Source organism: Erpetoichthys calabaricus, chromosome 14, assembly GCF_900747795.2.
Source record: "Erpetoichthys calabaricus chromosome 14, fErpCal1.3, whole genome shotgun sequence".
NCBI lineage: Eukaryota > Metazoa > Chordata > Cladistia > Polypteriformes > Polypteridae > Erpetoichthys > Erpetoichthys calabaricus.
Window position 1 is genome coordinate 70,301,974 of NC_041407.2, and position 144,179 is coordinate 70,446,152.

General features: G+C 38.6%; 2 protein-coding genes across 4 annotated transcripts; one reads left to right on the forward strand and one right to left on the reverse strand.

Annotated features, from left to right (window-relative positions):
* Positions 1 to 1,544: 1,544 nt before the first annotated feature.
* On the reverse strand, positions 1,545 to 33,503 carry sf3a3 (splicing factor 3a, subunit 3). Its single transcript, XM_028819156.2, has 17 exons — positions 33,278 to 33,503; positions 33,094 to 33,141; positions 29,135 to 29,187; positions 28,848 to 28,953; positions 23,300 to 23,372; positions 22,304 to 22,395; positions 22,127 to 22,209; positions 19,954 to 20,092; positions 16,073 to 16,141; positions 15,912 to 15,979; positions 15,555 to 15,662; positions 12,947 to 13,016; positions 12,602 to 12,766; positions 11,603 to 11,713; positions 10,926 to 11,016; positions 2,207 to 2,262; positions 1,545 to 1,892 (listed from the first exon to the last, which is right to left on the reverse strand). Exons 1-17 carry the CDS (start codon positions 33,371 to 33,373, stop codon positions 1,815 to 1,817), a joined length of 1,506 nt encoding a protein of 501 aa, XP_028674989.1. The 5' UTR covers positions 33,374 to 33,503; the 3' UTR covers positions 1,545 to 1,814.
* A 4,990-nt stretch (positions 33,504 to 38,493) lies between these two features.
* On the forward strand, positions 38,494 to 96,839 carry LOC127525892 (CAP-Gly domain-containing linker protein 4). 3 transcript variants are annotated; one of them, XR_007933506.1, is made up of 9 exons: positions 38,494 to 38,677; positions 39,084 to 39,211; positions 49,696 to 49,774; positions 65,115 to 65,299; positions 69,196 to 69,352; positions 69,820 to 69,991; positions 79,197 to 79,436; positions 93,611 to 93,939; positions 96,412 to 96,839. XR_007933506.1 is itself a non-coding variant. In XM_051919101.1 (8 exons), exons 2-8 carry the CDS (start codon positions 39,137 to 39,139, stop codon positions 93,666 to 93,668), a joined length of 966 nt encoding a protein of 321 aa, XP_051775061.1. In that variant the 5' UTR covers positions 38,494 to 38,677; positions 39,084 to 39,136; the 3' UTR covers positions 93,669 to 94,186. The 3 variants fall into 3 exon arrangements, 2 of the variants coding, with proteins under 2 accessions (XP_051775061.1, XP_051775062.1); XM_051919101.1 differs by lacking the exon at positions 96,412 to 96,839 and having other exon boundaries at positions 93,611 to 94,186; XM_051919102.1 differs by lacking the exon at positions 96,412 to 96,839 and having other exon boundaries at positions 38,506 to 38,586; positions 93,611 to 94,186.
* Positions 96,840 to 144,179: the final 47,340 nt, after the last annotated feature.

Genomic DNA, 144,179 nt, shown 5'->3' on the forward strand with positions numbered 1-144,179 from the left:
AAATAAAAATAAAAAAACCTTTCATCCCCATGGCTGTTTTTCCCCAGATTCCTAAGCACAGCGCAATTACCTGATTAAAGCACCCCGTTTAAAATGGCATTTGGACTGGCACTCGCATCTTTATTTGTAAAGAGACAGCCGGAGAATAAGGAACTACAGTAACCCCCTCCCTTCACATGCTAACGAATGACGGTAAGTCCTCATATTTAACCCTTTATTCTCAGATTTTTTTTTTTCCCCCATCGTTACCTTCACGACGATGTTTAACCACCTTTTTTTTGTGTGTTTTGTGCCACTGGACACCCAAAGTTGTACAGGTGTCGGAAGCAAGTTGCTACGGGGACGCGTTTCTGCGTCACAACTCCCACTCTATCAATTTCTTCATAGACTTGCAGGTTGATGTGTTTGCTATCCTCTCCCTCTGAATGCGTTCCATGAAATGACCCCAAACTGCATGTGTAGGCCACCAAGACATGTCCTGATCTCCAGTGAGAAGCTCAGATACATAACACAAGTACATGATATTCGGGTAGGTAAATTATTAAGCACCCCTCAATAATAAACTAGAACAGGGGTAGGCAACGTCGGTCCTGGAGTGCCACAGTATGTGCAGGTTTTTGTTCCAGCCCAGTTCCTTAACGAGAACTCAATTATTGCTGATGAAGCACATATTGCTTAAGTGACGAGAACTCCTTATTAGCAATAAGATGTAAAAGACAAAGCAGCCAGCAGTTCTCCAGCTAGCTTTTTTCCAATTACATCTGTGTGTGTTCATCATGCACGGTTTGATTTAATAAAACACTTAATAGAAAAATGTGACAGACTGAAAATGATCTGTTTTAGGCTTCAAATCATTTGGATGATATCCTTGGAAAGGAAAAAAATCTACGATATAAAAGCCTTACATTGCACAGACTAACAAGCCATAAAATTAAATAAGGTCTGAGATTGGCAATGATTGGTTTCTAATTAAGCAATTGGGTTGAATGAAAACCTGTAGCCACTGCGGCTCACCAGGACCGACATTGCCTACCCCTGTTTTACATCTTATTGTTAATAAGGAGCAATTAAAACACTGAATGCAGCAGTTTAAGATTGAAATAAGCAATTAAGGTTGGAGAACCTTAACAAGCGAGACCACTAAAATGAAGCATTAAAATGTCACTTAAGCAATATGTGCTTCATCAGCAATAATTGAGTTCTCGTTAAGGAACTGGGTTGGAACAAAAACCTGCACATACTGTGGCACTCCAGGACCGACGTTGCCTACCCCTGAACTAGAACATTCATGGCCTTGTAAATTCAGACTCCCCAGCTACGGTGTTATTTAAACCTTTGAATTGACTGATAATTAAATATATCTAAGTAATCAAACATGTTTCAAATATTTCTACACGCAACACAAAACACCAGACAAGTTTAATCGAATGAAAACCAGTTAAGTCAGGTAACTGAATCAAAAACATATGAACTGTATAAAAAACGCATGGTATGAAAGAAACAAAACAGTACCGTTCTTCATTTTAAAATTGAAAACATTAACGTGAAAGCAAAATTGAACTTTTCTTTATTGAATACAAGTTTTTATACTTGTAAGGTGCAATGAACATTTGAAGAAAAGCATCTCTAAATGTTTTGGAAAGTTTATTACATATTAACAAATACTTATCTTAAAAAACAAATTAGAGTACTCCAAATACAAAAAAGCTAACATACATACTGTACTTAAAATCTGCCAAAAACAATTAATGGATATAAGTGTCTGAATGCCTCTAGTATGTTACTGTGTGATCGTCAACCTCCAGGCCTCCACCTCAAAGCAGTCCTTGTCGTTTTAAGTCTTCATATGTCTTTTTGTTAACCACATTTCCACTGGAGTCTTCATATTCCTCCTAAAAACACAAATTTTATATATATATATATATATATATATATATATATATATATAAATAAAAACTTAGAAAATCAACAGTATCCTTGTGTAATAAAAAACATACCACAAAGAGAAAGAAATCAAAACACTAACAACAACATATTACCTATAGTGGTGATATTAAAAAAAGATCTAAGTATAGAGACAGCAATCATTTATAACACAGCCACTTACACTAAAGAGTTAACTCAATGCAATTTAACTTAAATGATTTAAAAAAGAACATTTCAATGGCTTAAATATATTTGTAATGATAAATAATTATGAACTAACCTCTGTGTCTGGTTGCCATCTCTCAGAAGCCTTCTGAGTTTTCAACTTTGCCCACACTATCAAGAAAAACAAAACAAACATAGAAATGATATGAACTAAATTGTCAGAGTTTTGGTTAATCCTCCTTTCATGCCTGTGCACAACTGAAGATACAGGTTTGTAATGCTGGAATCCCAGTCTTATCTTGGTACATTTTAGATATATTTTCATTAAGTAAGCCAGAAACAGGTACAGTTAAATCAAAACTGTAAGAGCAGTTCCAATAACACAGCTTAATGGTAAACAATGTACCAAAGATGGCCTTATGTCTTTAATACTTAAAAAAAATAAAATTATATATATACACACACATACATATACACACACACACACACACACACACACACACAGAGAGAGAGAGAGAGAGAGAGAGAGAGAGAGAGAGACAGATAGAGAGATAGAACCTGTTGAACTATTAACTTTTACTATAAATTATTTGTGAAATCTTAAGTTTAAGCAATGTCAAATTAAAATCATACCATCATACAGAACACATTTCATTGCAAAACACAGAAGATTAGCACACCCAGAAAAACAAAAACATTTAGTCCAAGCTTAAAAAAATAAATTAATCTGATTGGCAAGCACTTGACTTTCTCCACACATACAACACAAGTACAAGTAATGGACTGTACAATGCACAGTGTCAATGTACCAAAATATGTGCAAGATGTAACACCAATGAAATTCATTTTTTTCTATTTTAGCCTATGTCTTCCATCTCACAGCATCCCCAACTCATTACATAAACCAATTTGTTCAGAGTTCAAAGCAGCAGGGAATGTTTTAGCATCTAATTACATGAACAGTGTGAAGTAGAGGAATTAGAGGAAGGGGAAAGGACATTTAAACAACAAGCTTGCTGGCTTAATCCCTGCCTTCAAAAATGTAAGTATGTGTGTGTATATTTATATATATATATATATTTGCAGCTGGAGATCCACAAAGGGAGAAAATTAATCACATACTAGGGATTGCCGTTATTAGGACTTCTAGCAGAACTGGTAATGCAGCAATTTGAAAATGTGGCTCTATTCCAGTTCACACCCAAAATTTGGATGCGCTACGTAGACGACACATTTGTCATACTAAAAAATGACCAGCTGAATGACTTCTACAACCACATCAACACAATATTCCCTGCAATCCAATTCACCATGGAAAAAAAATGAACCGACACATCAGCTTCCTGGACATCTACATTGAAAGAAATAATGACGCCACCCTGACCACTAGTGTTTACCCTAAGGAATGCTATACAGAAAAGATATTACACTTCGCCAGCAATCATCCAGTATCTCAAACGGAGCTGTGTTAAAACTCTTTTCAAAAGAGTCCAGACCCATTGTAATACGAAGGAGACAAAAATGAGACGCTATTCTCTTCTGTCTTTTCACTTCAAAACGGATACTCAAAAACATTAATTAATCGAAGCTTACAAAGAAGACGCCAAAAAACTCAGCAAACAATTGACATGAACCAGAACCCCCCCACCCCACCCCACCTGGTACTCACTTCCTTATCACCACAAGGTGTCTGAGGTGCAGCATGCATCCTGGCCAAGTCAGGCGTCAGAATAGCACACAAAACCACAATCTGTGCACAGTCCGCTTTAATGCTAAAAACAAGAAATCGACAGCAGAAACACGAAACGCGGTTTATAGCATTCCATGCAGTTCTTGCTCACCAGTATACAATGGACAAACTTCAAAAAGAATCGCAACACGAATATATGAACATCGCAACGCCGTCAGAAGAAAGGACTCATGATCACTGATCTACACTCATACTAAATCAACAGGACATACATTTAACCGGGACAATGTACAAGATTTAAGTCCAGTACCAAAAGTGCCAGAGAACTGGCCGAATCTTGGCTATCAAATGAGAACGCCATCAACAGATATTTGGACATAAACCCAGCATATGTAAACTTAAGAAGAACATGCTCATAATAAATAAAATCTTTACAACCAACATTCCAGAACACTGTACATCTCCCTCTACATGAATGCCTTTGTACATTTCGAACTGTGTTTTGGAATATCCAACCCCTGCGTAACTTCGACTTTGTGACTAATGCTTGAACATTATCCTGAAGAATTTGTTGATATTGGGTTGAATTCATCCGACCCTCAACTTTAACAAGGGCCCCAGTCCCTGAACTAGCCACACAGCCCCACAGCATTATGGAACCTCCACCAAATTTGACAGTAGGTAGCAGGTGTTTTTCTTGGAATGCGGTGTTCTTCTTCCGCCATGCAAAGCGCTTTTTTGTTATGACCAAATAACTCAATTTTTGTCTCATCAGTCAAAGCACTTTGTTCCAAAATGAATCTGGCTTGTCTAAATGAGCATTTGCATACAACAAACGACTCTGTTTGTGGCGTGAGGGCTTCTTTCTCATCACCCTGCCATGCAGATGTTCTTTGAGCAAATTGCGCTGAATTGTAGAACGATGTACAGATACACCATCTGCAGCAAGATGTTCTTGCAGGTCTTTGGAGGTGATCTGTGGGTTGTCTGTAACCATTCTCACAATCCTGCTCATATGCTGCTCCTGTATTTTTCTTGGCCTGCCAGACCTGCTGGGTTTAACAGCAACTTTGCCTGTGGCCTTCCATTTCCTGATTCCATTCCTTACAGTTGAAACTGACAGTTTAAACCTCAGAGATAGCTTTTTGTAGCCTTCTCTTAAACCATGATACTGAACAATCTTTGTTTTCAGATCTTTTGAGAGTTGCTTTGAGGATCCCATGCTGTCACTCTTCAGAGGAGAGTCAAAGGGAAGCACAACTTGCAATCGACCACCTTAAATACCTTTTTTCATGACTGGACACACCGGTCTATGAAGTTCAAGGCTTAACGAGCTAATCCAACCAATTTGGTGTTGCAAGTAATCAGTATTGAGCAGTTACATGCATTCAAATCAGCAGAATTACAAGGGGACCCAATATTTGCACAGACAGTTTTTTACATTTGATTTAATTTCATACAACTAAATACTGCTTCACTAAAAATCTTTGTTCGGAAAACACCCCAGTACTTAGATGTTCCTAGGAAATGAAAGACATACCACTGTTATCTTTTTTTGTTGAAAGTAGAGTAAATTATTGTGCAGGCTGAGACTGTATATATAATTACACTTATAGAATGCAGTCCATAATGTTCAGAACAAAGATACATGCTTGATTTACCGCTCTGCTCCACAGTTTAAAACTATACTTCAAACAATTCAGACATGATTAAAGAGCACATTGCAGACTTTCATTTAAGGGTATTTGCATAGATTTCAGATTTTACAACTCTTTTTCTACATGGAACCCTTATCCCATTTCAGGACAGTTGCCGCAAAAGGTGTTTGTGATAGCTCAGGCATATTTTACTGCTTCACTAGTTCTGCTATGAGATACCTAAACTTGCTTCTACCTACAGAGTACCTTCGGAGTCTGTAGTTGCCATTGTTCAACATAAGGACACAAAAGTTGTGCCAATGAAAGTCAAAGAAGTCATTAAGAAGCTGAAAAACAAGTATAAAGCCCCTCTGGGACACTGGTAAAACCTCAGGATCACCAAAATCAACTGTCTGGAATATCTTTTAAGATGAAAAAATGCATTGGTGATCTCAATAATTTTTGATTTGTAACTTTAATAAATTGTGGAGCAGAGGGGTAAATGAAAGAAAAAAATGTGTCTTTGTTCCAAACATTATGGAGGACACATACATACATGCAGAAATATACACATACAATAAATATATACCATTTTGTAATGGTATACATGTCCCGAGCAGGGTTGCAGGTGGGGGGGCTGGAGAGGTCTCCAACAAGCATAGGCCACATGAAGGGAACAATCACTCTGGACAGAGCACCAGAGTTCATTGCAGTCGAACACACTCAAATAAGCACGAAAACACCACACAGCCACTAGGACCAATTTACAGATGCCAATCTACCTATACTAGGGGGCACCGCCCCCTACTCGCTTCGCTCGCCAACCCCTGGCGTTGGGGCATGACAAAGAGTGAGATGTATGAATGAGATATAGAATAGTGTGGAGGTGTGGATGATGCATATAGAAAGCAAAAAATACAGTGTTTGGCACAGAGTAATGGTTTATTGGAATATTTCTTTGTACACAACATTAGTAGTAAAGATGGTGTCCTGTCCTTGAATGAGTCTTCCTTGGCGTGGAGCATTTATAACTTTAACTTTAACGTCAGATGAACGTCGAACACGTGAGAAGGCAACATAAAGTTGTCCATGTCCAAAAACGGGCTCAGAGAGGTAGATGCTAACCTTGTCCATGGTTTGTCCTTGTGATTTGTTGATGGTCATGGCAAATGCAGGTTTAATGGGGAACTGTCGGCGTTTCAATGTAAAAGGTAATTCTAGGTCAGAACTCGTAAGGTCAATTCTAGGAATGAGAACAGTATTGTTAGCATGTGATCCTGTAAGAACTGTTGCTTGAATAAGATTGTGTGTCATGGTGTTGACGACTAAACGTGTGCCATTGCATAAACCCTGTTTAGTGTTAAGGTTTCTTAATAGCATGATTATTGTTCCGTTTTTAAGGCTAAGATTGTGTTGTGGTAATCCGGCCGGGTTAATAGTGTTCAAATATTCTAAGGTGAAATTCAGATGTTCATTGTCGTCATCAGAGTCAACTTTGTCAGAGCTTAGAAAGAGCCGTGCCTCTCCAGGAAGTAATGAAATGACCTGGTTATTAATGTGATCAACATTAATATTTTTTGGACGTAATATAGTGCGTTGTCTCTAACCTGCCTTTCTTAAGTAAAATTCTAGAGAAGGCAGTCATTATGCAGTTAAATGAGCACCTCAATAAACATGCTATTCTTGATAAATTTCAGTCAGGTTTTAGAACAAATCACAGCACAGAAACTGCACTCGTTAAAGTAGTAAATGACTTGCGGATAAATGCAGACAGAGGCCATTTATCTGTTCTCATCCTCTTAGATCTGAGTGCCGCATTTGACACCATTGATCATAATATTCTTAAGAATCGCCTTAGTCAATGGGTGGGCCTCTCTGGCAGTGTCTTAAATTGGTTTGAATCCTACCTGGCAGGGAGAAAATTCTTTGTTAGTTGTGGTAATTATAACTCAAAGACACATGATATTCTATATGGTGTTCCACAAGGCTCTATCCTGGGTCCGCTGCTCTTCTCAATCTACATGCTTCCATTAGGTCAGATTATCTCGGGACATAACGTGAGCTACCACAGCTATGCTGATGACACACAGCTGTATTTATCAATAGCACCTGATGACCCCAAATCTCTTGATTCGCTAACACAATGTCTAACCTGTATCTCAGAATGGATGAATAGTAACTTTCTCAAATTAAATAAAGAAAAAACCGAAATCTTAGTGATTGGCAATAATGGATACAATGAGGCTATTAGAAATAAACTGGATGCATTAGGATTAAAAGTCAAAAAAAGGAGGTAAAAAGCTTAGGGGTAACCGTTGATTGTAATCTGAATTTTAAATCGCATATTAATAAGATCACTAGGACAGCATTTTTTCACCTAAGGAACATAGCAAAAGTTAGACCTCTTATATCATCGAAAGATGCAGAGAAATTAGTTCATGCGTTTGTCTTTAGTCGGCTAGATTACTGTAATGCACTCCTCTCAGGACTACCCAAAAAAGACATCAATCGTTTGCAATTAGTGCAGAATGCAGCTGCTAGAATCCTTACCAGGAAAAGAAAATCCGAACACATTTCTCCAGTTTTGATGTCACTACACTGGTTACCTGTGTCATTCAGAATTGACTTTAAAATTCTGCTTATGGTTTATAAAGCTTTAAATAATCTCGCCCCGTCTTATATATCGGAATGTCTGACACCTTATATTCCAAATCGCAACCTCAGATCCTCAACTGAGTGTCTCCTTAGAATTCCAAGAGCAAAACTTAAAAGAAGTGGTGAGGCGGCCTTCTGCTGTTATGCACCTAAAATCTGGAATAGCCTGCCAGTAGGAATTCGCCAGGCTAATACAGTGGAGCACTTTAAAAAACTACTGAAAACACATTACTTTAACATGGCCTTCTCATAACTTCACTGTAATTTAATCCTGACACTCTGTATATCCAATTCATTATAATAACTATTCATTCAAAATTTGTACTAACCCCTACTCTCTCTTCTGTTTCCTTTTCCGGTGTCCTATTGGTGGTGGCTTGTGCCACCACCATCTACCCAAAGCACCATGATGTTCCAACAATAATGGATGGATTAAAAGCCAGAAGTCTGTATAACCATCAGCATCAAGTGACTCCGTGAGAACCCTAACTACAAAGAGGACTATTTCATTTATGTTAGGTAGAATGCCCAAAGGGGACTGGGCGGTCTCGTGGCCTGGAACCCCTACAGATTTTATTTTTTTTCTCCAGCCTTCTGGAGTTTTTTTTTTTGTTTTTTCTGTCCACCCTGGCCATCGGACCTTACTCCTTATTATGTTAACTAAGGTTGTCTTATTTTAATTTCTTATTTGTCTTTTATTCTTCTTTTCTTCATTATGTAAAGCACTTTGAGCTACTTTTTGTATGAAAATGTGCTATATAAATAAATGTTGTTGTTGTTGTTGTGTTAAAAGGGGTATTTGGTCCAATGAGATTACTGTACCAAATATCTCTATAACTAAGTCGTCGCAGATAAAGGATTGGGGAATTGTAATAATATCTGGGTGAAGTCCATCTGTATTGGTGAGTGTACCATTTCCCAGTTGTAATAGCCAATTGTTATATTCTGGATCTGGACATCGCATGTTTTGTACTAACTGTATTGTTTGAAAGCAATGCCAATTGTCTGCGTATTTTAAGGTGGACTGAACAATAGCTGAGCGCATGGCATGTGGAACAATAGCCAAGCATTGTCTAAAATCACCTCCTAATAAAAGTACTTTTCCTCCAAAGGGAATATTATTATTCATCAACGTTTGTAGAAGTTTATCAATGGTGTTGAGTAAGTGACTGGATGCCATTGTACATTCATCAATAATTAACAGTTTCGCAAGACGGATGTCATATTTGTCCACATATGCGAAAGCAGTATGGGCCATTGCCTTTTGGTGGCCTGATATGTACTCCGGTAGATGCAAAAGCAAATGAACTATTGTAGGATCTAATGCAGTTCATAAAGTTTTTACTTTCAGGCACATTGTTAGTTAGAAGCTTCTGTAGATATTCAGGATATGAATGTAAAGGAGGCAGTCTAATCTGACCCTTTTGACAACAACGTGTAAATTCATTATTTGTATTGCCAGTTGTTTCTTCAGGGAAGTTAAGTGAATGACAATGATTGCAAATGACATTCATTAATCCCAATGAATTTTCTTCAATAGTGCACTCATTATTGAACGCGTTGTCAGCCAAGTGGCGTAAGCGTTTAGCAGGTGTCTGGCGTTGATGTCCGCGACGGGCAGGTTTTGCTTGTGGCGTTTGAGAGGCGCGTTGTTGCATGTCCAGTATTTGGGACGCGCTATGTTGGAGGTGTATTCGATTCGCCTGTGCTGTGCGAAAAGTCCGTTTCAGTCTACGTCGTGCATTGTTTGTATCGAGCCTTGTCCGTTTTTGTATGTCGGTCAGTTGAGCTTTCTGTTTTTGGAGCCTTGCTTGCTTGTTTTCTGGCAGTTCATATGCGCGTTGTAGACGTCTGCGTTCATTTATGCTGTCTCTTCGCTCCCGTTTTTGTATGTCTGAGACGCGAGGTCTTTCGGTTTGAACTCGTGCCTGTTTCGATGCAGCACTTTGAGACGCGCGCTGTATGTGTCTACGTTCATTGTGTCTGTCCATTTGGGCACGTCTCTGTAACGGGGTTAGTTGAGCTTTGCGTTTTTGGAGCCGAGACATTTTTTCTCCCAGAGTTTCAGAAGCGCGTTGTATGCGCCGCCGTGTATTTTGTTGTTTCATGCGGGTTCGTGTGTTTGGTCCCGTTATCCGAGCCGAATCGTTTTGTACCCGTGAGCGTGTATTCATGACTTGTTTGTTCCTCAGCGTGCGAAATATGGATAAGTAATAAGGAGGATCACACTCACTGTTAATATGGAGCCTTTTCTGCAGTTGAACAGTTAATAGTGGTTTATTGTAAGGAGATCCACCTATGCTGCATAGTGTGAAGGTGTTGAGATGACGTATGTTTAATATGGACGGTTCCTTTAGAAATGGGGCTTTGGGTGTGTTTGTGTGCCAGGGGCTTGTTGAATCGTCCTCTTTGTGTGTGTCCCGTCCGGTGCTTGTAGGGGGGGTGGGCGCTAGCGGATTCTTTTTTTTTGTGTGCTAGTTTCATGTGCAATGGGTTTCGTGCGGCGCTGTGTGCGTCGCCTGCGTTTGACCCCTTTTTTCTGTGCTGACTCCTTTTTTCTGTGGTCGCGGCGCCTCATTTCTTTGACTCCTTTTTTCTGTGGTCGCGGCCGCCTCTCGCGGCGCCTCATTTCTTGGGGCGCCTGCGCAGTACGTCTTTTTGCGGCTATAAGCCCCCTTAGGTAAAGACGTCAGTACAAGAAGCCCACTGAGAAACAGGACGGTTATGTAAAAAGAATAACAGCTGTACTGACGTAACACAACATAACACAAATTAACTACTAGCCTTAAACTGAGATTTTAAAAAAAAAAAAAAAAAAAGAAAAAAAAAGGAAACAAGAGAAATAGTCTTACATGAAACTGCATCTTCTATTTGAGTGACATTAGCAAAGTGAGCAGTGTTGGGAATGCCAAGACATCTCATACCATGGGCATGACGCCACTCCTGGAAACATACAATAAAAAATAATTGTTTATTTACTGAACCTTGGGTTTTTATGATTTTTTTTTTAAAATTATGCTTAATGTGAAAATACATAGCACAAATCAAGTCATAGCACCTGCAGCATCTTTTAACACAGATCTGTTTTTCAACTTCAAATATGCATTAAATGGCTTTAATTTATAATTAATGGCCTTTCTTTATAATTCACACACCATTCTGTTATTCCATCCTATACACATTCTAAATTTCAATCTAAAAAAAAATAAAAAAGTAAAAATCATAGCATAATGAATTAAGAAAAATATCAAATTCTGCAATCTCTGGTCATAATGTAATATTAATTATTAATTAGTATTTCCTAGTCATTTTTTTTTTTAAACTTTCGTGCTCCTCATAATTTCTTGGTGAAAACCCCAGAAGTCTGCCTTTTGTATAATATATAATTTAATCCATCTAATGATAACCGGTCTCTTTTTTCTAAAGCTCAAGTTAGGAGGTGCACTTATATTGTAATAAAAATGACATGCATATAAAGCAAATGATTGAAGAAAATAAAATTTAAAAATAATTAAAAGCAATTTCTTACTGCAAAATGACGCTGAAATGCTTTTGGTCCCCTGTATGTATAGTTACCACAGATTTCACAGTTGTAGTTGATGTTTAAACCATGGAGTTTATACAACCAGTATGGTATAGGCTGAGGAAAAAAAGGGAAAAAAAAATCAAATGTTAATATATTAAAATTACTAATGACAAGTAAGAAATATGAAATGCAAGTGGCATGGTGGCACTGTAGCTAATCATCATCATCTTTTTATGTGCCGCCTTCTTTGATCTGAAGGTTGCTAACTATGGCTTTCCTCTTCTCATTATCTTCTGCCTTTCTTTTCATAACCACAAAAATCTTTTGATGCGCACTACTGCTGCCCTAAAGCTCCAGGAGACGGGGCTCACTCTGGATTCTGTCACCATCAGCATGAAGTCTGTGCACTGTCCCAGCAATCTTGCAGGCTTTTCATTCTTCAGAAAGAGTCCAATATAACTGAGCGAGGGTATGAGGAAACCCACTAATTAATGGTTCCTGCCTTGCATACAATTTTGTTGGGATAGGCCCTGGCTTCTGTAACCTTTAAGATTTGACTAAATGAGCTCCAAAAACGGATTAAAAGAGATATGAAATGCATTTATTATGCAGAGAAGTATATAAAATATTTCTTATTTCATTATTATAAGGACATTTGAGAGGCTTATTTAAAAAATATACAAATTGTCTTTTGAAGTTTTATATTGAATAGATACAGTAGATAGATACTTTATTAATCCAATGTTAACGTTTCAACAATTCTTGAGAATATAGATATTGTGCCTTAAAATAACAATTTAAAGTGTACTATATAAACTGAACTAAATAATAAGTTTACTGGGCCTTTATTGTGATGTGTACTGAGTACAGTAAAAACCTTAATTCAATTTTCTACTCAACCACATGGAATATTTTGTTACCGTAACTTTGTGAAAACTTTAATTATCTCCAAAAACACACACATCAAGCTATTCTGAACACTAAAAAAAAAGCTGAAATTACCTTTCCATCCCATCCAAGTGGAAGATTCTTTGGATTGTAAATGATCTCGTTATCTTCATCATCACTTTCACTCTCACTAGGTTGTTCTTCCTCCTCTTCTTCCCGCTCTTCTCCAGTGCGAGCCTGTTTACGCTGTACATTCTCATGAGTCAGCTGTCTCTGCTCCTGTTTAATGAAAGTGAAGGCTGACTATTAATGAGAGTATTATTTACCATCTTCCTTCTTGGAAATCAAACAACAATTTTATTACAAATTTAATTCAATGTTCTTAGAAATAGAAGAGAGACATAAGCATTACGCAACAAATACTAAGTTAAAAAAAAAAGAACAGAAAGGTCAACTTACCCCAAGTATTTCTACATATTCATATATTTGAGCTTCAAGGAAACCAATTTCTTTATTTCGTTCAGTATCTCTGGGAGAAAAAAAAAAGACAACTTTATGAATAAAGTGTACATAAAACTACTACTGTGGTCATTAAATGCAATTTTTATTTAACATTATCCACTACGACAGTATCACGCAAGGCAAACTATTTTTTAATAAAGTTAGCAGGGCAATCCTAAACTCAAAATTTTTCCCTCCAACTAAAAAATTATTTTAAATCATTTGCTAGTCGGAGGGAAAAATTAACTGATTTAACAGTGGATGAATCAATGAGTCAGTCCATACCTGTAGGCGCATTTGGCTTTCAAAGTATAAGTTTAGTATTTCTCAGGCTGCAAGGCAATGCGATTTTACATAAAACTGTCTTCACAACCAGCACAGAATTGCAGCCAAGAGGTCACCATACAAAATAAAAGTCTCAATAATTCATTAATTTAAATACTTCAAAATAGCAACATAGTTTCACAAAACATGTCACAAATCATAGGTCTGCATTTTGGACCTAGGCTTACAATAACTACAACAACAAAAAAAGGTTGAAATTATTTTTTTGGAACGTTTCTGGTTCTGGCTTTCAGTTCTTCACTGAGTTAACAGTGACTTGCATATAAATAAAAGGCCACATAAGAGGTGCTTGTGAGCCAAGTGGAAGTGCTCAGGGAGTAGAGTCTAGAAATAAAAGGTTCTAAGTTTTGCATTGGAAGATAACTTCTCAGTTTTACAACACATTTAAATAACATGATTAACTGAGTAAATTTTTAATTTTAGTTTAACAAAAACATAGCATGTGTCAGGGAATCTAGTATATAATAAAACAAAAAGGTGTGTGTGGGCATTGTGCCTTAGAGCAATATGATTGGTCAGTATGGCTTTGGAACAACTGGTCAGGTGGGTTTTGATGACACAAATGAAACATGAAGAGCTAGTACGTGACGCACAAGGAGGAGATATGGCATAGAAGTCACGCGGTGGGAGTTATATTCAAGAGCGAGAACTATAAAACCAGACATGAGGTGAGAAAGGCGCCTTGAAAATAATACCAGAGTCTGAGAAGCAGGCTGTATAGGAATGTGAGAGAGGGAGTGCCAGTCAAGAGACATTCAGACACATGCAAATACAGAGGAAAGGCACTGAAGGTACACACAAGGGCAAGATAAAATAATTTTAAAATATTTGCTATTACCTTTCCTACAGGTAGTAGGACAAGTTTAAAAATAAATTGCGACGGCTATGTTAATATTTATGTTGTTTGCAATGTACAGCCTCTTGATTAAAAAGTTCATAAGAAAACGGTTTTATAGCAGTAAAAAGAAGTCTGACATATTTGGCACTGGAGAAGAGCAGGAGGAAGAGCAACCTAGCAAGAGTGAAAGTGATTAACACGATAATGACATCATTTACAATCCAAATCAAATAAAAAAATCTCCAAGTGACACGTGTTAAAATATGTAGTGCCACATTGTCACTGGCATTTTGATGCTTTAATCATATCTCTAAAGCTCCTGCGAGAAAGGAGATGTGTAAAAATAAGTAATATCAGAATTTTACCCTCATTGTTAGCGAATGTAAGACAGACAGTTAATTAGCAGACGTAAATGCTTACTTTTGATCACTATGTGCCTTTTTTGAGATTAGAAAGAGACACGGGCATATTTATTGTGTTACATAAAAAAAAAACAATATAGGTAGCAGGCCCCACCTAATCACTAAGTGCTCTTATCTGCTGGCCACTAGATTAGAAATAATTTTATGATTTACAGACATCTTTGCAAGTCTGAGTGATTAAGTCAGTTAAAGATTTTTTTTTTTTTGTTATTAATGGTTCTTTTTGTAAACTAAAAGGTCTGTACTTGGTGGTTTAAATTTATGAAGTGCCATAGTGCTAATATAAGTGATGTACTCTAGTTTACTTTTTTAATTGCTGAACTGATGTAAACTATTGCTGGCTATTTCCTCCATATTAAAATACTGAAATTACATTTGGGTATCATCATTGTACTGTCCATAGCCATGGTGCATATTTGCATTGATTCAGACAATAACATTAAAGTAATGTTTTTCAGGGTGTAATGAATAAAGCAATCTTGTTATACCTTCAGGGAATTAATTTGTAATGGATTACTTACTTTGAGTACCTCAGCTCTATTATCAACACATTATGTGAGTATATGGTGCTTAAGGAATACAAAAAATAAAAAAAAACAACAAGGAGGAAGGCCAACAGTTTCTAGTTAAATGGAAATTGACAAAATAGGTTCTATTCTTGGGTTGACTCCAAGAAGATGAGAGACTCTGTCATTATGTATCTGATAAAACACTGAAATTTCTTTATTCCACACCCACTGATGAGTGAGTATGTATATTTCAGTGGAATCAACAAGGAAGAAAAGCAGCAAAGTAAAAATGTTACAGACATTGATGTTCTGGTTGCATTATTCTGTAAACAAAATGTATTTACCTAAATTCTTACTATTAAAATTAATATTTAATAAAGTAGAAGGATGGCCGTTACCATGGTAATATATATTGACTGTTCAACAACAGAATTATTAATATACATGCTTACTTCTTTGGTCCTTTAGATTTAGGATTCTTTGCAAAGAGTGAAGGATCTAGAGACTCCATTGACTTCCCCTTTGTGCTGAACAGACGCTGAGCCCTCTCTTCAAGTGTTCTAAAATATTAATATGTATATTAGAAGTACCTCATATTTCAGTAAAAGGATTTTAATTTTTTAACAAATTCATTTTGATTAATGGTTTAGATAAATAAAAAATTTAAGTATACCCAATATGCCACAAAGGAAATAAAACAAAAACAAATCAACAGCAAAAATAAGCATAGCCACAGATCTACAAACTTTAAAACCTTACAAATGTGAAGAAGGTAGGAAAAATTTCAACTTTAAACACAAAGCACTTACCCTCCACATTTCAGATTCAAAGCCATTAAAGCAGATTTTAATCTGTCCAACCCCAAAGAAGCCAATTCCTAATAGAGAAAAAAACACACACATTAAAATAAAAAATAAAAATAATGTGGAGAGGGAGTTTATGTTTTGATGCTGACAAAAGATTGACTTACCTCCCAGGATGAAAATGCAGATAGATCTAAATGAGCTCCAGCATGTGTCAATGCACTACTGGTTTCTTTCTGTTTAGAGAAGGAAAAAATAAGTTTTTCAGCAATTTACATTATGACCATGCATGTAGTAATCATAATGCAAGCAGACTAAACAACAAGCCAAATGTATTAGGGCATCACATTCCAACAGATAAAGGGATGGTAATGCCACTAGTCAACCATACAGATCAAGCTTTGTATTAGTTGTAACAGACGGATGCAGAACAATTTGTACTTAACTGTGTTCATATAATGGTGGAAGTCACTCGGTTCTTGACAATGCATTCAACATATACGAACTCTAACAAGCCAACTTATCCTAGCAGCCACACAAACCCGTTCAATTTAAGTAATTAATAAGTTAATGTGAATACTGAAAAACACATGCAAAGGGAAAAACGAGAAGGAAGTTAGCTGGGGGATTGGAGGAAACACGCAATATTTAATAATAGTAAATCAAGTCCAGGATTTAAAACAAGGGTTAACAACAATAATGTTGCATGAAAGAAGCACATGAAGTCATCATGTCCTGATATGACTTGTTTTTTTCTTTTGGTACAGTGTTACTTAAACGTAAATTTAGCATATGGTTGAGGACCAGGGTTTGTACACTTCAGATTCCAGGACTTTTTATGGGTTTTCCATTACCAAAAAGCACAACAATTCAGGATTATGTTACACTCCTGTTCTAAATACCCACAGCAAAATTACATGAACGTGACAAGAACACATATACAGTAAACTCAAATATGTGGCCTACTTAAATTGCTGAATGCTTACAAAAGCTGACATGGAAGCTCACACCATTCACCCAGAATAACAGTGCAGTTAATTTTAGGCAGGGCTATTACAATTAAAAACAAATGTTTCGTTTCCTGGACAATGTACGTGACATTATAAATGTGGTATGCACAGAGCAGGCTTGTGACACAGTTTTAGTGTGTGCAAGCAAAAGATACGAAGAAATCACGAAAAAATCATGTTTCATTTGAACGCTGTTAAACACATTCCTTTAAATTTCACATAAAAATACAGAAACTTTATTACATTGGGATGCAAGTGATCCAATACCGATTAGGAAAATAAATGATCATGAAAAAAAAAAACAATTTTGGCATAATTTAGGTAGGAATTTGTTGCAGACGAAAAATATGGGGTATACATTGGAAAGGGAATCCACGCACACTATATGACTCACTATGATGTTATTATCATCAGGAATTATTTCCTAAAAAGGTTACTCACATCTTCGTCATGGCTTGTATAAATAATGCTTGTCCATAACGTTTACCACCCAGAAGATTTTAGATTTCATTCACTTTTAGTCACATATGAAAACAAAGAAAGAAGAAGTATCACCAGACATATGCCCAACTAGAGCTCTCACTAGTGCTACTGCTGGCTATTCCAGTGGTACTTAAAACAACTGGCAATGCGGTGGCCAGATGTGACGATAGTCCCGTAAAAGGTCCAATAAAATTCTAAGCAGAATTACTGGCTTTCTTGCTCTTCATTTCACAATGTTTATTTCCTTTCATATGGCTTTTCAAAGCAGACTCGGCCATATTCAACAATGTCAAATGTCTTCAAAAATTAACGGCACTTAGCCATATACTTGTTTGATTCGTCTTATTGAAAGCCAATCTTTGTGGATAGCATTTTCCAACTACAGTGGAACCTTGGTTTGCGAGTAACTTGGTTTATGAGTGTTTTGCAAGACGAGCTAAAATTTTTAATAAATTTTGACTTGATAAACGAGCGAGGTCTTGCAATACGAGTAGTAAATATACGCTTTGTCTGCTGAGCGTCATGTGATCACAACTGAGCTGATGGTTCTTCTCTCTCACTGCGGGATTGTGGGCAATCGTCTCCTATTCTCCATCTGAGTCGGCGTGCCTCACTCATATAGTCAACATCCGTACGAGCGTATACTGTTTACTACAGCATTGTGACTGTGTGTGTGTGTGTGTGCGCGCGCGTGTGCTGTGATGTGCGAGCCCCCGTCTTGCAAGCTGAGTCTCAGTACTTTAGCAACACCAGCTTTATTCAGCTTGAAATAGCAACAGCGCGGTTATTTATTGTAGCGGGATCTGCCACTCTCCTATACACAGACACAGCAGTCAGGCAGGGCCATGGCCAAGTAGTACTGTGCTCTGCGCATTTAGAATGTTCCTTGTATCACCCATCGATGGCAGGCGTGTATAGTATGTCCGCAATCTTTTCGGATTCGCTTTTACGGCGAACTGCTACAGCGCTGGGAGACTGCGATTGCTTTGGGACGCTCTTCCGTGTGTCGTCCTGTTGGGTGGAATCCTACAAGAGTTTAGAAACTCACTCACACTAGCCACGATTCTTTTCAAAGGTAAAGTACAGGTTAATTTGTTTTATGTATTTTTACTTTATATTTTGTATTAATCATTTTTATATGAATAGTTTTGGGTTGTGGAACGAATCACCTGAGTTTCCATTATTTCTTATGGGGAAATTCATTTTGATATACGAGTGCTTTGGACTGCGAGCACGTTTCCGGAACGAATTATGCTCGCAAACCGTGGTTCCACTGTATTTCAAGTTCAACGCACATTTTCCTGGAATTTTGACTACTCGATAAATCATAGTGACATGTCTTATATACAGAGTGTAATTTACATTGCTATTTACCACTTAACGCTAACTCAACACTATTACTTCAACGGGCAGGTTAATGGCTACTACAAATCTATAGCAGTTCACCCTCGCTCTGGCACACACAGAAAGCAATTCAAAGTGATATTATTGTGTGAGGTCAATAAATGTTATAACAATGTGAGGTGTGTTTAGTTGGGAAAATATCAGATGTTTAATCTCATAACGTGATTACTGGAATTCACTTTAATATTTTCTATGACGGCGGCACGGTGGCGCAGTGGGTAGCGCTGCTGCCTCGCAGTTGGGAGATCTGGGGACCTGGGTTCGATTCCCGGGTCCTCCCTGCGTGGAGTTTGCATGTTCTCCCCGTGTCTGTGTGGGTTTCCTCCGGGCGCTCCGGTTTCCTCCCACATTCCAAAGACATGCAGGTTAGGTGGATTGGCGATTCTAAATTGGCCCTAGTGTGTGCTTGGTGTGTGGGTGTGTTTGTGTATGTCCTGCGGTGGGTTGGCACCCTGCCCAGGATTGTTTCCTGCCTTGTGCCCTGTGTTGGCTGGGATTGGCTCCAGCAGACCCCCGTGACCCTGTGTTCGGATTCAGCGGGTTGGAAAATGGATGGATGGATTTTCTATGACTTTTAGGTGTCATAAAAAAGTTGTTTTTTTTTTTTTTTTTTTTAAACAATGTCAAGGACTTTAGTTTGGCTTGTTAATTTTTTATGACCTTCCAGGTTTCCAAGGACCCGTATAAAACCTGGGGAACTCAAATTTAAAAAGATGATAAGCAAAATGCAGGCATACTGTTCCACCGCTATACCAAAATGGTAAGAGAAGCTTGTATAAAACATGCCTTTATATTAAGAATGCAAAGATTAACAGTCTTTACCAGAGAAATAAAAAAGTAAATCGAAAATCAGCGTTTTCAGAGTAGATTTTCACATATTTGAAATGCTATAGCAACAATGGTCCAAAACGTGCAACTATTTATACTCGTCAAAAGGAAAATAAAAGAAAAAAAATTAACATAAAACTTTCAAATTAGAACTATTTCAATGTTTCAGGCACTTAAGCAGCATCAGGTGAACAATAAAAACTGGCCCTGGATAAGGTGTGCCAACCAATCTCAGGGTCAACCAAGTACTAGTTTCTGCCTATGCCGAGTGGCTTTACTCAAGAGATTAATATTTCATTTTCCAACTCCATAAACACACTTACTGGCCATCCAGGGAAAGTGCCATTCTCCCACTTCTTCTCAAATTCGTTCAAGATTTTTTCATAGAGTTCATTTTGATCCAATAAGGGTTTGACTCTGTCTGTGTAGTCCTGGAGGTATTCCAAAAGCATTTCAAGATACCTAAAAAATAATGTGATTTACACTAATGTCAATGTTATCAGTAAAGTTAAATCACTAAAATTATATAAAAGTACACTGTCAAAACATTACTACTCCATACATGGTCAGTGCATGGCCATAAAAATATTCATACATAAATTGTTTGACACAAAGGAAGTCTGCATCTCTCTGAGTCGCTTACAATTACGACCAATATAGCACTAGTCCAAATATAAAACAGGATTTAAAATGTAACACATATGTCTACTTCAAAAAGGAAAATCTTCCATTTTAAACAATATATGTTTTGCACTTTAGAGGCATGGCAAGAAATCAGGAATAATTTAGAAATAAAATGATTCTACCTTCTGTTCAACCAAAATTATACACTCTTAAAGGAGAATAAGGGCCCAACATATTCCAACTGGGGGGAAAAGTCAGTTTTCATACCTTACTGGTTACTGTGCACACATAATTATATACCATGGGGCATTTTCTAGTCATGTTTCTCACTTTGCAAACTGCCATACTGTAAAACAAAGCCTTTATTATTTTATTTTTTGAATTAAACTTAATAGGAAGCACAAGCTAAAAACTGACACACATGAAGACTGCGTAAATTGGAGATAATCTGCTATGATCGATCTTGAGATGAGTGATTAAGATATATGATATAGAAATTGAAATTCTGCTTCCTTTCAGTACAGGTAGAATGACTTGCTCTCGTCCATTATGAGAGGCACCTGACAATCAAGTCAGTTCTGTCACAACAGCTTTATTCTAGAGAAACCAGTTGAGGCTGCATTTATAGAAGGTGACCCATGGATGTTTTCCAAGGGAGTTGTATCCTACTAAGCCTAAAATGAAGAAATTGTATCTCTAAAATACTCCAGGACTATTTAGTATTTCTCTGGAAGATCTTGAGATCACTGCTGGGGACATACAAATTTGGTCTGCCCTATCATGTAATTATTGCAAATCTTACTAAAACAAACCAGTACAGAACAAATAAGGTGTTGGGATTGGTAAATTAAAACAATTACACTTTACAAAGCTTCAAGTTTCTAAGTTTGTTTTCAGAATCTCACTTTAAAAGAATACTGTAAACCAAAAAAAAATCTGAGCACATTTTACCAGTTTTAGCACTGTTACATTGGTTACCCATGTCATTTAGAACTGACTTTAAAAATATCACTAATGGTTTACAAAGCCTTAAATAATGTTGTCCTGTCCCATATTTTGGAAAGTTTTTCCCTTTACACTCCCAAGTCACTGCCTCAGATCTTCAAATTAAGGCCTACTTACAATTCCAAGAGACAACCTAAAAAGAACTTTTTGCTGCTCTCATTCTGCCACAGCAGACATTTCCAAAACTGTTGATTTTCTGTTTTACGGAGACCTTCATCTCTCTTTATTTTCAGCTATTGTGTGATGGGCACAGGTTAGCTGGTCATGTGGCTGCTTGTTTTGTGTCTCATTATTGTTTGGCTGCTAATTAAGGACAAAGAAACAACTAAGGGGTCTGAGTCACGTCAATTAAAACAAAGGCAAAAGAAGTTAATTAGCAGCAAAAACTGATCAATAATTAAGGAGTTGGTTAGAATGAAAACCTGCACCCACTGTGGCCCTCCAGGACTGGAGTTCGACACCCCTGCTGTAAACCATGAGGACTGATTTATTACATCTATGTAGTCTTTTGGCCTTGGAACCCCTGCAGATTTTGTTTTTTTTTTCTCCAGACTAACTGGAGTTTTTATTTTTTTTTTCTTCCTGCCCTCCTGGCCATCCGACCTTACCTTTTCCTTTGTTACATACTGTATAATATTATTGCCTAATCTGGTCTATTTATGTTTTATACATCAACTTTCTTTTTATTCCATCTTGTAAACACATTCAGCTACACTGTTTGTATGAAAACATGCTATATAAATAATGTTGTACTGTAACAGTACTATTTAAATTATTTGTAGACAAATATATACTGAAGACAAACAATATAACCAAGATTAAATAGGTTGTACAACCCATTGCAAAAATAAAATTCATTAAACTTACTTCTTATATTCTGCATTTTTCCTTTCCTTGGGAATATCAAATAACTGATCAAATGTAGAAAGGTATGTAATGTATTCAAGTTTCTGGGAAGAAAAAGAAAAACCTCAAAGATCAAATAATAAGTGATACAAACTTTTAAAAAAATAATACTAGTTTTCTGAAGTCAGTAATATTTACCTCTGCTCCCTTTAGATTAATGAATTTTAGGTAACAATCATGAAGATCCAAGTAACGACCATAACCTTCTTCATCAGTAAATTCTACTAAATCTGGATGTTAAAAACATTGTTTTATAAATTATCATCAAGAATCTAGGCTTGTTAAAATTATTAACAAAAAACATGACCGCGTGTATTTTTAAAGTGGACTCCGCATAAAAATATTGTACAGTTAAAATGATAACTACTGCATATTTGGATATTTAAAGCTTATAAAAAGAAGACTGACTGAGAAACGTTTACATAAAAATCACACAAAAGGAAACCCATAAAATTGAACTTTAAATATCTACTTAAGCTATTTGCACACAGGTGAACAAAAGGTTAAATTTGAACGAATCCAAGTTAAAAAGCCCAACATCACTCAAATTTGCCATTTTAACAATAATAAGGCTAACGACACCTTCCCCAACACTACAAATAAACTCATTGGTTGTGTTTACTGGACATTTCTAAATATGAGGAGTCTAGTCACACTTTTGTACTTAGGCACACAAGATGCTTCCATTAGAAGGGCCAGATTTACACGCAGAGAGACCCTAAGCTATAGGAAGCTGAAAAAGCCCTATCTGGCATGTGTTAACAGAGTATAAGGGTGTGTAACAACTGAAGAATGTCACAGAGATACACAAGAAACCCAGACAAGGGGATAGGGAAAGGGCCGTTTTATTAGAACTTTAAAACTGTGCCTTTAATTATTCAGTTTTAAAGCATTTATTAATATGAAAATACTGCAATTTTGTTCCCAGTGAGTGAATGCATTTAATTTTTTGACAGATGTTCTACAGCTTTATACAGCTGTTCCTCTGAAGCTTTACAGAAGGGCTTGATTTATGGAGAAATCTGGAATAATAAAAATTCCCTTGGGTTAACCAAGATGTTTGCACAGTACTGGAAATTTCCTTCACAACTTATATGTAAAACAAATGACTCCAATTGTTAAAAAAGAACATACTTTGTGCTTCTTCACTGACATTTTCTCTAGCCTTTACAAGTTCTTCAAATTCCACAGACATTGGAACACAAATCTAAAATTACAAACATTGAAAATGTTAAATAATGGTTGAAATAGAACACTTGTAGAAATCCAGCTGCAACAGACAAAACTTCAAACTTTAAAGGGATGCGATCTGCAACATAGTGGTATTAGTGAGCCTTAAAATTCACATAGGCGATTCAAATCATCTGATTCAATTTAAAGAAAAATAATGCACATTTGACTCAACAATTTCTTTATTACAGTTAAGAAAAAATAAACCTGAATCCCCAATTTATAAACAGCCCAGAAATGTGTATGTTTTTGATAGAAACGGAAAATTTGTGTTCATCAAAGTACCATTAAACCAACTGAAAAATAGAGCCCAGTCATTTTTAATGTTGTAATTGGCTATTACTGCTTGAAATGACCAATTTACAATCAATTATTCACATAAGACCGCAAACCCCCCATGCTCAGCAGTAATTACTCCAGGGTTTCTGCAATTCAGAAATGCAGTATTTGTGTCATGGATTATTCAAATATGTAGTAAAACAAGTATTTTTTGTGATTAAAACAGCACTGTACTTCCTGAACCACTGCTTGACACTACAGTAACTGACAATATTCTCACAAAAAATTGATTCTGGAAAAACACCACTGTGGCAGTAAATCTGCAGTTACATTTTTGAAATCCATTTCATATCATAAAAATGGCTACAAAGTAAATGAAAATATTGATGTATACAAATATGCTCATTATGCACAGAACCGAAATGTTAGTAACTTTGCTTTTTTAAAACTGTACTCATGGTATAGGATCTTTTAAAATTTTTATATCTACTCACTTCACCCTTATTCCATTCAGAATTATGCTAAGTGAAAATGTAACATTTACTGTTGGTTAGGGAAAACTGAGTGTCCTCTTCAAATTTAACAAACATGTCAGTTACTTTTATTTTTAAATCTAGATAATTGAAATAAATCTAAAAAGAGTAACAGTCTTCCTGCTGATTCATAATTGTCTGCATTCTTTGCATTATCCATCCATTTTCCAACCCGCTGAATCCAAACACAGGGTCACGGGGGTCTGCTGGAGCCAATCCCAGCCAACACAGGGCACAAGGCAGGAACCAATCCTGGGCAGGGTGCCAACCCACCGCAGGACACACACAAACACACCCACATACCAAGCACACACTAGGGCCAATTTAGAATCGCCAATCCACCTAACCTGCATGTTTTTGGACTGTGGGAGGAAACCGGAGCGCCCGGAGGAAACCCACGCAGACACGGGGAGAACATGCAAACTCCACGCAGGGAGGACCCGGGAAGCGAACCCAGGTCCCCAGGTCTCCCAACTTTGAGGCAGCAGCGCTACCCACTGCGCCGCCCTCTTAGCATTATCCAATTCTTAAAAAGTTTATCAGTTTTGCTCTTATCTACAAACAAGACCTTGGATTGCACTTTTCAAAAGATTTTCATGAAACAAGATAAATAAAATGTTTACCACCTTGATGAAATGCTTTTGCTAGTTATATATTACCCTAAGTTCTTGTCTATAAGCCGGACTCATGTATTAGCCGGAGACCAAAAATCATACGAATTTTTAAAATAAAATCGTATCATAGATAAGCCGGACTCATGGATAAGCCGAACGTACTATAACCTATAACTAATAGAAGGGAGGGAGGTCAGTGGTCTCACTCGCGCCCATTTAATTTCTTTAAGGGGGGAGAGAGTGTGAGATATTGCCGTCTCTCTCACTCCCCGCATGGCGCGGTTGGAGCGGCCGGAGCGCGTTCTTTCTGCTCTGGGCGTCGCCGAGTCAACACGAGCGCGTAGCGGGCATTTAAATTGTGATTTTATATGTAAGCATATTTAAATATATATCGCGGATTTCTGCGGACAATGGGTCTTTTAATTTCTGGTACATGCTTCCTCAGTTGGTTTGCCCAGTTGATTTCATACAAGGGACGCTATTGGCAGATGGCTGAGAAGCTACCCGGCTTACTGTTCTCTCTCTCTTGCGCTGACTATCTGTGATCCTGACGTATGGGGATTGAGCAGGGGGGCTGTTTGCACACCTAGACGATACGGACGCTCGTCTAAAAATGCTGAAAGATTATCTTCACGTTGCTATCTTTTGTAAAGCTGATTCCTGAAAAGACATGCTGCACAGTGCTTCGCATACTTAAAAGCTCGAAGGGCACGTATTGATTTTTGACTGAAAAACAAACTCTCCCTCTCTCTCTCTTTGTCTGCTCCTGACGGAGGGGGTGTGAGCTGCCGCCTTCAACAGCTTTGTGCCGCGGTGCTTCGCATACTTAAAAGCCAAACAGACATATTGATTTGTTTGCTTCACTCCTTTGAAGAGGAAGATATGTTTGCATTCTTTTAATTGTGAGACGGAACTGTCATCTCTGTCTTGTCATGGAGCACAGTTTAAACTTTTGAAAAAGAGACAAATGTTTGTTTGCAGTGTTTGAATAACGTTCCTGTCTCTCTACAACCTCCTGTGTTTCTGCGCAAATCTGTGACCCAAGCATGACAATATAAAAATAACCATATAAACATATGGTTTCTACTTCGCGGATATTCTTATTTCGCGGGTGGCTCTGGAACGCAACCCCCGCGATGGATGTATAAGCCGGACTTATGTATAAGCCGATATTCTATTTTTTCATTTTCACAACTTTTTTCCTTAGATAAGCCGCGGCTTATTGACAAGAACTTAGGGTATATATACAGGAGGTTAAAATCTCCACAGTCTAAACACTTGCTATTTTTAAATACATCCATTTGCTCCTATAAATTTTCTTACACTACAAGTTAATATAATTAGGTTATGGATGCTAAGGTAAGCACTATAATCTTTTTGGTATAATTGGATAATACCTTCTAATCTTTACAAATTTACCAAGTAATGCGTTATTTGAATATTTCATGTAGGTATTGGGAGGGGTTTAGATTTCTTAGGTGAAAATATGAACTGAGGGCATTTGTTCATTCTTTTTCAATACACTAGATCCTACTCATAGTCCTTAATACCATTCACCTACTTTTTGCATCTTCTCTTATTACTAAAAATAATGCCTTTTACATTAGGTGGAAATAAGACTTATTATAATAATATTAATATTTGTGATGTGTGTTAACAAGGGAATATAGGATTATTTACATGTGATGCAGCTTTTAGGTGAATAAAATATATACAGTAAACAAGAATGTAGAGCTCATATGAGAAGGGCTAACACCTTTAAAAATTTTAAGAAGCACTGACTTTTAATTGAAAAGCTGCAATAATTAAGTCAGACTGCACAGAGACTGCACAGAAGCCACAGATGTGACAATATATATTTTAAAGCAACAGGCAAGTACCACCCTAGGAGTTACTTTAGTCTTTTGGAAAAAGACAACTTCAAATTCCATACTTAATTTTGTTACCCACCAAACTGCGCATCACACAGATTTACTGTGCTTCATTCCTCTGACCATCTCCCCCATGTTGTCAGTAACAGGTAAGCCAATCCAGTCTATGCAGAGATACATGACTTCCGAGATGTAAGAAGGCTTATAGCATCACCTACCAGATAATTCATTTAACAAGAAAGGCTAAAGCCTCTACTGTTTTTAGGAGTTAGATTTTAAAGATGGGGCAAAAAATAAAACAAATTAAAACAAATAATGAGGATAAAACCATATGTAGATGAGAAGATTTTGAACCATATTTTTTCAAATGAAACATTCTGACTCTAGTCTTAAAAAAAAAAACAAAGCACACAAAGTCATGATTTTTACATAATGTCAGATTATAACCTTAAAAGTAAACCAAGTTTTCCTAAACCAAAGATCTGTAGCTTGTGTGTGAAACGGTGAATTCAGGTTACATGAACAGACTTCTGCTTATTTGTAGTTTGTTATTTTCATGGTCAACTGGAAATAGAACTTGATAATTACCCAAGTACTTTTGGTTTGTTTCCCTTAAACTCATTGTCACAATGAGCTCACGCATATCACTTTTACCATATTAAGTTACAATGGAAAGAAATGTGTGAAACAGTGAATTCCAGTTATGCAGAGAACCTCCTACTCAATTATAGACTTTAATTTTCAAGGTGAACAGGATAAGTAATTTGGGAGTTATTTAAGTATTTTTGGTTTGTTTTCCTTTAACTCACTGTTACAATCATCTTATGTTGCTCACCATATTAAGTTACAATGGAAAGAAGGGTGTGAGACAATGAATTCTAGTCATTTGAAGAACCTCTTACTCATGTATAGTCTGTAATTTTTATGATTACTTGGGCATGTAATCTAGGAGTTATTATTTAAAAGTGATTTTGGTTTGTTGCCCCTTTAATTCAGCGTCACAGTGATCTTATACTGCTCACAAATACACTATGTGTTTAGAATCACAGACATTTTCAATGTTGCAGATGGCCCTGGAATTTGTGATTTATTTTTTATTTGATATACTTTGTTAATCCCTGTGGTGAAATTGTCTTTTCGCATGACCTTTGGGGGTCAGCTTGGCATGTGTTTAAGGAAGCAGCCAAATGAGATTATGTAAGGCATCTGTTTCTGAAACTACAGACTCTGATGTACATTTCATATTATACAGTTGTGTATCACAGTCTTCTACTCCTTTTCATTTTCTGGCTCGATCCAGTTAGACCTCATCTCTGAAGAAAGTACTGGATACCTTTGAATGAAACCTTCAGTTTCTTGGTAATCTGTCACATAAAATAATCTTAATTTTGCAGAACAATAGATGGATGTGTTTCTTGGAAAAGCTGCACCATTTCTGAAACCAGAACTGAACTTTAGGAAAGCAAGTATCTTGAAACCCATAGAAAGACAACTGACTTGCTTTACTGAATCGAACGTGTTTAGGCTATGCTAACACAATAGCAAAGATTTCTTTAATAACCGAATAGCATTTAAACATGACTAATTATGGATGAGCTAAAAGAGTTCACCATTAGGACACTGGAGTATTGACTGGTAATAACTGGGCTTTGCACTCATATGTGAATAATAAACTGTGTATCAGTCATTTCAATCAATAGCTATTTGGAACATTAGTCATGTTTTAACTATATATATATATATATATATATTTTTTAAATCAGCTATATATATATATATATATATATATATATATATTTTAAATCAGTTTAGTGGTACCTTGAGAAAAAAAGTTTCACTTTATATCAAAAATGTGAAAATTACTGGGTGATTGCAAACTTCTGACCACTAGTGTATATCCTTTAACACATAAACAAACAAAAATGTATTATTATTAAAATAATCTGTCTAAACATGCCAAGTTGGTCATAAAACCAACATTTTTTGAAAACAGTTTCTAAAAGTATCACTGAACTTGCCAAGATGAGTCATGTATTGGAAGATGCTTTATCTTGTTTTGGTTCAAATGGCAGGAAATGAAAAATGTGACCAAGCGTGGTACGTTAGCCCTGAAAAATGATAACAGTAACAAGAAGGAAAATAAAAATGTCAGTACCTCATTGGGGTGTTTTCTATGAAATTCTTTTATGTGTTTCAGCCGATTGTAAAATTCAGCAAACTCATTTGGCCCTGAAATAGCATTCAATTCTTCTTTTCTCATTCTAAAAGTAAAGAATTTCAATTAGACAATTCATTATTTCAATCTCTTAACAATTTGGAAACTAAACATCTTGATTTCTGCTAAACATTACCATGGGAAGGTGAAATCAAGGTTTAAGTGCAACTTTTAATATTACACTTTTCTATGAAGCAAAGCAAATTTGCAGCTTGATGAAGACTTACCCATCTTTGTCTTCATACATATCTCTTAAATTTGCACACACATCCATATATCGCTGAAAAAGAAAAAAAAACATTTTTTTATCACTTGTATTAAATTAGGGCTGCCATGATTAATTGATATACAGTAATGAATAAAATTTTAATTTTCTTAATTAACTAGTTGTCCCTGCCCCTCCCCCACATTACGTGCCAGCATGCAGCGACTCTCTGTACTGTTTTTGAGTAAGCTAATCATGGCGGCAGTTGCACCACTTTAAACGGAAGACGGATTCTGCAAACATCAGGCAAAATTCTCCTCTGTGTGGGAGTATTACACCCAAAAACCTACGAAAATGTTAACTGTGTAAAACATAGCACTAACTCAATGAAGGTTTGAGCCACTGTATTTCTATGGGCAGAACAGGTAAATAGTCTGCTAATGTCATTGCCATTTACCACCATTATAACTCACAGGTGCACTAAATTAATGTTTCCGTACATATGGTAGCTAAACATGACAAGACTTGTCTTTTGCATTTACATGGGCTACAATGCACTGGGATCTCTGACAGAATCCTTCAGCACTGTCAGTCTGTTGCTGTTCTGTTGGCTCTGGTGTGACAAGAGGCTGGAGACATTCCATAACACACATTTCATGCACAACTTTCTGAATAGTGGACTTTTCCAGTAGGTACTGGGAATGTAAGGAAGAAAAGGATTCCCCAGCTGCCAAAAACCTTAGGAAGAAAAATAACAGAAATAGGGAAAAAATATATATACACACAGACATACATAAACATATACACACACACATACACAAAAGGTATGATCCAAAAGTTTTACACGAGTTGTTTTAAAAGAGTACTGTGCACTACATCTAGCAGCCGACACCGTAGCTATGTAGTACTATGCTTCATATACTGTTGTATCACTCTCCAAATGATTGCTGATCATTTGAATATTGGTAAAGAGTTCGCTGGATTGTTTGTGAGATTTGTTCCTCACGTCTTGACCACAGAGCAGAAAAAAAGATTGCGTTGTTTACTGCCAGGATCTTCTTTCCCAAAAAGTTCATCTTGCCCCATTGAAATACGATACGGCCACCAAACGAAAGGCATTTTCAAACAGTGGAAGAATTCAGTGTGCATTGACAAGGGAGCTTAACAACATTTCAAAAACTACTTTCCTGGAGGGCATGAAGAAGTTCAAGGAACGTGCAAAAAAGTGTAATGATCAAGGAGGAATGAATTTTGAACAATAAAAAATTCTGTTCATATAAGAAGTTATCTGTGTTTTGTAACAGTTTGTCTAAAAACTATTCTGTCTCAACCTTGTGTGATTCTCCAGTTGCCAAAACCTTAGGAAGAAAAATAATTGAAATAGGGAAAAAAACAAACTATACAAACACACATTATTAACAAAATAATATTGATAATGATGGAGAATTCAAAACAGTTCATAGAAGTAGCCTCTCTTTAGGGCTAACACTGATTCGCATATTGATTGACCAGCGTGTAACATGGTGTTGTACCACCTGCAGCAGGCAATCAAAACTCGAAACTGACATCCGACAGTACTTTAAGAACTTATGTGGAAATTTTTAACACAAGAAGGTCAAGGTTCAAGTCTAATAAAGCCAAAGGATCCATATTTTGTGAATCCAATAAAGGATGAACCTCTAACCCCACAGGTTAAAAATACTTAACTTGCCTGATAACTGTGCCCCCACCCCCCTTCCCCCCAAGTAGATAAATACACAAAACTACAATCTGGGTTGCAGATTGCCATTTAACAGAGGCAACAAATGCTATGTCATACTGAAGTCAATTAAGTGCTACTACAAAATGCAACCTAAACGCCTAGGTCACTCAGAACACATTCATTTATCCAAGATTTGAACACCCTTGTGGACAGGGTCTAAAATGGTCACCTTGTGGATCTGAAAGAAAACTATCAGCAGTTGTCAAAATTGAGCAGCAGTGACATCCTGTATAAGCACAGGTCAGTTTTATAAAGTATATTTTGGTATTATCTCCAGTTATTAAATTGTAAATAAAGCATAATTCAATAAGCAATCTAGCAGACTCAGTAAAATGTATTTTTTAATCCAGCGGAATTACAATTGCTCCAAAATGAAAATGACTTTGCACCATAGCAAAAAACAGCTAGCTGTCTGCCCAAAGTGGAACTGCTGCTTGAAAGTTGGATTTTTTTTAAAAAGAAGCACAATGTCTACTGCAATTTAGACCATGCAGCTCATCCAAATACTGGTTTTAACATTTAAAAGGATATGCACGTCTTAAGTATAATGGTTATGGGTTATTCCCACGTTCACTCCAAGAATACTCCACCCAAAAATAACATTATTTTTAAATGTTACTACACCGTGTTCAATTTTTAGTGGTTGACCAAGAACAATCTTTAACATCATGTTTATGTAGAAAAATGAAATGTTGAATTTTCAAATCCAAGCATTGTGAAAAATGCCTGGGGGGGGGGTTCTCTCATAACTCATGTCGCACAATCCATGTCTGATATCCTTTCTGCATATTTTGCTAAAATAGTAACACTTATTTCCTGAAATCCCCACACTGAATGCAAATAGGAAAGACGTCATTCTCACAGTGTTGGGCATTTGAATTGAATATCTGCCTCTCTGCATCATTTCCTGGTGAAAAAAAACTGTCAACAATTTAAACGCACATCATTGTCGAATTGACGTTTTTGCTGCTGATATTCAATGGTGAGTTTTGCAGAAGTATTAAAAATACTTTGGCAAAAAATGCAGCCAATTTGCATGTTTTGACCATACAGATGGATAACAAGACACGTGGATTATGCTGTACCAGTTGCATGAAAATTTTCCAATGGATTTTTTCACTTTGCTGTTAGACAGAACTGGTCACCATTAAATGTCTATTATGTCATAAACTGCTTTCTCTCATTCTGCATGAAAACATGAGAATACAGATTCTGAATTTGAGAAATGGATTAAGCGTGACTCAAATAACAGTTATGTGGCATTGCACTTTCCAGAAGAACAGTGCAGGACACTCCACTTGAGAAACTGTGAAACACTTAGATGATTTGAATCACTATCGTTTTGGAATTGTCTTAAGCTAGCTTTACATGGTACTCAGAAGCACAAATTTGGACTTGTACCTAGCTTCATGTGTCAGCTACTGGCATTGACATACTGTTCAGTTCAAATGGTCTTTTCTCATTTGAATCTGGTGAAGGCAAATCAGACAAATAAGCTGTGTTGTGACACTGACTCAGACTAACAGCAGAAGAGTACATTAAATATCAAAGCACTTGCTGTTAGACTTGGAAACTGCCAAAATCTGTCACTGAGGACGTTAATGGTGGAAGGTGCCACAAATGATATTGTAAGAAACTGGAAAAGTATAAACAGAAAGGTGAAGATGTTGACTTGAGGAAGATCAAGATGCTGACTAGAGTGTGGGGGAATCGTGCTAAATGCTTTGCTCCTAAGCTTGAATATATGTGGCAGCCGTGTACTGCCGTTGTATTTAACTGGAACACTGCGTGTATTCATTACTAAACAGGTCCATGTGTTTCCAGTTACACAGTCCAGGTTATTCCTAAAGTTTGGATGGCAACACTGAGGATAATGCAGAGGTCTTCACGAGGCTGCGTTGGAAAAACGCCAGTATGAGAAATAGATACACGCTTCTTAGAATAAACTGCACGCTTATCGCTAAAACTTAAACGAATAAATGGATTTGTAACAAACAAATGCAAAAAACGTATGCATTTACATGTATTTGCTTAGTGGACGTTTTTATTCAAAGCGACTTATAAAAGAGATCAGCTTAATCGAGTAAACATCGGTCTGGGTGACCGTTTGCTATAAAACGTGTTGAAATAATTAAGTGATGTTATACAACAAACTCTGTTATAGTCTTAAAAAAAAAAGATACTGGCAGATTAACCAAAGCAAATGCATGAGTACTCACATCCAACATAGTCCTTGTGCGATGGTCGGAGTTGATCTGATCTCGCAGCTGTAAAATAAATTAAACAAAATTGAGTAGAACTAGTTAATGTGCTTCACAGTTTAAAAATCATACTTTTATTTAGTTTTATCAGGCCTATGCACGGAGCAAGTGTAGAAGAAAAAGTGGCGAGACGCAAACGTACCGTCGTTTTTTTGTGAAGCATTTCTTTTGTTTTGGCATCCATTAATCTTTCTTTTTCTTCATGATATCGCCGTTGTTGTTCCAGAATAGTTTCCATTGCTCAGAAAAATTTAACCAGACCTAACTGATCCGATCATGAAAACACTCGATTCAACCTGGAAATCTGAGATCCGCCGCACACAGGTAGTTCAGCGAGGCCTTGTGCATCACAAACTGCTTCCGTACAAAAAACTATGCTTTACAACTCAAGGTTCCGGACAATAACTGCTGTCTTTTTTCCCCCGATTGAAATCTTGTATTTGTATTGCTGCCAACTACTGGCTATAAGCAGTAATGTTAAAAATAGTTGCAGGATCCGATCATGCATTTCCAAAAATAGAAACAGAAGACACAAAGCAGCCCGGTTCTGTACGCAAAGATTGTTTTTTTTTTTTATTTGTGTAGCGCGATTGTTTAGTTCTGAGGCTGGATTTTAGAAGATGAAGTTGAACTTATATTCAATGGACGGATACAATGCAGGAAGAAAAAAAACAGAGGTTCAGTTGTCTTCTTTACAATAAATACACAGGAAATGTCCACAATGTGATGAGCTGGCACCCTGTCTGGGGCTTCTTCTTTCCTTGCACCCGATACTTGCCAGTATAGTCTCCAGCGACAGAGGGCCGTTTTCATGTATGGGCACTACCCGAGGGTCCAAGTAGCCCACAAAGTTTCTGATGCCTATGTACTGTATGTTTCTGTTTGCCATCAAAACAGATTTTAGCCCGTTCTTTGCATGTGTCTGTGGAAACCTATCTATGATGATAACTTCCAAAATAATGGGCATTTTTAAAAAAAATTGTATCGTGTTTGTCTTATTACCGGCCCCAGGCCTATAGTTTTTGGTACAGTTTGGTCCAGTACTCATCCCCATATCCTTCAAAACAGTTTTACCTACTGTGTTTTCAATGTTAATTGCAGAAGGAATTAATTTTTGCAGTCCGCACTATTTAGTCATAGGTCCAGCGCCGGTAAGGCCATCTTAATGTACGGGCACAATGAGCACTGGTTTGGCGCCCCAGGAGCATAGGGACCCACAATGTTTCTGATGCCTATGTATGTTTCTGTTTTGCTATCAAAACAGGGGCCCCAGTGCACTACTTTTGCCCAAGCCGCCAATGATGCTGTTAAGACGTCCTGGGTCGAGGTCTATTGATTGGCAAAATTTTGGCATGAGTAGTTTTTGAGATATGTGATTTATTTAAATTTACATGTACACGCACTATCAAAGACTAATAAATGAAGATTGTTATGAAAGAGGGTCTGTGGCGGTGCAAGCTTTTAGTTGAAACGTTTCAGAGTGGGGCATCGGTGTTCAGTAGCATTGCAGAACAGCCCCAGGTGTTGATGAAGGAGTTGGCGAGTCCACATTCACAAGCAAACAGTTGAGAATGATAATGAGGGAGGATGAATGGAAATAAAACCAAGAAGTAACATCGGGAGAACAAGTCGTCATGGCGGAGAGGAGGCAAAGTGGTTGGAGGTCCCACAAGGGGGCTAAGAAAATGGTGCTTCATGTGGTGTCCCCGCTGAGCAGTCTTAAGGAGTGAGGACATTAGTGAAGCCTCCTAGCGATCCGGTAGATGCCAAGGGTGATGGAGGACCAGCTCTGGTGCACCTGCTGGTGGAAGCAGGTGGTACAGGAGCTGGAAAAATGTGATGGCAGCTGTCTGTGTCTCCCCCAGTTGAGAAGAACAGAAGGGGTGAGCTGGGGAAACTGGGAGAGAAAGGTGTGCTGGACTGGCTGAAGATCATAACCCAATGCCTGGATGGTTTTACATTTGGATTTTAACTGGTGTTTTTTTATCCTCCACATGGGCACTTGTTTTAATGGATAATTTGTTTGTTTACTTGATGAAGACTGCACTGCACTTTAATTTTTGGTACACTGTTAATAAAAGCACTATTGCACTTGGCATCACGATCTTGCTGTTCATCACGGTCATGACTATCAATCGTCCCAGGTTCAAGAGGGTCATGGCAGCTGCAGCCAAGCTGGACAGTCCCAAAGATAACTGACAGCTTGTTTGCCCTACCAGAGCACATGCTGGATGATGAAGAGAAAGAAATGGATACACAAGCACACCACAACAGACGTGTAAAGGTCAATGTAAATAAGTTTGTCATAAGGCTAAATCGCATTTTCACAGCACAACTTGGATAGGCCATTTAATACTTTAGAAAATACAGATTCAAGTAAAAATTATACAAGTGAAGAGGCAGCCCACAAAAGTGCTAGTTACTGCAGCAAGGCATAAAAAGCACAGAGAAAGAATAGGCTCAATTATAGTACTCCGTGGGCTGTTTTTAAGACAGCTGCTGTGAATGAGGGTGGATCTGTTAACCTGAGGATTAGTTTAGTAGTTTCCAGCTACATAAGCACCTGAGGTGATTTTTTTGTGACCCTCAAACACGTCTGGTCATATCCAAACAATAAACTATGGATTAATTCAGAGGTCTGCTCTGCATTTCATGCTCAGGCAATGCCAGTAAGTACAAAAAATCCAGATTCAATCTACACAGAGCTATTACAGAAGCTAAGAAGAATTAGACTTAAATTGAAAGGTCACTACACTACCACTGACACTCGGAGTATGTGGCACGGATTGGGAAAAATCACAGGCTACAGAAACAGAAATAGAGGGTTTGACCACTGGCAGCCATTTCTCACCGGATGAGTTCAATGAATTCTATGCCTGCTTCGAGGCCCACAACACCGAGTCAATAGGCAGGGAAGGGGGCTAGTGAGGACTCATCCCCGCAGTTCAGTCTCTGAGGGGACTGAACCCAGATAACATTGCTGGACATGCACTCAACGCTTGTACTTCAGCCCTTGCTAATGTTCTGGCTGATTTATTTAATTTTTCCCTTATACAAACCAAAATCCCCACCTGCTACAAAACAACCAGCATTATTCAAATGCCAAAAAAGAGCAAAGCTTACTGTCTGAATGACTACCAGCCCATTGCATTGACTTCTATAGTGATGAAATTCTTTGAGAGAATCATTATGATCCATATTCAAACATTCATACCCAACACAATGGACCCCCTACCGTTTGTATATAGACTAAACAGGTTAACTGAGAGCAACATGATGGGCAGCCCTAATGGGTTGCATGGGTTGCCGCCTTGGGGAAGTGCGGGGAGGGGCTGTTCCTCCTTTTAGTGGTATCTGTCTGACCCGTAAGTACTTCCTTCTCGTAATATTCTGGCATTAGAAGTCCACCCGGGTCCAGCATAATAGGAGCTTCCTCATTTCACTTCAGGTGGATAACACTTGCCTCGAGGTGTGGAGAGAAGCCGCTAAGCTGTTCCTGATATTGTGCTGTCTGGAAGAAGATAGCTATAGGAAGGAACTTTCTTAAGTAAAAATAAGCTCTTTTGAATTTGGAATGTCTGTGATTGTAAGGCTGGGTTTATACTTCACACGACGTGGTGCATTCTGCAAGCATTTTAATTGTTTTTGTGGCCCTGCAATGCCCTCTAGTGGCTACAATAACTAATACTACTACTACTACTACTACTTATACTATTACTACTAGATTGAAGATTTCTCTATTTGTCACATACTCAGTTATACAAGCACAACAAGCAGTTAATTTCAGTCTTTTAAATGCAAATTAGGCAGCGCAGTGGCGCAGTGTGTAGCGCTGCTGCCTCGCAGTATGGAGACCTGGGTTCGCTTCCCGGATCCCCCTGCGTGGAGTTTGCATGTTCTCCCCGTGTGGGTTTCCTTCGGGTGCTCTGGTTTCCTCCCACAGTTCAAAGACATGCAGGTTAGGTGCATTGGTGATCCTAAAAATGTCCCTAGTGTGTGTGTGTGTGTGTGTGTGTGTGTGTGTGTGTGTGTGATGGGCTGGCACCCTGCCTGGGGATTTGTTCCTGTGCTACCTGGGATTGGCTCCAGCAGATCCCCCTGACCCTGTGTTAGGATATAGCAGGTTGGACAATGACTGGCTGACTAAATGCAAATTGCATGCAATCAAGGGCTGATATGTTATGAAAATTATGATTTGTTTCACACATATTTAATTGACCTCTTTATAAATGCATAGAGTGCTTAATTTAATCATACTAAACAAAGAGTTCAGTTACACACCCAGGTGATAGCCTCTGATTAGGAGTTTAGTTTTAGTGAAATCCTGTAGCTGTTGCAGTTAACTGGAAAATGAGATGGGAAACAGCAAGACATAATCACAATTACAGAGCTCTGGGCTCTAATCCAGCCCAGTCTTTGCCTATGTGGAACCTGCATGTTCTCCTTGTGTCTGTATGGGTTTTCTTTGAGCATTCCCCTCCAAACCTTCCCCTATGAAGATAAGGTTAATTAGTGACTGTACCTCAGGCCTATATAAGTATATGTATTGTAGTGTGTGTGTGTGCGTGTGTGAGTGAGTGTGTCCTGGGATTGACAGATGCTCCCGCAAGGTTTGTTTCCTGTGCAGTCTTGATGATGGTGGGATAGACTTTGTCCCACTGAACTATAATATAATAATTTAAAAATGGATGGAAGGAAAAAATGTACTAAGCAAAAATTTGTATGAAACTATAAGAAGAGCTTAATTACTTTACTCTTGGATTTGTTTGTAAAATTGAAGCAAGATAAGATATTCAATGATTTCAAATTTTGCTGTTTTTGTGACATTTCTGTACAGTATTGCAACAAAAATAAAGATATAGGTCAAAAATTTCTCATACATTTAAAGTAGATAGTAGTGGCTTCTTTTATCCTACAATTTATTGTATTCTAAGTAAAATCTTGTTCATGAGTTTATGCTGAAATGAATCAGCACTTTTTGGTTATATTATTCCCAATTATAAATATAGTATATTTATATACTATATTTATAGTAAATAAACATTTTTTTTTATATATATATATTATTTGGCTCTGAAATTCCTGGACTTTCCAGGAAAAATGACTACAAACAGAATAGTTAAATTATACTAAAATCAACTTATTGAACTCCGAATTTTGGATAAAATAAATAATTAATAAATAAATGAATGAACGCACAGAATAATAAAGGTAGTGCAAAGGTAGTGCAAAGCAGGGCACATTCTTAGTAAAGAAAAGGTTCATCTTAAAGATCAACAAAATAGCTTTATTGGATTAGGTAAGCTTTATTTACGGATTCTGTCTGGTGCAGAGCGCTCATTAAAGTGGCATAGCAACTACTGCAACACACAGAGAGAATGTACACACAAAAGTGAAGCGTCTCTAGCAGGAAGTGAGTGTCCACAGAAGAATGAAAGGAATTATTTAATGGTACATCTTTTGGATTTAGTGTACTAATACATGACTCCCTGGAACTGCTGGTGTCTGAGCTACACACGTGTCATCAGTCTCTCTTGTTAAGGTAGTTTTGAACATATTTCAATGGAGTGTATTTTATAGAATTATTTTATATTTGAACCAGAATATATATTGCAAATCTTGGATACTATTTTGTTTTTTTACTTCTGTGGGGTATTTTACGACTACAAAGTGTAGGGTACAAAATTTGACTTCATTTGTTATGTAGGCTGTGTATTATTTACTTATTAAGAGAATTTGCATAAGATTGATTTAAAATTCAACAAACTGTTTAGTCAGCTGTATTTCTACAGACTTTTATATTTGTTTAAACTTACTATCAGCAGAAATTCAGCCTTGTTTACATTTGTAGGGCGTTATGCATGCATATAATTTATTTCAGAACACATTATGTTAACTCTTTGTACATCTAAACTTTGACTTTTGTTCTTCTGGTTTGTACATTATAGGGCAAGTTACAGGTTTTCCATTTGCATAGGATGAAAAACCTTGTGTTGCAACGATGGTGTTCTTTATTTTCTGGTCAATTGTAGAAAAGACCTTTGAAGGAATATTCTTTTTATGGAGGTTTATGTGGGTAAGTATTATTACTTAATAACACATGTTCATTGCAAATGAAAGCCTAAGACTAAGGGGAAATCCTGGACAATTTAAAAAAAAAACAACAGAAAAAATAAGATATAATTAACTTTTCATTTACACTAATAGTTTAAGTACATTCTTGAACAAAAACATTTAAGTCATTATATACGTAATGTAATTTCAAATGAGTAAATTCAATTGCACTAGTACGAAGAATAATGAGGCAGATGCTGATTCAGAAAAGTGTGCCTTTTAAAAAGATGCCATCACTGGTTTCCGGAGCTGGAGTAGCATTTCTGTACTCTGCCAGGATATTGAGTTTGGATTTTACAGGGTCAGTTGACAGTAAGGAGACTCCAGTTTGAGGCCAGTCTGGCTCAGTATATTTGTGTCGTGCCACTAAAAATAATCTTTATATATGATACGCTACCATGGCTGTCCGTTTGTCTGTCCGAGATTTTAAATCATACAACGTAAATCACCTGGAGCTCGCAAACCGTATTGACCTGAAATTTGGTACACATATACTACGTGGGGTGGCACGGTGGCGCAGTGGGTAGCGCTGCTGCCTCGCAGTTGGGAGACCTGGGGACCTGGGTTTGCTTCCCGGGTTCTCCCTGTGTGAAGTTTGCATGTTCTCCCCGTGTCTGCGTGGGTTTCCTCCGGGCGCTCCGGTTTTCTCCCACAGTCCAAAGACATGCAGGTTAGGTGGATTGGCGATTCTAAATTGGCCCTAGTGTGTGCTTGGTGTGGGGGTGTGTTTGTGTGTGTCCTGCGGGGTGTTGGCACCCTGCCCGGGATTGGTTCCTGCCTTGTGCACTGTGTTGGCTGGGATTGGCTCCAGCAGACCCCCGTGACCCTGTGTTTGGATTCAGCGGGTTGGAAAATGGATGGATGGATATACTATGTGACGTCTACTATCCGCTTTCAGGGTGATGATTGACCTCCAAGGTTATTCCTTTTTATTTTTATTTGATTTTATTTTTTAATCAACCCTTGACAGCGGCCAGCAGGTTGGCCGTGCGGCACATGTGTATGGGCGCCGTTCTCATTCCTACCACCTTTGCCGTCACTTCCCCTCTCTCTTCATATCTTAAATCATTCTTGAGGCAGATTGAAGACTTAAGTGCTAGCTTAAGAAAAAAAACAAGGAAAATGTACTAAGTAATTACAACACAAACACTGACTTAATCAGTTTAAACACGAAAAAATGCCGATGAAAGAAGAGAGGAAGCGGGCTGCTAGGGTGGAGAAAAGAAGAGCTGCTCAGGAAGCAGCAAGCGCATAAACCTCTGAGCAAATGCATGCTAAACGTACAGAGAAAGAGGATGAAAACTAGGAATGCTCAAGTCAAGTGTATTCACTGCACGTTATTGTGTACTCCACCTATACTGGTTCATAATAATTAAAATGTCTTCATCCAGAAGATGATTCAATTCTATTGCAAAGAAAAATGTAAACTACATTCTTATGATTTATGATTATTTACCTATTCTTAGTTTATGCTATATATTTTAACAAATTAATGTTTAGTCACCTATCCTTATATTGTATTGTATATTTTGTGAACATTTATACTGTATATTGTATTGCATGATGGTGTGTTAACCTACCTACTTTGGATTATTCTGGGTACTGCAGTTTACTTAAAAATCCCAAAATGCACAAGTTAGCTACACTGTTAAATACAAACTGGCTATGTTAGCCAGAAAATCATTCAGAGTTGATTCCTGAGTTGCCACACTTCTGGGATAGGCTCCAGGATGATTCACACCTGCAGTGGAATAAATTAATGAATAAATGAACATTTATATAATATACACATTCTTATTCCTCTGTTTATAAAATTACTACTTCTGTGCATTTCAGCCTGGCAAATGCAACATACACATGCAGAAAAGCAGAAAAAGGTGTGCTGCAGGCAATCTAATAACATCCATCCATTTTCCAACCCACTGAATCCGAACACAGGGTCACGGGGGTCTGCTGGAGCCAATCCCAGCCAACACAGGGCACAAGGCAGGAACCAACCCCTTGCAGGGCGCCAACTTACCGCAGGACACACAGACACACACACACACCCACACACCAAGCACACACTAGGGACAATTTAGAATCACCAATCCACCTAACCTGCATGTCTTTGGACTGTGGTAGGAAACTGGGGCACCTGGAGGAAACCCTCACAGAAACGGGGAGAACATGCAAACTCCATGCAGGGAGGACCCGGTAAGTGAACCCAGGTCTCCTTACTGCGAGGCAGCAGCGCTACCCACTGCGCCACCATGCCGCCCCAATCTAGTAACAAAAACCAATAAATGAAATGTCAGTTTAGTTTTCATTCAGCTATTTGCATGGAGATGTTGTGATCAGTTTACGCTGCAGTCAGTTTCGAAACTGTAAATCATCGGGAGCTCAGGTTGGAGACGTGAAAGGGGGATGGATATTATTTACTTCACAGGACATGAATTACTAAATGCATTTATAAGACATAAGAAAATTATCACAAGCTTCATGCTTGTTTTCAGATCCACGGTGGCTGATGATGACATTAAACTCTTTGTTGTGCAATTTAATGACATGAGAGCATTTTGACAAGTTCAAGTTCAAAGTTTATTGTCATGTGCACAGTAAGGAAACATGTTTCCCTGTACAATGAAATTCTTTCTTTGCTGTCCACACCAAATGACAAAACCAATGTATAAAGATAAACATAAATAATAAGTAGCAGATAGATAATAAGTAACAGAGGCAGCATAAAGTATAAAAACAGAATAGAAGTATAAAGTGTAATGTGCAGGTAGGTGTGTGATGGACAAGTCAAATACAGTTGTGTGATGTAGATAGAATGAGGTGAACCATGGTTATAAACTCCAGTCAGTTATTTAGGAGTCTAATGGCCTTGGGAAAGAAAGAGTTCTTTAGCCTGGAAGTCCTGCATTTCATACTTTTATACCTCCTGCCTGAGGGTAGAAGTGTGAACAGTTCATGTTTGGGGTGGGTGGGGTCCCTGAGGATCGAGGCAGTTCTCCTGCGGACTCTGCAGTTTTTGATGCTCTGTAGAGAGGGCAGTGTGGTCCTGGTGATCTTCTCAGCAGTCTTTACCACTTGCGGTCCATAGCAGTAGTGTTGCCGTACCACATGGTGATGCAGCTGGTCATGATGCTCTCAACAATGCAGCTGTAAAAGTTGCCGAGGATCTTAGTTGACATACCAAACTTCCTCAGCCTCCTCAGAAAGTACAGCCGCTGTTGAGCCCTCTTGACCAGCTGTGTGGTGTTAAGTGTCCAAGTGAGGTCCTCACTGTTGTAGGCGCCCAGGTATTTAATGCTGCTCACCCTCTCCACTTCAAGCCCTCGGATGAACAGTGGCCGGTGTGGTCTCCTCTCCTTCCTCATGTCCACTATCATCTCCTTCGTCTTGTCTGTGTTGAGGGTGAGGTTGTTGTCCTCACACCATGACGCCAGACTATCCACCTCGCTCATGTAGGCTGCCTTATCCCCGCCAGTGATGCGTCCTATCACTGCGGTGTCATCTGTGAACTTTAGGATGATGTTATCTTTGTGGGAGGCGACACAGTCGTGGGTGAACAGGGTGTAGAGGATGGGGCTGAGGATGCATCCCTGTGGGAGACAAAGGAGAACTCCAGGAGATTGACTTGCACATGTAAAACATTAGGTCTGTTAATTCTGATTTGTTTGCTGCTTCCCTTCTGTCTTCATCTCTTTCTGAATAGCATAGTCTTCCCTCTCCTGAAAACATGGTTTCCCTTTATAACAGCTGTGTTTCCCAACTGTTAGATAACTTTGCTCCCTTAAGCACTAGGCATGTTCCAGCCTCCCGCTCTTGTCCCTGGTACACCGGTGAGCTCAGAGCTATGAAAGCCAATAGCCGGCATCTTGAACGGCTTTATAAGAAATCGGGCCTCATAGTTCATTCACAGCTTTACACTGAGCACATACTTAAATATAGGGATGCCCTTCACATTGCTCGCTCCAAATATTATTCCTCTGTCATAAATGGTGCTAAGTCTAGGCCTAGAACTCTTTTTAAAACTGTTAATAAACTCCTCCAACCCCCTCCTCTAGCATGCCCCAATCCAGCTGAACAGTGTCAGGCTTTCTTACATTTCTTTAATACCAAAATTGATCAAATCTATCACAGTTTCCCCTCCACACCGCAGTCACTCACTCATTCTGATCTGCCATCTCCATCATCCAGACTCGCTTGTTTCTCGCCTGTTGACTCTCTTGCCATCTCTGAACTTATTAATAAGTCTAATGCCTCCTCCTGTCTGCTTGATCCTGCCCCCACTTCTCTGGTTAAGACATGCTCATCCATAATTAGTATTCCTATTGCCTCATTGGTAAATTCATGTTTCATTTCAGGTTCTGTCCCTACTGCCCTCAAAACTGCTGCAGTTACCCCAATCCTTAAAAAACCTGACCTGGAATTCTTCTTCTCTCCCTTTTTTGGCTAACGTGATGGAACGCGTGGTTGCTACACAACTCCATGCTTTTCTTGTAGATAATACACTCTATGAGCCTTTTCAGTCTGGCTTTCATACACAGCACAGCACTGAGACAGCTCTTCTCTGTGTAGTCAATGATCTTCTCCGGTCTGCAGATTGCGGTTCCCTTAATATTCCCCTCCTTCTTGACTTAAGTGCAGCATTTGACACTGTCAACCATGAAATCCTCCTGTTACGTCTCTCTACTGTAGGCATCTCTGTCTTAGCGCTTCAATGGCTCACATCTTATCTTTCTAATAGACAACAGTTTGTCACACTCGGCCGATATACAGTAAATCCTCCACCTCACCTGTGTCACATGGTGTCCCTCAGTGTTCAGTCCTTGGGCCATTACTTTTTCTACTTTATATCCTTCCTTTCGGTCAGATTATTCACAGACATGGCCTTAACTTCCACTGTCATGCAGACGATATAGTTATATCTTAGTACAGTACGACTCCCCTACAGATTCACCTCCCAGCACACTCACAGAATGCATCACTGATCTTAAGCTATGGATGGAAAATAACTTTCTCAAACTTAATGCCAATAAACCTGAAGTGTTACTGGTAGGTCCAAAATCCCAACTTTCTAAGGCATTCAATTTCTCTATTTCTGTTGATGGTACACTTGTCAAACCTGCTCCTGTTGTCAGAAATCTTAGAGTTTTCTTTATTTCATCACTTAACTTTGAATTACACATTAGGTCTCTTTCCAAAATTTCATTCTATCATCTCCGTAACATTGCCCGCCTCCGGCCATTTCTGTCCTTGTCTGATGCTCAAATTCTGGTTCATTGTTTCATAATGTCTCGTATTGTTTACTGTAATCCCCTCTTCATTGGCCTCCCTGCAAAATCTACACAGAAGGTACAGTATATTCAGAACTCTGCAGCTAGAGTCCTCACCCACACAAAGTGTTTTGCTCACATCTCCGCTGTTCTCTCCCAGCTTCACTGGTTACTGGTTCCATCAAGAATTAAATTCAAGATTCTGCTTCTCACCTTCAAAGCCCTACATAACCTTGCCCCCCTCTACCTCACTCAGCTACTAGCTCCTTACACTCCTTGTCGCTCTCTCAGGTCCTCGAGCAGTAATCTCCTTACTGTCCCACGCACCAGACTCTCCACCTTGGAAGGCAGGTCCTTCAGTGCTATAGCCCCTCAACTCTGGAACTTTCTTCCTCAGTTTCTCTGAGATTGCTCCTGTTTCTGCACTTTTAAATAGCAACTGAAAACTTTCCTCTTCTACAAACTTTTGTCATCTGTTTATTTATTTTTTTTACTCTGTATGTAAAGCGACCTTGGGTTTGTGAAAGGCGCTCAATAAATGTAACCTATTATTATTATTATTATGTAAATGCGGAATTAACCGGATTATTCGCTTTATGTGTGTGCATATAAACACACTCTATGCCTCTCATCTGTTTGGTGTTCTTCTTGCCAGCAAGCCACTAATTTTTTGTGGGGGTAACACCACCATGAGGCACCATGAGGAGATAATATAGGGGTTGCTAAAGGGCAAACAGTTAACCATTTCGAAGGGACACAGTTACAGGATCTGCTGTCAAGTAATCATCTGTGGTGACATTCCTATCTAAGTAAACTACCCCATCAAAACAAAACAATATAATTTTACACATTTAAGAAAAACACCCCAGAAACAGTTCATAGACCCTTTAAAGACCACTTCAGTAAACGAGGGACTAATAAAGGAAGACCCTGCTGCCAAAGAGGGCCATCCCCCACCCTGGAAGTGATTTGGAATCTTGACATAGAAAAACTTTTATCTGCAGTATGTTTACAGTTCATGTTATTCGATATGCTTCAAGAATAATATCTTAACTATAAAAACATAAGGAGCCAAGTTAACTTCAGCACTTAAAATGATTCTTTTTAGCTCTAGTTTGGGGTACCATCTGTATGGAATTTGTTCTCTGTGTTTAAATTTTTTTTTTCACAACTCAAACACATCTAGCATCTTAGTGTTTAGGTTTCCAGAGCAAATTTTTGATTTACTCAGTACTTAGGACATACTGTAGGTTGTAATGCTAAAGAGCTCTTATTAGCATAACAGGATGGAAGAGCAAGTTTGTCTCAATATACGCACTTTAAAATATCAATTCTTTACTCCATTTACTGAATTTATTTAGTCAGTTGTAGGTTTATGGAGATCTTCTATACTGGCAGTATCAAGTGTACAGCTAGAATCAAATTGAACTGGGCACCAGTCCATCACAGAGTATATAATATTCTAGAGAGGTAGTGTTAACTGAATGACTTTTAGCATGGTAACAAATCAAAAAAGAAAGTCTCTGTTATTCAAGTTTATACACACTGCAAAGTGGGAATGGAAAAACAAAAGTGCACATTGAGCCGTTGCAATGGCAGAGGGGTTAATGTAAAACTGAAGCTGTTTAAAGTGGCCCATACTACTGCTGATTATATGCATCAGGAGCACAGTGTTTCGCTAGAAGGTCTTAAACAGATTAGCAGTACTTCAAAAATGACAGCTGTTTTCTCTCAGTTAATCTTAGCAGTAATCTCACAAGTTGGTTGCAGGATAGCAAGTGTGTTTACATTCTCACAGTAAACTGCTTTACAGGCAGTTCAAGCATACACTGTAAAAAACTGCCAGCATTTCACAGGAATTAACTATAATTTCTCACAATTAAATGCTGTATTGAAAATGTAGCATGTAATCACAGCAGGCTAAGCCTTCTTCCATTATAAAACAGCAAATTACTGTAGAATTGTAATTGGACTGGTCTGCGTTGCACTGTGGAACATTTTAAGTTTGTGCATTTTTATACCGTTTCACTTCTGTGTGGTAAAATGACAGTTGTAAGTGAAATCCTGGCTACTCTGACTCAAATGGAAGCTTGTTTTATATTGTAAAAAACATTATTCTGCTCTCCATATATAAAATCCTAAGCCTAAAAGTGCAATGATTTTGTGCAACGATTTTATGGCACGTTTTTTGTCACTCTTTAAATCGGGCTTATTTTTAAACCTACATATATATGTTTGGTATCATTCTTTTCAGAATTTACTGAACTTTAATATGATGTTATTAGATTTTCAGATTCTTATTCATTTTTTAAATTATAAACTAAAAAATATCAAGAAGTCACGTCAAGTGAGACGAGACTTTGTGCCAACTGATTTAACCATGTCTGGGACCGGAAATAAAAGACAAAGAGTAGATGACAAAGACAGCTGTTGTACAGGATTTTAAATGTTTGAAGTGCCGCACGAGATGCAGATCACGCAGCACAGCAGCAGCAGCAGCAAACCAGCAGCTGATCGAGCAAAGAGGAGGTAAAAAAAAAAACTGTATTTGTTTCCCATTGTATCACTGTTTAGGAGGGGGTTTTGGAGGGGTGACCACGTGTCTTTGGGGTGCGTTCAGCCCCTGTCTTCACAACACGAGCGGCAGGCAAGGGGGGTTGGCGAGTGACGCAAGCAGGGGGTAAGCCCCCTAGTAATAATAATAAAAATAATAATAATAATATTTTATTTACTGTATGTAGTGCCTTTCATACAGTCAAGGACACTTTGCAATTCAACAAAAACACATTAACAAGACGGTAGAAGTTACATACAAGAAAACAAATAATACTCATTGAAAAGATGTGTTTTTAACAGGAATTTAAAATGAATAATAGATTTTTCCTCACGAAGGCTGAGAGGAACAGCATTCCAAATATTAGGGGCCATCACACTGAAAGCTCTGCCACCCATAGTTACTAACCTGTATTTAGGTACAGTGAGTATGTTAGCGTCCGATGAACTTAATGCACAAGCAGGAGTGTAAGGAAACAGCAGCTCAGACAGATAATGAGGGGCTGAGCCATGAAGGCCTTTAAAGGTAATGAGAATAATTTTATATTTGATTCTTGAAGGAACTGGTAACCAATGCAAATCACAGAGGACAGGAGTGATGTGAGCAGATTTTTTAGTGTGTGTAAGTAAACAAGCAGCCGAATTCTGAACATACTGTAATTTATTGATATATTTAGTCGGGAGACCATAAAACAAAGCATTGCAGTAGTCCAGATGGGTAGTGATGAAATCATGAATCAGTGTTTCAGTATCTTTCACACTAAGGAAAGAATGCAGATGAGCAATGCTGCGGAGATGAAAAAAAGCTGTCTGTACTATTGAGCTAATGTGTGGTTGAAAAGTAAGGGGGTGACACCCAAATTACAGACTGATGCTGAGGGTTCAACCAGGATCCCATCTACATCAATTTTTAGCCCACAAAGGGTAGAGAGGATATATTTGGTACCAACCAATAGAATTTCTGTTTTATTAGGATTAAGTTCTACAAAATTAGCTGTCATCCAATGATTGATTTCCTGAATGCAATCAGTCAGTGCCACTGGTGAAGATTCACACAGTTTTCATTCACGCAGAGAACCAGAGACACAAGGAATAATTGACTAAGTAGTGAGGTGGACAGGAGGAGGACTTTAGGGAACCCTGAAACTCAGCTTGATGTGGAAAATCGGGGATTACGCTGCAAAATACATTACATTACATTTACTGTGTACTTTCACCTCAAAACACTAATACAATAATTAAAACAATTATTAAAAATAATTAAACTTACCTTCAAGCAGTGTTATAGCTGTCAAAAAAAATTGTTTCAATGTGAAGATTGTTTTATGAATAATTGTTGCATTGCTGTAAAATGACAGTGGCACAGAAAACTAAGTTTGCATGAAGTTTGTATATTTGCGTAAGGAACGCCCCTTTTGTTGGAACACTGTAAATTTTTTCTAGCAAAGTCATTTTTCTGTGTGCTAATGGTTTTTTGTGGATATGGAAGCCGAGTTGTGGTGTTTGTTTCGATAAACTGGTGAATGTGTAGCACAACTTTCATCACAAAAGCAACTTACCTTTTCTACCAGACAACATCAACTAATTATATAAAAAACTGATACTGCATTAATGGATGAAACTGATGGTTTGTATGTCTGACAGTCAAATGATTGGTAGTTGAACTGCTAGTCATTTAACTGTTAGATTAAAGATAAGTTTATTTCACAATGTCTTTAACTAAATCATTTTAGTAAATTTATGGTATATTACTGGCTACTGAATTGCAGTACTATTACAGTTAACATGAAAAAATTCAGGAAATTACTGTAATTCAACAGAAGCGTACCACTACATCACATTAATTTTGTGGCTCAGTCACTGTGTAGTATTGTACTTCTGTAGTAATAATACAGTAATATGATGCAGTAAAATACCATGAAAGTAATTCAGTTAGTAGCCAGTAATTTACTGTAAATTCACAAAGTTTTTACAGTGTAGATTTTGATAATGTATAGAATAAACAACAACTCCATATGCTCTACAAATATCACAATTTGTAAAGGATTATAAATAAATAAACCATTTTATTACTGTGTGTCATTTACAGTTTGTCTAAATGTTATTTGCCGTGTGAAATTTTACACTGGTGCTCTGTAGGCAGACAGATGTTATGTGTTGTGTCATTTTAAATAAATGTTTAATAAATTGCTAAGCAGAAACTTGTCTAAAAGTACTAACATCATCATTGAATTTAAAAAATTATTTTTGCCCTTTCTTATAGAAATGTGCATCATGGTATATTAACACAATAAAGGCAATTTTGATATATTCATATAAGGTAAAAATCTTTTTTCGTATTGTGATGTTGTGCTTTCCCCTTCCTTCAGTCCCGCACCAGGCTCCATGGTCCTGCGTATAACAGGTCATGAGAACTTGAGAGTGCTAGATAATTGTTCCATTTGACCTTAGTCTGTGCTTGTGCTGTTGTTTCTTGAAATTTTACCCATGTGTAAACTTGTTGTAAGCATTAGCAAGAGTTTACTGTTTTGATTGTGTATTTTGAAGGCATTATAATCATTGATTTTACTCAGTTTGTAAGATTACTGGCAGAGAATTCATCTTTTGTTCTTCTCCTGTTTTGCAGATTAATCCACTGCTTGCTTTAACAGCCCGTTTCTCCAGAAGATGCATGGTCAAGGACACCAGGATAACACCACATCAGGGTAAGACAAGCCAGTAATTATGACAAGCATCCATTGTAAATGTTATGCAGAAAGACTAATTCAAATTAACAATAAATATTCTATTTGTCCAATAAAAATAATGTATATGAAAAAAATGCAGAGGTATACTGACAGTTTACTTCCCTTTAACTTAAAAATAAATTCAAAGGGTCTGCTATTAGAACACCAAAAACGAGAGGTGGAAATTATTAATATTGAAAATCCTGATGGAAAATGACATGGAGGAAACATTTTTCATTTTTGTTTTTATTTTTAACAGTTATACTGTATATTGAAGTAAGCAAAATCTAACTCTTGTAAAGCATGAGTGGATTTCTTTAACTTGTTAGTTTTGATCAGTATTAATATCTAGCTCCTTATATTTTGTGACAGCAGTCAAAGTTATCATTCTGCATATAAATGATAGAAATCTTTCAAACTGTTGTAGCAGTAGAGGCTTTTATCGACCTCTTGAACCCTCAGGTACCACGCCAAACACCAGGTAAAAGTCCAAGACTCTTTATTTTTTCTATATTTAGCCGGCCATCCATCACACTGTCAAATTGAACAAACAGCATGATTTCAGTGACACAATGGATATTTTAAACATTATAAATAAATGAAGTTATCTGTAAAGAGTGGATTTTATATATATATATATATATACTAGCAAAATACCCGCACTTCGCAGCGGAGAAGTAGTGTGTTAAAGAGGTTATGTAAACATATATATACATAAACATATATACATATATATACATATCTACATATACACATATCTACATATACATATATATCTACATATACACATATCTACATATACATATATATATACATATATATATATACATATATACATATATATATATATACATATACACATCCACATATATATACATATATATATATACACATATCAACATATATATACACATACATATACACACATACATACACACACACACATATACACATATATATATATATATATATATATATATATATATATATATATACGTATACATATTTACATATCTACATATATATATACATATCTACATATATACAGTGGTGTGAAAAACTATTTGCCCCCTTCCTGATTTCTTATTCTTTTGCATGTTTGTCACACAAAATGTTTCTGATCATCAAACACATTTAACCATTAGTCAAATATAACACAAGTAAACACAAAATGCAGTTTGTAAATGGTGGTTTTTATTATTTAGGGAGAAAAAAAAATCCAAACCTACATGGCCCTGTGTGAAAAAGTAATTGCCCCCTGAACCTAATAACTGGTTGGGCCACCCTTAGCAGCAATAACTGCAATCAAGCGTTTGCGATAACTTGCAATGAGTCTATTACAGCGCTCTGGAGGAATTTTGGCCCACTCACCTTTGCAAAATTGTTGTAATTCAGCTTTATTTGAGGGTTTTCTAGCATGAACCGCCTTTTTAAGGTCATGCCATAGCATCTCAATTGGATTCAGGTCAGGACTTTGACTAGGCCACTCCAAAGTCTTCATTTTGTTTTTCTTCAGCCATTCAGAGGTGGATTTGCTGGTGTGTTTTGGGTCATTGTCCTGTTGCAGCACCCAAGATCGCTTCAGCTTGAGTTGACGAACAGATGGCCGGACATTCTCCTTCAGGATTTTTTGGTAGACAGTAGAATTCATGGTTCCATCTATCACAGCAAGCCTTCCAGGTCCTGAAGCAGCAAAACAACCCCAGACCATCACACTACCACCGCCATATTTTACTGTTGGTATGATGTTCTTTTTCTGAAATGCTGTGTTCCTTTTACGCCAGATGTAACGGGACATTTGCCTTCCAAAAAGTTCAACTTTTGTCTCATCAGTCCACAAGGTATTTTCCCAAAAGTCTTGGCAATCATTGAGATGTTTCTTAGCAAAACTGAGACGAGCCCTAATGTTCTTTTTGCTTAACAGTGGTTTGCGTCTTGGAAATCTGCCATGCAGGCCGTTTTTGCCCAGTCTCTTTCTTATGGTGGAGTCGTGAACACTGACCTTAATTGAGGCAAGTGAGGCCTGCAGTTCTTTAGACGTTGTCCTGGGGTCTTTTGTGACCTCTCGGATGAGTCGTCTCTGCGCTCTTGGGGTAATTTTGGTCGGCCGGCCACTCCTGGGAAGGTTCACCACTGTTCCATGTTTTTGCCATTTGTGGATAATGGCTCTCACTGTGGTTCGCTGGAGTCCCAAAGCTTTAGAAATGGCTTTATAACCTTTACCAGACTGATAGATCTCAATTACTTCTGTTCTCATTTGTTCCTGAATTTCTTTGGATCTTGGCATGATGTCTAGCTTTTGAGGTGCTTTTGGTCTACTTCTCTGTGTCAGGCAGCTCCTATTTCAGTGATTTCTTGATTGAAACAGGTGTGGCAGTAATCAGGCCTGGGGGTGGCTACGGAAATTGAACTCAGGTGTGATACACCACAGTTAGGTTATTTTTTAACAAGGAGGCAATTACTTTTTCACACAGGGCCATGTAGGTTTGGATTTTTTTTCTCCCTAAATAATAAAAACCATCATTTAAAAACTGCATTTTGTGTTTACTTGTGTTATATTTGACTAATGGTTAAATGTGTTTGATGATCAGAAACATTTTGTGTGACAAACATGCAAAAGAATAAGAAATCAGGAAGGGGGCAAATAGTTTTTCACACCACTATATATCTATATATATATATATATATATATATATATATATATATATATATATATATATATATATATATATATATATATCTATATATCTATATCTAAATCCCCGCGAAGTACTGCTTTTAAATTTTTATTAAGAAGAAAAGAAAACCTTTTTAAATTGAGGGAAAATATACCAATAACAACTTGTTAAGGATCTGTTTTTTTGTGAAGCTGCCTTCACACGAGTGATCACTTCGAGCTGACTTGCTGGCCAACCATAAGCGTTACCTGGTAGGTAACCACCCATACAATCAGATTGTGAATCAGACTACGAATGCCGTGAATGTAATTACCCTGATCTACATGCTGTCAAATAAACGAACCACACGCTCTGGCGCAATTTTAGGGGCTTCGCCTCTAGCGCTGACGTCTGAGGTTCGATTCCCGTAAGGGAGTGCAGTGAGTGGGTGGTTACCTACCAGGTAACGCTTATGGTTGGCCAGCAAGTCAGCTAACATCAGCCACGGTGCCTTCAGTTGTGAGAAGCAGATCATAGAATGGTTGAAAATAGTTTACTGTCAAATAATGCAAAGAGTACGCGACACGTGTTTCGCACTAATTCTTGGCTGATCAGGCGTACACACTCACCTGCACTCATGAATATGTCTGTATGCGTCAGTCGCTCAAATCCCGGCACTACGCACCGGCGAAGTACTGCTTTTAAATTTTTATTAAGAAGAAAAGAAAACCTTTGAGGGAAAATATACCAATAACAATTTGTTAAGGATCTGTTTTTTTGTGAAGCTGCCTTCACACACCCTCTCCGCTGTTTTATAAACGAACGCCATATAAGGTCTTCCTTTTTCCTTGCTTCGCCAACGGAAGCAGCTTTTTTATTTAATCCACGGGTTGACCGCTGTTTTTTTGTTCGTTTATTACGATTGCTATAGTTCTGTTTGTATACCACGTTGTCAGTTCAGCACACGGTTGTAATATGACCAAGCAGTGCAAGCACACTCTTGAGAATGCAACGTATAGTTGTACAGGAGAAAAGCAATCTTGCCTCAAATCAATGGCAACCATTTGTAGGTCTATGAACTTAATTTAAACTTTAGGTTTACACGGTGCTTTGTTTCCAACATACTGCGTTCTACGTGCTGTTAGCTAAGACCCGGCACTTAAAAGTTTCTCGCTACAGCAATTTTTATTCCGTTACAAAGTCATCGAAAGTCTCGTTTATACCTCGTGTCTTCTCATTAAACTGGTATCTCGCGAATATGGTATTGCAAACGGCAGCGGGAGCGTTTCTCATTAAACTTGTATCTCGCGAAGATGGTATTGCAAACGGCAGCGGTAGCGTTTCTATATACTTAATTTAAACTTACGTTTTACACCGTGCTTTGTTTCTGCAGTATCGAAGTGATCACTCATGCTGCATTCAGTCAGTGCACGCGAGCCGCTCTCTTGTGCCTTCTCAATTGTGTAATAAATGTTTTCTTCATCGCTCTTTGGGGCTCTTCCTTGTTTTCAGTTCACGTGATTACGTAGGAGGCATAATGACACGATACGCGCCTCCGCCTCCTCCATTACAGTATATGGACAAAAAAGAGGTTCCAGTTATGACCATTACGTGTACAATTTCGAAATGAAACCTGCCTAACTTTTGTAAGTAAGCTGTAAGGAATGAGCCTGCCAAATTTCAGCCTTCCACCTACACGGGAAGTTGGAGAATTAGTGATGAGTGAGTGAGTGAGTGAGTGAGTGAGTGAGTGAGTGAGTGAGTGAGTGAGTGAGTGAGTGAGTGAGTGAGTGAGTGAGTGAGTGGGTGAGTGAGTGAGTGAGGGCTTTGCCTTTTATTAGTATAGATATATATATATATATTATATATGTAGGGATTTGTATATAGTATTGTAGTGACCTCAGCATCAAGTTCGAAAAGAAGAAAAAAACAGACGGATGAAGTAAAGCTCACAAAACAGTTTACTTGAACAATAAAGAAGAAAAAAAAACACAGGGTGGTAACAGCAAAAAAAAAAATGAATGTCTTTGACTTTGAACTATTTAAAATCTCCTCTATTTCTCTCATATTTATGGTCCTGAGAGACAGCATTAAAGAAAAGCAAAGGCAGAAAAAAGAAAAACGCTGACTTCGTCACCCCACAACACAACCTTCTAGCCGCTTCTTCAACGAACCTCTCAACCCTCCTCTCGTCCTGGGTACCAACCACCCCTTTCCTTTTCAGTCATGCCCCAGCTGTCAGTTCTCAGTGCTGTACTCTGCCCTTCCTCAATCTGACCCAACAGTCACTCCAAAAGGCTTTCAACCTGGCTGGGACGCTACAGTATATACTGTATATATACATGAATAGTGTATACTGTATATACTATTTTGAATACTATTCTGATTTATCTCCTTTGGGATAATTTTAAGATCAAACACCAGCTGTCTGAATAAAGAATTTTATGTTCAAAACATGTGAGCTTTAATGTAATGTATTTTTTGAAAAAGAAAATTGCATCTGAGCCAGATGTTGAGCAGATTGGCAGGTTTTAACAAGCTAGCTGTCAAATACCTTGGGCTGCCTACATTAAATACATTACCTACTTTAGAGCTGTCTGGGAAATTTGGCATTAGGTCTCCTAGTCTGTGCTGAATGAAGTCATCAGCTGGTAGTATGCCAAACCAACAAAATAAATACAATTAAAATAATGAGAGTTTGATAAAAAGAAATATTTTCTTTTTATATTACCAAAATATCATTACATACAGACTCACTCAATAATTAAAGACACAAATTAAAACTAGAGACTTGCAAACAAGTTTGAACGGATGTTATGCTGTTTATTTTAACACTGACATGTATATATATTTTGTTAGAGTTAGTGTAGGTCTGCGTTAATGTGCTTCTGCAAATGAAATATAATTAAAGGTTATCTCTGCGCTGAAAAGGAAACAAGGTTAAAGAAATAGTATATCGGTCTATGGCCTTCATCAAGTGTGCCATGATGTGAAGCAGTTGTAGTCCCTCTCTTCTGCCTTTCCGCATCTTACCATTTCTTACATGGATTCTTACCTAAGATGTTCTATTTATGCTGATATTTTTAAAGCACATTTTTTTCTCTTTTTTAGATGATCATGCTATACATTCTGTTTGAATTTTAAAAATCCCTTCTGTAAAAAGCACTTAATGGTGAAAAATGTTTATTTTATACAGTGGACATCACATTGATAACTATTAGAAAACATTCTGTGAAGTATTTTATGGGGGCAACACAGTGACACAATTTTAGATCTGCTGCATCACTCACCAGGAGCCCTGGATTTGAATCTTACAGTTAGTTTTTATCCATATGGATTTTACATGTTCTTTCTGCAGCTGCAAGGATTTTCCTTCAGGTCCCACATACCTCCCACATTTCCAAAACATGTGAATTATAAGTTAATTGTTTAATCCACATTGGCCCTCTGGGAGTGTGAGTATGGGTTGCCCAGAGATGGACTTGTGACTTGGCCAGGTCTGTTCCTGCCTTGTGCCTAGAGCTGTCAGGATGGGCTGTGGCCCCTTGTGGCCATGAACTGGATTAAGCAAGTCTGGGAATGAGATAACATTAAATTTTATTATGAGCCTTTCCATAGTAAACTCTGTCTTAACGCAATTCTCAGGACACTTGAAAGTTAAGGTGCTTGTGCAAAGCTGAACCTACTTTGGTTTAACATACAAAGTATTTAATGTTATTAAAATCTCAACAAACAGAGTCTTTGAAAGAAAATTATTGACAGTGGAATAAAGTCAATAGGAAAATTAAATCATTGGAAAAGGAAATTGTAGAGCTGGAAGAATAAAGACAGAGTATATTCAAGAATGACAGATTAAGTATCCAACGGAGAAGAACATCATAATCTTGGCCTGCTGCTTTCATTCATATTGGTCCAATATGCTGGCCTACTTCACAAAGAGAAATCTATTATTCTCTAAAAAGCAAAAGCCACTGCTGCAATCTTTGAAATGTTGCTAATACCTACTTTGTTTTTAAGGCAAAGATTAAATGTGTAACTGCCAATTACTTCAGAGCACTGAAAGCTTGTCTCTTACTTTTGAAAATGTGTGTTCTATTTTTCCAGCAAGTCTGGCTTTTGCACACAGCTTTATGTCCACCCAGTTAGGTATATGACACAAAGATACATAGTCAATTAACATTTATATGGCAATGTTCACATGAAGTGGTGTCAAAAAGAAAAATTTTTGTAAATACAATCACAAAATGTATTTATTATTATATTATTAAATGTTGTGACCTGTAAGGGCATGTCAGACCCCAACCACCAGACAGAAAGGCACCAGACACAAGTCCCAAATCAAAAATTAGTCTTTTATTTGGCACAATACCTTTTTACAAAGCAGCAAGTACAATAATCTGTCTTCATTCCATCCTTCCTTGCTTTTCCTTAACCACCAGCAAAAAGACAGCTTTTAAGGTCATACAGTGGTGTGAAAAACTATTTGCCCCCTTCCTGATTTCTTATTCTTTTGCATGTTTGTCACACAAAATGTTTCTGATCATCAAACACATTTAACCATTAGTCAAATATAACACAAGTAAACACAAAATGCAGTTTTTAAATGATGGTTTTTATTATTTAGGGAGAAAAAAAACTCCAAACCTACATGGCCCTGTGTGAAAAAGTAATTGCCCCCTTGTTAAAAAATAACCTAACTGTGGTGTATCACACCGGAGTTCAATTTCCGTAGCCACCCCCAGGCCTGATTACTGCCACACCTGTTTCAATCAAGAAATCACTTAAATAGGAGCTGCCTGACACAGAGAAGTAGACCAAAAGCACCTCAAAAGCTAGACATCATGCCAAGATCCAAAGAAATTCAGGAACAAATGAGAACAGAAGTAATTGAGATCTATCAGTCTGGTAAAGGTTATAAAGCCATTTCTAAAGCTTTGGGACTCCAGCGAACCACAGTGAGAGCCATTATCCACAAATGGCAAAAACATGGAACAGTGGTGAACCTTCCCAGGAGTGGCCGGCCGACCAAAATTACCCCAAGAGCGCAGAGACGACTCATCCGAGAGGTCACAAAAGACCCCAGGACAACGTCTAAAGAACTGCAGGCCTCACTTGCCTCAATTAAGGTCAGTGTTCACGACTCCACCATAAGAAAGAGACTGGGCAAAAACGGCCTGCATGGCAGATTTCCAAGACGCAAACCACTGTTAAGCAAAAAGAACATTAGGGCTCGTCTCAATTTTGCTAAGAAACATCTCAATGATTGCCAAGACTTTTGGGAAAATACCTTGTGGACTGATGAGTCAAAAGTTGAACTTTTTGGAAGGCAAATGTCCCGTTACATGTGGCATTAAAGGAACACAGCATTTCAGAAAAAGAACATCATACCAACAGTAAAATATGGTGGTGGTAGTGTGATGGTCTGGGGTTGTTTTGCTGCTTCAGGACCTGGAAGGCTTGCTGTGATAGATGGAACCATGAATTCTACTGTCTACCAAAAAATCCTGAAGGAGAATGTCCGGCCATCTGTTCATCAACTCAAGCTGAAGCGATCTTGGGTGCTGCAACAGGACAATGACCCAAAACACACCAGTAAATCCACCTCTGAATGGCTGAAGAAAAACAAAATGAAGACTTTGGAGTGGCCTAGTCAAAGTCCTGACCTGAATCCAATTGAGATGCTATGGCATGACCTTAAAAAGGCGGCTCATGCTAGAAAACCCTCAAATAAAGCTGAATTACAACAATTTTGCAAAGATGAGTGGGCCAAAATTCCTCCAGAGCGCTGTAAAAGACTCATTGCAAGTTATCGCAAACGCTTGATTGCAGTTATTGCTGCTAAGGGTGGCCCAACCAGTTATTAGGTTCAGGGGGCAATTACTTTTTCACACAGGGCCATGTAGGTTTGGATTTTTTTTTCTCCCTAAATAATAAACACCATCATTTACAAACTGCATTTTGTGTTTACTTGTGTTATATTTGACTAATGGTTAAATGTGTTTGATGATCAGAAACATTTTGTGTGACAAACATGCAAAAGAATAAGAAATCAGGAAGGGGGCAAATAGTTTTTCACACCACTGTACTTCTGGCATGTCTGAGGTGTAGAGATATCTGTGGGTCAGGCACAACAGCACAGAAGCCCAACAGGGCTGCTTGTTAAGACTACATCTCCCATGCAACCCTACAGGTGTCCAAATGGTCATATTGCCAAAGGGATGCTGCCATACTTTGTGCTGGGGGAAAGTACGTCAGTCAGTCAGTCATTTTCCAACCCACTATATCCTAATACAGGGTCACGGGGGTCTGCTGGAGCCAATCCCAGCCAACACAGGAAGCAAGGCAGGAACAAACCCCGGGCAGGGTGCCAGCCCACTGCAGATTGGGGGAAAGTACGTCCCTGAAATTCAGTCTCCCATCGTACATCTAATATCCTGGTAACACCGATCCTTCCAGCTGGGATACCCATCTGCCCAGGCTGTCAATCCATTATGATGACTTCTCAGCTAAGTAAGGAAGCATCATCAAACCCAGCAAAACCATCCACACCTTCCATCATAGTGCTTCTGTGGCATGTTTCATGGAATCTCTGTCAAACAGTACAATATAAAGAAATCCAAAGTCATGCATTCAGACATTGAAAGATTGTCTGAAATTCCATTATATGGTTGTGGAGGGCTTGATCTTACTCTAGAGATATTAAGCAAAAGGCAGAAAATAAAACTAAATGGAATGTCAGACTCTATTATTAAATCCACTTAATCCAGCTAAGAATCACAAGGGCAAAATGCACGACTCTAGCCTTGCCTTGGTGTCAGTCCATCACAGGAAACATTCATGCTGACATCCACACTCACATTAATATGGAACCAGCTTAGTTTTATTTAGATTTAGTTTAGATTCATTTATACTAGGACACCCAAACTCATAAATCATCAGAATATATCTCAGAAATATCAGAATACCCATAGAAAAAAAATGGGGACAATGTGCAAACTCTACAGAAAATGTACCTGTGCCAGGTATTTGAACCAAGGAAGCAGCAACTGTGTGACAGTAGCACTAACTACTCTGCCACCAGGCTACACATATTCTAACATACTGGGCCAATGCTTTGTCATAACAGAATAACACACTTATCTTTGTATTGTTTGGGGGGTTTTCCAGGATATCCAGACAAAGGCTGTTGCAGACATGGTAGGTGAACATATAAACTCCACATACACGGTAACTGGCTGTTATTCAGGCCTAGGCTTTTGATGCTTTGAGGCAGCCAATGAAAATAGCTTCTCAAAGTTTCAGTGGTAACAGTATTTAATTTTAGTTTCTATTTTAAGTTTTTTGCCTTCTCCTACCCTCTCACACTGATTGAAATTCAGAAATTCATGGCCTTAGTCCTGGAGAGGCACAGGTGGTTGTAGCTTTCACAGTAACAACATAATGTCCTTCCTAATTACATTACATATTAATACTGTGTGTTTCTGTGCTTTTTATTTGAATTCTGAATGATGCAAACACTCTGCATCCATATTCAATAAGCACACAGTTCTAATGAGCAGACAAAAGCTAAACTAAAAATGGATTTTGCAAAATATAAATTTACTGTCTGGCTAATTTACTAGCAAGTCATACATCTCCTTTATTTTATCTCTGCCCTGCTTTGAAAAATGGGAACTTAGGGAAATATAATAATAAAATATGGGATCACACTCCTGAAGAGTAACACAAAGTGTTCAATTAAACATGAAATTAGCCTTTAATTAAAATGCAATGAAAACCTCCTGCTGCTGTGGCTAATCTTGGAATAGCAAAAAGATTGCGCTGTAACAACTCTGAGAAGATTTTGTGACGTGAATTTTTATACCAAAGCACATTGTTAGAATTAAAAATGTGCAATATTGAAATGTGTCTTCAGTTCTTAACAAAATCCATCCATCCATCGTCCAACCCGCTATATCCTAACTACAAGGTCACGGGGGTCTGCTGGAGCAAATCCCAGCCAACACAGGGCACAAGGCAGGAAATAAACCCTGGGCAGGGTGCCAGCCCACCGCAGGGCACACACACACACCAAGTACCTACTAGGAACAATATAGGATTGCCAATGCACCTAACCTGCATGTCTTTGGACTGTGGGAGGAAACCCACACAGACACGGGGAGAATATGCAAACTCCACGCAGGGAGGACCCGGGAAGTGAACCCGGATCTCCTAACTGCGAGGCAGCAGCGCCACCGTGCCGCCTCTTAACAGAATCAACACATAAAATTTATTTCATTCCTTTATGGGTATTATACTGTGTAGCGTGCAGCCAGGGCTCTTGCCTGGCTGGGTCGCCTCCATGCTGAGAAGACTGGGGGAGCAAGTGGGGCCAGATTGTTACCTCCCCCGGGACGCTAGATGGCAACCCCCTTGGGTTGCAGCAGTACCTCGGACAGGGCTGCATGGGAGTTGGAGTGTGGTGCAAGCCCTGTTGGGATCCACAGGAGCTGCTGTGCTCTTATGGGCAGTTCTTCAGCCACACCAAGAAGTGCTGCCGGAAACGAGTAATCAAGCACCTGGAGCACTTCCGGGTGCATTATAAAAGGAGCCAACAGCCACTACTCAGAGAGCCAGAGTCGGGAGGAGGAGTGACGAAGCTTGACCCGAGGAGTGAAGGTGGAGAAAGAGAAGAGACGTATAGTATTGTGCTGTGCTTGTGCTGGGACTGTGTGGGGACTGTGTTATACTTGTGGGGAATGGGGAAGGCATTTCCCACAAGGGAAAAAAGGAAAAATAAAACCTGTGTGCTGTGAACTTGTGTCCCACGCATGTCTGTGTCAGGTTCAGCTGGCGGTGCCAGCCTGGTGGACCACATACTGCCATGGTGAGACAGAGGCAGTTAACAAGATTAAGAGACCAGATGATTAAGCATATAAATTAATCCAGCTAAATTATTAACCAAAAGTCAGTCCTATCTTTTGTCTAGTTCAATAATAATAGAAGTCAAAAAACATAGTTGGAAAACTGGAGCAAAAAAAGGTCTAAACAGAAAATCACAGTCAAAGAAACAAATGTACCTAAGTTAAAGTTCTGTCCACATTATTGGATAACCAGGAAGTGCCCACTGCTGACCTTTATGCAGTCACATGCTGCACACTCCCAGTCATCATTGGGTGGCAACACCGTTGCAACTATTAACAAAGTACATCAAAATGATGGCACCCATAGCAAAAAATGATGTCATAGTGGTAAGATGTGAAATGGTTTTAGCCTTGAATAAAACATGAAATCAAAGTTAGATATGAGTTCTCTAGTGTATATAAAAAAACACAAATAGAATATACACCATAAAAGATACAAAGAGGTGTCAATTGGAAAGAAACAAGAGGGTGAAAGGTACACATTATTTCAAATGGAAAGTGTCTCTGAAAAGTGAAAATGGATGGATTTATCAGGAAGATTATATCAACAAAGCTTCAAAGCAGTAATAATAATGTTAAAGGAAAACCTCTTTATACCTGAGGATTAGTGAAAGCAGAAAATAAGAGAAGTCCTTCATTTTATCATTTTCATAAAAAACAAATTCTGTACATGTTATAACCATCTGTAATGAAAACTAACAATTAGATATTACCTGGGAGAATCTGAAAGGCTTACTATTAAGTGTGCAAAGAGAGACTCACATAGGTTGACAAGTACATTACACAGTGTAAATTATTATTTTTTCCATATACCAATGTTGAATCAATCAAAAATAGTGCGACATTGTTTCCGACTTATCATCAAAGAGCTCAAATTATGACAGCCAAGAAGCCAAATCAAACACTAAATGAAACAAGGGAGTGTCAGTTTGAAAACGCTGAAAGTGTGAGGCAGCTAGCTGGGTCAGTCAAATGCTCAAAGAAGTTACTTCAGCACTTGAACAAAAAGCTGCTCGCCAAAGTCAGCTCTGGTGGTCACCGGGTGCCAGTCAGACATTTGTAGAAGAAGCCGCTGCTAAGGCTCAAGTAGCTGCCTGCCAAAGGTGGATTTGTAATTAAAAACTGAAGAAATTTATTTACATAGTTTCATCATTTCTGATGAGTATCTATTAGCATTAGCAGAACTTATTTTCCAACTTGAAAGAAAATTTCAGGCAGAGAGCAATAAAATATAACAGCAAAAATGTAAGGGTAGGATATAATCATCATGGGTGTAGGGGTGGAAAACATTATATAATTTTACAGTGCAGGCTCACACATCATTTAGGTTTTAGGCAGACTTAGCATTACATACTGAAAGAGAAGAAGATTAAAGAAATGACACTAAAAAATGCTAACAAAATGTTTGTTGTCTTTTTAGGCCTTCCTAAAAACTTTCATTGACCGAATCTATCCATCTGGAGTTGCTTGTATATAAAGTAAAGTACAAACTGTCCATAGGCAATAATTCATGTCAACTCTTTCTGGGCTGGCAAGTGGGTGATCTGATTAATGGTCCGAGTCACTGTCATTTCAGTGTAACTGTGTGTTTTATTTTTCCAGCATCTCCTGTGTTTGAACTCAACTTTCTTTTAATAGTTTCTCCAAATAGTCTGAGGACACCATGGTTATACCAATCCACACTGAAATGTGTAGTCATTAAAATATATATAAAGATAAGAGAACATCAACTGAATTAAGACCTGCAGGACTTCACTACTGTATATTTCCACAAACCTGAACTGTTCAGATGGGAATCTGTCATCTCATTTCCCATACTGTTTGTCTCCTGTAACGTTTCCTAAAATGCACACTATTACGTTTCCACCACCTAAAGATTCCTTGTTGTATACACTGATTTCTGGGTGAAATTGTCTTCTCGTCTGTTACAGTACTCTCTGAATGTGATCCTTTCTGGAATTTTTGCCAGTCCTTTGTCTAGTCAGTGTCATTTTATGCTCGGGTATATAACTTTTTTCCAAATGGGTCAAAGAAGAAATTATCATATGTTTAGACAAATGTAAAACTTTATAATCATCAAAGAAATGTAATGATGGAGAATGTATACAATATTTCCACTTAATGTCTTAAATTAATTTCCAGGCATACAATGTAAACTTGAATAATGACCAAGATATCTTTTAACAGCCTAAAAATCAATTCAGTCAGTTAGTTATTATAAAGATATTTCAAAACAGCAAATCAGAATGAATTCTAATAGTGAAAGAATTTAAAGGAGCAAACAATGGCATGATAAATGGTAAGGATCTTGAACGTTCTATAAAGCCCCCTAAGAACAAACTGTTAATGTGGAACAGGAAAGAAAGCCATGCTTCATTTACTTTCCTATAGAAAATTTGTGATTTAAATTAAATGGACTGATGAAGCTATCTGCAGGAAACAGTGCACCCATAATTTTTGAATTACTGACCCCAAGAAGGGTGGCAGTGCACAGTAGGGTTTTAACTAGTAGCCTCTGGGAATTCCGGATTATATCACCCAAGCTGCTGCATGGTGACAGAGAATCCAAAGAATCAGAGTTTAACATCATTATTGGCTGTTTTTTCCTTAATATGTCGTCATCTTTATATATAATACGCTACCGTGGCTGTTCATTTGTTTCTTCAGGATTTTAAATCACCTGTAGTTCACTAACCATTTGACCAATTCACCTGAAATTTGGCACACATATACTATGTGACCTCTACTGTCCGCTTTCGGGGTGATGATTGACCTCCAAGGTTATTCCTCTTTTTATTTTTATTTTATTTTATTGTAGAATCAACTCTCAGCAGCGTCCAGCAGGTTGGCCATGCGGCGCATACATATGGGCACCGTTCTCATCCCTTCCACCTGCACTGTCATTTCCCCTACCTCTTCATATCTTAAATCGTACTTGAGGCAGATTGAAGACTTAAGTGCCATCTTAAGTGAAAAATTAAAGAAAAGGTACTAAGTAATTGCAACACAAACACTGACTTAATCAGTTTTAATGTAAAAGATGCTGACAAAAGAAGAGAAGTAGCAGGCCGCTAGGGTGGAGAAAAGAAGAGCTGCTCAGGAAGCACATCGTGCAAGCGCATCAACCTCTGAGTAAATGAATGGTAAATGTATAGAGAAAGAGTATGATGAAGTCAAGTGTATTCACTGCACGTTATCGTGCAGTTCGCCGTTACCGGTTACATACTGTATAATGGCAATAGTTTAAACTTTCTGTAGTATCTCCTTTTGTCTCATTTAACCCATACTAAGTAGCTTGGGAAAACAGCATCCCTGGGTCAGTGACCTGACAACTGAGGTTTGGCTTTTCATGATTGAGAAAGAACAAAATTTCTGTCCAGATTATTGTCATTAATCTCTAATACTTTATACTGTATATCCACTGAAAGCATTTTGGTGTTTATGACAGATATTCAGTGATTAATATAGAATACATACATTTGAACAGAGATAAATGTTTTTGTTTAATGATGCATCACGTTAGAAAAGTCTAAAATTAGTTCTAGACATTTTTCTAACATTAGTTGTACTTTTTAGCTTTTAAATATTTCAAATTATGAACCAATGGTTAATTTTTCTTAATTAACTTTCTTTTGGAAATTATATAATGTATGAACTATTAGCAAACTATCTTCTTTTATTCACCCTCGCCTCTTTTATAGTTGAAAATCTTTGATTTTTGCAAGCTCTTCTGATTTATAAATGATTCACCTCTTGCAGAAAGCAACTGTTGGGAACAAGAAGACTTGTCCAGGATCAACGACTGTGGTAATTTAATTCGGAAGAGACTGACCAAAGCAGAGACTGAAATCCAGTTCCTAAAATCTCAACTGGCCCAAGAGCGCACACTGTGGGAAGGCAGATTCCATGATCTGAGGAGAAAGCAGCAAATTTTGAGAAAGCAGGTACACCATAGGCTGCTGAGTATTTCTCATATATAATATACTTTGAATGAAGTCTATTAAATTGAATCAATTGTGGAATGTGAAAAAAAACATCAAATGTAAATTATTTTTGATAACCTATTTTTAAAATTATAAAGTATTGTACCAGACTTTATCATCTTAAATGAATCAACTGCCTTTTAGTTCATTATGCTTCTCTGAATATGTTTATACTGCATCTCTTCACATCTTTCAGTTATTACACATAGAAAATTCTCCTTTGCAGATTCTGGGATTCTGATTGGTCATCTCGTCTATCTTATGGTACTGTTTCTGTATTATAACACCATTTCTTTCACCACTCAAAGAGCAGTGCTGTTCTTAAAGCTTCACATTTATGTGATTACATTGGTGTGTTTTTATTGCTGTGACTGAATCATCCAATAACTAAATAGTGCATTGGGGTAAAGAGGCAATTGTGTGCGGTGGTCATTGGGAGTCTGGTTCAAAATAATAATGAAATGTAATGAATGACAATCATTTATTAATTAGAAATCTAATTAAATGTATAATGCCCAAACAGAGACTAAACTAACAAGCAGCCCAAAGTGAAAACAGACAAGAGCAGCCCCATAGTGAAACATTTCCACCCTCTATCACAAACAAGCCTCAACCAGTTTTCATGGAGAACGCACTGAACCCAAAGCCGAGTTCACCTTCATTACAGTGTATTGAGCAGAAGTCAGCCAACCAAGGGCGTGGCAATTAAACATAAATGAGTCTGAATCAGACTGTGTATGGCTTGAACACATGTTGTTGTTTGTGCATTTTTGTTTATTTTAATTCTTACAGTGACACATCATTCTTTTAAAATTTAACAGTGTGTAAATTAATGTTTTGCTGGGTTTTTATTTCAACTTCTGTGCATATCCAGTGTCATGACATTGTTAATATTATACCTGCAAAGGTAGTGCTAATGGGATTTGAATAGTGTTTTCATCACTTAGTAGTCTGCTTGTACACTTTGCGTGATCTCTGAAAACAGGAACCTGCTGAAGTCATTTTCATGTATGATAAGTTTAATAAACTATGAAAAGTACAGACCACCAGTTTAGAAATGCCACAGGCCCACAGCCTTTCTAGCCAGAATGCAGTTTAGAATAAAAGTACAAAAGCACTCCAACACTGGGGTGACCAACTCTGATCCTGGAGGGCTTCAGTCGCTGCAGGATTTCATTCAAGCCATTTTCTCAATTAGTGATCAGTTTTTGCTGCTATTTAACTTTTTTGCCTTCATTTTAATTGATTTGATATTTAAGACTACAACTCTTAATTTGTTTCTTTTTTCCCTAATTAGCAGCCACATCTCAATAATGTGATACAAAACGAGTCATCACCTGACTAGTTATCCTGTGCCTTTCATACAACATTTGAAAATAAAGAACGGCGAAGATCTCAATAATGTTGATCTACTTATATCCACAAAACATTTTGATGGTGCTCTTAGAAAAAAGAAAATCAACAGTATTGGAAATTTCTGCTGTGGGCGAATAGTAGCATCAATAAGCCACAGAATTAAATAACAAGCTCAATTAACAACAAGAATCAGCTTCTAATTGAGAAATTTGTTGGAGTGAGGAATTGAAGCATTAGGCACATCCAAATCTGTTCCTTGGAGAGATACAATCAGGGAGGGTGATGGAACGGCCCTGTATTTGTGAACTGCTGGTCTGGCTACTTTGAACAGCTGTTTAATCCTCCAGCTAGGACGTTGGACATCTCTCGGTCCACGGTTCTTGAGGCTGTTCCTCCGATTAGCTCTGAATCACCAATCTCACTGAGACTGCAGAGGTGGTTAGCCACCAGAGGGTTGGGAAGAATGCTGTGATCTGTGGCATCTGGGGTGAACTTCTCCAGGCTGGTGGTAAGGCTGTTTTCCTTGCATTGCAAGCAATCTTTGCTTTTATTTGGGAGACGGATGTCACTGACTGGAAAGCAGGACTTACGTCCATATTTAGAAATGAAAGGATGATCAGCTGGATTGTAGCAACCACTATGGGATAACACTGCTTTCAGTGTCGGGTAAGTTCCTCGCCAGGGTCATCCTCAATAGGATCCGTGATCACTTGCTCACCTACCAGCGACCGGAGCAGTCTGGTTTTACGCCTAAGAAGTCTACCATCGACAGCATCCTGGCACAGAGGGTTCTCATGGAGCACAAATGTGAATATCGGCAGAGTTTCTTTGCAGCCTTTGTTGATTTTTGTGAAGCGTTCGACTCAGTTTGATCAAGCTACCTGTGGTACATCCTGAGACTTTGCCGGAACCCCCCAAAGTTGCTAGATGTCATAGCCAGCCTGTACACTGGTAGTGCGAGTGCTGTGAAGATTGAACGCAGAACCTCTGCATTCTTCTCAGTTCATTCTGGGGTTCATCAGGGGTGTGTTCTTGCTCCAACCCTGTTCAAAGCTTGCATGGACTGGGTGTTGGGCAGGGTTGTGGGGTCCATCAGCTGTGGGACATCTGTTGGTGAAGAAAGATTCATGGATCTTGACTTTGCCCACAATGCTGTGATCTTTGCAGAGTCAATGGAGGCTCTGATTGGGGCTCTTGAGAGACTGAGCGAGGAGTTTGAGTGTCTGGGCTTGCGAGTGCCCTGGATAAAAACCAAGATCCAGACCTTTAATGACCTCTTGGGCATAGCCATCAGCAGTGCGTCTGCTTGTGGAGGGAGTGTCAACCTTGTCGAGAGGTTTACTTACCTCAGCAGAGAGATTCATGTCTCTGGTGACTCTTCTTATGAAGTCAGTAGATGGATTGGGAGAGCATGGGGGGTCATGAGGTCACTGGAAAGGTATTTGTGGCACTCCCGATATCTATGCAAAAGGATGATGATCCAAGTCTTTAGAGTCCTGGTGCTTCCTTTTTTGCTATATAGTTGTGAGACATGGATGCTATCCAATGACCTGAGACAAAGACTGGACTCCTTCAGTACTGTGTCTGTTCAGAGAATCCTTGGGCCCCAATGGTTTAACTTTGTGTTGAATGAGCATTTACTCACAGAGTTCCAAATGAGGCACATTACCTGCATCGTGAGGGAGTGTCAGTTACGGCACTACGGCCATGTGGTGCGATTCCTCGAGGGTGATCAGGCTCACAGGATCCTCATTGTTGAGGACCCGAGTTGCTGAACCAAGCCAAGGGGACACCCACGTAACACCTGGCTGCGGTAGATAGATAGTTATTTTCAGAGGGTGGGACTAGACCGTGTGTCTGTCTGGGGGCTTGCCAATCAGGATCCCGAGCTTTTTTGTCGTGTGGTGGGTGTGGCAACACTCTGTACCAGTGCATGCTCCTCAACCTGATCTGACTTAACCTAAAATCATTTGTAATTTGTGGCCACAACTTAGTTAGATAATCTTTTGGCTCACTTCACATCTCATTTATGTTTGATTTTTGATTTTTATTTGATTTCATATACTTTATTAATTCCTGAGAGAAATTTTTTTGGCTACCTTTTAAAGAAAAAAAGAAGCAATTCAGAGGACTGAGTCTTAAAAACCAAATGGAATGAAGGAAAAAGAATGCAGTTAAAAACAGAAATTGGTCACTGACTAAGAAAGTGGCAGGAAAGAAAACCTGCAGCCACTGCGGCCCACTAGGACTGGAGTTGGACACCTCTGCTCTGATACTTAGGGTCTTCTTGAATTACACTAATAATTCACAGAAAGACTAATAAATATTGTTTTTGTTCTACATTAGGCTAGATTATTTAGACTTTATTATCACAGAGGTACAATTGGTACAAAGATTGATTGTTACCTTTAACAGTAATAATTTTTCTGAAGTAGAAATGCATTCATATCCTGAGTGATGAGAATATTATCAGCATTCACAAATTCTTATCACTCTTACAGGTCAGACCAGAATCCTTTATTAAAAGATCGGTTAATCATCTACCGAAGGAAGAAGCAGATGGTATAATTGAAAAAACATGTACCCTGAATACAACTTCAAACAATTCAGCAGAAATGGAAAAATGTCAGGATGTGAGGTCAGAGGATCAAAATGAGAGTAAGAATTTCTACTTCAATAAAATTATCTTGCCAAAATAGTTAATCATTTTTGGTAAAAGTGCACTGCGGTGGGCTGGCGCCCTGCCTAGGGTTTGTTTCCTGCCTTGTGCCCTGTGCTGGCTGGGATTGGCTCCAGCAGACCCCTGTGACCCTGTAGTTAGGATATAGCGGGTTGGATAATGGATGGATGGATGGATGGTAAAAGTACATTACTATCTATATTAAATGAAGTAACTACTTTTTACAAAGTTAGCCTAAATTTTATATCTCTTTGCCAACACTAAGTCCAAAGTATTGGTCAGCAAAGTCATTACTAAAATATATTTTTGTTATATTTGGAACAGCAAGCATTTTATCATTTATTTTGAAGCAAAATCAATAAAGGCAAAATGGCATTTGGATGTTTAGTTCTACTTTTCATTTTGGGAAAAGGTTACAAGCACTTATGAAAATAATTTATTTCAGGCAAGAAGAATTTTTCTGAAACAGACCTGCAACAGGAAATTGTGTCTGAGAAAAATGAGCACTGCAGTAGCCTGATCTGTTCCACAGCTTCACAATGTGATCTCCTGGAGGGTCACGTCACTCCTAGAAGTTCAGGCTCCAGAACTTGTTCTTCACTGTCATCACCAGCTTGGTTTGTTTTATTAATATTTAGCTAAGAGACAACATAAACAGAGCTTAAGACCAATGTAAATCTTATAGAAAATGAATGATCTATTAATTCTTGTAAGGTTCACAACTGTATTTTACTAGTAAACTCTTTTGCCACTAGATGGTGCAATACGGCTGTCGAGAACTACTGCAGGTTTCCCCAGGGTGCTTCACAGATACTTTTGTTTGTATTTTAGTACTAGGGTGTTGTACCGCGTTAGCCATTATGTATGCAGTGAGAAGTCAAACAAAATTACACCGCTTATTGTCTAACTTAAAAGATTCCAACATGCAAGCTTTCAACTCAGGCCCCTTCCTCAGGCAAGATGTAATCAAATTTGGAATCTTTTTCGTTAGCCAGTAAAAGGTGTCATTTTGCTTTGTACTTTACAAAAGCATTTCCTTCTAGGTGACTTTGGGTCAACTACTCTTGTTTGTAAATTGTTGATAGACAAGTGTAACTTATCAGATGAGGTTCTTCCAAGAAATTGTTGCATCTGATATAAGTTACTTCGCTCACACAATGGAAAGTGTGACAAAGCAGATACAAAAAAAATGTTGTTTATGCTGCCTTTTACAGGAGTTCATTTTATAACAAAATGGCTCATTAAAATAATTTGCTTTGTAATAAGCTAAAAGGCTGCATTACTTATAGTATTTTTTTCACTATTGCCTCAAATCCTTTGGAGCTGTAGTTAATAGACACAGTTCCTGCTGTGTACAGTACTAATTACAGCAAAGGAATACCATGTTATATATTATAATGGGCCTAACAAGCAACATTCTCACTGGAGCCAAGAGAAGATGGTGTCATAATAATCTCTATATTAAGTAGACATAGGCATCAACGTCAGCCCAATAGAACTAATAAAAAAGAGATAAACTTAAACAGTAAGTTTGGTTGATATTAAACAGCAATATTAGAAAAAAATCTAATTTCTTGATATGAAAATGTCTTTTTTTACAGTAAGCATGTCAGTTACAGGCATTACATACTGATAAACTACTTCCAGTATTGTAAAGTGAGACACTGAAGACATGTTATATTAATTTTGTCCCAAGTTATTATTAACTTTCACAGTTCATTCTTTTGCTCAAGAATCTTAGTTTGTTGAGTGCTCATCATGCACGTGCAGATACTGTAAATGTGGATCAATTGTAAATTTCCTTAGCCAAGATTTCACATTTTTCATTGTGCTAAATGACTTTTCCACTTCACTACATAATCAATCTACAAGCTGCACGATGTTGCTGTATGTTGTGTTTAATAGAAAAACATCAAACATGCACTCCTCAGCAGCATTTATTTGAATGGTGGAAACTGGTTTCTTATCAGAGATAATCCATTAAGCAGCAGTATTTTACTCACAATTGGTATTTTCAGGTTTCTTATTTCAGCTACTAGCTGCCCCTGCAGCTCTATCTATGTAATAGTGAAACAGGACAAACTTTAAAAATCAATTTTAAAAAGAAATGTAATTCTGGCCAAGCAGAAGGTAGGCACGCTCCAATGTCAGATGTTGGCACTGTATTTGATCGTGTTCAGCTCTGATGGGAGAGTGTCCCCTATGTGGGGAGAAAAGCACGTGGCTATATCTCTAGTAATCAGCAGCTACACTCACTAAAACACATGCAGCTCTGATCTCTCTCTCAAAAACATGAAACGTTACCCTTTAATAATCTGTACATGATAATGTCTGTTGAACAAACAGGTACTGTATATCTAGCTAAGCGGAGGCAAGGTAAGCTCCAACATGTGGTGAGTGGTAGACCGACTCAAACAGAGGCTGGCATGTGAGGGACAAGGTACCACCCCCCCCTTGGCCCACAGCCTCTCTCACAGATTCACGCAAATAAATCGGTACCGTAAGCAAACTATGATACTTAGCACAATGACAGAAGTCGCAAAATCAACCGGAATGTTCAAGCAAATTATAGAATTATAAAAAAACCAATCTAAATCCGTTAAGTAGTTCACTTGTGAAAAGGAGACAGACATACATACATCTTATATATAAACGTCTTCGCAGGGAAGTGTGTTTGTCTGTCTGTCCGGCCCAGAAGTGAGAGGTAAAGTCGGGGTAACGGTTCCGCCTCTGAGGAAACAGGAAACTCGGTTAGCCGCTAATAACACAAGTGAGGCCAGCAAGTCAGCAAAACAAAACCTCAGAAGAAAGACATCGGCAACACAGAATCCCTTTTACTTTTCCTCCCACCGCTAATACACAAGTGATGTGAGAATGTTGGGAAAACGAATCTTCCTAGAAGAGAGGTGCCCAGAGTAGTTCTTTTCAATTACCTGACATCTCTACATTTCAATTTTTTTCTGATGATTTCAATAGTTTCTAGGACCCCAGGCTTTTTACAGTACGGGCTTACACAACTAGTATATACAGTGGAACCTCGAGATACGATCACCTCTGTATACGAGAAATTCAAAATACGAGGAAAGTATGAGCGAAAAAATTCAGATCTAAATACGAGCATTGGCTCGCGTAACGAGCCACGAGCCAGGCTGTGGGTATAGCTCGCGGCTTAGCGAGGGGGTGTGGTAGCAGTTGCGAGCCGCGATCTGCGGTGTCTGCATTTCTCACTTAAGTGCACAGGTGGGAAACTGCCCACATCCATGATTGTTCCTGTGGCTGATGGGCTGCAGCTGCCATGTCCTCCCCGCATATATAGAGAAGCGCGAGCCGGTTAAGGGGGGAGAAAAAGTAAAAGAAAAGAGAGGAGAGAGAACGGAGGTTGCAGGCAGGCAGGCAGGCAGGCAGCAGCAGGAGGAAGTCGGTGCGGGAGAGCGAGCGAGTGCTGAACAGTGAGCTGAACAGGCGAGCGAAACAGCTGAAGCAGGACGGTGTAGAGAAGGTCAGCTGCATTAAGAGTGTCTCGCCTGTTGCAGAGCCCGCAGGTGAGACGCTAACAGAGAAGAAGCACCGGGGATTGTCATCTGTTTTTTAAAGACAGCATCCTTTTGACGTTTTAACCTCGTGTTAAAGGATTGTTATTCTTGTGTATTTTAACCCTCCACTTCACAACTGTTTTAAGGATTATTTATTTAAAGATTTATTGAATGCTCTACTGCACTTTGGACACCTGTTTTGATTCTTTTAATAATCAGTTATATTATTTACCAGTGTTATTTATTAAAGGTAGACTACAGTATATATAATTTATCAGTGTTATTTGTTAGGAAAATTGATTTTTATGTTAATATATTTGGGATGCGGAACAGATTAACTGGATTTCCATTATTTTCAATGGGGAAGTTTGTTCTAGATATGAGAAATTCGCTATACAAGCTCAGTGCTGGAACGAATTAAACTCGTATCTAGAGGTTCCATTGTATATATTGTAAGAAATAAACACAGACATATAAAGGTTTGGGGTTTTTAGCCCCGTATACTGTAACAAAAAGCGCTAGGTCAATAGTTCCAAATAACTCAAAGACATAGAAGGAGGGGAAGACGGACAATTTATGGGGACGAACCAGAAATTAAACAGTGGGATGCTGGGAAAATCGTGGTGTAGGATGGGTAGCTGACGTCATCACATGGGGACCAGAGGGAAGAAAGGAACCCAGAAGTGTTGCGGGTCTTTGGATTGTCCGGGCGGTATTATGGCGGTAGAGCCTCGCTCTTTCTGAGGAAATAAAGAGAGAGAGGTTAGTATGCTGCCCATGTCCCCTGACACGACTTGTCGCGGTGTGTGTTGGGTCCTTAAACTGCTCCCCATGCATGTGTGTGTGACATGACCCCCTCTTCAGCCCAGACCCATCGGGTCCCCCATAAGGGGAATCAGAACTAGAGGAGCGCGGTCCTTCCGGGGAATCTGAAGCAGCTGACAGACTGGGCAGGACTGACAGAAGCGCCAGACCTCCTCATTGATCCTGGGCCAGTAAAATCGGAGCTTTACTCTCTCTAATGTTTTCTTGGCCCCGAGATGGACGCCTAGGAGGCTGGCATGAGCTAATTCGCAAACCTGCCGCCGGTAGGTCTGCGGAACTCACAGCAACTTCCGTACCTCACCTTCGTGCTCCGCAACTCGATACAACAACTCATTATCCAAAACAAAGTAGGGTCCCAGTGGTATGGAATCTAGCGACGAAATGTTGTCTGCAGATTCAATGGCATTCTTGGCAAACTTCAGGGAATCATCGTTCCACTGTTCTCTTTTAAATGACACCACTGGTAATCTATGCCGGCAAGCAGATCAGATGTCCGGTCCGGGATAGCACTCGTCTGCCCCGGAACCCCACCCAGTTGCACTGGGTCAGCCGCCAAAGAGGGCTTCCCCAGCCCGTCTACATCATCATTAGTTGCTGACGAGCACAGTGTGGGAGCAGCTGGAAAGGCACCTTGATCCTCTATAATCAGACCCAACTTAGGCGTAGGAGTGGTGACAGCTTTACCGCATTTATTTTCCAACCAGTCTTGTCCCAATATAACCGGATAGGGGGGGTCGGGCAGCACCGCCACGAGCAGTTGTTTAGGAGTCCCCTTCCAGGTTATAACACACTTCGTGGACCTGTAGAACCTGGTCTCCCCATGCACACAAGTTACACTCGTTCGTTGAGAGAGCCACTGTCACGGTAGTACATAACAGCGAGCAACAATGGTGATATCACTCCCGGAGTCAAACAATGCCACAACCGAGTGCCCATTTAACAACACCACTCCCATATTTGTGACTGGCAGAGGGTTTGACAGAGCAAAGTACCTCTCTCCCCTTGCATAGCTGCAGTCCATGGGCTCCACGTTGATAGGACAGGTGGGAATGATATGCCCTACCTCGCCACACTTGAAATAGCAACACGACGGGTGGGTTCAGGGGTGGCAACACGTCCCTGTTGGACCCCGCGGGCTGGCTTCTCAGACCCCCCGAGTTGGTTCACCGCCAGTTGTCGCTCCAAGACCTCCAGAAGACCGTTCATATCCTTGAAGGTTCCTCTGCTGAAACATCCTCTGCTGTTATGCACCTAAAATCTGGAATAACTTGCCAATAGGAATTGGCCAGGCTAATAAAGTGGAGCACTTTAAAACACTGCTGAAAACACATTACTTTAACATGGCTTTCTCATAACTTCATCTTAGTTTAATCCTGATGCTCTGTATATTCAATTAACTATCATGATTATTCATGGTGGCTCCAAAATCCGTACTAACCCCTACTTTCCCTTCTGTTCTTTATCCGGGTTTCTGGGGTGTAGACCTGCGTCACCACCACCTGATCAAAGCACTGTGATTTCCCTACATTGATGGACTAAAGGCCAGAAGTCCACATGACCGTCATCATCAAGTTCTTCCATGAGAACCCTGAATACCATGAGGACTGATTGAGGTCATTTATGTTAGGTAGAATGCCTAGAGGGGGCTGAGCGGTCTCGTGACCTGGAACCCCTGCAGATTTTCATTTTTCTGCAGCCATCTGGAGTTTTTTTTTGTTTTTTCTGTCCTCCCTGGCCATCGGACCTTACTTTTTTTCTATGTTAATTAGTGTTCCCTTATTCTAATTTTTTTTTATTTTATCTTTTTTCTCTTCATCATGTAAAGCACTTTGAGCTGCATTATTTGTATGAAAAGGTGCTATGTAAATAAATGTTGTTGTTGTTGTTGAATGGGTGTCTCCGGACCTGCTGGTTGAGGTAGTCCGGCATCGCGTGGACCAACCCCTCACAGGCCACCTGCTCGACCACCTGGATGGCTTGGTTGATATCTGGCCGTAGCCAGCACCCGAGTTTGCCCTAGTACTCGTATGCCTGGACTTGAGTGGGGAGATCGGGGTCGAATCTCCACTGCCGCCATGCCCTCGCCTGCTGGCCAGACGTAGCGCTTGTAAAGCTTGGCCTTCAGGAGGTCGTATTGGGAGGCTTCCACCTCAGGGAGGTCATGATAGGCCCGCTGCGCAGGGCCCTTGAGGTACGAAGCCAAACTGCAAGCCCACTCCGCCTGTGGTCATTGATTACGAGTCGCCGTCCTCTCAAATATGCTAAGGTACAACTCGAGATCATCCGTCTCCATAAGAGGAACGATCAGAGGTGGTGGAGGCCATGTGGGCTCCGGTTTCACTGCTTCCGCCACCACCAGCCGTCTCTATATTTCGGCAAGCTTCGTCTTAGTAGCTGCCTGGTCGACCTTGACCGCCTGGAGCTCGTTCGCCAAAGTTTGGAGGACTGTGCTGAGGTACTGCCCTTTAGAAATGTTCGGGCACTATCCTGCCAACTACGCCAACTGTAAGAAATAAACACAGACGTATAAAGGTTTGGGGTTTTTAGCTCCTATACTGTAACAAAAAGCACTAGGTCAATAGTTCCTAATAATTCAAAGACATAGAAGGAGGGGAAGACGGACAATTTATGGGGACGGACCGGAAATTAAATAGTGGGATGCTGGGAAAATCGTGGTGTAGGATGGGTAGCTGACGTCATCACATGGGGACCAGAGGGAAGAAAGGAACCTGGAAGTGTTACGGCTCTATGGATCGTCCGGGCAGTATTACGGCGGCGGAGTCTCATTCTTTCTGAGGAAATAAAGAGAGAGAGGTTTGTACGCTGCCAATGTCCCCTGGCACGACTTGACGCGGTGCGTGTCGGGTCCTTAAACTGCTCCCCATGTACGCGTGCGTGACAATATATATACATGAAGAACACAGACAGACAGACAGACAGACAGACAGACAGACAGACAGACAGATAGATAGATAGATAGATAGATAGATAGATAGATAGATAGATAGATAGATAGATAGATAGATAGATAGATAGATAGATAGATACTGTGGTCTGGACATGCACCAGAAGGACTAAAAACAAAAAAAATGAAAAAGAAAGCAAACCTCTGACCTGACAGTCACAGTCTCAGTGAGACATTGTGCAGGCACGTTGCTTTTGGTATAAAAAAAGCTCCAGTTGCATTCTTGACACCCTTCTGCTGAATGATTTATTGGCTCAAAGCCCCCAGTGTCACAGAGAGGATGTGTAGCATTGTTCATAATGGCACTAGGTTTTGCTTTAATTCTGGTTACTACCTCCATGGGGGTACAGAGTGCATTGTCCCATAATGCCCCATAGTTTGTTGATTCAGCGAGCCTGTCTTAAAGTTATGTTACTTGCCCAGCACACCACAGTGTAGAAAATCACACAGACCATAACAGAGTTGTAGAAGATATGAATGATGTCAGTACCCACATTACAGGAACACAGTCTCCTAAGTAAAAAGAGACAAGTTGTCTTTGATGTGGACCCCCAAGTACTTGTAGGAATGTATCACTTCTAAATCCACCACCGGAATAGTGACTAGACATAGACGCAGTTTGTTGCAGTGAAAGTCAATGACCAGTTCCTTGGTTTTGCTGATGTTAAGCTGTACACAATTTTTTTCTGCACCAAGAAACAAAGTTTTCCACCTGACTCCTATATTCTGTCTCATCCTCCTTATCCATACACCCCATATGTGCAGAATCATCTGGGAATTTCTAAAAGTGACATACCCTGGTATTATATTTAAAGTATGGGGTGTACAGAGTGAAGAGAAAAGGAGACAGGACTGTTCCTTGTGGTGCTCCAGCGTTACTCACATCCGTATCAGAAACACAGTCCATGAGCCTCACAAACTGGGGTCTGCACGACAGATAGTCCATTATCTAAGACATCATAGACTCATCAACCTGCATATGTAAGTGTTTATCCTTTAACAGGGATGGCTGGATGGTGTTGAAGGCACTGTAAAAATTAAAAAAAACATGCCAGATCTGTCCAGTTGAGAATAGGCCTTGTGGAGCAGATAGATTCAGATAGACAGATTACTAAGACCAAAAGACTGGTGTGCAATTAATTACTAAAAGCCAGCAAAGGAACTGGTGTATGAATGCACATAGCTTGAAATTTTGCAAAACAGCAGGAAAGTACAATATAATTAATGTCTAAGATTTAAAGTTTAAGGTTTAAGGTTTCTTTATTTAGTCATGTTTACACAAGAAAATATGAAATTTGCTTTCTCAGTTGCATCTAATAACAGACAGAATGAAATAAAACAGACAAATAGCAACAAGAATGGTTAAGGTAAGGCAGTTAGATAATACATATTCCTGTCCAAATTCATTAATGCAAAGACATCATATACTGAAAAAAATATTTATTAGCTTTCAGGATGGTACATGGCCCCTCTTGCCCACTCCACTGCAGACACTCTTGCTCATAAGCCAATTACAGTCACTCTAAGTATAGGATGCTGTCCTACTGCTGTGTGGAAATATCTGTCATATTTGATATTTTTTGGGAAGGTATAGAAATATTCATGTTAAATTATCAAGACCTGCATACTGTAAGTTTAGAAGACAAGATAATGAGAACTTAAACCTGGCATTACTTGTTTTGACTGCTTAATGAAATGAAAGATAATGGTTTAAATAATGGTGGGTTTTGTTTTTTATTATTAATAAAATAAAGTTAGTCCCGTTCTGTAATTTATCTTTTAAAGCAGACATCGTAGCTTAAAAATACTTCTTCAAAGTTTTTGTATGGTTTCCTTATTAATACAGTATACTGTATATATATATACAGTATATATATATATATATATATATATATATATATATATATATATATATATATATATATATGAATATATATATATATATATATATATATATATATATATATATATATATATATATATATATATATAGGGGCGGCATGGTGGCGCTGCTGCCTCGCAGTAAGGAGACCTGGGTTTGCTTCTCGGGTCGTCCCAGCGTGGAGTTTGTATGTTCTCCCCGTGTCTGTGTGGGTTTCCTCCCACAGTCCAAAGACATGCAGGTTAGGTGCATTGGCGATTGTAAATTGTCCCTAGTGTGTGCTTGGTGTGTGCGTGTGCCCTGTGGTGGGCTGGTGCCCTGCCCGGGGTTTGTTTCCTGCCTTGCGCCCTGTGTTGGCTGGGATTGGCTCCAGCAGACCCCTGTGACCCTGTAGATAGGATATAGCGGGTTGGATAATGGATGGATGGATGGATATACAGTATATATATATTGCATTCATAGTCTGAGTCCCGACCTGAATTGTGTGGGTGGTTACCTACCAGGTAACGCTTGTGGTTGGTCTGCCATTCGGCAAACATCCACCACGGTGCCCTCTTCTTCAGTTGCAGATCATGGAATGTTGCATAGTTTGTATATATATATTTTTTTTTTTGCAGTTTAGAGTCATCAAGGGAAAAGAACAAAGCATACAGGGTGTTTGTCCCACATTCTCACCTTGACTTACATGTTGGCCATCGGGTACGGGTTCTGTTGCCATCAGGAAGAATCAGCACTGGCACCATTCAGTTCCTTGGATTCCTGTCGAGCCTGCAAGACTTTCGCATTGGGGTAGAATTAGAGATCCCTGAATATGGTCAGCATGATGGGGTATTTGAAGGTCAACGCTATTTCCACTGGTAAGCATAATAAACATTAAGATCTTTATTTTGCAACTAGCTTTACTACCTGTCTAAGAAAGATTGAAATTTAAGTAATCAATTTAATTAATCAATTTTTTTTTATTTGATACATGAGTTTACCATTCAGTCTGGTATAATAATATGCAACTGATCCCCTTCCCTCATCGCAGCCTTTTCCTCTTCAGATAGAGCTGCCCCTTTTTCACCGCTTCCTCTCATTGTCACTTGTTGAACTGACCAATCTTGCAGTCAATGTAATTTGCTGAGTAAATGTGGTGGTGGTCGCTACTGCATTGCCCTTGTTTTAGTGACTCTAGCCTAGTCGTGTTGAGGCTTTGATTTCTTAATGTGTGTGTCAGTTTATCGTTATTTTTATTCATCCATTGCCCTCCACATAAAGTTATCAGACATTAGCATTTCAGCTATAAACCTCACAGCTTAACTGGGTGCAAGAAACTCACTACCTTGCTTCTGTTGCCAATGTATAATGTCATAAAACAGAATAGGCCAATGAGAACAATTTTCTTACTTTTAGACCATTTTTTGGTATTTTCATTATCTCATATTTTGCCTATTTTTACACTCTTCTTCCTAGCTCTAGCAACTGGACAGACACACACAGAAACTTTTTCTTTTAGTAAAGTATATAATCTGAGTTACTCTATATTGGGGGCGTTCAGTGTTGACGTTTGCAATACACCATCTATTAAAATATACTTTGTAACACATCTAGTAATAAAATGCATTGCCTTTTTCATTCCAACAGATGGCACATCACAAACATTAGCACTGCTTTTACACATCCCATGCCAAATGGCATATAACAGGCATAGCAACCCGACAGAAACACAAATATGCAGACACATACACAGACACTTGGAAACAATGTCAGAAGAACATAAAAAAGCAGATTAACTTTGAAATAGTAAAATGACGCTTACAAATGCAACTGCAAAGGTGAGTCATATTACTTTAATTGACACTTAGCAGATCTTCCTGATTAGCACTTTGATATGTGTTTTCAAAGTAATGTAAGGTATCCAGATTGCAGGTCGGTCACAAAAACTGCAAAGGTATTTGATGTGTTAAGAGTAACAATCTCTAAAATAATAACCTCACAAACTGCATTCTCAAGGAGAAACAGCTGTCATAAGTTGAAGCTCACAGTCAAAAACAGTTGAACACTTTACAGAAGAGTCGCTAAATGCCAGAGATGTACAGACTAAAAATTACTTCTGTGACCCAGTCTCCCATGTACATTGGGAGTTTTAACAAGTTGGAATTTATGGCAGGGCTGCCACTTAGAAACTGCTTGTATCTAAGGCTAATGCACTTGGGCCCATAACCTGGTGTAAGGAGTACAAAATCATTCTGGACCCCAAAGGAATGGAAAAAGTGATCTGTTCTAAGGGAGTCATCTTGAAACCAACTTCCTACAACTGGACGAGTTAATCTTTGGAGAAAGCCCAAGGGTGCCTCAACTCACATACCTACTGTGGAAGGATTCGACAAACACAGGAAAAGGTGGGGAGGCAGCCACCCGTATACTTGAAATAGGCTGAAAGCGATTGAAAGTTTGGTTCAGTGAATCAGGTCTCAACAGACTGCGGTCCAACAATAGAACAAACAGCCTTGCAAACATTTTAAAGTTGGCCAGGGGAAGTGATGTCATCGGGGCCAGAACTGGAAGTGGTGTCACTGGGCCTGAAACCGGAAGTGATGTGCCAATGAAAAAGAGGAAGCATCAGTGTACTTTGCCAACCCCTGGTCTGGCATGGCATTATCCCTTTTTGAGCCCTTCAGTTGTCTCCCATGCACACGTGTGTGACACTACAATGTAACTGTTAAATATTGTGGGGGATCCATAATGGCATTAGCAGCAATCTTGTGGGAGTTGTTATGTTGAATGGCTCCTATACTGCCATTTCAAAGGAAAAGGTGCACCCTGTGGTGCAGTCAGTGATCTCTCCTTAAGTTCCCCTATTCCAGGATGATAATACCTTCAAAACACTCTGCTAAAATAATTCAAGAGTGGCTTTGTGAAGATCAAGATCAACTCAGATGCCTTCCATTTCCCTTCAGTGACCAGGTCTAAACATAACTGATCCTTTAGGGGAGTCATTGAAGCACAGCGTGCAAAGTAAATGGTGTAATATTCCACTACACACAGTTCAGAGCCCAAAGTACATCATTTCAGGTTGAACTGAAGTTCTAAAAGGCACTCAACTCCTTATTAGCCTGTTGATGTTAACATATTGTTATGTATTTCTGTTAGGTTTTCCTTCCCTGTATATTCTGAGCAGTAAGTTTCTATTTGTTATAATTTCATAAAGTTATTTGCTTTCTCACTTTTCTGTCTTGATGTAGCATTACCATATTAATGTTTGTTGTAATATATCAATATATGTTGTCACATGTCTTTAGAATTGCGCCTTGAGCATCCAAAAAGAAATAGTTTTAAGTTTTATTCCAAAATGTTGTTTGCTCTACTTAGGAAGCTTTATTTTATACATTGCATTTCACAGTGAATATCAATCCATTTTATTTTGTTTACAGTGAAATCATTTACATTTTTATCAAACTAGGGTCAGTGAACTAGACTTTGATCTTCTACTTTACAGTCCAGAATCTTAGCCTCTATATATCCTACTGCTGAAAAGATGGGCACATTCATGTTGTTACAAACTGAAACTACGGCCACAAAGAGAACAAAAATAAAATGGACAAAGAGCAGGAAAAGGGCTCAAAAGGGGTCATTGGGGTGGAGTGGTGGCTCTGAGGCTAAGGATCTGTGCTGGTATCCCAAAGGTTGCCGGTTCGAATCCCCGTCACTGCCAAAAAGGCCACTGCTCTGCTGGGCCCTTGAGCAAGACCCTTAACCTGTAATTGCTCCAGGGGCGCTGTACAATGGCTGACCCTGCGCTCTGACCCCAAGGGGTATGTGAAAACTAACACATTTCTAATAGGAGAAATCGTATAAGACGAAATAAAGAACAACAACAACAACAACATAACACCCCACCCAGAAAACAAAGCAAGTCTTAGTTTGTGTGTCTTCAAAATGAGTGACTAGTGAATAATATGTTAAAAGAAATAATGTGAGCCTGACAAATAGTCTCCTATATTTATTTACCAAGATATAGCAAGTGCTCAAGAGTGCTCAACAGTTAGCTATTGGGTACCAGGCTCTTATTTTAGTTTGCACTCCTTTAATTCAAACAGTGTTTTCCTTAAGTCACTTCTGGTTTATTAACAAATTGGGCACATTTGCATCCCAGGTCATTCATGACAATGTGATTCTTATTTATCTTATTAATCTTTGTTGAATTACCTGAAAAGATGTATTACAATACACTAGCTTGTGATTCGACCATTATTAAGTTCAGTCCTTGAAATTTTGTTCCTAGCTTTTTGCAAAGTAACAAGCATGTTCAGAAGCAAACTTGCTTTATACTAATTTTCCCATATCAGTCTCCAAACTCAAGTGAAGAAATCCGAAATTGCGGAGAGAGGTAATACACATCTGATAAGTACTGATAGACTGGATGGAGCAATTTTATATGACAGAAGGTTCACACACATAGAGCTCTAGGAGGAGGAGGAGGTGGGAAACACGCACTGATACTTAGAGCTCTAGGATAATACTTGTCTCTCTCAAAGGTGCCACATCACTAGGTTAAGCAAAACTCAATGGGTCAATCTCTACCCATCCAGTTTCACTCAGAAGCTAATGATATGTACAGGCTTATCTCACTTGAGAGATATGGTCTGCTTCCTTTGTAAAGGTGCTACTGGTGTATTGAGCTTCCTGTGCACGTTTTCAAACACAATAAACAAGAAAACCCAAAATATCCACTATAGAATGTTATGGAAGTGGTCTATCAAAATGCTTTAGAGTTTTTGATAAATTATATGGCACTAGCTGTGTAAGCCTGTGCTGTAAAAAGCACGGGGTCCTAAAAACTATTAAAATCGTCAGAAAAAAAATTGAAATGTAGAGATGTCAGGTAATTGAAAGGAACTACTCTGGGCATCTCTATCCTAGGAGGTTTCGTTTTACCGATGTGCTCACATCGTTTGTGCATTAGCGGCTAAGCGACTATCTTTCTTTGGAGGTTTTGTTTTGCTGACATGCTCTCCTCGCTTGTGTATTAACTGCGGGAGGAAAAGTAAAAGGGATACCATTTTGCCAATGTGCTCACCTCGCACACACACACACACACGCACACACCAAGCACACACTAGGGACAATTTAGGATTTGTAATGCATCTAACCTGCATGTCTTTGGTCCACATGGAAAATTTTCTGGAAAATATTCACTGAACATTTGCAGGAAAAAAACACTTTGGCAAATTTCACTGATCAACATTAATTATAACATTGAAAAAGTGAAACTCTGGCCTTACTGACTTAAAAATTCTAAATTTTCTCTGAGCACTTTTCCCGTCGATGTATATACTTTCGCACATTGTTTTTCCTGGTATTTTTGAGCTTGTTTTGCTCTATTTGGCACTATAGCTGTTCAAATTTTTCTTTTTAGCATTTAAGTGTTCAAACACTCATTTAGGACCTGGATTTTAGGCAGATTCCCACAATGACTATGCTCAGGGGTAACACAAGCTCTTATCAGTTTATCGAAGTCTGCCTTTAGGTTCCTTTTTCAGGTAAATGTTTGGACCTGTTACAGAAGAACAGCATGTGGTGCAACACCCTATTTTATTGTCTTCCTCTTGCTGTCACAACCTAGACAACTCAGTAAATGTGCTAGCCGATTGTGACCAACAGGATACCAAAAAGCAGAGACAAGTGATGGAGTAAGTAACGGTACTCATTTCTACCTCATCTACAAATCTCTCTGAATACTTTGTTGGCTTTTTTGCTTGATCAGCCAATGTACACCTGGGACAGCCATTTATGAATTAAAACATGGAGATTTATTATGGGTCATGCATTTTATTGGAGTGTGAAGAAGCACCTCCTCAAGCAATTTTCAGAGTTACAGAGGAAAGACATGGAGAAAATTTTAAAGCAAGCAAATGTCAGCCCGAGTATCTTTATCTTAGTTTTTGTACATTTATGGTTCACCAGAAAATTGTATTGCTCTCACTTTACTAAACTGGAAGTGGATGTAAAAAGGAAAGTCATTTTTATTTAGGTGATAGCTGAGAGGCTTTGGCTTACTAATTTGGAAGAAAAAATGTTATTTTGGATTTTCCTTTGTTAGTAAACTTAATCCAACAATTAAGTGAAAATTTGAATCAAACACACCTTGTGTGAGTGAACTGTCATGTTCACACTGGCCAGCCACACCTTTAATGCTTGCCATCTGCTCAGTTCAGTGCTATAAAGTCATCTGCTAAGCTACAAGGAAATAGCTCTGAGGAAGCTGCACTGCACAAATCATTGCATGCTATGTGAGACATAATTCTGAAGGATTTGGCTTAGCAACCAGAACAACCACAGAACAAGAGTTGTGATTAAGCAAGATCAAGATTTGATAGATAACTTTATTGTTATTAATATCCAAGAACATGGTCAATAACTGGCCGAAGCTCCAAGCTGTGGCAAGTAAGCAAACATGGACAAAGGTCTCCAAAATTATCACGCCAACAAAAATTCATTTATTTAAAAAAAATAATTTTAAAACAAGTCAAAAAAATGCAATACTCTAACACGTCTTAACCAAGAATACATACTGTACAAGTGCACTTCATTCTTTTTATTACCCACATACCCACAATATGTCATATGACAGATTCCTGCATCCCCTGGAGACAAATACAGTTGTATCTATCTATCTATCTATCTATCTATCTATCTATCTATCTATCTATCTATCTATCTATCTATCTATCTATCTATCTATCTATCTATCTTACTTCCATAAAAAAAAATTATTTTATTTGAACATCTCTTCCCAACTGAGAAATATATTCAAGAAATTTTAACGAATGGTTTTAATTACTTCTTCATTCGGTCAGGGTTCACTAACTTCTTTTTTGTGAGGAAGTACAATGTCTGCCTGCAATATTACATTTCCCTAAAACTCTTTTTCCTTAAATCCATCATCTATATGGGAGTATCAGCCATTTACACTAACCTGGATATTAAAAGCTCCTATAAACTTATTTATAAATGAAACTGCATTTTACATAGCCACCTAATATAATGGGTACTTGGACATGACATATGGCTTGCAAACACACCAACAGTATTTCATTCCATTGTTAACAAAATGTTGCACTGTATGTAGTTTTCGGGATCATCTATATTGATGACTGTGTGTTAGTAAAAGATTCCATTTAAGTTCAATTGGCTAAAATTTGGATTAAACTGTCTGCCGTAAAATAAGTTTAAAAAGTGCACATTATTAACACTGAACATTTTATTTCCATTTTTGCTCTGCTGATTACAATAATTAAAAAAAAAAAGATTTTAGGCACATTATTTTAACTAATATATCAAGAAAGATATATCCCACCAACAAATATTTCATCCATCCATCCATTTTCCAACCCGCTGAATCCGAACACAGGGTCACGGGGGTCTGCTGGAGCCAATCCCAGCCAACACAGGGCACAAGACAGGGAACCAATCCTGGGCAGGGTGCCAACCCACCGCAGCAACAAATATTTAGTTAATTCTATTTAATTCCAATGTTGATGAAAGGAGCCAATGGAGACAGATATAACTTGTACGTAATAACAGACAGGCTAGAATTAGCCAAATAATGGCTGAGTATAACAGTGGTACCAAAAGGCTTATAAGAGTTCATATGTTTTTGTACCCTGTCATAGATAAAATGTAACAGCCAATTACCATATCAAGATCTACTAATTTTAGGAAAAGTATTAGCACTTTTGCAGTAAAGTAACATAAAACAATGATGAGTTACTTGCATTCTAGTTCCTTCTGATTTACATGATAGATGGACCAAAACATAATGAAAGCCACTTGTGCTCATGGATCCAATGACACCCGAGTTTCAGAAAGACAGACAATGAAGGGTGTATGCTAGTGGCATATATTGGATTCCTTGATATTAACAGAACAATATTTTAATGCCACAGAATGCTGTTCTATCTATGAATGATCTCTTTAGCGGAATAATGCTCTATGCCACAATGCCCTCTGCATTGACAAATTCAATTTCTTTATTTCATTCAGTGTAGTTGAAGTACAATAGCGAATCACATTATTTTGATAACTGATCAGCAGATGAAGAAACATTATATGTGCACCTGTCATTTCTAGCCTCAAAACTCATTGCTCCCTCTTTAGCTTTGAATATCCCAATGATTTCTTGTCACCTAGACATTAAATATTATATTAATAATTATATCATTATATTATATATATTGGGCGGCACGGTGGCGCAGTGGGTAGCGCTGCTGCCTCGCAGTTGGGAGATCTGGGGACCCGGGTTCGATTCCCGGGTCCTCCCTGCGTGGAGTTTGCATGTTCTCCCCGTGTCTGCGTGGGTTTCCTCCGGGTGCTCCGGTTTCCTCCCACAGTCCAAAGACATGCAGGTTAGGTGGATTGGCGATTCTAAATTGGCCCTAGTGTGTGCTTGGTGTGTGGGTGTGTTTGTGTGTGTCCTGCGGTGGGTTGGCACCCTGCCCAGGATTGTTTCCTGCCTTGTGCCCTGTGTTGGCTGGGATTGGCTCCAGCAGACCCCCGCGACCCTGTGTTCGGATTCAACGGGTTGGAAAATGGATGGATGGATGGATTATATATATTAAAAAATGACAATTACCATTTATGTTTCCTTCCATACCACGACAAATTTCAAAACATGTTGTGAAAGAACTCAAAAGGACACAGAAAAAGGTTTGGCAGCAGCTGCCTGTATACTTGAAATAGGCTGTTGTAAATGAAGGTTGTGGTTCAATATTGTACAGAATTCAGTCCAATACAAGAACAAACAGACAGGCAAACATGGCAGCTTTAAAGTCAGGCAGGGGAAATGATGTCATCGGGGCAAGAACCAGAAGTGATGTCATCGAATCCAAGCAAAATTTTCCGTGGTCAGTCTGTCTGGCGTGGAATTACCTTCATTTGAGCCCTTTAGCTGCCTCCCATGCGCACGAGTGTGACAATGTGAAGACTTGTACCTCATTAAGCCACTCCTTATATTCTTGCAGTTAACCAGGAGACCACTTTTCCAAACCTGCAAGGGCACTGATGGTATATATTTGCTTTTATTAGCGATATTCCTACTGTTTAATGGTTATCAATGATTTAAGTGAATGTTTCAATGCAATATAATTTTTTTTCTCATTGTAATAAGACAGTTTGCAAACAGTCTAAAAGGTTGGACTCCAAGATGGTTATTCTATTTAATGATGAGCAGAACTCTGCTAACAAGTGACATGATAAATACATGAATTTAATTACCATTTGGTCCAGCTCAAGTGAAGGCTCTTTTTAGCCAGTACAAAGAACTTTTTTGGTTGAGGTTCTGTCCTATTTTGAATCTGGTACTGTAATCATTGCTGCTCAACAGGTCCAAGTGACCTGTTAGGTTTAACTTTATCCTAAACTTGTATCTTTTCATTACATAACAAATCCTATTGTGATATTTGTGGCTCTTACTTCCCCTTCATTCTGGGTCATAATGTTGTCTGGAAGGCCCCCTATCATGATGGTGATGATGCTTCTACTGCAGTGTTTTTCAACCCTTTTTAGTGCTGGCATCCATGACTCGTTTATTTTATTTTTTTAACACCCCTAGTTAATTTTTCTGTTAGACCGACCTCCCAATTACACCATCACCCAGTGTCACCAGAGTTAAACATTTAATTATGTCTTTAGAGACACTACATATACAGTACATTGACTAAGGTAAACATGAAGTAATCAAAACTGATTATTTACTGTTCTGACTTAAGATTTTTTGAGCCTGGCCTTTAATGTGGAAAGTGAAATCCTTACCATCTTTTATAACTCTGTGATGGTTAGTGCAATTTTCTACATTGTGGTGTGCTGGGCTGGTAACATCACTTCAAGAGAGGCCCACCGAATCAACAAGCTAATTAAAAGGGCAGCCTCAGTTATGGGATTCACTCTGGACCCTCTGGCAGTCATAGCAAAGGAGAGAATGAAAAGAAAACTGATGGCCATTATGAACAATGTAGTACATTCTCTTCATGACACACAGACACTGACAACTTTCAACCAACAAATTATTCAGCAGATGTATGCCAAGAAAAGTCACTGGGGCTCCTTTATACCAACAGCAATACATCTGCATAATGCCTCACTACGGCTGGGACTGCCAAGTCAGAAATTTTCATTTTTTTAAATTCTCTTCCCTTTCAGTCACTCACTTTTAGTTATTTAAAGAGCTTCTGTAAAAAGCCAAATTTCCCCTTGGGAACAAATAAAGTTTTTTCTAAATCTAAATCTAAAACATTGGCTTAATTAATTAACAAGTGCTTCTGCAGCACCCCAAGGTGTCATGGTGCCCTGGATGAAAATCACCGTTTTACTACCGCACTCTCTTTTACATGAATTGTAAATAAACTAACATTTCTTCTTTTATGACCTGCTGTTACCCCACACTTTACAAAAACATATACTTGTTGTAATTTATGCAATTATAATGTTGAATCATTTAGTATATGTAGTAAAATTTTTAACAACAGGATATACAGGTATCTTCTAATCCTCCGTAAATCACATAATAGTTAGGTTTATAAAAGAAAGCAAGTTAAGTATGATCAGTCAGTTGTATTTATCACTCAATTGTTTTTGTACAAAAACTAAAAACATTTGTCTAGAAGGCCTGTTAGGAAATGTTTACTGGATTTTGAAATCAACATAATTTAAGAAACCAAAAATATAACAGCCTGAAATTCTCTGAACAAAAATGTGCACACATCTTCACTTGTACCTTAAGAAAAGCAAACAAAAATTCTCAGCCTTGTTTTCAGTCAATCAGTCATCGTCCAACCCACTATATCCTAACACAGGGTCACGGGGGTCTGCTGGAGCCAATCCCAGCCAGCACAGAGCACAAGGCAGGAACAAATTCCGGGCAGGGTGCCAGCCCACCACAGGACACACACACACCAAGCACACACACTAGGGACAATTTAGGATCTCCAATGCACGAAACCTGCATGTCTTTGGACTGTGGGAGGAAACCGGAGCACCCAGAGGAAACCCACACAGACATGGGGAGAACATGCAAACTCCACGAACCCAGGTCTCCTTACTGTGAGGCAGCAGCGCTATCACTGTGCCACCATGCTGCCCGGCTTGTTTTCACAAGCTAATGAACCAAATCACTTCATCAGTGAATGAAAGAGCAGCCAACACATGTGAGGTACAGAGTCTGGTAAATATTTAACAGCCTGAAAATAAGGTTACTTGTGTCAAAGCAATGCATAGTGGCACGTGTTTTGTAGAGTACTACTAGAGCACCAAACAGAGACACCAGCCTTAAATAGATGACCTCTAGTCATTTTGTCACTGTGCTACCCTCTATTTATTTTTATATTCCATTTCTTGTACATGTTCAGAGGTTATACATTAAAATGAAGTGAATTTATCTGAAGAGGTGCATGTTATATTTAATAGTTCCAAGATCAGTGAGAATGCCACCCGATTGACTGGCACCCCATACACAGCTGGTTCCTGCTTTACATCCTGTTCTGCTTGCATAGGCTCCAGCTCCTAGTAGATAGATAGATAGATAGATAGATAGATAGATAGATAGATAGATAGATAGATAGATAGATAGATAGATAGATAGATAGATAGATAGATAGATAGATAGATAGATAGATACTTTATTAATTCCAAGGGGAAATTCACAAAAAAACATTACTTGAATAGATGAGTCTCGGCGTGTAAAAATCCATGTTAAAGTAGTAAAAAGTATCCAGGGAACGAGACCACATAAAAGAAAGTGGTAGGAGTTAACAGTGAAATAGAGAAAAATACAGAAAAAGGTAAAAAGATAAAGTCATACACGGAGCTGCAGGAAAGGCTGCCACTCGCGGCGGCACCTGAGTCATAGTGAGATACGTGTATTGTAATGAATTGATGAATACCTTAAATTCAAAATCTTTAATTTTTGTAATTTTCTCTTTCACTTTTGTTTGTAGGTTAGCACAGTAGTGCAGTGGTGCTCGCTTCAAATCCTATTACTGGTCATTGCACTTATGGAGTTAGCAAATTCTCCCTGTTTCAGCATGGGTTCTTCTCCAGGTATTCTAGTGATACTTCCACATCCCCTAAATGCATGTAGATGAATTTACTTGAAAGTTTAAAACTGTGTGCGAGAGGGCCCTACAACAGACATAATGCCTTGTCCAGGACTGTTTCTGGCTCTCCACCTAGGGTTGCTGGGAAAAGGTCTGGGCCCCATGTGACCTTGAGTTGTATCTATCTATCTATCTATCTATCTATCTATCTATCTATCTATCTATCTATCTATCTATCTATCTATCTATCTATCTATCTATCTATCTATCTATCTATCTATCTATCTATCTATCTATCTATCTATCTATCTATCTATCTATCTATCTATCACACCAGTGTAATCCAATTCAAGGTTGGACCAAAGTTGGTTTAGCAGGAAGTAGCTCTATACTGGGTAAGTGTCCATCACAGCGTGCACTCATACAAACACACCAATACTCCTTCAACCACAGCAATTTTGACTCACCAATTAACTCAACATAGATATCTTTACGATCTGGATAGAAAATCACACTACCTGGAGAAAGGTCTACACAGACATGTAGAGAAAATGAAAACTCCATAAAGATACAGAATGTAAGATTTAAATATGGGAGGTCTGAAAATTGAAAGTACATCTTATGAGAAGGATTTAGGAGTCGTAGTGGACTCTACACTATCAACTAACAGACAGTGTTCAGAAGCCATTAAGAAGGCTAACTGAATGTTAGATTACATAGCATGATGTGTAGACTACAAGTCCAAGGAGTTAATAGACAAGCTTTATAAAGCACTGGCGAGGCCTCATCTGGAGTACTGTGTGCAGTTTTGGTCTCCAGGCTACAAAAAGGACATAGCAGCACTGGAAAAGTTCCAGAGAAGAGCAACTAGGCTCATTCTAGGGCATCAGGGGATGAATTATGAGGAAAGATTAAAAGAGCTGCGTATTTTCAGTTTATCTAAAATAAAATTAAGAGGTGACATAGTTGAAGTGTTTAAAAATTACGAAGGGAATTAGTATAGTGGATTGAGACTGTTATCTTAAAATGAGTTAATCAAGAACACAGGGACAAAGTTGGAGTTTTGTTAAGGGTAAATTTCGCACAAACATTATAAAGTTTTTTCTTTACACAGAGAACCATAGACACTTGGAATAAGTTACCAAGTAGCGTGGTAGACAGTAAGATTTTGGGGACTTTCAAAGCTAGACTTGATTGTTTTTTAGAAGCAATAAATGGATAGGACTGGAAAGTTTTGTTGGGCTGAATGGCCTGTTCTTGACTAGAGTGTTCTAATGTTCTAACAATAGTGGGAAATGATTCAAATCCAGGAAACTGGATTCATAAGGCAGAAGCCTTAATCACTGCATCACTCTGCCATCCTGAATACAGTATATGTCATACAAATTCTCTTAGCCAGTATCTATGCTGTACTGCATAAAGCTCTATGGTGGTATTCAATACGTTAAAGTCTCAATTAGGAGATAATTTCTCAGAAATGAACCTTAATTTATTTTATGGTTGTATTTGGTTAAGTAGCATCTTTAGGTTTATCAAAACCACTCGTAAGATCCTCTTATAACACCGGTCTGTACCAAAATCCTCCAATGGAGAAAACTGGTGTACTTCATAGAATTAGGTATGTTAAATCCATTTCTGAAATTTAAATTTCCCTCCCACAATCTGTTTCCGTGAGATATCAGATTCAGTGAAAAATTCTATTTTGAAAAAGTTATTTTTTTTTAATAAGTTACATTTGTTTTATGGCATATATATTTTTCATGCTCATAATATTATCGGAAGTACATTTTGAGCTGATAAATGGAAGATTTCTTTGTTCTTAAAGTTAGCTGGGGTGGAAACAACCCAATCTGTACTTTTTTTCTGTCTTCTTATTCCTTCAAAATAGCCAGGAATATCTATTTAAAAAGTTGAGAAGATCCCTTTTATTGTATAGAAGTGAGAAGGTTGTTGTTTAAATGTTTTTTTACAGAAAAATATATAAAACATACAAGCAAATGGAAAAAGAATACACACCCATAAAAAATAAAATGTGTGTCACAATGTTCTTAAGAATACAAAGGGCAGGCAGAAGACTACAAGAAACTAATTAAGAAACTTCTCTCTTTCTACCTAGCACTTGGGGACAACATGTCTCTAAAAATCCACTTCCTACACTGTCATTTGGTTTCTTTCTTTGAGAACAAAATAACAGTGTGTGATGAACATGGGGAGAGGATCCACCAGGACATCACTAAAATGGAGAGACATTAGAGTAGAAAGTGGAAAGCAGAGATCTGTTGGTCATTCCTCTATGAAACTCCTTAAGAAGATTATAAGAGATAAACAAAACTAAACAAATAGTGACTACTGTTTAAAAATAATACTTACATTTAAATCAATTATATATGTCATTTACAATTGTTTCAAGTTTAAATAAGTAATTTTTTTCTGTAAAATACTGGGGTTTTTTGTTTCCATTTTAAACCTTCATTTCAGAAAAAGTGTATTCTGTTGCCAGATTTGAATTCAGTATGCTGAAATCTAAAAAGAACAAATAAAATTTTTGATGGGAGCAAATAAAACTTTTTTTTTTTTTGCAGATCCAGTATAATCGACCCAGAAATAAACAAACATGTCTGTTTTCTATGAATTTGGCACATTAGTACTGTTTCCACAGCAAAAAAATCATCAATGTTAGAGTGCTGCGATATTTCTTTGCATATAAATTAGAATATATAGAAACTTGTTTTACTTTCATGTGTCTACTGTAGGAGAAGTTTACATGGTGTGTTCTCAAGAGTTCAAGGCTTTCACCTACAGCCTAAAGATGACGCTGCTGACTATACCATATCTGAGAGTGTGTTTGTGTGTGCCTGCTGCATCAGTGCTTGAAGATTAAAGTTTAAAAATTGATCAGTAAACCAGTGTCTAAAGTCCTCTGACTAATCCTGCTCTTCTTTTATATTTTCTGACAGCAAGCCAGGTCATGGAGTTTTTGTCAGCTTCAACAAACTGTTAATGGCCTGGGAGTAACTTCTCCCTGTTTTCAGTGTGTGTGCCCCACAGCTCACAGTGCCTTAAGTGGAGTATCAGACGTATCAAGAAAGAAATGTGTGAGAAGAAATGTCTACATTCTGCGTCTAATACTTGGAAGAATTTAAACAAGGAAATTTGAAGCATATGATACATTCATTTAAATATATTTGGTTATCTTTATATTTTCTGTCATGAAGTAGCACTAAAATGAAAGAGAAGCACAATAATCAGGTTAGGATAAAATCAGCAGAGTTCCTTTGAACTTCAGGTAAATTTGCATAAAAGGAAACATTTTTGACGTATGAAGTGCTGCCCATTTCCTTGGTACAACACACAAAATTCCTCTTAAACATGTTTAGGATAGATACCTATATTCAAAATTTCAAGCTTTAAGTTGAATGAAAGAACCATTTAATTAATACATAAGTTTAACTTTCCATTTATAGAGTACTTTTGATTTGAAGCTTAACTTTAAAGTGTTTTTCACAAAACTTAAAATAATACTAATGAAATGTTATTCTACCTACAAAGAAGCAAATGTAGCATTGGGAAAAAAGACTGATTGGGTAACAAACAAGCAGTAACAATGTGGAATTAATAAAATACTGTGGTTAGATTATATTTTTAAGGACTAGTGAAAATTAAATTGAAGAAGCCACTAAATTATAGCTCTAAGATATTATTGCATCTCTTTAGTATTATATAAGTTAAGTCACAGGTGGCTCAGTGGTAGCGCAGCTGCCTCGCAGTTAGGAGTCCTGGGTTCGCTTCTCTGGTCCTCCCTGTGTGGAGTTTGCATGTTCTCCCCGTGTCTGCGCGGGTTTCCTCCCACAGTCCAAAGACATGCAGGTTAGGTGCATTGGCGATTCTAAATTGTCCCTAGTGTGTGCTTGGTGTGTGTGTGCGCACCCTGCGGTGGGCTGGCGCCCTGCCCAGGGTTTGTTTCCTGCCTTGCGCCCTGTGTTGGTTGGGATTGGCTTCAGCAGACCCCAGTGACCCTGTAGTTAGGATATATCGGGTTGGATAATGGATGGATGTTAAACCTAACTTGTATTCTTAAAAAAGTAGAATTTCCAGATCTTTTAGCATGTTAGTCCTGTTCTCTTGTATGTTGATCAAAAATGCTAAAATATAGTATTCCTTTTAATATTAAATTACAGCAAACAAACCCAAAAAAGATGACTAAAACAGATGTTTTATTTTTATATTTAGATAGTTCTAAATATTCAAAACATCTCAACACCAGGACTAATGCACACATATACAATATTATTATTAAGCAAATGTAGTTTTGTATATTGGTTTTGAAAGGCAGTTTGACTATAAAGCACCAGGTTTCAAGCAAAGTCCTTATCTCTGACTCCTCATTTCACTTTATGCAAACTACTAACCTGTTTGTGCTCCAGTTTTAAAAATATGAAAACAATTCAAATGTGATGGTAAAATGCATTGAATTAACAGCAGGTATGCACCATGTAAAAAAAAGAAAAAAGAAGAAAGCCTGTTTATGATGAATGTGAATGGATAATGTTCCGTTTATTACCTGCACCTTAAAATGTGTAGAACCAATGGTGGCTGAATGGGTCTGGACACCTTTTAAATTACACATTGAAACAAACAGCAGCTTTGCCATCCTCAGTAATTTTAGCTATTAACTTTAATACAATTGGTATAAAGACACATTTTTTTTCATTGATATTCCCCTCTTCTCCACAGTTTTACACTACAAATCAAACAATTCAGACGTAATTAAAGGGTATTTGCATACATTTCAGTCTCACCATTTTTGTAGCTTTGAAAAACTCCTGTGTTGCCTTAGCAGTATTTTTGAGGTCATTATCTTGTTGTAGGATGAAGCGCTGTCCAAAGAGTTTGAGGGCATTAACTGGAACTTGAGCAGATAAGATGTTTCCATATGCCTCAGAATTGTGTAATGGCCATCAGTAGTTCCATCATTAATGAAGATACATTTGCCAGTACCTGTGGCAGCCATACATACCCAAGTTATAACACCACCATGTTTAACAGTTGAGGTGGTCTGCTTTGGATCTTGCGGCAGTTGCTTTTTGTCTCCACACATTGCTCCTGCCATCACTCTCTTCAGGTTCATCTTTCTTTCATCTGTCCACAAGACGATTTTCCCAGGATTCTGCAGGCTCTTTTATGTACTTTATACAAACTATGAGGAATGTTCAAAAGTTCTGCACTTTTTTAAACTCTATTTATTAAGAATTTCAAAAACAAGTTACATCACTTTTCTACATAGTCATCCTCATTTGTGATACAATTTTTTTCCCAGTGCCATACCAAGTTTTTAATGCCAAATTACTACTCCTCCTGCTTTTGCCATCTCCAACAAAAATATAAAAGTGTGGAAACTTTTTGAATGTCCCTCATATAATCTGTCCATCTTGTTTTTGTGGCCAACTAGTGGTTTGCATCTTGCAGTGTGGCTTCTATATTTCTGTTCATGAAGTCTTCTGTGGATAGTTGTCTCTGGCACTTACACATTTGCCTCCTGAAGACTGTTTCTGATCTGTCAGTCAGGCATTTGGGGCTTTTTCTGTACCATAATGACGAATCTTCTGTCATCAGCAGTAGAGGTCTTCCCAGGCCTATCAGTCTCTTTGTGATTACTGAGCTTACCAGTCCATTCTTTCTCTTAATGATATTCTAGACAGTAGATTTTGAATTCTAAGTTTTTACCAAAGTCTCTATTGGTTTTATTTTTGTTTTTCAGCCACTTAAAGGCTTCTGTGACTTTCATTAGCACAGCTTTTGTCCTCATGTTTAGCAATGGCATCTACAGACTATGAAGGGTAGAAACAAGCCAAGGTATCTTATGCCTGCACTACTGAAGCAATGAAACACACTTGATTAACCACAAATACCTGTGTTGCCAACTGTCCCAAAACATTATGGTGCCATGAAATGGGGGGGGGGGGACCGTGATGTATAAAAAGTTTTGTCAATTCTATATGGTGTGAATTAAATGTATACAAATACCCTTAAATGAAAATCTGCAATGTGCACTTTATCATGTCTGAATAGTTTCGATTTTTAATTTTAAATTGTGGAGCAGAGGGGTAAATCAAGATAAATGTGTCTTTGTCCCAAACATTATGAACGGCACTGTATTTATTACCATGCAGGTGTTTCTGGCAGCATACAGCATCTATCTATCTATCTATCTATCTATCTATCTATCTATCTATCTATCTATCTATCTATCTATCTATCTATCTATCTATCTATCTATCTATCTATCTATCTATCTATCTATCTATCTATCTATCTATCTATCTATCTATCTATCTACAGTCCCTATACAAAAATATCCACCCCCTTGGAAGTGTTCACATTTTATTTTTATACAACATTAACTCACAGTGGATTTAATTTTGCTTTTCTTGGCACTGAAATTCAGGAAAAGACTCTTTAATGTTAAAAATTGAACTCTACAAAGCTGTCTGCGTTAAACAAAAATAAGACACTAATTATGGATCACATAACTGTTCACCCCCTTCAAGTCAATACTTTATAGATTCAACTTTGTCGGCCATGACAGCCTGGACTCTCTGTGCACAGGCCTTCCTCCCCCCGATCCCTTCTTTGTAGTAGAACTGTTCAAGCTCTGTCTGTTTGTTACATGTGGATTGTGAGGGAATAATCAAGTCCAGTCACAAATGCTCAGTTAGATTGAGGTCCAGATTCCGCATCCTGTCACATTGGGACATTAATATTTGTTGTTTTTAAGACATTCCTGTGTCGCTTTGGCTTTATGCTTGGGGTCATTGTCTGGCTGGAAAACAAATCTTCTCCCAAGGTTGCCTGTAGACTGCATCAGTTTTTTTTCTCCAAGATTTATTTGCATTTTGCTGGATTTATTTTCACCTCCACACTCACAGGTCTTTCAGGGCCTGCTGCAGAGAAAAATCTCCATAGCATGATGATTAAACCGCCATATTGTAGTGATGGCCAAAATGATTAATTTTTGTCTCAACAGACCACAGAGCCTTCTTCAGGTTGACATTAGAGTCTCCCACGTGCCTTCTTTTTGTTTGTTTTTTAAACAGTGGCTTTCTCTTTGCCACTATTCCATAAAACGGTGACTAATGAAGTACCTGGACAACAGTTATCTGCACAGTCTCTCCAATCTAAGCCACTGTAGCTTGTAACCCCTTTAGAGTTATCACAGGTCTCTTGATGGCCTTCCTCACTAGTCTTCTTCTTACACAATCAGTTTTTGTGGATGGCCTGCTCTAGTCAGATTTACAGCTGTGCCATACTCTTTCCATTTCTTAATGACTGATTTAACTGGACCTCAAAGGTTATCAGCAACTTGGAAATTTTCTTGTCTTCATCCCATGAATTGTGGTTTTCAACCACCTTTTCACAAACTTGCTTGGAGTGTCCCTTTGTCTTCATTGTGTAGGTTAGGCCATGATGCTGACTTGGCCTTCCTCATACAGTGGCATTTACACTACAATCAACTGAAACTTTAGAAAGATAGTCTCTGTTTAACTAATCCTGTGACATCTGTAAATTTCCCATTGGGATTATTAAAGTATCTATCTATCTATCTATCTATCTATCTATCTATCTATCTATCTATCTATCTATCTATCTATCTATCTATCTATCTATCTATCTATCTATCTATCTATCTATCTATCTATCTATCTATCTATCTATCTATCTATCTATCTATCTATCTATCTAAAACCAATGACGATTTAGGTGTGTCATATTTAATGGAATTAATACTTGTGAGATCAATTATATATGTAATTAGTTTAGACCACTTTGCAGGGATCTCTTTACACTTTAACATTAACGAGTCTTTTTCTGTTGATCAAAATCAAAGAAGCCAAATTAAATCCATTGTGATTCAGTACTTGTACTTTAACAAAATGTTAAAACTTCTAAGGGGGTGAATACTCTTTATTGGCACTGCATTTATCTAACTGCGCACAATGTTACTACTATGTTTCGATTTGTGTGGTTTGTTTTGACATAGTGTTCAGTATTATGTATGTTTTAAAATATTTTTTGAATAATTTGAATAATTTTATTCTTCAATAAAAGTGTTAATGTCTTTACATTTTTGGCATTTTAATCTATTTTCTTGAACTTGTCAAAATTCTTTTAAAGAAAAACTGTTATGTAGCACTTTCAATTTAACATACAGTACACAAAGATTGTTAGTCATTTTTCAAGACACTAGAAATAGGTGTCTTTACCTTACTTTATATTCAATTAATTCAGAAAGATTTCACCCCCTGACTTTCTCTATGCTTTATTTGTGTTGTAGAATTAAACATCAAAAATATCATTTTGTCATGTTAGGTTTGCAACTTTAGTAAAAATCAAAAGCTAAAATTTCTCATTTATATACGTATTTAGAGCCTTTGTTATGGCTCTCCAAATTGTAATCAGGTGCATCCTGTTTTGCTGTAATTGCCCTTCAGATGTGTCTAGAACTTCACAGAAGTCCACTTATGGCAAACTGAACAGATTATATATAATTTAGAAAGGCACAGACTTGTGTGTATATAAGGTCCCACAATTCACACATTTTAGGACAAAAAAACAAGTCATGAAGTAATCAAATCAAATGTAATCAATTACTGGTGAGACACAGATCAGGGCAAGGGGATAAAACCATTTTTAAAGTTTTAAGTGTTCCATGGAGCATAGTTGCCTCAATAGATGTGAAATCGAAGAAGTTCAGAAACACCAAGGCTTGTTCTAGAGTTGGCAGCTCAGCTATACTGAGTAACCAGACAAGGAGGGCATCGGTTAGGGAGGTGACCAAGAACTGAACAGTCACTCTTTACATAGCTTCAGAAGTCCATCAATACATGCGTTTCTGTTAGAATGTACCAAATGGTATTTAAAAGACTCAGAGCATGAAGAGAATTTTTTGTGGTCTGACGAGATAAAAAACAAATTCTTTAGACTGAACTCCAAATACTATGAAGAAGACCAGGCACCGCTCATCACCTACTTAATACCATCCCTATGGTGAAGCATGGTGTTGGCAGCATCTTTCTATGGAGATACATCTCATCCACAGGGGCTGGTCAAAACTGAGGGAAAGATGAATGCAACCAAATACAAAGGGGTTCTTAAAGAACACTTGTCACCAGAGTGCACTTGACTAGAGCAATAGTTCACCTTTCAGTAGGACAACAACCTGAAGCATACAACCAATATAATGCTGAACAGGCTTCAGGACATGTCTTTGACTGTCCTTCATTGGCTCAGCCATAGCCCAGACTTATAATGCCATAGAACATCTGCAGAGACACGTGAAGGTGGCAGTTTACAGACACTTCCCATCCAGTCTAACTGAGCTTGAGAGGGTCTGCTAGGAAGAATGGGATAAACTGCCCAAATTCAGTTGGGCTGAGTTTGTAGAGACCTACCTAAGAAGACTCAGAGCTGTAACTGCTGCCAAAGGGACTTTTATAAAGTACTGAATTATGGGTCTGAATACTTATATAAATGAGAGATTTCAGTTTTTGATTTTTAATAAATTTGAAAACCTTTTTGAAAGCATATTTTCACTTTGTCATTATGGGTTACTGAGTGTAGATTGATGAGAAAAAGTGGCAAATATGTCCATTTAAAATTAAGTCTATAACAATAAAGTGTGCAGAAAGTGAAGTAGTCTGTTTACTTTCTGAATCTATTGTACTGTATTGGAAACAATGCGTTCAGGAAATGAGGGAATAAATATTTATTTATTTTTTGTTAAAACTGCCTTGTTGTACTCACATTAGCTGTAATAAGCATTGCTTTAGTTTAAGGGGGGATTGAATTTGTAGGTAAATGGATTTTTCTTTCCTTTTTTTTATTCTTTCTTTTTCCCATTTTTTTGTGTCAATCCACTGAATAATACATTTCTCCCTACCATTCTAGACTGCCAATCTGTCAAGGCAGCATCAGGAATAAATCATGCAGGAAGAAGAAACTTAATTGAAGTCAGATCTTATATATTCTCTACTTTGTTAGTGTTGTTCTCACATTGCACAGTTGTGCACATGAGGAGTTCTATATTTGTAAGGAGGACTCAAAATTACAGCAAGAATCATTTAACTTGGTGAGCAACGCATAATTTAGCCATGAGATGGTGTACTGCTCATAGTATGTCTGTGTTACATTACATTACACTGCATTACACTGACCTGGACCTGTGCCTCTGCACAAAACAGATAATATGCAATAAAGCAACAGGTGGGTGAGGATGCTTGGGTTGGGGATGCCTAAAGCTTCATTGGTACCTTAATAAAGAAGGGTGGCAAGGAAAAGAAGATCAGTAGAAATCAGTAGATTCTCTACCTCCTCCAGACTGTCTAGGATGGAATAGTCTCTGAGCAGCCTGAGGATGCACCTGCGGCAGTCCTGGATGAGTGTCCACTCTCTTCTCTACATGATGTAATTCCTGGAAAGCCAAAGATTGTCTTTTACTCAGCAATCAATATATGAGGTCTCCAGGGTTACCTTGTGCTTTTGAGTACCTATAAAGAGCCTTAAAGTACTGGTGGGTCAATTGCTGCTAGAGGACTGGAGCTTTACAAGAAGAACCCATGGGCAATGCAGAGTATATATCTTGCTGAGGGAATTGCTCATCACAAATTCACAAACCTCCTGGGAAGTAATTACTCAGAGGCCACTAGCGTATAAGTAAGGTTACAGGAGATGGACAAGAACCTAAGAGAATTCCCCAGACAGTTAGGTGGCAGTGCAGCATGGAGATGTGATATAGGTGACCCATGTGCCTTGTTACAATGAACATATGATGTCATGAGAATTAAGGTTGCCCAGCTATTTAAATATGTCACCAGAGGGATGATCTCTGAAAGAAAGACCACTTTCTGGGGGCATTCCTGAACCTGGATGAGTTCATGGGAATTGCCCCAGGAACAACTCTGGGGCAAGGTATGTGCTGCCTCAGCCAGCCACATCATCTTTCTCATAAGAATCAAAAGGTGTTTTAGGTAAAAAGCTTGGATTGGCAGGGAGGTAGAGAAGCTAGAGAGATCAGGAAAGAGAGTCTGGGAAGTGAGTGGGATGGCTGTTTAGGGTGGCTTATGACACAATATTTTGAATAGTGAGCAGGAGGACCAACCATCCCCACTGTGTAGACAGCAGCTAAACGCCTTTGTAGTAAAGCCCAGAGAGACAACTGTGTTTTGTTTTCTGTGTTTTTGTTAATTTGTTCCTTCTGTATAGGTTTTACAGCAAATATACAATGTATATATATATATATATATATATATATATATATATATATATATATATATATATATATATATATATATATATAGTAAAGCTTGGGTCACAGAGTTGCATGAGAGGCAGAGTGTGCTTGTTTCCCACTGATATACTGTGTAAGACAGATTTTCCAAACTGCAGTTGTGCTACTTTGCCATAGGTTTACTGTTTAACAGAGCGTCAGTGTGCAGCTGATGGCAGAGGGATGGCCAGGAGGAATGCGCACCAGACAATCTACTGAGCTGTCTTCACAGGAATAAGTGGCGACAGAGGTCACTATAAAAACATATATATATAATATATATACTGTATATATTATATCTACTCTCTATATATAAAATCCTAAGCCTAAATGTGCAATGATTTTGTGCAATGATTTTATATGACTTTTTTGCCACGCTTTAAATCTGGCTTATTTTAAAACCTACATATATATGTTTGGTATTATTCTTTTCAGAATACTTTGAACATTAATGTGATGTTGATATATTTTCAGATTCTTAATCCGTTTTTAAATTATAAACCAAAAAATATCAAGAACTGACGTCCTGCGAGACAAAACTTTGTGCCATGAGATTTAACCATGCCCGGGGCTGGAAATAAAACACAAAGAGTAGGACAGCTGCAGTACAGGCTTTTAAATGTTTGAAGTGCCACGTGAGATGCAGCAATCCAGCAGCTGATCAAGCAAAGAGGAGGTAAAAAAAAACTGTATTTGTTTCCCGTTGTATCACTGATTAAGAGGGGGTTTCGGAGGAGCAACTGCATCTCCTTGGGGTGCATTCAGCCTCTCTCTTCACAACGCGAGCAGCAGGGATGTGAAGTGGCTGGTGCATAGCATAGGCTGGGGGAGTTGGAGTGCGAAGTGAGCAGGGTATGAACCCCCTAGTATATTCTATATATATATTATTATATATGTACACACATGTGTATTACATATATATATACAAATGATAACAAGGTGTTGAGGCACCAAATAGTGAACCCCATATAACTGGATGAAAAATCAACAAGTATTCAAAATAATAGCCAGTGCTACACAGAAACATCTTTCCAGATGCAAGTACAAATAGAGACTACCATTTTATTGTAGCAGTATCTTTTTTATGTCGGCCTAGGAGAAAGAGGCAGTTTCACATGTTCGGAAGCAGAAGTGATGTTATTGCTCTTGATGTCGATGATCTTCGGATCTGTGGGTTAAAGCAAAGGAAGTAAATGACAGCACCAATCCTCGACTCAGAGTGAAATTACCATTTGTTAAGTCCTGAACTTGTCTCCCAAGCGTGCATGTGTATATAATATACTGTATATAGTAAGAAATAACACAGAGATATTTTGAAGAGTTGGAGCATCATAAAGGTGAATCTCATATATCTGACGACAAAATAAAAAATATAGCGATCAGCAACAAGTTTATTTTTAGATGACAGTCAACATCTAGATGGATTCAAGATGGCTGTGGAACCCTTTTAAAGGAAGCCAGGGTGGAAGAGGTGGGCTCAGGGGTTTGTGACCCAGAAAATGACTGTGAAAATTACTGGTGCTGCCGGTCATGAGATCTGTTAATAAGAGAGGAGGAGAAGCATTAGGCAACAGCACCAACCCTCGAGTCAGGGTGGAATTACTATTTACTATGAGCCTACAAGTTGTCTCCCAAGTGCATGTGTTTGACTATATATATACCGGGTGTCCATAAAGTCTGTGTACAAATTAAAATAATTGTAACATTGTAAGTATATGTGACAGAAAGAATCTGTAAAAAGGATTAGAAAAAAGAAACACATTTTTTATTGTTCTTGTTAATTTTCAACAAGTCCACCATCATTACTAATAAAAAGGGTAATATGATTCTGTAGTTTACAGAAAACATTTTCAAGCTGATTTTCAGTAATACCAGCAATCACATCAGTTATCCTAACTTGCTAGTCTTCTAAAGATTGAGGTTGGTTGAATAAACATTAGTTTTCACATGTCCCCTTAAAAAGAAACCCAGTGGAGTCAAATCTGGTGAATGTGGAGGCCAAGAAAATCGTGCACCTCTTCCAATCCATCTGTTAGGGAATTTCTCATGTAGAAACTGTCTAACATGCAAAGCAAGGTGACAAGGAGCACCATCTTGTTGAAACACTGTATTCTCTATCAGTCCTAATTGTTCAAGTTGAGGAATAAAGTCATTTTGCAGCAATTCTAAATAGCTATCACCATTAACAACACGCCCTTCAAAAAAGAATGGCCCTATGACTCGATTTTTTCCCAAAGCACACCACACATTAACTTTGGGAGAATCTCTTTTATGTTCAACAGACTCTTGTGGATTTTCAGTTCCCCAAATATGGCAAAAATAAAACTTCTAAAGACAAAAAAAAACTAGATACATCAAATCTATCACATATACTGTACTTACAAAGTTACAACTATTTTAAATTGCACACAGACTTTATGGACACCCTGTATATATATATACACATTGGGGAGTCAAGCTAAAGTTAGAAAATGGGATTTATTAGAAAATGGAATGAACCTTAACAAAACTGATAATGTCATTTCTCTATGTAGTCTCCACCCTTCTCAAATCACTTGTGCCACCTGTCTGGAAGGGCCTGGATTCCAGCAGAATAAAAGGTTTTGTCTTGTCCTTGCAACCACTCGTGCACCCAAGTTATTGTCGAACACTACATGACGAGGGGTACTACAGTACAATACAATACAGTTTATTTTTGTATAGCCCAAAATCACACAGGAAGTGCCGCAATGGGCTTTAACAGGCCCTGCCTCTTGACAGCCCCCCAGCCTTGACTCTCTAAGAAGACAAGGAAAAACTCCCAAAAAAACCTAGTAGGGAAAAATGGAAGAAACCTTGGGAAAGGCAGTTCAAAGAGAGACCCCTTTCCAGGTAGATTGGGCGTGCAGTGGGTGTCAAAAGAAGGGGGTCAATACAATACAGTACAGTACAGTACACAGAACAATTTCTCAATATAGTAAGAAATAAAAAATAAGTAAGAAATAAAAAATAAGTAAGAAATAAAAAATATACAGTCACTAGTGCTAGTTACTGTGACTTGCTGGACACCAATGTGCAGCCTGCTATTTGATCCAAGCAGCGGGGAAAGCTGTCTCAAAGAGTTCTTTTGCTGCAAAACAATGCCAAACACTGCTAAGAACGCCAAGGCTTATCTGGAGAAACTGAAGTTTGAGGTATTGATACATTCTCCTTATTCACCAGATTTGGCACCGTGTGATTTCCACCACTAAAAAGACATCTGGGTGGTCTTCAATTCAAGACAGATGACAATATGAAGAAAGCGGTGCATGAGTGGTTGTGAGGACAAGACAAAACCTTTTATTCTGCTGGAATCAAGGCACTTCCAGGCAGGTGGCGCAAGTGCATTGAGGAGGGTGGAGATTACACTGAGAAATGACATTACCAGTTTTGTTAAGGTTCGTTCCATTTTCTAATAAATCCCATTTTCTAATTTTAGTTTGACTCCTCCTGGTATATATACGGTATATACACACATAGAACAATAAAGCAATTACTTTGATAAAGCCGATTGTTTTGGTGTTTTTATTCCATGCAAGAATGGCACACAGACAATATCTTACATCCATCCATCCATTATCCAACCCGCTGAATCCGAACACAGGGTCACGGGGGTCTGCTGGAGCCAATCCCAGCCAACACAGGGCACAAGGCAGGAAACAATCCTGGGCAGGGTGCCAACCCACCGCAGGACACACACAAACACACCCACACACCAAGCACACACTAGGGCCAAGTTAGAATCGCCAATCCACCTAACCTGCATGTCTTTGGACTGTGGGAGGAAACCGGAGCGCCCGGAGGAAACCCACGCAGACACGGGGAGAACATGCAAACTCCACACAGGGAGGACCCGGGAATCGAACCCAGGTCCCCAGATCTCCCAACTGCGAGGCAGCAGCGCTACCCACTGCGCCACCGTGCCGCCCCAATATCTTACAGTTCATAGTAAATTACTGACTCCCAAATTCTGTTTGCAGACCTTCCTATTATTTTCATGGTGTACGCTCATTATGGTAACTCTTTTTTAAAAGGCCTGTGTAAATATGCAAATATACAGCGGATTCAGAAGTTATTCAGATCCCTTCACTTTTTCACAATTTTCTGTGTTATAGCCTTGAGTTTAAATTATTTAAATTAATTTTCCCCACATCAATAAACAGTGAAAAACCCCACAATGGCAAAGAGAGAATATGATTTTAGAGTATGAAAAATTGTTAAAAATAAACTGAAATATTCAATTGATGCAAGTATTCAGATCTTTCACTATGACACTTGAAATCTGGCTCAGGTGCATTCCATTCTATTGATCAGCACTGAGATAATTTCTACACCTTGCTTGGAGTTCAGCTGTGGCCAATTCAATTGATTGCACAGAATTAGCAAAGACACACTGTCTATAGGAGCTCCCACACTTGACATTGTGTATCAGAGCAAAAAACAAGCCATGACGTCAAAGGAATTGCCTGCAAAGCTTAAAGACAGAATTATGTCAAGGCACGAATCTGGGAAAGGTTACGGCAAATTTCTGCAGCATTAAAATTATCCAAGAGCACAGCGGCTTCCATAATTCCTAAATGGAAGAGGTTTGCAATAACCACGGCCCTTCCTAGAGCAATGAGTAATGGCTATTGAATGGCGTTGGTAAGAGAGGTGACCAAGAACCCCATGGTCACTCTGGTTGAGCTCCAGAGAACCTATGTGGAGATGGGAGAAATGTCCAGACGGACTACCATTACTGCCACATTCCACCAATGTGGTGTGACCAGACAGATATCTCTCCTCAGTAAAAGATACAAGGAAGCCCCCTTTGAGTTTGTAAAAAGGCACCAAACGGACACTCATACAGTGAAAAATAAGATTTTCTGATCTGATGAGACCAAGATTATTATCAGGTTTGGAGGAAGCCAGGCTCTGCTCATCACTTGTGCAACTGTGCAATACTATTCCAATAATGAAGCATGGTAGGGCAGTATCTTGCTGTGTGGTTGTTTTTCCTTGGCAGGGACTTGGGGCTCTAAAAAGGGTTGAGGAAATGCTGAATGGAGCAAAGTACAAAGATACCCTTAATGAAATCCTGCTCCAAAACACTCAGAACCTCAGACTTGGCCAAAGGTTCACCTTCCAAAAGAACAATGACCCTAAGAACAAAGCAAAGACAATGCAGGAGAGGCTTAGGGACAACTCTGGGAATATCCTTGAATGGCCCAACCAGAATCTGGACCTGAAACCAATTAAACATCTCAGGAGAGACCTGGAAACAGCTCTTCACTGATGGTCTCCATCCGACTTGACAGAGCTTGAAAGGATCTGCAGAGAACAATGGCAGAAAATTGCCAAATCCAGGTGTGCTAAGCTTTGCCATGTCAAACCCAAGAAGACTCCAGGCCATAATCACTGCCAAAAGTGCTTCAATGAAGTACTGAGTTAAGTGTCTGAATACTTGTGCCAATGTGATATTTCAGTTTTTTTTATTTTTAACTAGCCGTCCCCCGCGAAACGTGAGCGTAGAAGTGAAACAGGACAGTGAGGAGGGCCCTGCCCAGCTCCCTACTCCTGATGTCACGCTTCCCCCTCTCCTCTGTCTCAGATTAGCGCAAATATATCGTTTCTGCAAGTGAACTATGATTTGTAGCGTCATGAAAGTAGTTGCAAAATCAACGAGAATGTTCAAGCAAATTATAGAAAAAAAAACCTGATCTAAATCCATTAAGTAGTTCTCTCGTTTGCTAGCTAAGTGGAGGTACGGTACATGGCCCGAGTCTGGTGCGTGAGTGAGGAGTGCTCTGCCCCCCTCCCCTAGGCCTGCTGTGTGTCTCTTGGATTCACGCAAATAAATTGGTACCGCAAGTGAACTATGATACATCTATGGTAAGTCGCAAAATCAACCAGACTGTTCAAGCAATTTATAGAATAAAACCCGATCTATATCTGTTAAATAGTTTTCTTGTGAAAAGCGGACAGACATACAGACATAGAGACAGACAGATATTAAATTTTATATGTAGAGAGATAAATTTGCAAAAAATTTTAAAATCCTGCTTTTTGACTTGTCATGGTGGGTGAGATCGACAGGCGGATCGGTGTGGCATCCGCAGTGATGCGGGCTCTGCCTCGGTCTGTCGTGGTGAAAAAGGAGCTGAGCCACAAGGCGAAGCTCTCAATTTACCAGTCGATCTATGTTCCTACCCTCATCTATGGTCATGAGCTATGGGTAGTGACCGAAAGAACGAGACCGCGAATACAAGCAGCCGAAATGAGTTTCCTCCGCAGGGTGTCTGGGCTTTCCCGTAAAGATAGGGTGAGAAGCTCAGTCGTCCGGGAGGGACTCAGAGTAGAGTCACTGTTCCTCAACATCGGGAGGAGTTAGATGAGGTGGCTCGGGCATCTGATCAGGATGCCTCCTGGACGCCTCCCTGGTGAAGTGTTCCGGGCACGTCTAACTGGGAGGAGGCCCCGGGGAAGTCCCAGGACACGCTGGAGGGACTATGTCTCTTGGCTGGCCTGGGAACGCCTTGGGGTTCTCCCGGAAGAGCTAGAAGAAGTGGCTGGGGAGAGGGAAGTCTGGGCATCTCTGCTCAAGCTGCTGCCTCCGCAACCCGACCTCAGATAAGCAGAAGAGGATGGATGGATGGATGGATGGTGGGTGATTGAATGTTACTTGTTAAGGGGAAAAATACATTTAAATGGATTTACCACAAGGCTACAACATAGCATAATATGAAAAATGTGAAGGGGTCTGCAGCACTTCCTGAATCCACCATATAAGAGAGGCATTCAATGTTCATGTCTGATTTAAAATTAAGTACTTTTGAAAGGTTTCAAGTGCGTATTCTAACTTTCATTTGTAGGAATACCATTGTACATTGCAAATGTTTTACTTCAGTTTTCTCTTTGCATCCTTGCCATACTAAATTAAATATTGTATGGCTTAGTATTTTTTGAACTTTTCATTTGAAGAGTAAACACTCCCCTGGTGCTGCTTTTTGACCCTATTACAACCAGCTGAGCAGCTATCTGTTACTCACCCAAATTATAAGGCAAGCTGGGTCTTCCCTGTTGAATGACTGTGGTATATTGAGATCACAAATGTATTTTATACTTGAATCATTTCAAAGTTGTAAAGCAGTAGCTTACAAGTATCCCTTTGGAAGTTTTTTTACATTTTGTGCGGTGTTGCGAAGGCAGGTTAAGACAACAGCCAGTTGCTTCAGCACACAATAGCAGAGGTTTGCATATTTGCACACAATTGCATTTGAGGAGCAGCCAGGGACAAACACTTACTTTGCATGATTTGCCTGCGGCTCTTCTTTGTGTTTCTGTGAAGTAAGACCTGCAATATGTCAAAGTTCAACATGAAGCAGCTCCTCAGATTCACAACCGACTGTTTTCATTGCACAGAACTTTTTGTTTCTGAAAGGCAGCAATTTTTTTAGCCTGCACAGGCAAGTCAAGGCATTGGCTTCCAGAGGTTGATTTGAATAACCACCCCTTCACATAAATCTCTTACAGCATATGTACACTGAACATTATGACTTAAGGAAAAAAAAAAGAAAAAAGTATGTGGGCAAGTTCAGACTCACTCCTCATCTTTTTCAAAGATACTTCAATTGTGTTTGGTTTTAAATAATGAGGTTATTATTCAAATCTTTTAAGTCTCCTTGACTAGAAGAACAAGCAATGCCTATCTTGAGATTCCCTCTACATACAAATCTTACCCAGTGCATTGAACGCTGAAGATTCTTGAAACACGCATCCTCAATTTTAAAATAGAAGAATATATTTTTATTGTTTGTTTTGAGTTTTCCTTCACCACTTTCCTCCTATCTCTACGTACAGACTCACCTGCACACTTGAACAAGGTGACTCTGGATTTGTATTTAGAGAAGAATGTAGACTCCATCCAGGTTATAAAACAACATTTTGCCCTGCTTGCATATTTGATGGGTCTTGTCAGCTTACTGTACTATCTGTATGTTCTGAAGATGTAAAGAAGGCTGGTAACACAAAACCATAGGCCAAGGTCATCAGTTAACATCATATGAGGCATAAGTCATCCTAAATATTTTTTTAGTTCTATTAAAATTCTGTCAAATCTTTAAATGTCAGTCATTTATAAAATCAAGCATGTGTAGACAACTTGAAAGTGACAAGTGCTCAAGGCATGTAAGGTGTTGAAGAGAATTGGTATTGAAATTAAGCAATTCATTCCAAGTTTGTCGTTTTGATTATGCAGCATAAAATTACAGATATTGTGCCTATTATTTCAAAGTTAGAGTAAAAAGTTTGTTGCTCCATTCAAAAAATGTGTTTTGTTATTCGCTATTAATCCCATTATGAAATTAAATCCAAAATCAAAATACCTGTTTTGATAGCACTACAATCTGACCAATCAGCCTTGAACATAATAGTTTTAACTTGTGTCACACATTTCAATGAGTGATGCAACAGTTTGGCCCCTCCACTGGGCAAACCGGCTACACTTCACCACATAAGATCATTAATAAGGCAGGAAATCATCAGTCACTATATTTTGTTCCCTCCCTTTCAACTTGAACAAAATATATAATCACATATGTATGCCGATGGACCACCTTGCTGCTAAGTGAGCAGTACCACTTCGGGACGGGCGGGTTCGGGGGGGGCACTTTTGGAATAAAAGACCTTTGACAAATCTCTTCCACCCTAGACACTTTAAAAACAGGTGTCAGCAGAAGGAGGGCACTCATTCAGCCCTAAGCCTGAGACAATGGCTGATAACACTGTTTTGTTGTGCCCATGGCATTAATCTTTTGCTTCCTTTTATGAATATATTTAAGAGTGACCCAGTTGGTGTCCCAGTTCAAGCAATTCATTCAACTCATCTTAGATGGGTAGTTCATCAGGTGTATGCACTTTAGCTTCCCCACATCAGTGCCACCTATGCATGTAATACTCTGATCTTCACCCTGTCAAGTAAGTGAACCAGCCGCCAGAGCACAACGTCCGCTGCTTTCCCTCAGGTGCTGACATATGAGGTTTGATCCCTGATGAGCCCCAATTAGGGCAAAACATGTGACGTGTATTCTTTGTATTATTTGACAGGTACTATATATCATGTGCGGTGGCGCAGTGGGTAGCGCTGCTGCCTCGCAGTTGGGAGACCTGGGGACCTTGTTCACTTCCCGGGTCCTCCCTGCGTGGAGTTTGCATGTTCTCCCCGTGTCTGCATGGGTTTCCTCCGGGCGCTCCGGTTTCCTCCCACAGTCCAAAGACATGCAGGTTAGGTGGATTGGCGATTCTAAATTGGCCCTAGTGTGTGCTTGGTGTGTGGGTGTGTTTGTGTGTGTCCTGCGGTGGGTTGGCACCCTGCCCGGGATTGGTTCCTGCCTTGTGCACTGTGTTGGCTGGGATTGGCTCCAGCAGACCCCTGTGACCCTGTGTTTGGATTCAGCGGGTTGGAAAATGGATGGATGGATATATATCATGTGTGATACAAGGCGCTATATTGACGCCTGACTCAGCACAGACAGACACGGAGGCACACATAAAAATAAACAATATTTTTCTTCAACTGGGGGCCATGTCTTCACCGTGTCCCTCAGCCCTAACACTGTTCCACAAAGCACACAAGTCCAATTACAATGCAAATATAGTCTTCACCACCACTCCTCCTGGCAAGTGTTGTACTCCTCCTGTCGATTCTCGCTCCCGGATGGTGGCTGCTGGCTCCCTTTATAGCCCACCCGGAAGTGCTTCAGGTGATTGATGACCTAGATCCGGCTGCACTTCCGGGTGTGGCTGCATCACCACCCAGACGGGCTGAGGAAGCCATGCAGCTCCCCCTGGCAGTGGCCACAGAGCCCAACAGGGCTGAGCTCTGAAGTCCCATGTCTGTGGGCCTGATGCAAACCTCTGGGGGGCTGCCACCAAGCGTTCTGGGGGAAGTAGTATGCCACCCATGGCTGTTTCCCAAGACCAAGTGTCGAAGGGGCGTCCCAGACGGGCATGGGCCCTGACCATCCGCCACACATGTCTATGATCTGCTTCACTCAATTGAGAGAATTGTGGCGGATGTCTACTGACAGGCCGACCGACCACAAGTGTTACCTGGTAGGTAACCACCCAAATATCAGATTGTGATTACACCTATGCACGTATATAAAATAAGAAAACCCACATAAAGAGTTGAGGCACCATAAGACAAACCCTGCATATTTGAAGACAAAATAAAAAAAAGAATTCACAGTTTGTCTTTCCAGACATGAGACAACATTTATACTGTCCCAAGATCTCATGAAACCCCTTAAGAGGAAACCAGGGCGGAAGAGGCAGGCTTAAGGATTTCTAACCCTGAAGAGACATCACTGGTGCTGTCGATCATCAGATTTATTAATCAGAGAGGAGGAGAACACACATATATATAAAACTGAAACACCAAGAAAGTAAAATACTAAATTAGTTATCATTTAAAAACTGGTGTGAGGACGCTAGGGGTCACTGTCATGAAGTACTCTGGATTTCCGTCCTCATGACTCGACAGTACAATAAGGGAAGCACGACTCTCACCAGTCTCTTCCATAGCACCCCCTGGTGGCACCCAACACAACTCAACAGAGCTGGGATAACAAACTCCAAGTCCCAGGATGCCCTGTGAGAATCTGGGGTACTGCTATACTCCAGGAGAGCTGCCATCTAGCGCCTTGGAGGAGGCAGTATCCAAAAGTAGCTGCCTTCCCCCATCCTTCCATTTTCAGGGCATCCTGGCCAGGTTGCGCTGCCGGCTGTCCATCACACTGGTCACAATGTAACAGTAAAGTGCACCCTTAATGTCCTGTCCTCATTGAAACAGGTGAAGATCGCCACACACACATACACACAATATTAGTATCCTTAACCACAATGATACAATATACCGTATTTACCCGTGTACCACGCGCACATTTTTTCCCGAAAATTGGCATTAGAAAATCAGGTGCGCATCATACACGAGGACATTTTTTTCTATAATGTTTACTTCTTCTGCTTGGGCTCTCTCCCTCGCTCTCTCTCTCTCTCGCTCGCTTGTGCGCACACTCTCTCTCTCTCTTGCTCGTTCGCACGTGCTCTCTCTCTCTCTCTCTCTCTCTCTCTTTCTTGTTCGTGCGCTCTCTCTGTCTCTCTCTCTTGCTCATTTGCATGCTCTCTGTCTCTCTCTTGCTCATTCGCGCGCGCTCTCTCTCTCGCGCTCGCTCGCGCTCTCTGTCTCTCTCACGCACTTACTTGCGCGCGCTCTCTCTCTCTCTCGCTCACTCGCTCTTTCATCATGCAACAAAAACAGAAGGACATTTTGCTGAAAATGTGCCCTAAACTCTTCCTATACAATCACAACACGCGTCGTATACGGGGCAATTTTTTTTCATGATTTTCTTTGTAAAAATTAGGGTGTGTGTCTTACACAAGGGCGCGTGGTACACAAGTAAATACGGTATTCCTAATTTTTACATTCCCTGACATGCCATACGTTTAACACATGATCCCATCACACACCCAACCGATGGCCAAGTCGTGAAACCAAAGTTTGATTCAACAAATACAAAATAAGTTTGATGATGAAAAGTATTTTCCCCAGATTCTTAAAACTGCAGGGGAAAATTAATGAATGAGGCACTGACTGCATTCTCAAAATACAGAAAACTGCAAAAATCTCACCCAGAACACAATGAAAGTCTACTGTCAGCAAATCAACCAAGTAACCACCACTGATGTCTAACCAGTATAGGTAAATGACCTCCTTCCTTCAAAGACGGGTATCACTGATTGGGTCATTCCTGCCCTGACACTGCCTTTCAGGTTGTGATAATTCAGTTGTTTCAGTCGGCCAAGAAGGTGCTAATTATCTTTGTTTCCCTCCTACGCCTATCCTTCCGCTTTGCTTTTTGAACACCCACCCCCCCCAAGTCCTTGGCATGTGACTTTTCTATCCATTCCAGATTCCAATTCAACTGGGCAACCACTACCACCTTTACTGCCGAGAAACTCTGTTTTGTCACAGAGATGACAAAATAAATAGTAACACACAGACCAAAATAATGCAATAATGCTATAAAGAGTTACAGATGATACCATAATTTTTAATGCTGCACCATATTTATTCCTGGTAAAGGAATGAAGGCTTCACATTCATCCTCTGAACGTAATGGACATGGCTTCACTTGACTCCCAATAATGTATCCATTTTCTAACTGACTTATCTGTACCAGCGGCTCGTGTTTGAAAGTGATAACTTGAGCTGATACGTATTTTCCTTCCAAAATATCATTTAGTGTTTCAGGACATGCACATTGGTGAAACATTCATGTGGTTCAGCTCATAATGCTTACAAGCCAAGTTAAAGGAAGTGTTTAATCAATGATGCATGTTTAGGGGGCTGTTTAAACACAATACTTAAGTTGGCAAACATCAAATTTGTGCCATTTGTTGTTTTTGTTGAAGCCAAAGTAATTTTAATTACTATAACAACTAAAACACGATGAACATAGTAAAAGCACAAATTGATTAATAAAGAACTTGTGCTGTCTCCAGTTACTTAAGTAATTATTTCAGGTATGGTCAGTCCAGTTATGCAGCTACTTCTGTACACAGTACACAGGCTAAGCACTACAGTGCACTACATTTAAAATAATATCACAAAAACCTATTTACAGGAATTCTGCAATAATGGGTTCAACCTCAAACGAGAACCTTGATTTCACAGCAGTCGCTTTAAAGTTTGAACAAATTCTTAAAATGATAAGGAGATATTCGAAACATTAACGCATCAGTGTTTGTGACATCTGAGATTTGAATTGATTTGATTTGTCCATTAAATATTACCCTTCAGTAAGTGTTATTATCCAGATAATGTTTCCTTTATGTACTGATGCAAGCATAAATCTCATGACAGCAAATGTCACCAACCCGACAAATCTTATTTGTTGTTAAAAAAGCAGCTTTAAAGAGTCTGTGTATATGAACATGTTCTAAATAATCTTGGAATTCACCAATTTATGTGATGCTAAGATGGTAATTTTGATATCTTTATTTTCTAGCTTTAATTTTAGGCAACGTTTTGTTAAAAAATGTAAAAACTGCTTTGGCTTATTAGAGTTTTCTTTTACTTCAGATCATTTTTTAGTTCATGAGACTGTATATATTACAGTCTAATGAACTGAATTCATATTCTTAAAGGTGAACGTTCAAACTTTATTTTCATGTGTGTGTTTTTACTTTATTTCACTGCCTAAAACAAATTTGGAATTTTTTTTCTGTTTAATTTGAAGTGTGTTACAACACTCTTTTAGAATCTCTGTAGGCAGATAATGGGATCTTGCCAGGTTGCCAATGAATTCCTCCCAAGAGGCAACAATATTTGCATCATGAAGACTTGTTTATACATTCCAGCACAGCACCGGTATTCTTTTTTCTAAGATTACAGATTTCACTTGTGAACATGTGTGGTTTAATGATTTTGATTTTAACAGTCTGGTTTACAACTAATAGCTTTCTCATCTGAAGTTGATTCTCTCTCTTAACATTTTGCTATGGTTCAATAATGGTGCTCTAGTAATCGACTCCTTCTAGTTCATATCAGCCTAGGTTAATGGTTTAGTACTCTGGTTTTCATAGCAAATCACAGTCTCTTAAGAAACCTGTTTTGCTTCTTATTTTCTTTGTCAATAGACACAGGCATCTTAGCAGTGCCCCCCCTTTTTGCTTTCCCTCTCCGTCAAACTTTATGAAGGGGTCAGCTAGAATCAAATGGTACTTTGGCTCAGCTGAGTTGTTTCGGGTTTTAGTGGCTGGCCTAAAACATTTTATTACTAAACGGAAAATGCTACTGACTAACTTTGGGTACTTTGGGTACATGGCAAGATAAATAAGGTAGTCCACAATGATCATGCCATTCTTCATAAACATGATGCTGAAATTCACACCCAAGCCAATAAAATCCCCCACTTGTTGTTACATTGGGGTGAAACTCCCTTAGATCGAAAGAGGCAGGTGCTCCGTCACTTTCAACCTCCCTCTACCCTCTGCAAGGGCCTGATGTTTTATGCTGAATTCTGCTCCATCAAAATGTTGGAGAGCACAGTTCTGCCATGTCTGCATTGTCTATTGATTCATCAATGGCTAAGGATACATGACTGACAATATCTATCACCAAGCTTTGGATTCCCAACTTCTGAACCCAACTATTCTCTGCCAAAACATCAACATGATCACTAGCAAGCTCCTATTTAATAACATTTTTTAATACCGCTACATCAGTAAAGACTTTATTTTGCCCAACTAGTAACCATATAGCTTGGAAGGCAGCATGTGTTATGTGTTGTTGTTGAGTTAATGATGAATATTTTCTTGCTTTGAAAATTTGTTTTTCATTGTGTTGGATAAGATTAACAAATTCAGGATGAATTGAAAGTGCCATGCTTTCGAAGATACTGGCACCTGACATTGTGCTGTTTCATTACAGATAAGACAGATCAGCTGAACATTTACAAATAATGGCAATATAGATACAGGCTTCATCATTTATACAACACATTTCATGAGCTTCACATAAGACCCAACAGAATGACACAAATAGACAACATGAAGTTTATTTGCAAGTTTGTGTGGCTTATTCTCCACAAAAGGGCAGGGAGCACAAAAATCTGGTAGCACAACAGAGAAGATCCAAGTTAAGTTTACAGGACGTCTTAAAAACCAGTTTAATTAAATAAAACGTAATTTATTCTTATTAAACACATTTTCACTTATAAAACCAACACACTTTACAGTGATCACAAGTACAACTTGAAAAATGAAATGCAATTGACACAAAAATGTAATTTTGAATATTAAACATCATGCTACATGTACAAACATGTACATATATTTATATAAATTATGTATATATTGCAATATAAATAAAACTGTAAGCTATTTGTTTGTATGGTTCTTTGTTTGCCAATCATGTAAAAATAGCTAAACTGATTTTTCATGAAATTTTGCATGCGTCTTGCTGTTTGCCCTGCTTAATACAGATTGCATGGAGTATCAGGAAAAAGAGGTTGTGATGGAGGGGAGCCACCCCCAATATGGGGACTACAATTCCCATCAGTCAGCAGGTGGGCATTGTTATCAAGGCGGCATAGTTTTATATGCATCAAAGAAAGATGTCATCCAAGGCTGCAGGTAGGGTTTCCTCCAGATTTTCCAGTTTCCCCCCACAGTCCAAAGACATGCAGATTAGGTGGATTGACGATAACAAATAGGTCCTAGTGTGTTTGTGTGTGTGCTTGCCCTGCAATGGACTGGCACTCTATCCAGGGTTTGTTCCTGCCTTGCGCCCTGTTGTAGCAGGGATAGGCTCCAGCATCCCCTGTGACCCTGTTCAGGAATAAGCAGGTTAGTAAATGACTGACTGACTCTTTTATAAGCTCTGGTATGGTTTAAAGGTCACACTTACATCTTTATCACAGCTAGAAAGTATACTAAAAAAGATATTAATAAAAGATTAGACAAGTCAGTCAGGTTTGTTTTAACAAGGCTGTAACTTCCATATATTAAAATCGAGGCACAATTGTTCAAACACTGCAAATATATTCTTAGTATACAAATCTCTAAAGTATATTTCATGTATTATGTGTTATGTACTTTAGGGATGGTGGAAATAGTTGATTTTCATTGTACAGGTTCAATTGAAATTAACTCATTAGCCTTCAAGTGCCCCCTTTTGTATTGCACAGTCAGTGAGTGCTGAACTAGCAGATTTCCACTCAGTTGGAGGCTATTAAAGATAACTGGTGTGCAGAGCAAAGCGCACAGGAAAGAATTATTACTGAATCTTCTCTGCACAGCTAAGCATGCACATACACGCTCATTTCTCTCGGATTCCTTTTGTAGTCTCACAAATGCATATTTGTGCACTGTATATTCATAACCCATTGATATAATTGAAAGTTTAGTTAGTGCCATTTCCATCTGTAGATTTTTTTTTATTCATTACCTCATTGTATTCCAAATGAACAAAGTTATATTTGCATCACATTTTATAGGATTTTATAGGTAAAGTAACTGAAACTCGGTCTGCTGCTACTGCTCAATTGTGTAAATCCTGGTTTAACCTTTTGTCTCTCTGTGGCTCAATTCTGTAGTTTGATTTTTCTCTTTGCTGTCAACTGGATTCTCTCAAAATATTTTTTTTCCTCTTGGCTCAGGCTGGTTGAGTGAGGGTGGGATTGGGAATTTCTATAAGATTTTTTATATATTTTCGATGGCACTGAAAATGATACACATTTTTGGAGGATACTGATTTTATCAATTTTTATATTCTCAGATAATGTGAAATGAAGTCATAGCCAGTTGGTAAGGATTCAGAATCATTGTGTAATTATCTGTCTTGATTATGTGATACAGTTAAATAAAAAATGGATAAAGTTCAAGCTGATTAAGCCTATTCATAAGAAATAAAAAAGACTAATTTTGCAGAACTTCCCCAAGACATTTAATACATGTTAATGGGTCAGTAATATAATGCATCATATTACCTGTCTAAAATAAATTTTCTTCAGTTTCTTTTCTTACAATTCCCTGAATCTTGCACAAGTAAATAGCGAAAGGTTCAACGACCATGACAAATAAACTTGGTGATTAAGAGACAGCCCTGTCTGGCTCCATTTCCTCTTTCCCTCTTAAGTATGTCTTGTCAGGTCATATCTGAAGGCCCTGATTCCAAATTATTGAAAAACTGGATTAGATCAAAGTTACAAAAATACAAAGAAGCAATCAAAGGATCGAAGAACAAACAAGGGACTGAGCTAAAATTTTAAAATTCAACCTTATAGCTCATAAATCTTAACCCAAGAATCATCTTAGTTTTTTTTTTCTTGGAAGAAAAATGGCAGCAACCTGTGCTAAATCATAAAAAGCAAAAAGCAAATGTTGTAATTCAGTGACTTTCTAGCTGGAGGTTACAACACATTGCGCGAGATAATACTGTTCATTGGGCTCTAATGTCCATTAAAACAGAGGGGAGAAATGTGTTAATTTCACTTTTCAGTGAGACAAATTAAAATAGTCGGCCATGTGATGGGCTGGAAGCCTGTTCAGGGACTTTTGCTGTCTTGGCCCACTGCTGCCGGGATAGAAATTCAGTGAATTCTACATTGTGTTATGATATGATTAAAACAGTGATTTTTCTAGTACACTAGTACTTATTTCATGAACTTTCCTGATTTCTGTAAGCAATATTTCCACTATGCTCCATGTTTTCCAATTGTTTTGTTCACATATCAGTCAGATAATAAAAAATGCAATTGTGTAAAGCAGAGAGTGATACTAACCTTAACCTAACCCTAACCCAAATGACCCCAGTGCTTTCAGTGTACATATTTATCTCATCAGGACTCATATTTAGTGTACTGTATTAAGGTAGATAATTAATATTTATTGAGATACAGTAATAATAATAACAGTCACCCTCCATACATCAGCCCAGATCTGCCTTTCTGTCTGTCAGTAATGCTGTGTTCCACTGTCAGAGAGATGCAGAGAGTCATAAAACTGTTCTGATCACTAAGGTGTAAAACACTACCCATCCTGGATGACTTGGAAGGCTCAACAGCATGCTTCCATATTTAGTGACATATTTTTAACATTTTTTTAATCCTGCACTCCTAATGCATACTGCCAACAGGAATGATCTGCCAAAGGTAAATTCTCACAGTGATTGATCACCGCTTCATTTCATATGGTAAACTGTTACTGATTTTTCCTTAAAAAATGTGGTTCTTTAAACTAAGATCAGAAGTTTTTTTTTTTCTTTTGATAAGACATCCCTTCAAATGTAATCACTCACTAAGGAAGGTGAGCCACAAGAAAGGAGAGCAGAGAGAGGCTCCTTTACACTTGGAGAGCAGCACATACTAATGTGGGGATGAAGACCCAGACAAGCAGACACATTAGGAGAAGCCTTTACAAGCATTTAAGAAAGAATATACACACATTTATTAAAGTATAGTACATAGTACAAAATGGTAATTTATATAAATAGATTAACAAATAAAATCAAAAAAGGCAGGCAAAAAGGTCGAAAAACCTTTTGGCAAAAGCAAAATATGCAATGCTACAGCAAAGTCCTGTAGCCATCTTTGTTGCCCTTTTCATTAAATGACTGAAGGCCAAGCCATCGATGAAGGTGCACAAGGCAAGGGTAGAACTGCAAATGACATGAGGGGGAAAAGAGCAGATCCCAGCCCCTACTCTGATGATGTGAGGTCAAAATAGACAGAAGTGATCATACTGTTGTGTGAATAAACAAGAACCTGTATTACTCCAAAAAATAAAGGCAACACACAGTCCACAACAAGAATATTCTAAGGATACTTTATAAAATGCCAAGTAAGACGCTATCAACAACAACAACATTTATTCCTATAGCACATTGTAGCTTACAGTACTTTCTTTACAAGATGTCAAAGAGTAAATTGCAAGAAAAAACAAAACAAATTAGAAATTGTTAAGAATAAGAATGAATAATTAACAGTTAATATTGTAGATAAGAATTATTCAATATGCACTCATGTGGCAAAATATACAAGTAATAGAAAAGTATACATAGGCATCAGGTTTTAAGTCTCTAAAGATAAGTCCTATGATATGGTCAGATGTCAGGAGAGTGCAAACAAAAAAAAATTCCAAGGACACAATGCTGGACAAAAAAAAGAAAATCTGCAAGGGTGCCACGGCCAAATGACTCTCCAGCTCCCACTGGGCGTTCTTAAGTAGTTCCTTATGGTTTTTTGAGCTTTGCTTAGAAGTTTTGATGGCGGAATATCTGCTTATATTCCAACATCACAGTCAGCTGCACTGTACTTTGGTCAGGTGGTGGTGGCACTACGGGATAAAATGAAAAGAAAGTAGAGAAGAATATAGATTAATTATAATTGCAAATCCAAAAGCTATGATATTTCTATGCATATCAAATCTATTAGAAGTAGTTACAAAATACAGCTATGAAAAAGTCAAATTAAAAGAGTGGGTTTTGAGGAGTTTTTTTTTTAAATGTTCCACAGTATGAGTCTGGCATATCTCTCTCAGTAAAGTATTTCAGATTTTTAGTGCACAATATCAAAAGGCCGTCTCACAACTTCTTTTATACTTTGGTTTTGGAATGATAAGCAAACTACACTTAGAAGATCAAAAGGTTACAACTGGGAATGTAAGGCATCCCAAAATATCAGAAGGAGTATGATTATTTATATAGAGTTTATATAGAGTACCATTGGTAGTATTTGTGCCCATATATTTATTGGTAGTATTTTCAAATCAATTCTAAAGGACACAGGTAACCAATATAACAATGTTATGACTGGTGAGATGTGCTGGATTTTATTTTGCTGGTTAAGATTGTTGCTGCTGCATTCTGAACAAACTGCAATGAATTCATGGCTTTCTTAGGTAATCCTGTTAGGAGTTCATTACAGTAATGAAAATAAAGCTCAAATTAAATTACCAGTTGCTGAAATGACCTGTTTAGAACTTCTTGTAATCATTAAGTCACACATCCAACAACATTTACCAAGCAGCTGAACAAACATGGAATGGAATGTGAGATTCCCTGAACTTTGTGTAAAATACTTACTCATGCAACAGTCCAAATCAAAATACATTATATTCTGCCAGCTTTCAGTCCTTCATTTGTCTTACACGATGAAAATGTTACAAACAGATGCTACAAAGGTAATAGCATTACATCCTCTGTGGCATGTCCAGGGTACCAGTTCAATGACATTTACTTGTATGTTTTGGGCAGGATCAGGTATGGCCTTCTCATGTATGCCATTTGATAAAGACAAGTGGGTTACTTGGCTTAGCATGCAAATTATTAATTTTTTTTTCTGTTATAGCAACCTCTATTTCTTACCAGCACTGTAAATGAACCATTAAGTTCTGCTAGATGAACAAAAAGTGAAACCAAGCAGTGCTAAAAAGATATTACAAAGAGGTTTGCAATAAACCTTGAAGAACTATGCTTTTTGGACATTAACAGTCAGTTACAGTGTGAAGTTTTACAGTAACAGCAGCAAAGTGAAAAGTTCCCTAAAAGATCTGAAATAGTAAAGGATGTAAACCTTCTAAATGATGATAAGACACTAGCCAAAAATAAGAAAGTAACAGACAGTCTAGTCATTGATTTTGCACTTTCATCATATTTTAAGGGACACAAGAAGCAAACATGTTTTCAAAGAGGAAGAGAAGTAAAAAGTGGAGAAAAAAGGATAATTGCATACAATCTTTTTTATTTATTTGTAAATAAAGTTCTTCTGACTCCAGGAAACAATTTTCTTGAATTAAAGAAATAATGTTATACATCACTTTATCCCTGCTAAAATGTATTCTTACCAATGGATTTTTGATATATTAATTTTATGTGTTGTGTCTCTTTACTTGTTTGTATTTATAGATTCAGTTGCTTGAATTTGTAAAATCATTAAATGTTTAGCAAAACAACAATAAATGTTTTGCATAGAAAAAAGAGCAGAACTGAGTGCTGGTATTAGACACCATTATAGTTATGTCATTTTTTTTTTTTTACATTTTTAATCTCATTTCATTACTGTATTGCTATGTTGTTGATCTTTTCGTTGTGTTGAAATAAAGACAAAATTAAATAATTGCCATCTTGTTAAGATGATCCATTGGGATATTTTTGAATTTATCTTAACAAATATGCACTTTTAGAAGATTAATAAAGGAAAAATATTGTCTAATATTTTATCTGAAAACAGGCTACATCTCCCAGCAGCCTCAGTATTATAATGCTATTGGGAACATTCGGAGGTGGCAGGGGTTGCTGGGAAGGAGAGTAATCAGGCGGGCTATCTAAATAGGAACCAAAAAGATGACCATCTGTCAGTTTTGATTCTACTCATCACACGCTCTTAGATTACAAACTAACACTACCTTGGATTGCAGTTTCATTTGGATGTTTGTGCTGTTCTGTGCCTGCTTGTTGGTGTGGACTTGTCTTGGTTGGCTTTGTCTTTGTCTGGGGAGCACTCCCAATCACCTCCAGTCCTCAAGGTGCTATAGGAACCTGGTAGGACAAAATTTTACATTTCTTTCAAAGGGCTGTTTAAAGGGAATTCATTTCATGCATTCATTGTCATATGCTCCTGCTATTCTGGACTGTGTTGGACTTTGTGGTTTATGGTAGAGGGCTTTTGTGTACACATTTTTTTTGTAATATTGTTTGTTCTTTTTCATTATTTGATTAATATATTCATTATTATTTATTGGTTCATTGGGAAACTTATCAGTGTCTCTGTTTATGAGTGAGTGTATACTGGGTCCAGGATAGGTATATTCCTGAGGTCCCCACAATAAAATAACTAAATCACCATCTTCGGACAATTTAAAAATTTCATGCCTTATGGGAACTTTTTATTGTTGTAAAGATATTTGAGGAGTCATGGGAATGTTCCAATACTGTCAACAGCTACTTTGTGGATTTGGAAAACCCAGCAACACCCTAATACAAGGTGCATCAAATGTCATGAATTCCACCTACCATTCAGCCCATGTCATGCAGTGACAGAATTAGGCAGACGCTGCTCACCTGCGGTTTTAGACTCTATTATGGGTATGTCTTGTCTCCTTTTCATTTTAAGTGATCAGATTTTTGTTAATGGAATGAAAAAAAGGAGTACAACAATAAATAAAATATACGACAAGTTAGAAAAATGTACACATGGCATATAATTCAGGTGGGTTTGAGGATTTAGTTAACTGATTTAAAAGATGGAGCTTTTTTATTTTCTTAGTTATTTCAAAGAGTCAGTTATCACATATTTGTTTATCAAAACTTTGTGTAGCAATGAGTCATAATGAAAAATAACAGTGACAATAGAATGCAATTGCATGCTTTAGTAGATTACATTTAAAAACATTCTTTTTAACTGAACTTTACAATATCATGTAGGCAAAGATGTAGCCAAAATAAGATTATGGTGAATCAGTAGCTTCACAGAAAACTGCTTAAGTAATGTTGTTAGTTGTCCTGGGTATGACGTTAAACTGCATCCGGCTCTGCAAGCGGTCCTCCAACTAGCAGGGAAATCATGGGGGTTGGTGGCAGGATTGGCACTCCAGCCACTGTAAAAAAACTTCACAAAGCTCCGAGACTACAGAAAAGAATCCTTTTTGCTCTCCGCGGGAGTAGTTCTGCTTTAGCCACCCATAGGAAGGCTGCTCGGAAGAGTCGAAACCGTTGAAGAGCCAATAGGGTCAGGTCTGTTGAGGATCGGAACTGGTGTGGTGCTGAGGCGTCCCCCGCTACACGGCAGCACTTGGGTCCCAATTTGAGGCGGCCCATACAGGTGGGCGCATGGAACGTCTTGTATCTCCTACAAGATGATCATCTTCCTCTGCTGTCGGAGGAGCTGCGTAAACTCTGCATTTCAGTGGCAGCACTCTCTGAGGTGCGCATACCAGGGACTGGCCACATCTCTGTAGGTGAATACACCTTTTATTGGTCTGGTTGGTCTGACGGCTGTCATACTCGGGGAGTAACTGTTGCTGTAGCAGATTGGCTTCTTCCGATGGTGTCCGATGTCACTCCTTTCATTGAGCATATTATGAGACTCCGATTACGGCACTCTCTGGGTGCCTTGTCTGTTGTCTCAGTGTATGCTCCGACTGCAGTGAGTGATGTCTCGGTGAGGGAGACATTTTATTCGCAACTTCGCTCGGTGGTTGATGGGTGCCTATGGGGTGACACTCCTCTGGTCCTGGGTGACTTCAATGCAGCCACTGGCACTGACAGGGCTGGCTATGGGGACTGTCTTGGTCCCCATGGGTTTGGTGACCGTGATGAAAGTGGCTCCATGTTCCTTGACTTTGCAAAAGGTCGGAGGCTGCGAATCGCTGGATCCTGATTCCAGCGCCCTGAACCGCATAGTTGGACTTGGTACTCCAATACTGGTGGTGCGGTGAAGGAAATCGATCACATCCTCGTGGTCAGACACTGGAGGCTCTTGCAAAACTGCAGGGTCTACAGAAGTTCCCAGTTTGTGAATTCTGACCACAGACATGTTGTTGCTACTCTTAGGATCCATCTTAGGTCTTGTAGGTTACCACCTACTAGGAAAATGAGCTTGGACTTGTCCAGACTCCAAGACCAGGCTGTTTATAATGAGTTTACATACAGTTTGTGTGAGGAACTTTCAGATTTGGGTACGACTGCCGATCCTAATGTGATGTGAGAGCCTTTCCTTGACAAGACCCTGAAGGTTGCTGAGGGTTGTGTTGGTGTTACCGGTGTTCCCAGAAGGAGGTGTTTCATCTCGCAGGGTACCCTGGATATCATTGAGAGGAGTCACAGTGCACGGCTCAATGGCAACTCTGGTCTGTACCGGGAACTGATGGCTGCGAAGGCTCTGAGGGCAGATAAAGAGGCGTTTGTTAGAGGAATCTGTGAGCAAGTAACACACCGTCTGTGGTCTAGCGACCTACGTCCTGCTTACAGAGGAATAGAAGCATTATGCACATCTGAATCTGTTCCTCGAAGAGTCACAGTCAGGGCAGCTGACGGAATGGTCCTTACGGATGACACTGCAGTTGTGACCCACTGGGCTGGCTACTTTAAGCAGTTGTTCAAAGCTGATCCTCCGGCTAGGACGTTGGATATCTCTGGCTCCTCCAATTAGCTGTGAACCACCCAATGTCACTGAGATTGCACAGGTGGTGAACCAGCTGAGGCAGGGGAAAGGCTGCAGGATTCTGTGGGATCCAGGGTGAACTTCTCCAGGCTGGTGGTAAGACTGTCCTCCTGGCATTGGAAGCAATCTTTCCTTCCATTTGGGAGACTGGCATCATCCCAACTGACTGGATAACGGGACTTGTCGTCCCTATCTGGAAAGGGAAGGATGATCACCTGGATTGCAGCAACTACAGGGGGATAACACTGCTGTCTGTGCCGGGTAAGGTTCTTGCTATGGTTGTCCTCAATAGGATCCATGATTACTTGCTCACCTACCAGCGACCGGAACAGTCTGGTTTTATGTCTAAGAAGTCTACCATCGACCGCATCCTGGCACTGAGGGTTCTCGCAAATGCGAATATCAGCAGAGTTTCTTTGCAGCCTTTGTCAATTTTTGCAAAGTGTTTGACTCGGTTGATCGAGCTGCCCTGTGGGACATCCTGAGGATTTGCGGGATCCCCTTGAAGTTGCTGGATATTATGGCTGGCCTGTACACTGGTACTGTGAGTGGTGTGCAGAGTGGAGGCAGGACCTCTGCGTTTTTTCCAGTTAATTCTGAGATTCATCAGGGGTGTGTTCTTTCTCCTACTCTGTTCAATGCTTGTATGGACTGGGTGTTGGGCAAGGTCGTGGGGTCCAGCGGCTGTGGGGCATCTGTTGGTGAAGAAAGGTTCATGGATTTTGACTTTGCTGACGATGGTGTGATCTTCGCTGAGTCGATGGAGGCTCTGATCGGGGTGCTCAAGAGACTGAGCAAGGAGTCTAAGTGTCTGGGCTTACGAGTGTACTGGATAAAAACCAAGATCCAGGCCTTTAATGATCTCTTGGGCACAACCATCAGCAGTGTGTCTGTTTGAGGAGAGAGTGTTGACCTTGTTGAGAGGTTTACTTACCTTGGCAGTGACATTCATGCCTCTGGTGACTCTTCCTATGAAGTCAGTAGATGGATTGGGAGTGCATGGGGGATCATGAAGTCACTGGAAAGGGGTGTGTGGCGATCCTGATATCTATGCAAAAGGACGAAGGTCCAAGTCTTTAGAGTTCTGGTGCTTCTTGTCTTGCTATATGGTTGCGAGACATGGATGCTATCCAGTGACCTGAAACGAAGGCTGGACTCCTTTGGTACTGTGTCTCTCCGGGAAATCCTTGGGTACCGTTGGTTTGACTTTGTGTCGAATGAATGGTTGCTCATGGAGTCCCGAATGAGGCACATTACCTGCATTGTGAGGGAGCGTCAGTTACAGCACTGCGGCCATGTGGCGCGTTTCCCCGAGGGTGATCCAGCACGTAAGATCCTCATTGTTAGGGACCCGAGTGGCTGGACCAGACCAAGGGGTCACCCACGTAACACCTGGCTGCAGCAGATAGAGGGTCATTTCCGGAAGGTGGGACTGGACCGCTTGTCTGCCTGGGGGGTTGCAAACCAGGAACCCGAGTTGTTTCATTATGTAGTGGGCGCGGCAACACACTGTACCAGTGCATGCTCCTCAACTTGACTTGACTTGTTAGTTGTTGACTACAGTGGGTCTATGCTTAACTGTAGTTTAAATAATTTAAAAATAACGTTTTTGAAAGATGTAGCCAAAGAGTTAATAACTGCTTAATTCTCAAGGTAAAATTGTTTCCTGCTTTGGACCATGATAGAGAACAGGTGTGGAGTTTTGCCAGTAAATGATATTGATTGAAAAATGAAATTATTTATAATGTACTGATAATGTAGCCATGAGGTTGTTTACATTGTAATGTACTGTAACTACTAAGTACATATTTAGTCACCTTATGCTTACAGTGCAATTCTTGCATAATACTTTTTCCCTTACGTTCATTTTTAGATATGAAATATTTGCTTTTTTATTATTGTTATTAATTTAAATTTTTTTTACTTTTACAGTTAACTAACCTCAGCAAACATTCATCTTTATCTTGGCACAGATAAATAGTGTTCGATACCAAGTCTTTATGGATGATGTCCAATGTTATGTGAAGTTGTTGCTTTGTTGTTGCTCCACGTTCTTCATGCATTCCTCAGCCAACCCACTGCTGTCTTTTGCCAATTCCTAGGAAAAAGGCATTATTCATTCTGGCCCAAGAGTTTAGATGTTGAAGTTCCCTTCTTGAAGCCACGGCTTCTTGGCCTCATCACAGTACTGGCACATTATCTTTGGCTTGACAGACTGGGTCTCAGCTTCTGCTCCACAAAAATAAGTTTGTCATTTTCAGCTCTCCAAGGAATAGTGTCTCATAAATGTTTAGGTTTCAGAGACCAGGAACCTCATGCATAACGCCATAAGTAAAATTCACACTAAAACATGGAGTACGGACAAAAGCAGAAATGTTCGTATGCACAAAAAAATCCAGATGCATAAATCTGTGTGTTCGACAACTTCCACGTTCTTCCACTCCATAAATCCCAGTCAGTGTGAAAAGTATCGCATGTGCCTGCTGCCACTCCCCAAACTCCTTCCAGAATAACACCTCTTTGAATATGCAAATCAATATAAACAGACCCTTAAGTTCAGTGTTTTGTGAAAAGACAAGATAGATAGATAGATAGATAGATAGATAGATAGATAGATAGATAGATAGATAGATAGATAGATAGATAGATAGATAGATAGATAGATAGATAGATAGATAGATAGATAGATAGATAGATAGATAGATAGATAGATACTTTATTAATCCCAAGGGGAAATTCACAAATGGCAAAAGCATGGGCAAAAAAGGAGAATTTTGGCAAATGCAAAGTTGAGGCAAGAAAAACGTACTATTTGTTGGCTTAACCAGTGGTATAAACAGCAAAAGGAAGTTGATTGAGTGATACAGAGTATGTCGAAAGTGCAAGTTCAGAAAGTCACACAGTGCCCGAAATAAAAAAGATGTGGTCAGATATCTAAAAGTCGAAAAGCTTTCATGCAGAAGCGTATTAGGGTACAGAGAAAAGAAAAAACAAAATTGGGACACAGTGAAGAACAAATGGTTGGATTGTCGACTTTAACCTTGAAATTTCCACTTTAATGAAGTAGTTTATTTTTTCATGAAAATTAAGGAGCAAGACAGCAGATTATTCAGTTTGGGAACCTAAAGACTGTACCTCTGCTGTTTGCATGTGATGTTTTTCTCTTGAGTTTATTAGGCTGCTGTCTCAAGTGCACACTGACACGATTAACAGCTAAGTGTGATGTGGCTGGGATGTGAATCACCTCCAAGTATAAGATCATTGTTCTGACCCAGGAATGAATGGCATGTTCTCTTCATTTAAGAAGTGAGCATCTCCTGAATGTGGAGCTGTTCAAATACCTTATTAAGGTTGCAGCTTTATCTATCAGAAGGAGCACAGTGATTTTACTTTAGCTTGAAATTCAATGGATATTATTGAAAATAAAAGTAATTTTACATTAAAGCATCCCATGTGACTGCTGCTGAAGAATGTAAGAAGAAAGGAGAAGAAGCAAAAGAAGATATTGTAGTACCTTTCCAAAATGTAATTCCAATGCATAAAAACATGTTGCAGCATTATTTTGGCTCTTGTGTCGGAAGAAAACAGAGTCCTGTAAAACTGCACGTAGCCTGTCAGGAAGTGTCTGTTTCTGGCATCTTAAGAATCGTGTTGGAACACATTAACTGTTGTTCTCTCAAAATGTGTATTTTTATATCCTGATAGATCACTCATGCATTGATTTTCAATTACATTTTGTCTGGATTACTTAATAATTGAAAAGCCTGGGTAAAAGTAATAAAAACATCAGTATTTATGCAAAGAAGTTGCAAGACTAAAATCACTTTAATAATTTTTATTTGTTTATTCTTCCCTAAAGCTTTTTATATACAATGGTGAAATGTATCTGAAAGTGTTATTGTATCACATACAACTTCCTCCAACTCATTAAGCCTGTATTAACTGAGCAACACTGGCAGTGTTCTTAACCAAAACCTTTAGTTTTAAAAGAATAAAAGCATTAGGTAATGGTAACAAGGTGGGTATATCATACAACAAAATAAATAATCCAAAAATAAGATAACACAATGATAGACCTGCACTGGACTGACTGGCTTTATTTCTCCTTGGCTCCCCCATTATCTCTAACCTTATATGTATCTATAAAGTTCCTCTCGTCTTCAATTTTAGATTCAGCCACACGTTTGGCCAGACTGCTGTCACTTCATTCCCCCAACACTAAACCTGTTTGACTCTTGTGGGTATTGGCCTTGAAGACTACATTTAGGGATCTCTTTGAATTGTTTGTAAACTACTGTACATCATCCTCTGGTATAACTTTGCATCCTTGTACCCCTGAACCTCAATAATCCCATATATGTAAAGACCACAGTACTGCACTGCTTATTCTCCATATAAATCAATATATTAATTGTTATCTTTCACCAATCACATAAACACAAGGTGATAGATAGATAGATAGATAGATAGATAGATAGATAGATAGATAGATAGATAGATAGATAGATAGATAGATAGATAGATAGATAGATAGATAGATATGAGAGGCACAGTGTAATAAGTATATAAACACAAAGGCTCCATATGCTAGATAAGTAGATGGATAGAGCTGTATTTGTCCACCAGCAGACATTGAGCTTTTTACAGCCGCTCATGGTTTGAACACACACTAGAATGACTGCAAATAATGAAAACTAATAAGAAGGAATGCTCCTGATTTGACAAGCACAATCACAGTGAGCCATTATGCAGATGTGTTGGTGTTGGTATAAAAGAGCCCCCATAGTGTTTCTTGACACACGTCTGCTGAATAATTCATTAGCTGAAAGTCCTCAGTGTTAGTGTGTCAGAGAAAGGATATGCAGCATTGTTCATAATGGCACTCAGTTTTGTTTTTGTTGTTGTTCTCTCCTTAGGGTCCAGAGTATGTCCTACAACTGAACCTGCCTTTCTAATTAACTTGTTTATTAGGTGGGCCTTTCTTGAGGTGATGTTACCAGCCCAGCACATCACAGTGTAGAAAATCGCACTGGCTATCACAGAGTTGTAGAAGATGGGGACGGTTTCACTGCCCAATTTACAAGAACATTGTCTCCTAAGAAAGAAGAGCCTGCTCTGGCTTTTCTTATATACTGTAGCTCCCCTGTGTTACAAGATTTAGAAGCTGTAGGACATAACATCAGAAAATATTAGGTAGTGGTGAGCAAAACAGCTGAGCCTCCCCATTTATTTAGCCCAATCTTCTCCGTAGTCCCATTCAATCATGCGCACCATCACTGTACTGATTGCAGTCATTCTGAATAGGGATGGAATGAGAATGCGGATTGTAAATCAGTAACTACCCAAGTTCAAAACCGGTAAGATAAAATTCAGTAACACAGCCTAGGATGTGAGACAAAAATCCTAAGTAGAGAGTCATAATGATAAAATGGTGAATACTGCCAAAGGAAAAACATTAAATGTAAATCTTAATCAAGTGGCAGAAAATACAGTATATACTCGCAGATAAGTTCTCCCGCAGAAGTTGGGACTTGATTTTACTGTTTCATTTCTGGTATTTTGTAATGTTTTATAATGTCTGTCATACAAGTCAAATGCGGAAAACTCACGTTATTGGTACAAGGGATTATGATGGCTAACGCCCACCTGAAAGAGTAACCACGGAGCACACTGCCTTTTTTTTCTATGTGAATGTGACCCTATCTACTGCAGCTTAAGATAGTCGCGACTATAATGAAAACAAAATAGGAGAACATAATTATTTTAAAACAACATTATAAATGCATCAGTTTCAAATACCAATGTGACAACCAGAGTCATTGACCCATAAAACCCCTGCAACAAAATTTTAATTATTTTTTGAGGCCAAGGAGAAACCTAACTAAATTAAAATAAACACCAGATCATGGCTATTGTGATCGCTACACCCTTCTAAATGATACTTTTTTACTGTGTCTTCCTCTAAACTTTGTTCTACAGATGACTGAGCATTTAGTGTTCTAATTCAGTATACAAGCATGTATGACTTTGACTGAAAAATAACATTTTCAAAGAAGACTTTGCCTTCTCTATCCTCTGCGTTTTTATGGTTCATTTCAATAGCTGTGTTGGATTTTACAGTGTTCCCATTTTTATCTGTGTTTTATTGTGGGCAGTTTACATATGTGTTTTATTGTATTTACAGTTAGGCCCATAAGTATTTGAACAATGGATTTGAAATGAAGCAATCAGGATATTACTGAAGTGTAGACTTGAAGTTTTAATTTAAGCTGTTTAACAAAATCATTGTATGAGCCATTTAGAAAAGACATCCATTTTTATACATTTTCAGGGGCTAAAAAGCATTTGGGCAAACTAACATAATCATGAATATAATTATCATTTTCAATACTTGAAAATTTTTTGCACTCAATGAAATCTAGAACCCATGGCCTTCTCCAGGTGTTGAGTTTCCACCCTACTGATGCTTTTCCAGGCTTTATTGCAGCTGCCTTCAGTTGCTGCCTGGTCATTGAAGAATATTCTACTACTTTGTGTTGTAAAGTGCTTAATTTGTTGTCACAGTATGTTTTGGCTAATTGCCCACCTATACTGCGAAGTGTTGTCCTACCAGTTTTGCAGCATTTGTCTGAATCTGTGCAGACAGTATAGCCCTTTATACTTCACAAATAATCCTGCAACATTTGTCAGTAGTCATATCATCCATAAACACCAGTGATCCACTTCCATTGGCAATCATGCATGGCTATGCCATAACACTGCCTCCACCATGTTTCACAGATGATGTAGTATTCTACAAATCATGAGCCATTCCTTCTCTTCTCCATATTCTTCTCAATCCGTCATTCTGGTACATATTGATCTTAATTTCATTTGTCCAAAGAAATCTGTTCCAAAACTGGACTGGTTTTTAAAAATATTTTCTGGCAAAGTCTAACCAGTCATTCCTATGCTTGAGGGTTACCAAAGGATTGCAGCTTGTGGTAAACCCTCTGTATTTACTTTCATGAAGTTTTCTCTTGATTGTAGACTTTGGGAATGATAGACCTACCTCCCAGAGAATGTTCTTGGTTTAGCTATATTTTGTGAATTGTTCTTTCTTCACCAAAGAAAGAATTCTACGATCATCTAGTACAGTTCTCTTCCATGGTTGTCCGGGCCCTCTGGTGATGCTGAGCTCACTGGTGCATTCCTTCTCTTTAAGAATGTGCCAGATGATTGACTTGACCACGCCTGTGTTTCTGCTCTATATCTGATGGGTTTGTTTTGTTTTCACAGCCTAATGATGCTCATTTTTTAATTGGATGGACATCTCTTTGGACCTCAAATTGAAAATTGACAGTGACAGCTTCCAAATGCAAATTCCACACTTGGAATCAACTCCAGACCTTCTACCTGCTTAATAGTTAATGAAATAATGAGGGAACTGCTCCATCCTGGCTATGGAACAGCTTATAAGTCAAATACTTTTTGCCCCTGAAAATGGGGGGACCGTGTATAAAAATGGCTATCATTCCTAACTGGCTCATACTATATTTCTGTTAAACCCTTTGAAGTGTAGGCTTTCGGCATTAATTCAATCATGTAATTATTTCTTCATTTAAAATCCATTGTGGTGGTATATAGAGCCAAAAATATGAAAATGTGTCACTGTCCAAATACTTATTAACCTAACTGTATATTTTGACTTTGCTCTTATTGTGTTTGCTGTTATTTTTTGGCTTCATTTCCTTTTTATTTTTTATGGTACATTATTTACATGGTTTACTGTGTTTGCTTTTATTGAATTTGCATTTGAATATTATGATGGGGGGTATTTCATTCTCTTTTTTATTTGTGCAGTGTCCATAAGTTCCATGGAAGGTATATTAAATAACATATTTTATTATTATTTGTAACCATTTGGGAGATATTCAAATGAAGGCTTCCAGCCATTCCAGTTTTCTTCGGTTAACCCTGGCTCCACAACACTTCCCAGAAATGTGGTAAAAAACTGCTGCCGCACAGATAATGTTTTTCTCTCTCCTTAGAGTCGGTGCTTCATTCCAAATTCAGAAACTGACCCACCAGACTCTCCAGTAGACATTCACTTGACTAAAGCTTTGAAAATCCCTTTTCCTTTTTTCCAGATATTATTGAATGATGCACAATCTAGATAGATAGATAGATAGATAGATAGATACTAGACAAACAAATAAAAAATATCAAATAATATATACTTGCATGATAAGATATTTTGTATCCATCGTGTCCCAAAGTATTTTACATAGTCTATTCTGCAAAGACAGACTACAAAGGTGTGGATTTTCTGGAATTAACGGTCCATTTCAGGCCCTGTCATAACTGTTGTAGGAGATTTTGTTCAGCCACAGTAAAAAAATGAAACTTCTTCTTCTTTGGGTATTTGGCTATAGATTTGCTTCCATGTTTGGAATGAGTGTTTTGATACCCTGACTTAAAAAAAAAACTGAATCTTCAAAACTGATGTGTCCGGATCCTATAGCAGCAAAGGAGACTCAACCCAGGACTCTGTCACCACTATAGTCAAATTTATAAACCTTTCTGAAAACATGTTTTCCTTTGTTATTATGGATTACTGAGTGCAGATTGGTGAGAAGAGATGGCAATGTATCTATTTCAAATTACATCTACAACAGAATGAAAGGATCTGAATACTTTCTAAACCCGCTGTATCTATTCATCTTTCAAGGCAGACATGTTGTATATGCATCGAGGGTAGTGGTGTTCTGATTTTATTGTGTTTAAAGAATTATTCTTATTACAGTGGAACCTCGGGTCACGACTGTAATTCATTCCAAAACTCTGGTCGCTACCCGATTTGGTCGTGACCCGAAGTATTGTATGTAAATACAATTGATCCGTTTCGGACCATATGAGCTGTATGTAAATATATATACCTCTCTCTCTCTCTCTCTCTCTGTCTTGCTCGCTTGTGCTCTTTCTCTCTCTCTCTCTCTCTCTCTCGCTCGCTCTCTCTCTCTCTCGCTCGCTCGTGCTCTTGTGCTCTCTCTCTCACTCGCTTGCTGCACAGGGAATGCACAGGGAGAGACTGAACATGTGTGGAAATCATCGGTGCATACGAACCGGAAGGGAAACTGGCTTGTTCGTCACCCGAGTATGTGGTCATGAACACATGCAAAAGTTTGGCAAACTTTTTGGTCGTAACCCGATTTGTACGTGGTCCGAGACATTCATGACCCGAGGTTCCACTATATATATGTTTTACAGTAATCACACATTCTAGTTTTTTTCTTTGTGTTCTTTTTAATTCACGCCATTTTAATCATGCTGAGATACAGGGAAAGTTTGTTTTCACTTTTGGGTGGGGTCTCTTCTTTATACAGTAGATTTAATTGGTGTGTGAAAACCTCATAGTAATCAAGCGGTCACATCAGTGCTCCAGTGTTGGCAAAACACTAAAATTCTACTCTGGTACTATGGATATATTGTACAATAAATGTTAAAATAGTTATTCCATTAGGCAGATTAAGATATTTGGGTATTATAAACCAATTCACTACTCCACGCAGCTCTAATTAGTTAAGATTTTAGAAGGAAGCAGCATGCCATTTCAAGGCAAAGACAGCATTCCTCTGCAACATGAAAATTGTCAGTACCAAGATCAGTACTAGTGATGAGTGAAACAATTACTGGAAAATTGAAACACCACCGAAACCCACAGTTTTCTTTTGCAAAACAATTGTGAAATAAATTGCATTTCATTTCAGGCGAAATTTGTGCCTTTCACATAAGAATAAAAGTATTTAAATCCTGTCTGGAAGCACTTTCATGCATTAATTCAACATGTGCCTGGCTGTCATTTAATATTTAGATAAAGATCTCTAGTAAAACAAAATCATCAGACTCATTTCGTGAGACATTTTGTTGAGTCGTGAGCCTCGTTGTTCTGGTAGTAGATACTACTGCCAATTATGATGACAGTTTGGGCAATTACAATCTTCCAAGATATATTGGAAACAGAAAAGAAACTCGGAGCAGAAGGGTGAATGAAGTGTGCATGTCCTCAACCATGATAAGGTGTATTGCTAGGTAACAGTGGAGGGTTTGGCAGAGGCGGCGACATCCTGTGTAATATGTTTAAATGTGGAGAAAACACAGCAATGTACACAATGGTGAATTTTGATGTGTTTGTGTTTTAAAAAAAACACTGTACTCCTTTACGGTTACATGGATGAGAGGCAAAAATCAAATTGAAGTTCCAGGTGTGGCACAGATTGCATGTGGAACGCAGCTGCAGAAAAGAACACGGGTAAACACAAAAGTATGAACAAGTTTTTGGGAAGTAATACTTCTTCTTTTCCACTTAAAAATAAAAACTTAAACCCCCAATAAAATTTATTTCACAATTGTGAAATGAATTTTAGTGTCAGTTGCATGAAACTGCGTGCAAATCGACATTTAACTGCTTTGCTCATCACTAGTGGGGGCACCATAATGGCTCCTATTTATACTATTCTCACAGTGTCTTTTATCTCTTTTTTAAATCCTTTCTAGGGTAGTCAAAGGATGTATTTCCCTTCCCTGCTGGATGGGCTGCTGCCCAGGCTGTTGTATTTCAGCCAGAGTTCCTCCCCTGGCTAGGGTTCAAATCCTTATTTCATGACCTTCTTGCTCATTTTTGAATTCCTTATTTATGTTAATGTTACTTTCTATCATTATTTAAACAGTAACAAACAGTAACATAAAAAAATACCAAAACTCCAAAAAATCAACAAACAAACGACACTCACAGTAAACTTTAAATATAATCTCTATGCTACTCTGCTGGGTTTCCCTCTCCAGCTACTTTATTAAGCCAAATGGAGGACCCAGCAGCAGAGAATGTCAGGGTGGCCCTGCCTCCTGGGGCTCCACCCACAAAGCACAGGAAAATGTAGCACATTTAAAGAGAGAATACAAATAAATAAATCTAACAAATTTTAAAAAAGAAGAAAAAATAATAATTCAAAATTGATAAAAACAACCAGAAAATAAATACGAGCCGGGAAAAAGCCCTGTCTTTAACACAAAACCAACAAATTCCAATTGGGAACCTATAGTAGAAAACAGCAAGGGTGTGGATTTGCCCCCTTTTTAAAGAACATTAGGGTGCATTGTATTAAAGGTTTGAGATCTACTGGATTAAGTCAAAATACACTTCCTTAATGTATGTAGTAAAACCCTCAATTGAATGCTTTGCTTATATTTATCACTAGGACTAGATCTCTCCAAATTCATAGTAATACAAAATCGGGAGTGGTCTCCCCTAGACTTTCTCGTATATTCAGATATGGGGATGGATATTTGAGGAATAAACCACAAGAAGATGGTTATATTTTTATATTATGTACATTAAAGAAACACCAAAAACAAATCAAATCAAATTAATAATATATTGAAAAATTATTATAAAAGTAAAGCTGAATAAATCGGACTCTGCAGCTGTATGAATAAAAGGTAAAGTACCTCTTCCGGTTAAAGTTGATAGAAATCTATGTTTTGTACCTAATACTTTTATGCAAAATTTAGTTGACCTAAGTGAAAGCACACTCACTCAAGTTATCGTGTTTACGTACACCACACAAACACAGACAGACACATAGACATAATTCCAAAAATAGTATTTTTGGACCCAGGGAGGTCTAAAACATTGAGATTCATCAAAATCTCGAAATGGAATTTTTGGAGGATTCCAATACTTTCCCTATATTTTGTATACAAGAAATTCAGGGTGTTATCTAAAACATTGTGATTCATCAAAGTCTCAACATCGAATTTTTGGACAATTACAATACTTTCCCTATACTTCATACACAAGAAAATAAACAGTACCACTTCCGGTTAACGGAAATAGCCCAAAAATTGATAGAAATCTACGTTTTGTACCTAATACTTGTATGAAAAATTTGGTTGACCTAAGGGAATGCATCCTCAGGTTATCATGTTTACATACTCACACACACAGAGACAGACACACAGACATAATTCCAAAAATTGTATTTTCAGACTCAGGGATGTCTAAAACGTCGAGATTCATCAAAATCTTGAGGTCGAATTTTTGAACGATTACAATACTTTCCCTGTACTTCGTATATGAGAAACTAAACAAGGAAAGATTTTTGGATTGCTTTTCCACAAAACTGATATGAATGACAATGATCTATTTGAGTGAAATGTGTTTGTGGCTGAAAGAATAGAAAGAAGAGAAAATTATGGGTGGAATAAAAAGGAGCCATTATAAATCCCTCTTTGTGTCCTGAGGTTTAAATGTAATTATACAGAAAATTTAACTACCCTGATGCATGCAGAGCAAACATGTGGGACTGTTTGCACTTTTTTCTGTGCCCTCTAACTATCACATATTAATTGTTACTCTTTTATTTAAAGCATTAAATTAGAGGGAAAAGAAATGTCATGCAGGTGACATGTCCTACGGCAGCATGAAATATTTATGGAGTGAGAGGCAAGGCGGAGTGAAGTGATGGCACTTGGGCACCTCCCGAGAGAGCTAACTGATGGCTTGTTTAGTAAATACTGATGCAATGGAGGCCAAAAGGGAACAAGGATTCAGACCCGTAGAAATGAGGAGTGAGTTAGCAAAAGGCAGCGGCAGCTGGACATGACTAGGAAAAAGAGTGACAGACAGACAGGACAAAGGTGGACATGCTTTACTGTTTTGAAATCTCCCAACGATCCAGATAAAGTGCAGCAGAAAGAAAACATTTTTATCAGGGCTTCCTATATCTTTTTTTTTTTATTGGGGACTCATCCAGAAAAGGGTTTCCCATGCTACTTGTTCAGCAAGGTTATTACAGTTTATAATACAGTACCTTTATTAATTAGTTTGGCTTTGTTGTTCCTCCTTTACACATATAGAGTACAGTTGACTGATTTTTAACATAGATTTAAATGCACCCTGTGAACCATGTAACATGCAAGGCATGCAGCTAAATGGATTAAGTCAATGCCTGAGACATCTCACCTTGCTGTGTGCTAAATGACAAAGACCAGGGGTGACTGTCTACTGTGGTATGTTACCTTTAACAATGTCAGTCAATCATCACCAAACATGATGTGGCATTCTCCTTTTTAGGCATTTTCCTGTTTCTCTATTAGACTGCTAAAACCTGATAAGGATAGAAGGATCCTTCATGTCCAGTTTGTCATAATCAGTGATCACATTTTAGCAATGATGTATACCCTATGAGGTAATTATTCAGGGCATGACTCTTGCATTCTCCAGATACACCCAAATGTATCACCTCCTTTTCTCAATCATTGCTCAGCTTGGAGTAATTGTTCTCAGATTTCATCCTGGAAAGGCCCTGTATCTGCCCTTTTCATTACGATCTTTATCTTAGTTTAACATTCTGTCATTTCCAAGTCTTAAATTACTGCATTTATTATGTCTAGCAAGGTGCGGAATGGGCAGACCCCAGGAATGTGAGGGCTTGGAACTTATTAATTAATCCTTTGATTAACTCACAATTTTGATTTTATGGCCTTATGCTTTACTCTTATACAACAACAACAACAACATTTATTTATATAGCACATTTTCATACAAAAAGTAGCTCAAAGTGCTTTACATAATGAAGAAAAGAAGAATAAAAGACAAATAAGAAATTAAAATAAGACAACCTTAGTTAACATAAAAAGGAGTAAGGTCCGATGGCCAGGGTGGACAGAAAAAACAAAAAAAAACTCCAGAAGGCTGGAGAAAAAAATAAAATCTGTAGGGGTTCCAGGCCACGAGACCGCCCAGTCCCCTTTGGGCATTCTACCTAACATAAATGAAATAGTCCTCTTTGTAGTTAGGGTTCTCACGGAGTCACTTTATGCTGATGGTTATACAGACTTCTGGCTTTTAATCCATCCATCATTGTTGGAACATCATGGTGCTTTGGGTAGATGGTGGTGGCACAAGCCACCACCAATAGGACACCGGAAAAGGAAACAGAAGAGAGAGTAGGGGTTAGTACAAATTTTGAATGAATAGTTATTATAATGAATTGGATATACAGAGTGTCAGGATTAAATTACAGTGAAGTTATGAGAAGGCCATGTTAAAGTAATGTGTTTTCAGTAGTTTTTTAAAGTGCTCCACTGTATTAGCCTGGCGAATTCCTACTGGCAGGCTATTCCAGATTTTAGGTGCATAACAGCAGAAGGCCGCCTCACCACTTCTTTTAAGTTTTGCTCTTGGAATTCTAAGGAGACACTCAGTTGAGGATCTGAGGTTGCGATTTGGAATATAAGGTGTCAGACATTCCGATATATAAGACGGGGCGAGATTATTTAAAGCTTTATAAACCATAAGCAGAATTTTAAAGTCAATTCTGAATGACACAGGTAACCAGTGTAGTGACATCAAAACTGGAGAAATGTGTTCGGATTTTCTTTTCCTGGTAAGGATTCTAGCAGCTGCATTCTGCACTAACTGCAAACGATTGATGTCTTTTTTGGGTAGTCCTGAGAGGAGTGCATTACAGTAATCTAGCCGACTAAAGACAAACGCATGAACTAATTTCTCTGCATCTTTCGATGATATAAGAGGTCTAACTTTTGCTATGTTCCTTAGGTGAAAAAATGCTGTCCTAGTGATTTTATTGATTGATTTTATAAATCAATCACTGCCCATTACTGGGATTTCCTTTAAACGCCTCCAGAGGAAGGCATCCAAATAGGGAGAGGGGAAGAGAGAATAACCAATACATGAGAGAAATTAGGAGTTAAGGTAGCAATGAAGTCAAGAGATGGACAAGAGTCTGACAACTGAGAAAACCAAACAGAACCAACCACCATAACTAAAGTGGATAAGCAGAAAAAAAATGTTCCTGAACTAAATTGTTTTGATTTGTCCCTAAGAAAATCAATGAAGGTTTTTTAATTATTTTTGTTAAGTTGTGTATCCCAATGCCAGGATGTAAGGTGTAGCATGCCATCCTCTCAAATAAGGTTCATGTGATGACACAACACACCACAACTCCACCTTAGAAACATTGTCATAAAAGAATATGATTGCAGTCATGAAAACAAGTCTAAAATTGGAGCTTTATAACGATAAAAAAAACAAAAACAACAATAGCTGTTAAACTGAAACAGAAAACTTTTTCAAAACAGGTTTGTGTGAAAATGTATTAGCTGACAGACAGCTTTTCATTTGGAGGGTAGGAAGGCAGTCTAGGCAGGGCTACAGGGGTAGAAGGCCTCTGGAGAATTTGAGTTAAAGGGCAAACACTTTCTGATAAAAGTGACAAATATGTAACTAATGTAAGTATTTGTGCTTGCCATGGTCTCTATAACAATGGGAAAAGGAAGTAATTGGATGGTTTAGGGTATTAGAGTACAGTGTTGTAGTTCAGCCTGTAACTGGGCTGAACCGTCGTTATTAAGTGTGTGCCTCAGTCCTTTCATTTTAACTAATCACTACAATATCTCAAATATGAATTTAGACAAAGGTAATTGTTGAGGTGTTTCTATTTATTTCAGGCTGCTTTATCCTCAAACTAACACCAGTCTGTCTTCTGTGCTGTTAATTGACTGTAGCTAGAGCATTATGGAGCACCACTGAATTAGTTCACAACTTCATGGTACACAATGATCATAATCCAAAAGATGGAATAGTCATTTTAGCATTTACACACAGTGTGTAAGTGCAGAGATATCAGGGACAGCACGTTATCTGCATTGTGAGGAAACATCAGGTATGGCATGGTGTGATTCCCAGAGGGTGATCCGGCTTGCAGGATGGACCCAAGAGGCTGGAGTAGATCAAGGGCATGCCCATGTAACACCTGGCTGCGGCAGATGGGTGGTCATTTCCAGAGGGTGGGCCTGTACTGCATGTCTGCTTGGGGGGTGGCCAACCAGGATTCTGAGCTGTTTTGTCGTGTGGTGGAAGTGGTGACTCACTGTACCAGTGCATGCTCTCCAACCTGACCTGACCTGATTTGTCTAAGTGTATATGTGTCATGAAAAGTGGTTAATCTCTGTGAGGCTAGTCAGAAGTACAATGTAAAGGCTGAACCAAGAAGTCAGCAAAGGACAGAGTGAAGAATAGTGCAAAAAAAGAAGCTGATAAACAAAATAAAGGTTAAAAATGGAAGTCTAAAATGAAGCCTCAAACCAAAAAAATCAAACTGAAAGAACAAAATAATTTCAAGAGTCAGAGATCAAAATAAAGAAAATTGTAAGTCAAAGTATTTTTTCCAAATCCGAAATACAAAATGGCTGTTGTGGCAGCCTTCCTTTACCAATGATCCCTCGATATTGTTACACCACTAACAACCAGAACCTGCATCATGACAATGGAATCCTCAAAAACAAATGGTGTCCAATATCAAAACAAATAAAATTAAACTTTTAAATGAGGGCTCCAGTCAAGAAAATAACTATAGCATTAAATTCCTTTAGTACATACACTTTTAGGCTGGTGGAGGATTAAGTTCCCAAATTTAAACTTAACTTATAAAACCCCCAGATATGATACTTAGATGATTTTAATTCCACAATTTAGTGTTCAGCCAACTCTGAAGCAGCAATAGCTACAATGGGGAATTCTGCAAACTGCTGTCTATCCACTTTCCTGTATATTACTATCATCATTTGATGAAGTGTTTTAATGGCAAACTCCATCTTGAACACATTGCAATTAACAGATTCATGGAATAATACAATAATACAATGAGAGGTGGTTTAAATGTCAATGTTTTATCCAAAACCAAGTCAATCTGGCCTAACTAGAAAGAAATCAACCCTGGACAGGACATCTGTTCATCCCAGTATACTCACACGGTATGCCTGCACTCACATGTACTGGGACAGTTTAGTTACTGATTATCTTAACCCAAAGAATGTCCTGATTGACAGCTAAACCCAAATATTTAAATCAGAGAAGAACAGTTATGTCAGTGGCATTTTTTTCTTATATGATTGCAAAGGCAGTCTAAATAATTATGAGGTTTTAAATAAATAAAAAGCTGAATAATAGGATCATCCATCCATCCATTTTCCAACCCGCTGAATCCGAACACAGGGTCACGGGGGTCTGCTGGAGCCAATCCCAGCCAACACAGGGCACAAGGCAGGAACCAATCCCAGGCAGGGTGCCAACCCACCGCAGGACACACACAAACACACCCACACACCAAGCACACACTAGGGCCAATTTAGGATTGCCAATCCACATAACCTGCATGTCTTTGGACTGTGGGAGGAAACTTGAGCACCCGGAGGAAACCCACGCAGACACGGGGAGAACATGCAAACTCCACACAGGGAGGACCCTAATAGGACCAGTAAAACTGATATAGTTACTACATTTCTATAAATAATAAGCTAATCTTATTGGGAATTTTTGGACTTACAGTATATAAAAGAGCAGAAAGTGGGAAATGACTACATATTTAATCAAGATAAACGTTCAGTTTTAGGAAGGACAGGTTAGATTGACAATCCTCAGCCAAAGTGAATCCTTAGAACTGAAAATGCAGGCCATTAGCTAATGACATTTAAGCCAGATCAATGTTTTATATTGTTTGTTCTTATAACCTTTCCCCGGTATTGATCAGTCGATGTTAAAGTCTCACTTTTGGGGATTTCCAGTTTCTGCAGTGACTCTGCCTTTTCTTCCTAATGAAGGGGGGTGTGTCAGCTGATTTACATTTTTGACATGCACTTTGCACTCATCCCAAGCTCAGAATAGTAAAGCTAATGTCAGTAGTCAAGACTGTACAGTAGGTTTGACACATTTTGATGGTCAGATGAAGATCTTAAAACCTGAATTCTATAACAAAGCTTGATTAAATGTTATAATATCTAAATTAAAATGTGTAGAACCATACAGAGAGGAGGCAATTTCCACAATTGCTTAACAGGGCCATTTGATTCTCTATCAGTGGGTAGAAGGCTACATAGCCTACACTTTTTGAAATATCTTTAATGACCACAGAGAGTGAGGACCTTGGTTTTATGTCTCATTTGATATTTGACGCCATATTTACAGCACAGTGTCTCCATCACTGCACTGGTGAATTGGGATCCATACACAGACCACAAGGTAAGTGTTCCCTATTCACTTCACTAACACCAGCAGCACCAATAGCTTTTCCTAGATGGTCTCCCATCCAAGTACTGTACTGGCCAGGTCCAACCATGCTTAGCTTCAGGTGGATGACTTGTTCTGAAGCACTAGTGTTATGCCTGTTCCCAGGACCTTTATGGGAGAAACAGGCCTCAGGTTTGCAGGTTCACTTGGAGTTGCTAGGGAGAGTTCTAGAACAAAAACAATCACAGCATTTACTGTATTTATACAGAACGTTTTCATATAAAAGTGTAGCTCAAAGTAGATGGCCTCAGGAGACCCCAACATTATTTCTGGTCCAGGAAGTTAATCCTCAGTCATATCGAGAAGTGGGTTTTGGGGTATCGATGAGCCTGGTGTTTGGAGGATCACCG

Excerpts from the sequence above, each read along its gene's own strand:
- sf3a3 (XM_028819156.2), bottom strand. The coding sequence starts at position 33,373 with ATGGAAACTATTCTGGAACAACAACGGCGATATCATGAAGAAAAAGAA. Across the intron at positions 22,396-23,299 it reads TGTCAGTGAAGAAGCACAAA|ATTTAGTAGAATTTACTGAT; the intron begins GTATGTTCTTTT and ends TTTAACATCCAG. Across the intron at positions 11,017-11,602 it reads CATTTCAGCGTCATTTTGCA|GAGTGGCGTCATGCCCATGG; the intron begins GTAAGAAATTGC and ends GTATGTTTCCAG.
- LOC127525892 (XM_051919101.1), top strand. The coding sequence starts at position 39,137 with ATGGTGTTCTTTATTTTCTGGTCAATTGTAGAAAAGACCTTTGAAGGA. Across the intron at positions 39,212-49,695 it reads TTTTATGGAGGTTTATGTGG|ATTAATCCACTGCTTGCTTT; the intron begins GTAAGTATTATT and ends CCTGTTTTGCAG. Across the intron at positions 69,353-69,819 it reads GTCAGAGGATCAAAATGAGA|GCAAGAAGAATTTTTCTGAA; the intron begins GTAAGAATTTCT and ends AATTTATTTCAG.